Genomic DNA, 144,179 nt, shown 5'->3' on the forward strand with positions numbered 1-144,179 from the left:
CGTTGAATGTCACATGTAATTGTGATCTTGGAAATGTGTATGCTACCATGCACATGAATTGTCTATTAGGCAAGTCCGATGACAGTCCCGGAGGCTAATACATGGTGTCTGTGTTTGTTACACGTGGCGTGATATGATTGATGGGAATGAAGGTGGTAGAGGAAGCAATGACCTCGAGAGGATAATTAAGGTTACTTAGAAGAGCAGACAGTCTAGATTTTATAACATTATTTGCTTCCTAAAAATGTTTACACTCATCATCTTATTGATTTTAGTGTTCTATGTCAAGTAATAATTCGCCCTGCAAAATGGGATTCGTATTTTGTAACTTGTACATAATTTTTCCTTTCTATTTTTAGCTCAGTGAATGGAATTAATATCTTCATTATGTGTTGAATACATTTGCCAAAAAATAGCAATTGTTCAGGATGAATAGAGAGCAAATGGTTTATGACACCAAATTAATGGATTTAACAGATTTGTTATTTTATTAAAGTTTGGTTAAAGATTTTGGTTAATAAATTTAGCTTGGTCAGTTTAGTGAATAAATATTTATAATTGATTACGGTTAAAAGTTTTTAAATTAACCAAATTGACTGACTATTTTATATGTTTTTTATGTTTTTTTAATCGGTTTAACCGAATTAACCTACTAATTCAGTCGTTTTTCTATAAAACGAAATAAACTGATTAATTTGATCTCGGTCGTATCGATCCATTTGCTCAATCCTAAATAAGACAAACTACAAAAAATTAGGCACCAGTCTAAAAGGGTAATTTTTTTCTTGAGAAAATTACATTCTAAACGCTTTTCTAAAAAAATATTCTTTTGCAAAAATATACTTTAAAAAAAATTAACGGAAGTACGTTTTTGTATGTTTTTTAATTTTAGTTACAAAAGCATACTCTTTCATATCATATTGACAAAAATATGCTTTTAAAAAAATCTATCAAAAACCTTGATATTTTTACAGAAAAAAATGAAAAAAAACATGTTTTTTGTAAAAAAATGCTAAGATTTTATAAACAGCGTCACAAAAGGAGATATTTTTATATATGTATAACAAAAAAAATAACCCTAGTCTCTTTGCAATATTTTTTATCTTCCATTAAAAAACAGGAGCAGTGGCTCCATGGGAGAAAATGAAGCAACCACAGATCATATGCAAAGAGGAAGTTTCTTTTGTTTGTTGAAGGAGGAATGTCTCAATGGTATATACTATTCAGCGTCAGCAAGTTGAAAAGGATCTCTTGGATCATGAGCTCCTCGGATCATGAGACTTCATTCACAAGTAAATTTTGTTCGAAATCCAAGATCCATAAATACGTGACAAGGATACCACTCGTGAAGTTAACCAAATTGCAATATTAAACTATATTTCAAGATGGCTCTTCGATGTGAATCTTCATTCATAAGTAGCTAGAAGTTTGTATTAGATTCATATTGAATCCAATTTAATAAAAAATAACACTTAAATATTCCAAACGAAAACTGAATTTATCAATTCAATTTAGTTGATTTTCACAATGACTAACATTAGAAAAATTGCAATAACTAAAAAGAAAAAATCACATTCGGCAAGACCCCGGTTCTGATCGTGCTAATGTTGAAGTGGTTATAGAACTCCAACTTCTTAACGTTCTACAGTCTCAACCTTACAGAACCCAGCTTCCCTTAAATTCTGACTCATTAGACCATCATTGTTGATTCGAGTAGTGATGCGGTGAATGAAGCATAAACGAAATAACGATTTCGTCATATATTACAGATTCATGGTACAGGAAACTCTTGTTGAGAAAACCAATGGTAAAAGCTTAAAATTTGGGTACACCTTATGTAAAAATGATAACTGAGAAATGATATAAAAGGCAGTTCAATGATAATGTTAAGTAAATAAAATTTATGTACATTAATTATACAGTACAACATTAATGCAAAATTTCAGAGAAGACATGAATGGCCGAACGAGTAAGCCATGACTCAAAAAGTAGGCTTGAACGTAGTCTGAATATGGTAAGAAATCAAAATTGAATTCCACAATGCTGCTATAACTGTCCTAATTTTTCCTGCAAACCACAACAAAAATATGAATGTGAAGTTGACAGTTGAAGAAAGGGTTAAATCATAACAATATCCACAAAAGGGATTCGATCACATAATCTTTACCAAGAAACAACAAACCGTTCAACATGCAATTTGGTGGGAGCTTACATATCATAGACAGGCAAAAAGGATCAGAAAGTACGAAGGGTACCCAAGAACAAATCAAATTAATGATTACATAGGTTTAATTCTTAGTTTAAAGTTCAGATATACACTAGAATAGTCACAAGTATTGAAATTCTCATTTGTGAAATAGACGTGGCTGCTACAGTTTTAACTTTAAAAAGACTGCTGACCTGCGTAAATTAAATTAGAACTATAACCATTAAGTTTTTCCATGAAGATTAAAGCTAGAACCAAACGTTCCAAAAGTAGAAAGGACGGATTTCAATCCTAGAATTTCTCAAATGTGGCTATTTTTCATTTTCTCTAGACTCCCTCCCTAACATTCAACACTTAGCTTCCCCATACAGTTTCAAATTTTTTGAAGAAAATAAATGAATTGCTATATTCAAGATTATGTGCTGTATTCGATATGTTGTGACCTATTCTCTGTGTTGTGATGGGCCTTGTTGATTTATCACTCGCACAAGGAGTACGAGAGTAAAAAAGATTACAACAAATTTGGAGCTAATCTAAATCCAAAAGGCCTATATTGTGATACACGATTCAATTTATGTTCAGGTTACATGAACAAACACTGATGGGAGTAGCAGTCCTAGAAAAGATAATTGGGGGCGAGTAAACTGCAGTATATTGGATTTATAATACAGGACAACGCAACAAACTTCATTAGCAAAAGAAAATCGAGGCACTGGCTACATACGTACAACAAACACTTAGAAGGCAGGTGTTAAATCAATTCAAAAATAGAGATAAGAACCTGAAGCATTTGCATTAGTTTTGGATTCTGCTCCAAAAGTCGACAGAGTTCGTCCTTGTTACTCAATAAAGACTGCAATGAAACAGTGGCATCAACTATTAGGCCAACTACAGCATTTAGTCGTCAGGTCTATGCATAAATTTCCTTTAGTGGAATGCATACCGTAATGGCTTGAGGATCCTGGAAATATTCATGTAATGACATTCCTAGTTCCTGTTGCTGCCGGGATGCAATATCTCCTTGCTGAGGTTGAATTTGTGGCTGAGCATGCTCAAGTTGTTGCGTCTGCCTTGAATGAGAACCCTCTTGCTGCTGAGATGGATAATGGGAATGCATAGGAGACATTTGTGGCTGTTGCAACATTTGTAATTGATGTATCTGAACAGGGTTTTGCAAAGATAACCCTTGCTCAACCTGCTGGGAAGATTGTATAGGTGGCCAAAGATGATGAGGTGGCTGTGAAGGACGTTGAAGTGGGGGCTGAAGAGGCTGTAACTGATGAATTGACTGAACTAACGACTGAGGAACAGGGAGATTTTGCAAGATAGCTGGAGTCTCGCCATGCTGCTGAGCTGAGGGGTTCCCAAAGACAGTTGCAGGAATTGCAGCTGGCCTACTGAAAACCATGGGAGGCATTAGTGGAGGAGGTAAATATGTAGTTAGTCCACCACCTGTTCCTAATCGAACATCAACTACAGGTGAAATAGATGTCTGGGGAAACTCAGAAGTTCCTACAGCATATAATGAAGATTGGGAAGCAGAAGCCTTTAATGATGGTAAATTATATTGACTAGATGAGAAGGGAGGAGGTGTAGGAGGAAGTGGTGGATGAGGCCCAGTAGATCCACTAGGAGAGGATATAGAATGCCGTGAATATTTGGAATCTGAAGTCATGGGAACTGATGATGCTAATGATGGAGACATATAATCTGATTGAACCTGCATAAAAAGAAAAAGTGATTACCAAGGCGCCGAGAAAAAAGCATCGAAGACCGTAATTTTCAAGTTGCATCCAAGGTATGTATTCTTACTTGGAAGCCTGTTGGAAGTGGTGGCTGCAAATCTGTCAAGGAGTTGACAAAGGGAGACGATTGACTTGGGAAATCAGGAGTCTGAGACATTGATGGAGGTGGCAAAGGAGGCAAAGGTGGTTGATTCAGATGAGCTTTCTGGTCATAATGCCCTCTAGATCCTGGACCGTGTTGTGGACTGTTCTTCATATAGAAATTGTGTGGAACCATCCTAGGATCCATTGCTAGCTGTACAGATGAAGCTGATGCCTTATTATATCCAGAGGCAGGGAAGCCTGAAGTGCTAGCAGCTGCAATAAAATCAAACCCAGTAGAGGTCTTAACTGGAATAGCATTCTTTGTGTCATCAGAATGCTCAAAAAACTTCTTATCTGAAGAGACACTTGGCTCTCTAGTCAATGGCATTTCAGGTCTCGAAATAGACATTCTTGAAGAAAATTCACTCTGGATATTATCATCATCATTAGATGCTAACGGTGTACCCAAACGAGGAAACTGACCAGTTTCATTAACATCGCTCTCTGTTTCTTCTACAATTGAATGGGAAGAACTTTGCTCAACTATGCCTGTAGCAAGCTGCTGTAGATTATCGTCAGGCTGAGGAAAAGGCAATTTATCATCAGTGTCGGACTCCTCACCATCAAAAACAATATCTATTCCCTGAAGATCGTCATCAGGGTCTGTTTTCAACTGCTTCGACTTATTTACTTTATTCTTATCTGCATCACTTGTGGGAGCTGCATTCTTCAAATGGGCTGATAGCTCCCCAACTACAGGTGTCATAGGATTCTGGCGCTCCCTTTGTCTTGCCATAAATTCATCCACATGAATTGAGGGAGGTCTTCCACCTGTAGATCCCACCCGCTGTACTGCTATAACATTAGAATTGCCATCAACATTTCTTTCTCTTGCAACATAGTCATCCACATGCATTGATGGTGGCCTGCTGGTATTTGGCTTTCGCTGCCTAAAGGTATCCCTACGAGTCGGACCAGAAGGGGCAGTAGTTGAACCTAATCCACGGGAGAATGTATTTTGGCTTGTTATCTCCGCAACTGAATTTTCTCCTTTAACACGTTTACCAGCACCATCCAAAGATGACAGTTTCCTTTTCCCAGGAATAGAGTGTGATAGTCTATCAGGCAATGTTTCTGGGCATTCCCACAGAAATTGCTCTCCAAGGTCACCAAGATAAAGATAATCATCAATTTTTTCAGCATTAATGTCTGATATCTGACTTATTTTGGAAGAAACCAAAACATCATTTCCTGACAAAGGAATGCCATCACTGCCCATGATTAAATCCAATGTGACTGAACCGATAGGGTTTTCCAACAATAAAAACAGAAATTTTGCAGACTTTGAAGCCTGCATATAGATGATAAAGCCACTAAGTTTTACAAACAACTGAAGATAAAGGAAGAATGAAGACAAATCTTCTTTAGCTAACCTGAAATAGAGTGGTTGGCTCTGATGTGGCTACACAATCATCATCTGATATCTTTGAAGTCAATGCTAAAGTCACTTCTTCTATTAAACTAATAATTTCAGGAGAGCTATCTGTTCCGTCCATATCATCCAGAACTCCGAAAAGATGCCTTATTGCATCCACTGCTTTCAAATTCAAACTAACCAGGAAAAAAGGTAGAAGAATGAGATTCAAAATAAGTAGAATAAAAAGATAAGGATGGAGAACCAAGCAAGAGTCTGCTTAATGATATCTTGGAATACATAACAGGAACAGAGATTTAACAATGAAGCTCATATTTTACTGAAACAACAAAAGCAGAGATGCTACACAATCTCAAATTACAGTTGTAAGGACACTTTTACACATTTTAAAATGGTATTAATTAAGAAAACAACAATCTCACTTTACAAATTCAAAGATATGGTCTTCTTTCCATATATCACTAACTTCAATCACAACCCGCCAAAGATAGAAGGGGCCGTCAAAATCATATAGTTCAATAAGATTACACTTGAGACTCAGCATCGCATGGCAGTGAATTGACATAGTAAAGCTCAATCAATGGCATAATGTTTAACATGCAGCCAAGACTCATAAGATAGGTGATTCTTAACAGTCCATTTAGGTCTCCATATGACCTATTTTATGCAACCAGCTCCTCTTACTTTTAATTAAAAGCTAAGTATGAAGATGGAAAATGTGCTGGGTAGGAACATATTCATTCTACACAGATTAAGAAGACATTAATTAGCATTCCTATTAATCATGGTCTTGTAGACTGTGTTTAGAATTCTAATCATTAATGTTAGAAAGAGAATAAAGGGTAAAAGAGAAAACTCAATATAAATTGGCACAAAGAACTTGATATGGACAGTTTAGATGGGACATACAAATATGGGATATGTCCCTTCTTAAATGATACGAAGGGAGTACTAACTAAGATTGTCAAATAAACTTTCCCTATACAGTCCATCCTGAAGTTTTCAAGAATAAAGTTAATTTCACTGGAGTCTCATACCGATACCAATTTTTGGCAAAACTATTAAAAAATAAATATTACTATAACATGGTTGAAATTTATAGAACATCAACAAAAGAAGATTTGTCATCAAAACAGAACTTTGGTCAAATAAACATGGTTGAAATTATAAAACATCATCATCAAAACAGAAAGCATTTGCCACCTGAATATCAGAAAAGAACAAAATACTTCCATGCAACTCCACTTAAAGCAACTTTTACTGAGAACTAAAGAAAAAGTGATTTCAGTAAAAATTGATATTACTATAACAGACACCAAAATTTTACAACTTTAGGACTTCCATATCTGAGAGAAATCCTTCAGCGGTCCTTGACTGCTTGTTCAAAAAGCTTGAAATTACAGTACATTTATCAACAAAACTATTGCTAAACGAAGAAAATGCAGATATACTCGACAAATCTCACATGCCGCATAATCTAGCAAATAATTTGAGCTGAAATCGTAAGTATTTTACATGAAATGCCCTTAAACCAATTTAAGTCTGAAATGCCTACTCCAATTAATCTCCTTTTACCTAATAATCCAGCATAACATTTATAAGTCAACAAAAGAAATTACTCAATTCATGAGAGATCACTCACCTTTTACCATCCAGACAAAAGGACAATGAACTGATTGCCAATTGATTGACAGCTTCTATTGCATAAGCTACAAAAGCATCATTTGATTCTATTGACTTCTTCAGATTCTTCCAGCAATGAAGCATAGGAGGATGCCTTTTCCAATCAAAATCTAGAAGGTTATAGTTTCCATTTGTCTCCTGCCCTCTTTCTGATCCAAGTCCCTCAATATTGTTGCTGACATTCTGTACTAAGGTCATCACAGCCATTTGACCTTCATTGCAAGAACTTAATTCTTTAAAGCATGCAAGACAAGCGAGTAGCTCTTTTCCAGCTGGTAGGACCTGAAAAAAGAATGTTCTTCATTACAACTGATTAACCAGGGAACAAGTTCTTTTTAGGAACATTAGAAAAAAAAAATTCCCGTAATCTCTGCTAAAATATTTCATTAGATAATAAGAAAGATTTGCAATATATATAACAAACAATAATAACTATAAAAGAAATGATAGACTTATCACTGGCTATTAATATCATCCCATAGAACCACCGAAGAAATTACCTGGATGAACTTGAGAAGATACCGCAAAATCAGTGAGAAGTCCGTGTTGCTCAAATTAATAGAACTGAGCCTAATAAACCAACAAAATATATCCATCAATCACATATAAATTCCATCACTTGGAGCACATATTGCTTCCTGGCTATTGAGGGTTAGAGGGAGGGTGGCGCATTTGAATGCAACCTTCCCTGCAATCTTACAAAGTGGCTATTTCAACGGTTCAAGTCTGTGACCTGTAGGTCACAGAAGGAGCAGCTTTACCTCTGCGCGAATGCTAGCTCTCTAGGGTGGGAGAAAAATAAAAGCTTAATAAATTAAAATATCTACTCACAGGATAAATCTCCCAGGGTATTTTAAGGATGTCCGAGATCCCAAGAGAAGTGGCAAACACTTAAATACAGGAAGGCACCAACTAATTGAAGTCAGCCCATAATTATGAGAAGTTCTATTGTCCACGATCTGTACACCGTCTAAATTAGTAGCACTATAACACTTCTCCAGCACTTTCAATAAAATCTGAAGAAAGCCCTCCTCCAATAACAGAACCTAGTAATGACGATGATTGTGATCACATTCTTTCACAGCATAAAAGCAGACGGAAAAGAAATTAAATAAAAAAAGAATTTGTAACAGACCTTGGCGCATGGATGTTCCAATAAAGTACCAATAAAGTCGAGGTATTTATAAATCTGGAAGAGAAGAGATCAAAAGTTTAAAAAAAATTGATCTGACTGAAACAATTAAAAAATTGAAAAAAACTCTTCACCTTATAAGTGTCGATATCTGATGAAAACGATGAGTCGGAAACATAATTATTGATGGTGGATAATATGGGCCTCACAAGTAGAGAAGCATTTTCAACTTTTTGGCAAGCAATCCGAATCACAAAAACTCTAAGCATGTCTTGGATGACTACCAATGACTGTTACAAACGAATACCCAGAAAAATGAAAAGAGAGAAAATAGGTGTACACATTTGATAGAAAATAGAAAAACAAACAATGCATCATGTCATGAAACACATACAGATAAAGCATAATGGTGGATAATTTGGGCAATTTTATCGAGTTGTGGTGTCAATTGGCTTAGCAATTTTTCAAGGTGTGGAGGCTCCAAATACCAGTTGACCTGCCTTTCCTTATCTGGCCCCAATATCGTACCAATGGCCAATGTTCTAAGAGCACTCAACAATGGCATTCCACTCTTCCAAAGCCAGATGCCTTCCTCAGGGAATAGATCATTCTTGAAACCAAAAGAGAGAAGAAAACAATCATCAGATATCAGAGTTCAAGAACTCAAATTTGATATGTTTTCACCATCTCACAAGTCACTATGATGCATATAAGGCATTACATCACAGACAATGACAACAGAAGAGTAACATTAGCTTTGACAAAATAATACAGCAAACCAAAAATAATTATTTGAACCTTAAATTTGAAAGAAAAAAAAATATGAAAGTACCAGAAGGCACAGCAAACTACAAGTTTCTTTCGGCCCCAAGGCCAGTGCTGAAGTAACTTGGACATTGGCAAGAAGGGAGGAAAAAAGGCCTGGAGACCAGCCATATATAGGCCAACAAGTAAGTGCTGACAGAAGAAGATGGCAGACGGCTCCAAAACCAAGAGCAGATTCGGGGTAAGAAGAAGATAAATCTGCTGCACATGCAGCTACCTTTGGGCTGCAGTCACCATAAAAGGGATCATATGCAGATTGCAAAGAACAAAAGTGAAGCAATGAAAAGGCAAACATGAGTATAAATTACCTTACTTCTCGATGCAATCGCAAAAGAGCGTTCATTAGTTTCGTATTTCTGTGCTGCTCTTTAGCTTCCTACAAAAGCAGATCAAACAACTTACTTCTTGTAAATTCTCAAGTGTCATGCAAAAGGAACAGATAAAACAACTCAATTCTAGTAAATTTTCAAGTGTCATGAAAACTCTACAGGATCAAAGCCATAGAAACAAATAAATATAGATGCCAAATCTTTATAGCAAGCCAAACAAGTTCACTAATTATTTTTCCTTCTGTTTTTCAACAGTTAGGGACTTATTAGCCAAATGCACAATGATCGAGCAACTAAAGTTCATGGGTCACATGTACAAGACATTGGAAAGAGAGGAGGAACAAAAAAGGAGTTAGCGGACTTGTTGGTATTAATTTTCTCCTCCCTTTTTATGTTTCTGTTTCTCAAATTGAGAATAATCTTTGGAAAACTAGCCGAAAAACTCAGAAAACCCACTTTTCTATGTAAAGATATTTGATGATAAAAGCAAGATATTGTATTAAACTAACTAATTTTGAAAAGAAAACAACAAAAACAAAAACCAAGAACAGAATCAATACCAAGCAGAAATAATACTTGATTTTCTTTTCTGATCTCCCTTAAAACTTGAGGAAGAAATATATTGGCAAAGTAAACAGAAGAAATTTTACTAAATCAACTACCCCATCAGATACACTTGTACAATGTACCCAGAGCTCTATTTCGGCCAAATTAATTAATGTCCAAAGAGTAAATATTTCTGAGGGAAAAGAAGCTATTAAATATTATAATTCAGAAACTGAGGATTTAATGGTAATCTCCTATTTAAATACTTTAATGCTCACAGTAATTAAACAACTTAGCATTTCTGAATACTGTTTAAGTAATAATAATCAGGGCATTAAAATCCAATATATTAACAAAATGTGCATCCGTTCAATCAATGGCGTATCCAGACATTTCATAGCATCTAAAACAGCCACAGGATCCCCTTCAGATCTATCCTAACCAGATGAACAAAAAAACCCTGCTTTCCACCCTACACCTCCTACGCATTCTTTGACAAAATGAGTTTAGCAGAGCTTATAAAACTCTCAGCACAAATTCCAACAGTCCCAAGTTGTAGCATGTAGAGAGTTTCTGCTCAGCAGGAACTTCTCTGGGTGTTCAAGCGCAGAAGGACAGGTTAATATCCCAGCTTATGAGTTCACCAGACACCCAGCGGCGCAAGGATTCTGATTGTAGCATTTGCACTAGCCAAATATTTCCTTGAAACACCATCCAGTTTATTCACCATTCAGTCTACAATGTCCTGCTACAGCCCTGAATATTCTAATTGACTTAAGTGGCAATTTGCCCCCTCAACTTGTAAGCAATGGGCAATTAGCACATAAATTAACTTTGTGGGCAAATTAGTCACGAACTTGATAATTATGGGCAATTAACCCCATTTGGGCAAATTAGTTTACAAGTTGAAGGGGTAAATTGCCAATTTAGGGAACAATTAGCTTACAAGTTGAAGGGGTAAATTGCCAATTTAGGGAACAATTAGCTTACAAGTTGAGGGGGCAAATTACCAAAATGGGATTAATTGCCGCTAATCAATAAGTTCGTGACTAATTTTCCCACAAAGTTAATTTATGTATTAATTGCCCATAACTTGCAAGTTGAAGGGGCAAATTGCCACTTAAGTATATTCTAATTCCTGAACTTGACAGACTCTAATTTTACTAAACCCTCTTAAAGTATATTAGGAAGGTGAATATATTAGAATCGATTAGTCTATTAATTAGTAGCTAAATTATAGACTAATTGATTGCATTTGATTATTTTCTAAAATAAGATTTTCTTTCTAGAATAGAGATTCTATACTTGTATAAATACCGAGGCAATTGTTGAACATAATATACATACATATTCTTCTCCAATTGTTTCGCCGCATGGTATCAGAGTCAAGGTCATGAGTTTGATATCCAACAGGAGCAATTTCTAAAGAAAATTTGTTGGGCCAGGAAGTGGCATCAATTGTACTGTGGCAGGAGGCCAAGCTGGGCCAAGTCACAGTCCAACCATGGCGCTTGGACTGAATACTTTTAAGAAGAAAGAGTAGCACCCTGGCTAACACCTATAGATTTTGGTCTAGTGGTAAACGCTTGATCCGACATCTTTAAAGTGCATCTTTCTTGGATATTTTTGTGTGCAAAAAAGGATATAGGTGCTACTGTCATACTCTTAGCAGGTACCTTGTGTTGGCTGATGTCACTTTTTTTGGAGAATACATCGTTTTCTTTTTCTTCAGGTCCTACTAGTTATGGGGAGGATAATGATCTGTTAATCTATATTGTTACATTACCTTCTCCTCCTCCTCTAGCTCCTGCTAAGCCCTCCTATAATACATACATATTCTCATCGAATACAACTGTCTAGTTCTGATGTTGCACCTATTTGGATCCTCCTACTCCATGACCTGATATTCCATGACCTGATAAGCCAGTATCTTCGTCATCAGATCCACCTTTGAGTAATGATCTTTCCAATGCTCTTCGTAAAGGTAAACATAAATGTACTTATCCGGTGTCTTCTTTTGTTTCTTATAACCAATTATCAACGTCCTCTAGTTCTTTTTTTACATCTCTTGACTCTGTTTCTGTTCCTAAGACTATTTAAGAGGTCTTAACCCATTCTGAATGGTGTGAAGTTATGATTGAAGAGATGAGTGCTTTAAATACTAATAAGACTTGGACATTGGTAGATTTACTAGCAAGAAAACGAACTATTGGATTCAAACGGGTATTTATTGTTAAAGTTAATCCTGATGGATCTATTGCTAGATTAAAAGTCCGCCTTGCTGCTAAGGGTTAATGCTCAAACATACGGAGTGGGTTATTTTGACACATTTTCTTCAATTGCTATGCTTACCTTTGTGAGCCTATTTATTTCAATGGCAGCTACTTATCATTGGCCTTTACATTAGTTACGCATCAAAAATGCCGTTCACCATGGAGATCTTCGAAAGGAAATCTATATGGAACAACCATCTGGTTTTGTTGCTTAGGGGAAGTACAGGAAAATATGCCATCTTCGCAAATCTTTGAATAGCTTGAAACAGAGTCCTCGTGTCTGGTTTGGCAAATTTAGTGATGTAATTAAGAAGTTTTGGTATGCATAAGAGCAAGTCCGATCACTCTATTTTCTATACACAAACTAATAGTGGCATCATATTCATACTATTAGCATACTATTAACAGTGTATGTGGATAGTATTGTAACAACTAGTAGCAATTCTATTGAAATTTCATCTCTCAAATCCTTTTTTTCATACGGTTACCAAAGATTTGTGAGTGTTGAAATATTTCTAAGGTGTTAAAGTGATCAGAAGCAAGAAAGGCATCTTCTTATCTCACAAGAAGTATGTGCTTGCCTATTCTCTGAAACGGAAAAATTGGAGGCTAAACCATGTAATGCTCCAACAATTTGTAGTCTGCAGCTTACAAAGGATGGTGAATTATTTGAAGGCCTTGAGATGTAAACGGTTGGTGAGAAAACTAATTTATTTTATTATGACTCATCCTAACATTGCTTATTAGTCAATGTAGCGAGAGTACATGTCTATCTCCAACTATTGATCATTGGATGACAGTAGAGAGGATTTTATGTTATCTAAAAGGAAAACCTCGACATGGAATCATGTATTGTGATTATGGTCAAACTAGAATTAAAATATTTTTCAGATGCTGATTGGGCAAGATCTAGGGAAGATTGAAGATCCACTACCGGATATTGTGTTTTTTTTTTTGGAGATAATTTGGTTTCTTAAAAAAGCAAGAAACAAAATGTAGTCTCACGATCATGTGCAGAATCAAAACATAGGGTTATGGCAAAGTCTGTATGTGAGATAATATGGATAGAACGGCTTCTTAATGAATTGGGTTTGGAAGTTTCTAAACCAGCAAGTTGTGGTGTGACAACCAAGTTGCAGTTCATATTGCACCTAATCCATAGTTATCAAAAGCGCGCCTCAGGCGTGCCTAGGCGCTAGAAAAGCGCTAGGCGAGAGTGGTGCGCCTGGGTGCGCTTAAGGCATGAAGTGCGCTTTTTCCAGGCAAGAGACATTGTTGGAAACCCTATTTTTTTGTATTTGTTAAGGTTTTGGGCTTTGGACTTTGAGCTTTTAAAAAATCAAATATAAATAAAACAATTAATGAAAACAGAAGCCTTATAAATATAAAAATATTGCACTTAAAACTATTATGCTCAAGACTCCTCTATCTTGATCGATGATCTTGTTTTTTATCACATTAAAATAAGAATCAAGGTCATGGACAAAGAATCATGTCATTTGAGCAAGCTTTTATATATCTATAAAAGGTATTTAACTTTTTTAAGTATATGCGCCTAGATTCACTCGGGCGTGCGCTTTTTTTGCGCCTAGCGCCTCGGGCTATTTGAGGCCCTTTGCGCTTTAGGTGCGCCTAGCGCTTTAACAACTATGACCTAATCAAGTGTTTCATGAGCGAAACAAACATATTTAAAATTCAACAAGTATTGATCTTCACAGGATGTGATCTACAGGATTGAACGACTGAACAACCACGAGATATGTTTATAAAAGTTCTTAATGGAGTTCGAGTTGATTATTTTTGTAGAAAGTCGGGCATGATTAATATATATGCTCCAGCTTGAGGGAACGTGGCAAAGTATATAGGAGGATGAATATATTAGAATCAATTAGTCTATTAATTAGTAGGTAAATTATAGACTAATTTCATTATTTCTTCGAATTGGATTTCCTTCCTAAAATAGAAATTCCATACTTGTATAAATATGGATGTGATTGTTGAACATAATATATCACATATTCTTTTCAACTTGTATCATAACGAACCCAACCCACCAGCCCATAAAAAGACTTAGATAGCTAACTTAAGTTCTTCCTAAACCAATGCTTCAAGACCAAACAATAGAATATCAGTGGAAGCAAATGTGAGTCAAAATGGATCATATATTCTTCCCCAACTTCCTAGCAGACCCATATAGTCTACTACTCTACTTCAATTGCAATGTGCCCTCATGTCATACTTCTTTGGCACCGTAAAATCACTGGATAAATACTGAAATTACTGTCAAGAAAACAACTTGACAGAACTTGGGTAGATAATAGTTCTCCTATCAAGTGGATCAGTCTGGATTTCACAGAAAGATTCGGCCTCAAATTAGTGCATCATATTTTCATCTTCCTCAAAAGAAGTTAAGTTTTATAGACTAGAGGGTGAAAGATACGATCTTACCCAGCTAATCATAACTAAAAGGACTAACCTGCAAGTTCTTCAAAAGGGTGATAAGCAATAGCAGAGAAGGAATCAAGAGTTCAACTAAGCTCTGCTCTCGGTTACGCTCCGAAAGTAAATCAGAAGTAGAATTGCATTCTGTACCCTCATCAACAAGATAATCTGTTCAAGACATCAAAAAACCACTCTCCCAATTAAGCTATGAGGATAATCATCAGAGACATGGAAAGAATACTGTCCCAATTAAAATAGGGTTAATTCCATAAAAAATCTCGATCTTTACACGAAATCTCATTTTTATCACGACCTTTAAAAGTTGCTATATAAAACCATGACCTTTCATTTTTTTTCAAATCTATCATTTTAGTGTTTTTTTTTTGACTAAATTCTTCATTAATCCATTAATTAAAGACCTAAATTATAAATCGACACCAAATATTATTATCTTTCGGCTAGAGTATGTAGGATTAGTAATTTTTTCGTCAGAAAAAATACACCGAATTTTACTTTTGTGATAGATTTGAAACAAAATGAAAGGTCGTGCTTTTAAATGCCAACTTTTAAAGGTTGTGATTAAAATGAAACTTCGTGTAAAGGTCGTGATTTTTTAAAGAATTAACCCATTAAAATATGAGGGATAATCATAAGAAAACTGCAGAAAACATTGAACTTATAAGATCAAGCATGCACCAAACTTGCATAAAAACAATGATTAAAACTGGAAAGCTATCATGGTAAGTAAGTGCTAAACATCATTCTGCTAAGATCGTGGGTTCAATTCTTCCCACAAGTGCTCCCCCTTCCAATGATAAATTAAAAATACTGGAAAGCGCATAACTGGATGACACTTTGCGCTTTTATATACTTACAACCATAAGAAGTTCTACAGCTTAAACCTTATATAGGGAATAAGTAAAGCATTCAAAAGTTCAGCAATATATTCAAACATCGAATTATGATGAAAACTGAATAACAAGTCTCATTTACAGATACGTAATGCAGCATTTATGCATATAGTAGACACTAGACAGGAGTCGGAGTTTTAAATCATAGCTGCCGCACATGAAGTTCTAGCTCACCTAATTCAAGGATGAGTAACCCAGTAACCCACCCTAATAGGTTTCTTCAAAGGTTATTACAATTTATCAATGGAAATAAAATCAAAATTGTAAAATACATAGTTCTGGTATTCTCATCAGCCAAAAATACAATAATTTGCATTTCCAATATCAATTAAATTATTATTCCAAACAGCTAGGAGTTACTACATCCTTACTACAGCACAGCTATTCTGATGAAACAACCAAGTAAATTGCTTACGTATACCTTCAGCTCTAATTATATGAATACATAGTTAATCTTCATCATATAAGTTATTACTAAATTAGTCTTATCCTAATTTCAGCACAATTATTTTAATGAAAAAAAATCTACTCCTTTGATCTACATTTGTGAGCGCACTTAACAATATGACCAAAAAACTAAAACTTGAAATCCCATAGTTTTTTACAACTAACCATAATTATTGGCAAATCTCTCAAGCATGAAGCTACAATTGACCAGAATGGCATAGATAACTGTGGTGGCACCTTCATCATATAGAGTAGCAGCAGCAGTCTACAACAATAAACTTGAGATGAGTCCAAGAAGAAACTTATCAAGTCAATATAAAAAGATCAGGAATCAACATACTCTGTTTTCTGAAATGAAGGCCAGTATCCGAATAGCTGCAGTCAACTGTGCTATGGATGAGTCACGAAGTGCAAAACCATCAAAAGTCTTCTCAGAGACAATTTTTCCTAGATTATCCATTACATTTACATCAGCACTACCAGAAGCATCTCCAATGACATTCTCCAAATCTGTCACATCTGCCACTAGAATGCTGGTTGAGGTCAAATGGGCATCTCCTCCGGAAGCTAACACGGCAGAATACCGCAAAAGACCAATAGCACCATTTTTATGATAAACTGCACTAGCATCTACCCACTCCAACAGCCGAATTGGAGCATCTTTTCTATTAGACCCCGAGGAAGAAGTATGCAATGCCTGATGAAGTTCCATAGCATGTCCAATCCAAGAACCCAAGGACGATGCGGTTGAATCATTAACTAAAATTTCAAAAATCTCAGCAGCAGAGTGAAAAATTGCAAGATTAATCGGTGAAGCTCCTGCATGAATATTTCATCCACATCAATTCAGTTAGTTATAAACAAGAAAAACAATTCCCAAACTTAACCATGTAACCAGCATTTTACCACTATTCTTGGAAAGTGGCTCTTCCTCCTTGACAAAATGTAAGGCTTCAATCAACATAGACACAGCCTGCATCGCACCCCAAACAAAAGAAAAGGTATTATAAGGAATAAGTAAAACATGTATCTGCAAAAAATGATTTAACATAGTAAAATATTCACACAACATTTACACAGACAACTAAGGATTTCACTAGGAGCAGGTTTTGATAATATAACCATTCCAGAGGCAGTTCACATTCATTTTATGAATCATTAATCTCCGAATTATGTGCCCTGCACTACCATTAGTACAAATAACTACACCTTAGAAAAGAGATTGCAAAAGGATCTTTAAGTTCCAACATTCAAAATGATAATAATTCTTATATATCAAAGTTAAAGTATGTGATTATAAATCAAGTTTCTGCATGCTGCATTATACTATTGCATATGTCACATTAACAGCATATAAAATGGTTAATTAAATTAAAAGTCTCATCATTTCTCTGAGAATAACAAGGACCACAAGCAGGCTGCTGTTACATTTTCTGTTTTTCTTGCCATATTAATGTGTAGTACTATACAAATTACAATCTGCTAGGGCATTAGATATACCTCTGGAAAATGTCCTAAAACTAACAAAGCCTGGCGTCCACAATCTGACCTGCACATCACCAGTAAAGCATGTGTTACAACTAGATAAAATAAAATCTAATCAGAACTGAATCAGAGGTCAATAGTTTGACCTAGAGAGACCGCACAGCTCCCATAACACCCATAAAAACTCTTCGGAGTGTGGAGTTGATGCTATCAAACGGTCAATTGCATTAACCTGCAAGGCAACATGAGCAAAAATCATCCTGGGCTATGACACAGTAATAACGGAATTTAATTAAGTCAAAATTAAAAAAATAGTAATGCATCAAGATAATGTTTAACTGACCACTCTCAAATGCATCTCGACAATAATCCCAACTTCTTGAGGACTACAAACAAATCCCTTTGACAGTAAAATAGATGCATAACGAAGAGGAACACATTCTTCCTTGCTTATATTACCCTTACCCCTCAAAGCATCAATTATTATACTGGAAAGTTCATGATGATGTGAAAGGAAAAGTAAACCTACAAAGGGAAACAAGATAAGTCACCACAATTATCTTTTCCTCTGATGAAAATTCAAAATTAAATTCAGTAATAAAACCTGAGCGTGACATGAGTAGTGAAAGAAGTATGGCCCCAATGGTGGAAGCAATATCAATAAATGCATCCACAGTATCTCCAGCTTCTGATTGCAATATGGGTGATGATAAAAGTGCAGCTGATAAAGGAAGAAATCCCCTCTCCTGCTTGAAATAGAAAAATTTAACACACTACGATTTCATCCAATGAAAATATACAAAGTAGATTATGGACATTAATAACTAAATAAATACACAAACACCTTACCGGTGAAACCTTAAAGTTATATAAAGAAAAAATAAGAGTAATCTGTGTACTTCATTTCATAAAGGCCTGATACTAAAAATATCCTAAATTTTGCATCCTATCAAAATTTAACCAATTCTATTGAAATTTTAAAAGTTGGAAGGTCAAACAAAATTAAATCAAACTAGCAACTAAAGTTGATGATGTGGCACCAAGATTTGCTATTCCTTTTCAACATCTGTTGAATGTGATCTTTTAAACCTTTAAAATAATGCTATTAATCAATGATTATTATATATACATTATTAGAGCCCTAGAATTGCAGCTAATGTGATGAAAAAGAGTTGCATAAATGACAGATCTAAGATAATTTCTGTTTTAATATTTTTAATGCTTTTCAAATGCAGTCGCAAAGTAGATTAAATTTCACCGCAACACTGAAATTCAAATGTCGTGACTCGCAAATTTGATTTAATTTAAAAGAGCACTAAAATTGAAAAACAAATGTCAGTCTGTACCTAAATTAAAATGATCTGAAGAATAAGCTCAATTTGAACAACGTGCACAAGTTTTTAAATATTTTGTGAAAACTGGTAACTAAGCCTTTCAGCTTAATAAGCTTCATTACTTTATGCTGCATGCTAGATGATTGTTAACTAAGAAACCATACAATTATGAATTGTTTCAGCTTAGTAAGCTTCATTACTTTTTGCTGCATGCTAGATGATTGTTAAATAAGAAACCATACAATTATGGATTGATGACTGTCAGGAAAGAACAAGGCAGCCTCATCTTAGTCTAGCAACAAAAGGAATGTAAAAATTGCTCATCCTTGCTCTATATAATTCTTTAGTGCTGTAAATATAAATGTGCAGTGTTAAAAAATTTACAATTGCACAAGTGACTAACGAGATAAAGTACTTAGGAACAAGGTCAGGAAGAGAGAGTTAAAAAATTCCACGGTTCAACAATATGTCTACATCTAAGGGGCCACTTGTAATTATAGTATTTAACTATTAAAGAGAAGGTTACGGCTTTAAAAATATGATATTGGAGGTTCATCCTACTTAAAATGATAAAGAATTAAAAAAAATTATAATTGCACAGCTCATCCCTCCCATAAGGAAAACTCTTCATAACCCTGGCTAGAGCTTTAAGTTGCAATATCCTTTCTAAATATGAAACGCGGTCCCAATGAAGATAAAATCTGGATTTAAATAATATAATAACTAATGATTCACTCCTTACATACGACGATAGGAGTATTTCAGTATATCTTTATAAAAAAATCGCCGTCAGTGTAACAGCTTAACCACTAACGACTAGCGAGCACATGATACTATGGTAACATACACCTAAAAAGCAACATGATTATATTGCTAGTCTATTGATACACGGTAACATACACCTAAAAAGCAACACGATTATATTATTAGTCTACTCCAAGTAGCTCCGCAAAGTTGTTCAGACATTATGACTATGAGTCATGAGCAGGCCATTTTTGTAGTAGTTGGGCAATATTGATGAAGCTACTGCAAAGGTTAGGAACTTAGAAATGAAGAACAGCTTGAAGAAATAACCTTAAAACTTTGCCTACTGACCTATGCTATATAGTTTATGGATAGAAACACGGTCATAGAATTTAGCAGCCTAAGCCTTCCGTGCATTTCTAACAAAATCTTAAATGTACATCTCTGACATTCACAACCCAGAAAATATAAACCATTTTTTCAAAATAAGATTACACACAGACACACTGACAATGTCCCATACAGAAGTATTTAGTGAGCTTTACCAGACCTGTAACTAAAAGATCATTATATCCAGTTCATACTTTAAAAAATGAATCAACGCCAAGAAATGGGAAAGAAAGAGAACTGTGCCAAAGGAATATAAACAGAAAGCATACTAACACCTTACTTAATGACGTGACTAAACAAAGGGATATACCTTCAGGAGTGCAAGCAGATGAATATCCATATCCCAGTTTGAAAAGCAGCAGTTTGATGAACTGATCAAGTTAACAGTTGCTTTATATGACAACCCTCCTTCCGTTTGACAGAGGATCAATGACCTGCTTGCACAGGCAACCGGAGAAGGATCTTCAACTGGACCACGAGAATGTATCAATTTCTGCATCAATACTTGTCAAACTAAGAATTAAATTTTCACATACAAATGCAAATGTAATATATAATATGACTGACCACAAGCCTCTTCAATTGAGATTTAGCCTCATTAAGGATGTCTGAAGTAACACTTGTAACTCTTCCAGGAGAATTAACATTCCCCAATACAGAAAGAACGGCACACTGGTAAGGAATAAAATGAGAAGACTCAGACTAAAAAAAAGGAATTGCTTGAAAAACACACAAACAAATTGAAAGCAAACCTCGTATCTTGAAGCAACTTCATAAAATCGTAAGCGATGAAGGACATAAGTTACCAAAGAGGCAATATCATGTCGGGGCTTTTGCAAGAAAAGCTTCAATAATTGGCTATAACTTTTGCTAATGCCAGAAGGAATGTTTTCATCTTCACGGGGCCACCAGCCTAGAACTCCTTCACAGCCAATTGAATGATGAGTAGCCTGCTCAATAGCTCCAAGTAACAGCAACACAATGGCAGAAGAATCATGCATGTCTTGAGAGAAAATGTCTGCAAGATGCTCCATTCCTCCACCATTGACAAAATGAAAGCAGCTTTCTCTACCAGAACACAATAGAAGAGCCATATTCAGCCCCAGAATGATATTCTTGTTCTGTGGCAAGACATGATAGTATCGATGAACGGGATTCAGCAAAAAGATAAACAAATAGTCATTTTATGTATGTCTCGCTGTGTGTGTAAGGGTGCAATCATGGAGAGAGAGAGAGTGAATGATGAAAGGAGACAATATGGATTCTCTTTGCATGCATTTAATGAAATAGCAAATATTTTTTGTTAACTTGTAATCAGATCACCTGTGGAAGATGGTGATGTCCAGCATGTGTAGAGTTCCTGCTAAAACAAAAAAACTGGGTTAACATATCCACTAGTTGTTTGGAATTAGACACATTGGCATGTGACTCAAAAGAACTCCACTCTGCTAACAATTCAGCTGAATCATCTTCTGAAATTTGTTGAAGCAACGAAAGGAGTTGTTTTCTAGACTCATTTATGACATGGTGCAACTGTTCAAATTTTTTTGATTGACATTTCTGATTGACATCCCCATAGCATAAATCATGGGTAATGTAAGAGCAGACAGCTGTGACTAAAGCACCTAAGACTTTATGTACAATATCCTCAAGTTTCGGCAACTCTAGCATCTTCAAGATAAGCTGCAAAAACTGCTTAACCTCAACAGATATATCTGCGGTGGCAACAGGTAATGATAGTACTTTTAAAGAGGTAAAAGATTCTTGAAGGGTCCGATTAGTTGAACGTAATGCTAGGGGAAGATCCTCAAGTTTTCCCTCAGCAGAAGTAACAAGATTAGTTAAGGAGTTATCATCAAATTCAATGTTAAACTGTCCTAGATCCTCCGCTGTGTTTCCATATATGACCAAACTTAGACTTCGATAGCTTCCCCTTACAACCAGATGATTTGTTACAACAGCCTGCAATAAATAAAAGTAGTATTCTCATATAAAATCTTACTGCTCAAACTTTGATTTTTCTAAGTAAAAAATACATATTATTTGTTAAAAAGGAATATAGAACATTCTTCGCTCATATAATAGCCATAAATTATATGCTAAATACAGTAGCTAGTGATATAATAGTGGGCACAAAACTCTAAAACTACATAGCTAAAACAGAAGACATGTATATATAGTCCTGTAACGTGCAGTACTTACCTCAACTTCGAGCATATTTGATGAAGAATGAGAATAAAGAAACGGTTGGCACAGACGTCTAAATCTTGTTTCTCCCTCACACTGCACAAAAACCTCAAGAGCAAATGAAGGGGGCGAGGTTGCTCTGTTTGACATAACAAAACAAATACACTTAGAATAGTTCCACAAAAACTCCACAGGAATAACATAATCTATCTTCTTTGTTTGACTCTATAGCGCGAATTCTAAAATTGGCAAACTAAATATAAACTAATGCACAATTCAGTTAAAAAGCTAAACATCCTATTTCACTAAAATGGATGAATTATATTGCTTAATATATACAGTTAAAAACTAGTTATCACTAAAAATAATGGAAAGGCGGTGCCTGGAGTTAAATCGTGATAAATCATCAATTCAATTCAATTTTTTGCAAAATCCTGTGAATTTAAGGCAAGCTTCCATTCCAACAATACATGTTGAATAAGCAAATTGACTATATATAACTAAATTGATTCTCCAACAGAATTAAAAAAAAAAATACAATCATTGACATCAGATACATACCCGACAAGTGGCACAACTTGAGATGTTGAAGAAGCATTTTGTTCAAGAAACTCACAAGCTGTAATTACAATTGGCTCACCAAACAGCACCTGAAAAGAAAAACAATGCACATTCATAACACTAAAAACACAAAATTTCCAAGAAAATTTACAAATTAAAAACTTCGAATTACCTCATCGACGTACTCATCGAGTTGAGGGTGAACGAATGTTTGAGAGAACAAGACGCATGGTTCGGGTCGACCCATGGGTTCTGCTATATATCCGTTTGGAATCCGAATCCTTTGAAGGTGAAGTTAAGCTTGAGAGAGAAATGGCGCGCACATTGGAGATTGAAATTGAGAAGGGGAAAGCAATTGTCTAGGGTTTTAGTGAGAGTTGTGGTTCGGTTTATTTGCTGTGAAATTGTTTGCGTTTTGAAGTCGGTGAATGGAGAAGAGGGAAAAAAGAGTTGAATTTTTGTTGAGTGTTTATCCCATGCAACCGTTGCGCCACGTCATTTTTACATCAAGCCAATGAGCATTTGCGATAGGGAATCTTTTAATTATTACTTATTTTTTTTATCATTCAATTTTCCACATGGCTAACGCATAATTGGTTTGTTGCACGAATGACGTGGCGCAACGGTTGTGTGCAATAATTTTTCATTTTTGTTTGGGATTATTTATACCGATGCTGATTTGTACACAAAAAAAAAAGGTTAATTACATATAAAATCACCACCTTTACACGATTTTTCAAAAATAACACGACCTTTAAAACGTGTCAATTCAGGGCACCACCTTTCATTTATTTTCAAAAACAACATGGGCATGTTTTTAGATAAAATTTTGCTGACTTGGACATCCAATGGGAGTGCCACGTGCCATGCCACGTCAGCAAAAACGCCACTAAAAATGTGTTCATGTTATTTTTGAAAAAAAAAATGAAAGATGGTGCCCTGAATTGCCATGTTTTAAAGGTCGAGTTATTTTTGCAATTTTCGTGTAAAGGTGGTGATTTTATATGTAATTAACCCAAAAAAAAAGCATAATGGTGGACAAAAAATACTAATCTAACCAATCCAAAAAATTTAGTTTAAATTTAAATCTTTAAATTGTATAGTTTAAGTTTAGGTTTAGGTTTAGATTTAAGTTAACCGCAGTAAACCGCTTTATATAGGGTTTGTTTGGTTCAGTTGTTTAATGCAATTGATAGCCGATAGATATTAGATCGTTAGAAGATGTTAGCTCGTAGCGGCTTCATATAGGGTAATCTACATAAATCCCCCAAAAATGCTATAGTGTTATGTTTATATCTCAGCATTTTGATTTTGGCAAAAATCTCCCAAAAAATAAGAAAAGTTTTAAAAATCTCTCATAGCCCAAAATGGACTAAATAATATATAAAGTTGGACAATAATGCCCTTCTCTATTAAAACAAGTGACCCAGAAATAAAGTTTAGAAAAAGATATGTCGATGTTGATGTTATGGTGTACGATCGGCAAGGTCCTGCGATTCAAGTCTTCATCAAAATAATCTTAATATTAAAAGTGGGTTGAACAATCAGAATGGGAGGAGGAGCAATCATAAGAGCGGCGGCAAAAGCCGTTGGATTGGGAATAATGAACAGTGGAATCTGAGATGGTCGCCGGAGTGGGAGTGATGAACGGTGGAATCCGAGGTGGATTATCATCGTCAATTTTGTTTGAACAATCTGCTCACAACAGAATAAAATTACTTGTAGTGCTGAAATCAAATGGTTTCAAAGGCCAGTTTTTGAGATTGATGATTGGGAATTTGTTGGAATTTGAATCAGAGGAAATTTTGTCTCATCTAGATAAACCATTGTCGTGTCTCATGTTTGGAGGTCTATCTGCTATTGAAGAAGGTAGAGCTGCTACAAGTGAAGTTAATGATGAATTAGAGAAGTAAATGCTTTTTTAGAGAGAAAAATGCTTTCTTTTATAATTATGAAGGTTTTAAATTTTTTATTGCTTTGTTATAATATGTTCATGCTTCTGAAAGTGTTCTAATTGCAAACAATAAAGGTTTCTCATGTCATTATGCGGTAAGCATGATGATAAAGAAATCCTATGTGAGGTTGACACAAGACTGATGCCTTGGAATCATCTAAATTGGTTGGCATGTTTATACAATTACATGGCACACCTGCATTGTTAATTGAACTATTTATCACATATATAACCTAGATAATAAAATACAAAATTTTTAATAAATGTACATGAATATTTTAAATTACTTTATTTTGTCGTTTTTATATTTATTTTTAAAAGTACAAATTTTCTAATAATTAATTTGATTTGAGTAAATTAATATTAAATATAATCAGTTTATTAAAAAAAATATATTAGATTAATTTATATTAAATTGATATTAAATTTACATTAAGGTGATATTAAGTTTACATTGAGTCTATATAAGGTTCATATTGAGTTTATATTAAATTTACACTGACCACTACGGAAAATCTTAAAAAATTTACTTTCAATTTACTATAAGTTTATTTGTCATTTTATAATTTTATTTTTAATATTATAAACTATTAATAAATTAATTTGATTAGAGTAAATTAATTTTAAATTTATAATCAGTTTACTAAAAGTTTATATTAAATTAGTTTATATTGAGTTGATATTAAGTTTACATTGAATTTATATTAGGTTCATATTGAGTTGATATTCAGTATACATTGAGTTGATATTTAATTGATATTAAATTTACTTTGAGTTGACATTGAGTTGACATTGAGTTGATATTAAATTTATATTGAGTTTACATTAAATTTTTATTGTCTAAAATTTTATTTATATAAAATGTCAGTTAGGATTGTAAAGAGTAATAAGACAATTTTTATAAAAAAAAATAAAGAAAAAGGTGCAAAAATGACCCTCATGTATACCTCGTGTCTCTTGTTGGCACCTCGTGTATTTTGTATCTTAAATATGACTTTAACGTTGACAAAAAGTATAAAAAAACACAAAAAAATGGACGACATTAAACAGAAATGAGTAAGGATTAAACAAAAATATTAACGGAATGGTCATCTTTAATACCTTTTCAAGACGTTACGGTCATTTTTGAGATCTGAAATACATGAGGTTCTAACATGAGACACGGGCTATATATTAGGGTCATTTTTGCACTTTTTTTTCAAAAATAAATTAAGATAGTTCAGTTGATATAGGTTCACATCAGATTAACAAAAGGTTGATTTTCGGTTTTATAGACTGTCAAATACAATACACTTAAAGGAGATATTCAATTTGTATATTAGACTAAATTTAAAAATTCTCTTCATATAAAATGTCATTTAAGATTGTAAGAGCATGAAGACAAATTTTGTAAAAAATTTGAATGAAGATAGTTCAATTCATATGGGTTCATATTAGGTTCACATTAGGTTGATTTTTAGTTTTATAGACTATCAAATACATTTCACTTAAAAGAAATATTCAATTTGTACATTACACTAAATATCAAAATTCTCTCAATATAAAATGTCAGTTAAAATTGTAAAAGCAGCAAGACAAATTTTATTAAAAATTGAATTAAGATAGTTTAGTGGATATAGGTTCACATCAGGTTCACATTAGGTTGATTTTAGGTTATATAGACTGTCAAATATATTTCTCTTAAAAAAATTATTCAATTTGTGCATTACATTAAATCTCGAAATTCCCAATATAAAATGTCAGTTAAAATTGTAAAGAGAAAAAAGATAAATTTTATTAAAAATTGAATTAAGGTAGTGGTTTATATAGTATTCTTATTCTACAAGCTTAAATTATACAAATTGTTTTTCTTGTTCATTCATTTTCAAAGAATATAAAGTCTTTTTCTTTTTCAATTGCAAATTTCATACTTTCCAAGTGTCATCTTCTGCAAAATGAGACTAAATGTGTAAGATTTGAGGTGTTGAATAGAAATTTGAAAAAAGACAAGCCAAATGTTAGCATTACATTTTATCTGTATCAATGTTTTCCTTGTTTCCTGCTCTTATATATACTCTCTAAGGAAATTAAAAGCACAAGAACACAATTACCCTATGAATAAGATTGAAAATTACTTAAACAAATTGAAAAAAGTATAGCCTCCAACAACCGCCGGTTGTTGCTAGTTCCGTTTGCAGTTTCTGTTGCATCAACATTATTTCTAATAAAAAAACCATTCTTTTCACCATGAACAACCTGTTAAGCAATTTTTTCGAGGTTTATTTCTTAATTCTCTCATACCCCCTGATGTACTATTTTTTAAAGATGTCAACTTTAACCACACGAACGTCGTCTTATTCTCGCCGTCGCTGATAAATTACTCTCCAAATTCCTCATTCAACATTTTCACCGCCGCGGCCTCCTCTGCCATGATCGGAGTTTCGTCGGAAGTAGATCTTGTTGCGATGTGAAACGAGAAGAACAAAGCCAAGAAATAAAAGAATCGATCACCTCTCCCAACCAATCTATGTGCTACTCCGCTGTTCATAAGTCGAAGAGTTTTAGCTAAGCCACCATAGATTGCCGACCAACCATCGCCGACTATAATTAATGTAATACCCCATAGGTTTTCGGCGTGTTTCGTCTTATGTTGACCTTCCCGAGTGGAAATTTTGAGAGATTCGAGGTTTCGTTGTTGATTATTTTAAGTTTTTCAGTCAAAACTTTAGTGGGAGAGTTTGTTTTCCCTTGTTGATGTCATCTAGATATGGTGTTATCATTTATGTCAAGTGAAAGTTAGTGTTATTACTTTTTGTGACCAATTGATTTTGTTATATGTGAGTTGTAGCATTGAGTTATTGTTCGAGGAACAACCTGTTGAGTTTTGCTTACGCCAGCGCTCAAGTCGTTAAGCACGGAATTACTATGTTGTGGCTTGTGGTGCCATTTTTAGCATGTTTGTTATTCTGGATTTTATCGAAAACTCTGTGTGCGTGTTGTTAATTGTTGACTAGTTAAGTAATGTTGAGTTCCGTTGCTTTTCAAACTTCATGTTATTTTATCAAATAATTTTTCAGATTTTAAATATTGGTTTATATTGGGGTTTCTTTGGTTCAGGTTTGACTTGGGTCGCCTGACAAGTGATTTAAGCTTGGAAGTCTTGGTTGACTCGGCTAAGTACCATTTTGTTTCTTTTAAGTTGTTTTGCCAAATGGTTTGAAAGGTTTTCAGATTATATTTTCAAATGGAACTCAATAGGGCTTAACTGTTGTATGGTTTTGGTTTTATTAGTTACTTGATTGACGAATGTTCTTAAGAGACGAAGTTCATTACGCAGAATTATTATTATTGCAGTCCTTGATTATCTTGAGTATCTGGTTCATGACTTTTACGTTGGTTATGTGCATTTTGTATGTAATTTTATGTTGTGTATTATGTTAGTCGTTTTTGCGTTCTAAATTCGAGGACGAATTTTTAATAAGTTTGGGAGAATGTAATATCCCGTATTTTTTTTCAAAATTATTTAATTATAATTTTTGAAGTCTGTCAAGTTTGAGGTAATTTATTATTATTTTTAGGAAATATTTTTATTTAATTTTATTAGAGTCGCTCGTTGATTCGGTCGTGATTCGATTCGTGTTAGTTTGTATTATTAAATTTTATTAAGAAAAGGAAAAGGATAAATAATATGCCATGCATCCATAAGCTGCATGCATGCACTTCTTTTTACTTTTCCACGTAAATAATGGGCCCAATTGATTATGTACTTGGCCAAAGGCCCTTTGCAATTTAAGCTTCAAAAATTGAAGCAGAAGCTAACGTAGGAAGCAGTATTTAACTGCATTTGCTTTTAACTCAAACTCCTTATTTCAAAAACCTACAAAAAAGATATATTAAACAAACCCTAGCCCCCTTCAACATCATTACAATTTGAGAACAACACAACCGTCATACTTTCCTTTCCCGCTTGATTTGGTAAGTTATTTTCACATCTCTTTTCCTAAATTTTTCGATTCGATATCACTTTCGTCGATTGTAACGTATGTTGTTCTTCATGCTAGTCTCAAATCTGAGTTGGGTTTTGTTCGTTCCTTTATCTCGTTTTCTCTATCATCATAACGCTTTGACATCGAAATTGGTACGTAAACCTATTCATTTCTTGCGCCGTTTCGATTTGCCGAGTTTGTGTTCTTTTTAATGTTGTGCTCTTGTGTTGCCTACGGCTGTTCATGATTGATTCTTACTCCCTTTGTTACTAATCTTGAGGGCATGATTAGTGTAGTAGTTCCATCGTTTTGTGCCGTCACGAGTTCGGCCGTTTCTAGTTTCGGATTCGGCTGCTGTGACTTTATTCTTGGGTTGTTTGTTTGATGTCTCTATGAATAGGGTTGTATGGTTTGGAATTGTTACTGTTAATAGGTTTCTGAGATTGGTTTTGTTTTTCATGATTGGTGGGTTGTTGTATGATCATGGCCAAAACTTGAGATTTGTTTATTTTGAATGTAAGTGATGGTTAAATAATTAGCGTGGTCCCTATATTGTTTTGTTTTAAGTCAATTAATTCCTTAGACTAAATTTTAATTAATCACTTATATCTAATGTTATTTGATTTTGATTTTAACTTTCGAATTTAGTTTCAATTTTTTTGATTTGACAATTTGGTAACATTATTTTAAATCTAAAAATAATATTAGTTTTATCTATTATTTAATTATTTTTATAATATTAATCGGAAAACGATAATTATTATTTTAATTAAAAATTTATAATTACTTGGGTAATTATGAATTACTAAAATATTATTTTGGCGTGCCGATTTGGCTAAATTACAATTTAGCCCTTAAACGTTTTTTTAAACTTATTTAGTTAAGTTTTTGGGTTGCAACTCGGGTTACTTGAAATTGAAGATATTGAGAAGCGAGAACTTAATAGAATTTTTCTATTTGGGCATTATATTTTATTTGGATATTGTGAATTGTTCTGGATTGTTTTACCGTGGTTGTTGTTGTGCTAGTCCTAAGTGGTGTCTAGTACTCTCTAGAGTTAGGGTCTGTTTTTAATTATGATTTTAATATCTTGTTTAGACCCGTCGACTGTTCGTACTTCAGAGGCGAACCAGAATTAGATTGCTTGTCAGGTTTCACGTGGAATAGCGAGCAGTGAGTTTATATCTCTATTTACCTCTTTATTAAGCAATTATTATATTTTGTATATATATATGTATAAACAGCTTTTGAACCGTTTTCGGCATTGTGGATTTGATTTGGAACGTGCTACTCGATGGGCATCATCGGGACTGCGTGCGCACCGGTAATGATTATGGTATTGAGGTAGGTTTGAGATACGTCTCACCTTAGTGAGGGCACCGGTGGAAGATACGTCTCCTGGGCTCATTATTTATTAAGTGATAGTCGGGGATCGGTTATTGAGATACGTCTCACCGACACGATAATGGATTTAGAATTGTGGTTTAGGGTTTCATTGATAATGCATAATGAAAATGTTTTATTAAACGTTTTAAAGGTTTTCAACTTAATAAATGTAAATGGTTATATAAACTCTACTCAGTAAATCTTACCCCGTTGTTTTTCCAAATTTTCCAGGTTTATGATTTGAGCATTGGTCGATCTCCGTTTCTTCATTCTCGGAGGTTCTTTATTTATTTCAGAATAAAAGAGTCGAACTATTTTAACTCTTAGACTGCAGTAGTAGTATTAGTTGATTTATGACTTAGTCTTATGCTTATTGTTTTAGATTATTGTTTGTTGGTATAGTCCAACTATGATTTATCAGCTTTTGCATGATTACAGTAATTTTGGTATTATATATTGATTTGCCATGCTGTGGGAGTTTAAATTGAGATTAAGTATACTTTGAATACATGTTGCTTAAATGTATTGCTAGACTAGGTTGGAGTCTCGGTTGCCCCCGAGCATGTGGTTTTCTGCAGGTACATTGTTTTAAATGTTATAAATTGGTTATCCGCAAGGCTAGCTACGGGTTTTGGTACAACCATACCCATACCCTAGCGCCGGTGACGATTCATGAAATTGGGTCGTGACAGTAGAGTGCCGTCCATGGTAAGCTTTCAGAGGAGAAGAAAAAGGATTGATTGTGTGTATTACACACACAATAGTAATGTACAAGTGAAGGATAAAATAGGAAAAGAAATGTTATTTAGGTACACATGAAAACAGATTTTAAAAATTGAGAGATTACTGCAAAAAAAAATGTGAATCACTAATATAAACTTTTCAATTTTTGGGTGATTTGGTGTAATTTTCTCTTATTTAGTGAATTTTGTTGAGTTGTTGCTGGTTGTTAATAAATGATTAATATAGACGTGGTTTATATAAAAATATATTATTTAGAGTTCACATAAAAACTTAAGAAATAAAATTAACTAATATATAATAAAATTAATAAAATTTCTATTAAAAGAGCAATTAAAATTATTCCAAAAGATTATTTATTTTTCCAAATATTAAAAATTTCAATGAATACCTTACAAAACACATATTGCTCTCGTTACATAATGAGCAATCTGATTTTTTTATTTTTTTCATTTGTGTTGTTTTGCCTTCTACATAATTTTCGCTTGGTCGATCTTTATTAAATATATCAAAAGGCATATAATTTGGATTATCATCTAGATGTGAAAATGTCGGATCATCTTTGTTATTCAAACATAATTGTGCAATACCATTAATGTCACAACAATGTCTTTTTGTATATGAAATGAATAAGAAGACATCAATCGTAAAAACTTCTATCTTACTTTCCAAATTCCAAAAATTCTTTCAATGCAATTTTTGAAATATGAGTGCCACCTATTGAAAGATTCATTTAATCCTCTTTGTAGATCGCCGTGTCGAAATTCAAAAATAGATGACATCTAGTTTTTATATAAGGTGCGAGAAATCATTCTATTTGCAAATATTCAGCATCTACTAGATAGTATTTTCCTACATATATCTTAAAAATTATTAAAGTTAATTTTAGCATAATAAGAATAGCTTTTAAGCAATTTAATTATAAAATATACATGGAGGTGGTTTAGGAAAATTAACGTCTTTTATGGATAGCACATTGAGAATTTTGTCCATCATGTGTTGTTACTTCATATTCAGCCAACTTAAAAAGTAAATTGCATGTCAAAATTACAAGCAGCCATAATATGGGACGATGACAAAAATATTTAAAATTTTAAAAATATTTACAAAAATACCTGTTAACTTTTTTTATTTACAAAAATACGACTGATTTAAAATTAATTACAAAAGTACTAAAAAATGAAAATTAATTACAAAAGTACGATTTGTATAATGTCGGTATAATTATGGTATAATTTTGGAATATTAAAACTATAAATCAGATAACTTTGAAAATAATATTTGGTTTATTATTGGTATAATTTCAGTATATTTTCGATATAACGATTATAAATGTTTATATATATTTTCTAGTTGATAACATGTATATTTTTTTTATATGTATTTTTCACTATAGTTGGTAATGAAGTAGAAAATTTGTATATTGTTAGTATAATTTTAGTATATTGTTAGGTTAATATTTAGTATGTGATGTGGTGTGCTGTTGATGTATAATAAAATTTCAGTATATTTTGATGTGTACGCTCTTGGTATACTGTTGATATAATTTTGGTATATTATTAATTTAATTTTTAGTAAACGATTTGATGTAATTTTGGTAAATTTTTATTTAATATTAATAAAATCTCAGTATGTATAATGTTGGTATAATTTGGTATAATATTGATGAAATGTTAATATAATGTTAGTTTTTAGTATACTAACATTATACCCACAGTATACACCGTATGTTTGATATTGTTTTTTATTTTTTTGTACTTTTGTAAATATTATTAATATTTTTGTAAATGAAAAAAGTCAACATGTAGTTTTGTAATTATTTTCATTTTTTTTAGTAAATGGTGTAATTTTCTCATTATAAAAAATATAGGATTTGATTTTATTATATCAATTGAAAATCGCATCATTTATTTAATACTTCATAAAAGACTCTGTTAATTGTATCACTTAATCGTTGAAAACGTTATTGAGCTTGTCGATTTGAAGCTCCCACTAAAATAATAAATAAAAATAGGGTTAATTCTATATAAAATCACCACTTTTACATGTTTTTTCATTTTAATCACGTCCTTTTAAAAGTGTCAAATAAAATCATCACCTTTCATTTTTTTTGTAAATCTATCATCCATGAGGAAAATTCGATATCTTTTTCCTCCCAAATAAATGTTTTAATCTGACTAATACTCTATTAATACACAAAATACATTCCTCTTACTATTTTCTTATTGATTTACGGTTGTCGAGTCAATAAATATATACCGAATTTTCACATTCGTGATAGATTTGCAAAAAAAAGAAAGGTGCTGATTTTATTTGACACTTTTTAAAAGACTTAGTTAAAAAAAAAGGTGCTGACTTTATTTTGGAAATTGTCTCACATGATTTTTTTTTACGTTTATCAGTATTTAAATCTGATATTAATTAAATTTACAAAAATTAAAAATTAAATTAATAATATAAATAAGCTAAAATATATGATCATACAAAATAGACAAAAAAAAATTTATTAGTTGCAAAACATTTTCTTATATCCATTTTTTGAAATTCTCAAAATATTAAATAGGCATGTTTGTCAACCTATTTGACGCTATTTATTTAAAATTATACTCTTGACTTATCTAATTCTATTACAGGTGTGATATACATGGTTAATTATTATTTTGATGAGTAATATGTTCCGTTAATGTATTATTTATAATAATAAATATAAAAACTATAAATTTTATATGATAAATCATATATATATAATTTATTAATTAAATATTAATTATTTATATTTAAAATTGTTGAGCGTAATTTTTATATATTTATATTTATATAGATAAGTTGATACATATATAAAGACTCGATTTTGTTCATAGATTACAATATTGTGTATTTGATTAATATTATGAAAGATTTTAATTCGTTAATTAGGATTATTTCCAATAGTTAAAGTAAAAAAGATAATAAGTGTTAGTCGTTAATTAGGATTAGGAAAGATTTTTAATAGCTAAATTTCATACGTTATATAGAAGATATTTTTGTACATAAATGAAAATATTTCCCTCGTTAATACACTTTTATATATGTTATAGATTAAATTTTAATATTATAAATACTGTTAATTCTAACCTTTCATATTATAAAAATTATATGTTTAAAAGTAAAAGTAAAATAAATGTTATATTGCATACATCCTATCTTTTCAATTGTTGTATTGTGCAACTTGCAGTGATTTTTCATAAAATATAAAGTTAGAAAATATGTATTAAAACAACACCTTTTTATACATAACGACGTCAAAAAATGAAAATAAACTAGAGAAAGTAACAAAAATACCATAATTTTGGCTTTTGTTTTAACACTTTACAAATAAATTGATTTTCATTTCATTAGCACCACATTTAAGGAAAACATTACAACAACACCATGTGCTATGCTGACATCAGCATTTGACCCACCTTAACAAGTGCACCAGCTTTGCTGGTGCACCAAATACAATGACCCGCGCGTGATGCACGGGTCATTGTAGACCTGTTCATTTTTTTTATTAACTATATATTTATATAATATATTGAATTTCTATTATATATTTATTTAATATTTAGATTTTAGATATCAATACTAATGTTAATTTTAATTTTAAAAATATATTAAATTTAAAAATTATAAAAATACATAAATAATATAATTTTAAAAAATTAATTTTGTGAATAATAGATACATTGTTGGTACATACCAAATACGTATAAACTATATATCAGAGATATATCTATTGATGTATATTTAAAAAATGTATCTATCATGTATAGATTATGCATTTTCGATGTATCTATTATGTACATTTAAATATAAATATAAATATATATATATATATATATATATTATAAATTTATATTTTTAAATAACAAATATACATATTTTATACACATTATATACAACTCAAAAAATAAAAATGTATCTATTATTTATAAATTATGCAGTAAAAAATTATATATATCATGTATAAATTATGTATCAGAGTAGTTTTTTTAAAAGTATAATTAAAAATTGTATCTATCATGTATAAATTATGTATCAAACATGTATATTTAAAATATTTTAAAAATAAATTTATTAAATTTTAAAAATATATAAATAATATAATTTTTAAAAATAAAATTTTATAAATTATATACCAGATACATTATTAATACATACCGACCACGTGTTCAATACATAAATAATATATTTTTTTATGTATAGATTATATATCATAGATTTATCAGATATGTATAAAAAGTTTATATGCAATACATGTAATAAAACTATATATAATAAAACTTAAAAAAAGATGTATATAAAATAAGAAAAATGGATTAAATGATCGAATATATATCAAAAATATATCAGAGACAGAGAACTGTCAAATTATATCTAATATGTATCAAACATGTATCAAACATGTATCTAAGAAGTATCAAATATATCGGATATGTATCAAATATGTATCAAACGTGTATCAAACATGTATCGAAGAAATATCAAATATGTAATGAAAATGTATCAAATATGCATAAAATACATATGTAATAAAATTTTAAAAAATATGTACAAAAAACATGAAAAATATATCTATCATGTATAAATTATATATCAAATATGAAAAATATATATATCATGTATAATTACGAGATGTATTAAATATGTATGGGAGATGTATCCATTTTTTAAAAATATAATAACAAACTGATCGAACTAGTCGGTTGATTTAATTAAATCAATAAAAAAAATGTCTGAACGATCTAAATTATATATCAGAGATGTAGCAAATATGTATCATATATGTATCGGAGATTTATTGAATATGTATCGAATTTTTTTGCAATGGTTATTAAATAATAAGAATAAAAAAATAACATCACCATTCTCATATTCACTAGCAAAATAAGGGTTATTTTCAAAAAAAAATTAATTTTTAACTAAAATTTACCAGCTCTAAATGTTATGAACATGCACCAAACAATAAATATGTATCAGAGATATACCAGATATATATATTTAAAATATATAACAATTCTAAAAAAATTATAAAAACAAAAAAAGAATTTCGAATGATCGAATATATATCAAATATGTATCGAAATGTATCAAATTATATGTTTGATTATTTTTTAATTTTTAACATAATTTAACAATAGTCTATTCAAATATCTCGAATTTAAAATTATATTTTTTAAAATTTTATATAAAATAAACTCTTTTAATACGTTATATTTATAAAATATAAAAATAAATTAATGATCGAGTTTTTTTTGAATATTTAATATAAATATTTAATATTTAAATAAATATATATATATATATATATATATATAAAAATTTATATTATATATGTAAAAAACAATGTATGGGGACCTTTGGAAAAAAGGCCCCCTATTTATATATTATATGGGTAACAGGTGCACCATGCACCTGTTTCCCAAATAATTGTAATGACAGGTGCATGGTGCACCTGTTTTACTCAGCAGGCCTGACGCGCGTCAGGCCTGCTGGAAAGGGGAATTTAAAAAAAAAAAAACAAATTAAATCAGATTTTATATATAGAACACGTGTATGATAATAGGAAAAGGTGGTGTTGATGAAATAAAACACTCGTATTTAGTAACAAAGAAAACAAACTTAATAAAATTGTATTGTGTGAAAAGTGAAGTCTTTTTTTCTTGTTTTCTTGTTATTTTCTCAATAAACTACACAATGCAGAAAATTAAAAAGATAGAATGTGCAATACAATGTTTAGGTTGTTGTGTTCAAATTCCTACAGACGGAAAAGATTTGAATTTAAGTTGTAAACAACTCTTTAAATTAGAGGTGTGTTCAAATTTATAATTTTTTAATTTATATAAATATTTTATGTTTTATATTTCTTTTATTATAAATTTAAAGCATTTGATTTAAAAATTAATTAAATTTAAATTCAAAAAGATTATTGTGATTTAGCACAATGTGTTATTGCACCGGCATATAGCAAGTAATATATATTTGTACCCAATTTAAAAAAAACCCACCTTGAATTGTTTTTTCGTTTATATCCTGACCTTATAAAAAAATTATTTGTACCCAATTTTGAGTTTTTAAGTTTCATCTCTACCCAAAAGTACTAAAATTGTTTCTTTTCATTTGAAAAAAAGTTTAAAATAATCCTTTAATTTATATACTAATTAGACGTATGATATAACCTTCTATTTAATTGTTTTTAATTTCTTCATCCTTTAATTCATTAAATTGTCAATTATATTTTTGTATTGGGTAGAGATGAAACCTAAAAACTCAAAATTGGGTACAAATGATTTTTTTATAAGAACAGGATATAAACGAAAAAAATTTCAAGGTGAGATTTTTTTAAGTAATTAGGCCTTTATTATTCAAATTACTCTTAAACAAAGGAATCTTTCATACTATATTTTCTTTGTTAACATTTTTGTTTTATATTTAATAGTAGATTAATTTAATAATAACTACTAGCAATAGTAGTTTCTTTAAATTAAACATTTATTTTTAAAAATTATAGCTTAAATTAAATTAATTTGATATTCTAGCACTTTTCTACATATGTGAAATAATATGTATATGTATACATAAAAGGAAAATTAAAAATAAAAAGAAATGAAAGTATAAATAATTTAATTATTAATATTTATGAAAATCAAACAAAATAAAGAGTTACTATGAGAGAATTCGTTGGACTAAAATTAAAAATATTAATTTTTATTTATAATTTGCAATTTATTCAACAAAATATCTCTAATAATATTTTTTATATTAAAAATCAAATTTGCTGTACAAAACAAAGTACAAGCACTTTGTAATCTGAAACAATTTTATACAAAAAAAAAAAACAAATATGCAATTATCGAACACATATTTTTTGATAGAAAGAAAATATAAAATTTATTAAGAATTATAGAAGAACCAAGCCAGACAAATGGTTTTAATGGAAACCGTAAAATACCGAGAATTATGGTATTCGTCATGCAAATTATTTAAACATACAAAATTTTAAAAAATCTTGGAGAAAAATTAATCAAATTTCGACAAAAAAAATATAATGTAAAATATGTATCAACTTTTTTAAAATCTTTATACTTTTTTTAAATAAAACTACTATTTAAATTGAAACATTTGATTCCGGAACTTCACCAGTAGAATTAGTTTTGACAGTAATCTCAGACCAGTAAAGCTAAAAAGGCAACAGGATAAAGTATGAAAATGAAGGACAAAGACAAAAAATTCCGATGCCGGGAATCGAACCCGGGTCTCCTGGGTGAAAGCCAGATATCCTAACCGCTGGACGACATCGGATTATATGTTCTTAAACATTTCAAGATCGTAATAAATATATCATAAAAGTTGAAGACAAGGTTTCATTGTCCACAACACGTTGTCTGTGGTGTAAAAACATTCCTGACAAGAATTGAAGGATCACAGATGTGTACAACTGTATCATGTCATAATCTTATGGACTCTACTTCAAATTCTCGAAATAAACATATGATTAACCAAGTAATTTCAGGATGTGAGCAACATATATTATCAGATTTTCCTCAACACTTTCCTTTTATCTATATTATATCTATGCAACATAAAAAAAAAAGTTAACGTTGTCTTCAAGGCAATTCATCGATGACAACGATTCGATTTGTAAACCCTTTGTCTCTATATATAAACATGCACCGCTAACGAAACCATACAAATCTCCATTTCTGCTCTTTAATATCTAATGGTCATTCAATGTATTATCTTGTTCATCAAATTTTTAGGGTAGTACTATTCGCCGCCCCAAATAACCACCCACCGCCCAACTTTTGACCAAACTACCCTTAAATCATTTTCATTTTTTTAAAAAAAAATTCAATTCTCTCAAATCAATTAAAAACCCAACGAATATCCGAACGAATTTATAATAAAAATGTTAAAATCGACTAAAAATAAATCTAACAATTAATCGGTTTTAAATTTTTTCATTTAAAATTTTTTAATTTTTTTTTTAAAATTTTTTAATGGGCCATCGACGGGAGATGGCGATGGTCCAATGGACCATCGTCCAGCTTTGGCGATGGTCCATTGGACCATCGCCAACGCTGGACGATGGTCCAATGGACCATCGCCATCTCCTGGCGATGGTCCATTGGACCATCGCCAAACTCCTGGCGATGATCCATTGGACCATCGTCCAGCGTTGGCGATGGTCCAATGGACCATCGCCAGGAGATGGCGATGGTCCATTGGACCATCGTCCAGCTTTGGCGATGATCCATTGGACCATCGCCAAAGCTGGACGATGGTCCATTGGACCATCGCCATCTTAGGGCGATTGTCCATTAAAAAATTTTAAAAAAAAAATTAAAAATTTTTAAATGAACAAATTTAAAACCGATTAATTGTTAGATTTATTTTTAGTCGATTTTAACATTTTTATTTTAAATCCGCTTGAATATTCGTTGGGTTTTTAATTGAATTGAAAGAATTGATTTAAAAAAAAACTGAAAATAGGTTAGGGGTAGTTTGGTCAAAAGTTGGGCGGTGGGTGGTTATTTGGGGCGGTAAATAGTAGTCCACAATTTTTATTATTTTCCAATGCTGATGCACTTTCTTTTAGTATATCCCGTTTCAACCCTGGTGCTACCGACATAGTTTACGACGGGGATGCACTGGCATCAAATGGAGCTATCGAACTCATCAATCTGGTAGATTACACTTGCCGTATTGGCCACGCTACGTATGCAGAACATGTTCCTCTATGGGATCCTTCCACTGGAACACAAACTGATTTCACTACACAATTTTCCTTCAGCATTGATACTCTAAGTTCCGACTTTTATGGCCATGGAATTGCTTTTTTTCTTGCTCCTGTGAGTTATCAAATCATACCCAACTCAAACAGCGCCTTCCTCGGAATGGTGAACACTACTGCTAAGGTGGCCTTGTCTGAAGTCCCTGTTGTATTTGTTGAATTCGATACTTATGTGAATAAACAATGGGATCCGTCGGTGCAGCATGTTGGTATCAATAACAACTCTATTTACTCTTCTGTTTATGCAGATTGGGATGCAGGATCTTACAGCGGCAAAACTGGTACTGTGTTGATCACTTATAAGAGTACTACTAAGGTTCTGACTGTTTTCTGGACTTACGAAGAAAATCCAGTTTTTCCGAGCAATAATTCACTGTCTTATGAGATTGATTTGATGAAAATCTTACCACCATGGATCAAAATTGGCTTCTCAGCCGCGACGGGCCAGTATATGGAGAGAAACACCATTCGCTCGTGGGAATTCAGTTCAACTTTGGTCGCTACAGAACCAGAACCTGAGCCAGAACCAGATCCGAATCAGCCACACAGGAAAAGATCAATGCTGGAGGTGTATTGGATAGTGATTGTCGTAATTACAGGGTTTTTCTGTTTCGCGTTCGGAGTTTTCGTGACAATGAACAGAAGAATTATAGCTGAAAAGCTAATATGCTATGGAAAGAGAAGTAAGTATGCTGGTGCTTCTGTATATACTGAGCTAGAGAAAGGAGCTTTTCCGAAACGTTTCGCTTACGCGGTGCTTGCTAAAGCTACTAATAGCTTCGCAAGTGACAATAAGTTAGGCCATGGAGCATCTGCAAATGTTTATAGAGGAGCATTGACTGATCCCTGCTGCATAGTTGCTGTCAAGAAAGTTTTTGCCGAATCAGACGCTCTTTTCGTGAACGAAGTAAATGTTATAAGCAGTTTAAGACATCGAAACCTGGTCCAATTCCTCGGATGGTGTCTCGAACGAGGTGAATTCTTACTTGTTTATGAGTATATGCAGAAAGGTAGTCTTGCAGATCATCTTTTCGGTAATAAAAAACCACTTCCTTGGAGCTCACGGTACAGTATCATGTTGGCTGTGGCTTCAGCTCTTAAATACCTTCATGAAGATGCAGAGCAAACAGTTCTTCATAGAGATATAAAACCTGAAAATATCTTGCTACGAACCGATTTCACCGCGAAAGTCGGAGATTTCGGGATTGCGAAACTTGTCGATACACAGTTGAAACCTGAAATAACAAATGCTGTGGGTACTCCAGGTTATCGAGACCCTGAATATGAGAGAACAGGAGTGGCTAGCGAACACACGGATATGTACAGTTTTGGAATTGTTGCGTTAGAAATTGCAAGTGGCAAGAGGAACCAGAGAAGGGGGGCTAGTTCAGTGTTAATAAATGAAATTTGGAGTTTGTATAAACAAGGAAAAATGGTTGATGCAGCTGATAAGAGATTAAAGGCAAATTTTGATGGGAAAGAAATGGAATGTTTGATGAATGTGGGATTGCTTTGCACTAATCCAACGGCGAGAGAAAGGCCGTCGGCTAGACAAGTAATTCAGTACCTTAACTTTGAAGCAACATTGCCGATACTTCCAGCAATGATGCATGATCCTGTGTTTCCTTATAACTCAGAGTTGGAAGGCAGGAATACTCGGTGACCATCAAATTCAAAAATCCGATATTTTTGCCCAATGATGAAGTTGGTGCTGCTGACTAGAAATATGTATTTCAGTTACGGTCTCTTTGTTTTCTACACATCAATTTGTGAAGGCCAAACCCATCCCGGGATCCCTCTACTTTTTTTTTTCTTTTTTTCAGGAGGTCACTCTAATTTAATCTGGCGTTTATGCGTCCTTATACTTTCATTTACCTTGTTATTATACCCCTAAACGGATGGCATGTGGAGAGTGTGTCACACTCTCCGTTAAATAATAAAATTCTATTAAACAATGATGTGTCAAAATAAAAAATATAAAAAAAATAATATAACTAAAATTCAAAGATCAATTAATATAATTTTCTTTTAATCTTCATCTACCATTCATCGCCGGAGTCTAACTTCCAAAACTGTACATATCCATGTGTTCGCTAGCCAAACAAGCTACCATTGACCGCACTTGGTTCCGAGAGTTAGACTCCAACCAAGCTACCACCGACCGCATTTAAATCTCAAATGGGAGTCCCGGGAGCTGAGCTCCAACCGAGGTATTCTATCAATACGGGTCCCGAGAGCTGAGCTCCAAACGAGTTACCCTAACCACACATATGGATCCAATATCGATACTTATATACCTTTATCCAAATTATAAACGGTGTGCGCACAATCCTAATACCCATTAGGTAGCACGTTCCAATTTAATCTATAACAGTATATAAAAACAATTCTAAAACGTTTATCTAATATATATGATAAAATATATAAATTACTTAATAGAAGTAAATAATAATATAAACTCACAAAACGAAATCACTAATCCTAAACTCCTCCATGCTCCAAAAGCTATGATCCGAACTCGAGTAGTAACAGGTCTAGAAAATAAATTATAAATCAATAAGCGCATGAATAACACCCCTTAACTCTAGAGATTTTTAGACTTGACTCAGCCAAGCCACACCAATCATCAAACGACCATATAACACAACACATATTCAATCAACAACGAAGTCGAGACATAACCAACATAACCAATCGACCAATACGTTTGAACCTAATTGTGCTTTAAGGTTTAAAAGTTCATTTTTGAAAATTTCTCTTTTAAAACTCAAATGGTTGAAATCAATAATATCAAATCAAAATAATATCGGGTGGCCGAGTTCTCATGACTTTCAAATTTAAACCTCAAATAGGGAGACCATTATCCGTCCACAACCACGAGTAAACGTACGTGTGTGTGTGTGTGTGTGTGTGTGTATATATATATATATATATATAGAGAGAGAGAGAGAGAGAGACCTGGCCACGGATCGGGAACAGCCGGTTCCGGTTCAAACCCGGAGGTTTACGGGTCAATAAAAATATGAACCGGCCCGAAACCGTCTAAGAAGTCCGAAACCGCCGGTTCAGAACCGTGCGGTTCACGGTTCCGGCCGGTTCCAAAAATTAATAAACTAAAATTTATTTAAATTAAGATATACTATTTTTATATAATTTGAACTAAATTAACAAATTCATTAGTATTGTATTACTTTCTTTAGTCTTAAGGCTTAAATATATAAGTATAATCAAACGATAATTTATTTTTTCTAAGCAATATGGGATATTTTATCATATTTTTTTATCAAGAGTATAATCCCACATGAAAAAGATATAAAAATAATAGATAAAATTCAAGCATTAATATAAGATATATAAATATGATATCCATATATTTAAGAGTTTCATTATTCGAGGGCTTAAATAATAGATTTTTATTATAGTTGAAGTCCATAATGTTAAATACATTGTCTTTATTATACTTAAACGTATATTTAAATAAATTAAAAATATTCAAATTTTTACGGTTTGCACCCGAACCCGGCGGTTCGAGTCCGATTCCAAAAAATGTTAAATCAGACCGGAACCAACCTTCCACTGGTTCCGGGTTTGACCGGTTCGCGGGTTGAAACGACCCACGACCAAGTCTATATATATCTATACTATATATAAAAGCACGGATGGAGGGGGGGATAGGCAAATTTACTGAATAATCCTTTTCAATTTATTACTAAATAAAGATTTTATAGTCATCAACAAATTACTTATTTAATTAATCACTATAGTAATTAGAATCCTAATTAGAATAGGTAGCTAAATTATCTCCAATTTAGTTTTTAATATGTAAAAAATAACTAAACTGTCTCCAAATTAGTAGGAATACCTATCTTTTAGTTTGATTGAACTACAATATTAAAATACTGTATTTGGTCAATATATTATTATTTAAATTTCCATCTTATTATTTTTAAAGATATTATTAATAAAATTAAGTTAATTATTTAATTATGGTTATTATAAAACCAAAAGAAGAATAAATTCAGTATGGAAAACAAATTAATAACCGAACATATTATATTTATTTTTACAAAAATTCTTAACTAATTTAATATTAATTATAAATAAAAAAATTGATATAATTATAATAAATTTACTAATATGTGCATTGACGAGTTACGTTACGAGCCACGTGCATAGCATGTAATGCGAAAATAGTCATATATAAAAATCTGAAAACTATATCTAAAACAGTAGGAGTAGGAGTGTATGGTAAGTGTTTAGATTAGGTCAAGACTCTATCTTAGATAATTATTTAATTAAATTCGTATTAATCGGTACATGCCATAAAATGGCGGCAAAAAAGTTTATTTTGGTGTCTGAAAGTATCAAAAAAGGCTTTCAGAGCTATAAGGGTTTAAGTATGGCCAATTTCATCCGCAAAAGGCATTGCAATTAGTCCAATTTTTTGGACTTTCATTATAATCTCTTTGGATTTTTATGGGCTATTTGCTGATAATTACGCTTCAATCTTTTAATTTTGCCGCTATACATTGAACTGAAAATTATCATTAAACACTTCAGTCCTGTTGGCTAAAGGTTACCCCTATTTTTGATATAACATAAACTTTAAAGAAGTAAAGCTAATGTTGAGTATTCAGTGTTTTTTGAGTAAAACCAGGCTCAAGCTAATTCTGGAAGCAGAAGAATAGTCAAAGATCAAGAAAGAACAAAGTATGAATAAGTCTGGATCATCAAGCTCTATGGGCCTCAAGGATTTATAGATTTATCTATAAAGGTAAATGGGCTAAATAAAGTCATTAAAATTCTGAAGCTCTAGAAAATGTTTTTGATTCTCTTTTTGATCAAAACGGTTTTAAAGATTGTGACATCATCAAAATATTCTTTTCAGTCACATGCACACACAAAGAATAAAAACATTCCCTTGTTTTCTGGTGCAACGGTTTTTTCACAAGCAATCATTTTCTCTTTCCTATTGCTTCTAGAAACTAGATAGGTGGCAAATCTTTAAAGGAATCTTTGTAAATATCTGAGGGCTTTTTAGAGAAAAGGTTTTCTATAAATAGACCATCTTCCTCACCTTTCTCTCTAAGCAAGATTTCTGAGTAAACAATCTTTTCAAAGCTTTTCAATGGAGGTTTTAATGTTTTGCTAAAAGATGCTTTTTACTCTTCGGTTTTAAATCTGAGCTTCATTATTTAATGCTTTACTTAACTCGGTTTACTTAATAGGTTGATTTGTATTCAACGGTTATTTTGCATAAACAGTTTTGATTAAAGGTTTTTGTAAACACCTAGGTGATAAGTTTACTGGGTTTAAGTTTTCTGGATCTTGATAAAACCAGTGGTTGGGAAATCAGACTAGAACGGGTAGTGTTTAGCTCTGTATTTCAAGGCTGTTGTTTCTTGCCCGTAAAAGAAACTGGATAGTGAAAATCCCAAGAGGTATTCCTTGGGGAGTGGATGTATGCAGTTGCAGAACCACTATAAAAATTCAGTGCTCTTCGTTTACTGCTTATCTGTTTATTTCCAGTTTAGCTTTAATCATATTTGCATTAGCTTTCGAATATTTTTATAAGCTATTTTTACTAAAGTTTTTAATTCTCAATTCACCCCCCCCCCTCTTGAGAAGCCATCTGGACCAACAATTGGTATCAGAGCAGGCTCTGCTTGCTTCTTGCTATTTTAGCATTCTCAGAGTTGATCAATGGCTACTCATGGTGGATCTTACCTAAGTGCTTCTGGGCTACCAGAAGGAAATTCCATTACTAGACCTCCTCTATTCAATGGATCTAATTATGACTACTGGAAAAACAGAATGAAAAGTTTCATTCAGTCACAGGACATTGAATGCTGGAAAAGCATCTTATATGGAGTTACTCCTCCAATCAAGGTCAATGCTGATGGAACAGAAGTAAGAAAAGATGAAACTGAGTTTACTGAAGCTGATTGGAGAGTGGTACAGACTAATGCAAAAGCTATTACTATGATTCACTGTGCTCTTGACATCAGTGAATACAATCGTGTTAGAAACTGTGTCACTGCTAAACATATATGGGAAAAACTACAGGTTACCTATGAAGGAACCGACCAAGTAAGGGAAACTAAGATCAATCTTCTTCAACGTGATTATGAGCTTTTCCAAATGAAATCTGATGAAGGTATGTCTGAGTTTAGCTCCAGATTCTCTAACATCATCAATGGTCTCAAAAGTTTGGGAGAAAACTTTACTGATGAACAGCTGGTGAAAAAGATATTAAGATCTCTGACTGAGAAATGGGAAAGCAAGACCACAGCAATCATTGAAGCTAAAAATCTGAAAAACTACAGCTTTGATGAACTCATGGGTTCTCTCATGACACATGAAATGGTGAAATACAAGGGAAAGGAGATAGCTCAGGAAAGAAGGAAGAAAGCTGATCTGGCTCTGAAAATTGAATCTGAAAGTGATGATCAAATCAGCTCAGATGAAGAAATAGCCCTGATGACCAAGAGATTCACAAAGATGTATCGCAAGGGAGACAAACGATACAGAAACAACATGAAGAAATTCATTAAAGGAAAAGTTGACTTGGAAGGAGCTGATGGCTTATGTTTTGGGTGTAACAAACCTGGACATTTCAAAGCTGATTGTCCAAAACTGAAAAGATCAACAAGATTTGAAAAACCAAAGAAGGGTCAAGCAGCTTGGAGTGATTCTGATGACTCAGATAATGGAAATGAAGATAAACCAGAAGAGAAAGCTAATCTCTGTTTAATGGCAATTGAAACCGGAGATAACAGTGGTCAAACTGATGCATATGAGGCTGATTCTTCTGACAATGAGGTAGAAAATCTAAAACATTTATCTTATGATGAATTACTTCATAACTGTAATGATATCTTTATGGCTTATAAGGTTGTCTCAAAGAAGTATGTCAAACTGAAAGCTAAAACTAAAAATGTCATTTCTGAAGCTAATGTCAAAATTTCTCAAACCAATGAAACTGAAAAAGAAAACAAAATGCAAAAGGATTTTGACTTAATGACTGAAAAGATTCAGAAAGCTGAAACTGAGGTTTCATTCCTAAAGAAGGAACTTGAAACTTCAAACAACCTTAGAATCAATCTTTTGCAACAGAATGATGCTATGCAAAAGAAGATTGATCTTCTCATTAAAGATCTCACAAAATTCACTAAGGGAAATGCTAATCTGAACATGCTTTTGGGAAATCAACGTCCCTATGGAGATACTAGCGGTATTGGTTTTGAAGGTTTTACCAAACCAAAGAAAATGGAATCATTCCTAAAAAATATTCCCACAAAATTCAAAACCATAACCAAAAGGACCTTCATTCCTTACATGTCTCATGCTACCTGTTTTTACTGCAATATCAAAGGTCATGTTTCGAAGTTTTGTAAAGCTAAATAGAAAATATTTCAGACTAAACTTATCTGGGTTGTCAAAGGAACTAAACCTGAGAAAGTCACTAACCCAGAAGGACCCAAATCAGTTTGGGTACCTAAACATGCTTGATTTGTTACAGGTCTGCCTAAGGAGCAAGGATGATCAAAATTGGCATATGGATAGTGCTTGCTCAAGGCACATGACTGGTGACAAGTCAAAATTCACCAGTATCAAACTAAAGGATAGAGGAACAGTCTGCTTTGGTGATGACAGTAAAGCTAAAATTATCGGAATTGGAGCTATTGGCAAATATCCATCTATTGAAGGTGTCTCTTTAGTGGATGGACTGAAGTACAATCTTTTAAGTGTAAGTCAGCTCTGTGATAAGCAAAACAGAGTCATCTTTGAACCAACTCACTGTGAGGTACAGGACCTTCACAATAATAAAACTCTCTTCTTTGGTAAGAGATTTGAAAATGTGTATCTGGTTGATTTCAATGACTCTCCTATCCCTGATATTTGTCTTGCATCTCTTATGGATGAAAGTTGGCTTTGGCATAAAAGATTAGGACATGCTAGTATGCATCTCATTTCTAAACTCTCTAAAAAGGAATTGGTTCGTGGTTTGCCTAAACTGAACTATGAGAAAAATGATGTTTGTGATGCTTGCTTAAAAGGTAAACATGCTAGATCTTCTTTTAAATCCTCTGGTCATATTGCAACTACTAATTGTTTAGAGCTGCTGCATCTTGATTTATTTGGACCAATTACCCCTTCTAGCTTAGGAGGAAAATTCTATGCCCTTGTTGTTGTTGATGATCACTCCAGGTACTCTGTAATACCCCGTAAGTTCAGGTGCCGTTTAGTACAACGTGTCCGGTAGAGAAGGACCGGAGTTACAGAAATAAATATATTGGATATTAAAGAAAAGGATAATATGGAGTATGACGTAATGGTTTATGGATTGGAATAAGAAAATAAGGAAAAAATATCAAGAAAAGTCACAAACTTTAGATCAGGGACTAAAGTGGTAATTTAACCAGTTAAGTCCGAAAATAGAATTATTTCGCCAAGGTCCGCGAAATGTTTTATAGAATTGGTGGTAAAAGTTTCAGGTCAATCGGAGACCTTTTAAAATTTGGACGCGGATACGTTTTGGGCTAAATTGCAATTTTTGAAAAGTTCAAGGGCCAAAACGTAAATTAGCCCATTAAGCTTCGAGATTAGTAATCAAAGAATTTTGACGGAAAATAATAATATTGAATTAGTATTATTTATACAAATATAAATAAGGGTTAATTACTAAAAAAATCACGAACTTTACTTGAAGTTTCATTTTAATCATGAACTTTAAAAGTTGTCATTTAAAGGCACGAACTTTCATTTTGTTTCAAATCTATCGCCAAAGTAAAATCCGGTGTATTTTATCGAACCAAAAATTCATAATCTTATATACTCTAACTAAAAGATAATAAGATTTAATGTCGATTTATAATTTGGGTCTTTCATTAATAGTTTATTGAAGAATTTAGTCAACAAAAATACATTGAAATGATAGATTTGAAACAAAATGAAAGTTCGTGCCTTTAAATGACAACTTTTAAAGGTCATGATTAAAATGAAACTTCGTGTAAAGTTCGTGATTTTTTTAGGAATTAACCCTATAAATAATACGTATGTAATCGAGTTAAAAGAATAATTTAACCGTTTGGTTAAATTAGAAAGTTTAAAGGAGAATTGGTTAAAGTTAAAGAAATGAAGGACTAAAGTGGCTAATTAGCCAATCTATATAAAGAAAAGAAAGAGATCAGATAGAGGAAGAAGAAGGAGCGTACAGAAGGTTTTAAGCGATCGATTCGATCCGCCGCGGTTTCGCCGTTTCTCGTCCAAATCGAGTGATTCTCGCGCCGATGGATTAAGAATTCAATTCCCTATCATCTTTAAGCTTCAAATCGAGGTAAGCTTGACGTTTTGGTTTAGGGTTTCGAGCGGTTTTACCGTTTTAATGATTTTGAGTTTGAATTCGACGTTTTAAGCTTGAATCTTGAGTTTTTGATGTTATTAAGCGTTACGGATCAATTTAGCATGTCGTAGCACGTCGGAAATGGCCCGGGGAATGAACCCCGGGGCTGCACATCGGCAGTCGTTTGCTGCACGAACGTGCAGCACACGTTCGTGTAGCAGACTGCACGAACGTGCAGTACACGTTCGTGTAGTACACTACACGAACGTGGAGCACACGAACGTGCAGCGTACTGCACGAACGTGCAGTACACTGCTGCACGAACGTGCAGTCCCTCGTTAGTAGGAATCGATGATTTTGGCTTCCAGAGCCCTGACGCGACGCGGAAACTTGATTACAGACAATTTCAAGTCGCATAATCAATCACGATTCGATTGAATATCAAAACATAAACTAGGACGTTTAAAAGAGAAGTGTGAATGAGAGATTATCAAAGTTAAGAATCGTATTAGAGATACGATTGTGTTAACCTAAGTTTATAACTTAAGAGTTTGAATATTAAGCCTACGTTTATGAATTAAACGTACGTATGATTTGAATAGGAAGTGGATACATCGACGAGGTACGAGATCGACGAGCTGGAATAGTTAAAAGAGTGAATGATGTGTGGAGCTTACGTTTGGATATAAGGAATAGCGATCGTTGTGAGTTAAACTTTACTTTGAGTATTATTACGCAATAGATAGTTTTTATATTATAAATATAATATTAAACTACATCGCATGCTATAGTATTTTATCGATAGAAATGAATTTGTGATCGTATTATCGAATATATATAGATTGTGAAAACTAGTATATGATCCGGGGGAAACAAGCTACCTATTGGGTGTCAATAGGCTGTGTGATCACCAGCGTCCGGGTAAGTCATAGATAGAGATTTCATGGGTCGTATATCATACTTGTTTGTGCATGCGATACAGAGCCTATCTGGTTGAACTATCCCGGGGCCTGTATCTGCGAGTCGGCTGGTTGAACTATCCCGGACTCATATCGATCGATCGTTAGATGTTGTGATAATGTTCATTATGCATACTAAGATATTAAGGTTTCGATCGGATCAAATGCTTGAAGTATAATATGTTTGTATATATGTGTTTTGTTTTAAATGCGATGTTATTTTCTATAATACCCTAGTAATGTGTTTTCTCACTCAGTATTTCCCCAAATACTGACCCCTCACATTGATGTTTTTCAGGTGTATAGAGTCGGATCGGACAGACCATTTTTGGTATGCTGGGTACAAAACCCCTTGGTGCTGCAGTAGTATACGTGTGACGAGTCTTAGCCTAGTATAGTTAGGTTTTATAGGTTGTGTACGTATTTAATGTTTGTTTGATGTGACGTCTTTTGGTTGTCAGTTTTGTATTGATCGATAGACGGGCTAGTACGTACAAGTTACGGAAGTGAGATGCCCACTATGGTTGTATCGATGATGTGATATATATGATGTACGTTATGATTGTAAACGTGTCTTCTTATTACATGTTTATAGGATAGTTGTGTTTGCGTTTCCGCGAAAAAGTTAGAGTGGTTTTAGGCTTGCTACGGGTTTCGGAGCTACCACTCCCATTCCCTAGCGCCGGTCTCGGCTCAATAATTTGGGTCGTGACAAAGTTGGTATCAGAGCAGTTGGTCCAGTTACCTCTGCTAATATGTGATTTGAGTGCAGTTGGTCCATGATACCACTGCGAGTCTGTGATTGGTGTTTGTTTGTTCCTAGGTATTATGTCATTAGACTAAGCTAGGAACTACTGCAGCTATAGAATTGAGCCATGTCTGATCCAAGTCGTTTGTATTATTTGTTTTGTGATCGAATTGATTGATTGTGAATTCTTGTTTGTTTCATTATGATAAGTATGATCGATGGATTGTGAAATTCTTGTTTGTTCCATTATGACAAGTATGATCGATGGATTGTGAAACCTTTGTTTGTTTCTTTGCGAAATACGTATATGGCGTATAGATGGTATCGAAATCGAATTGTCGGAATCGATTGAAGGGTTAAGATGTGCATGAAGAAAAAGTATGAAGTTACAGAAGTGGAAGAACCTACCGTGTACAGAGTTTAAAGGTCTAGAGAACTTACAAAACTCGAAGTTTAAAACTTTTTGAAAGTTGTTTGTGTAAACGATTTTGAAAACATAGTTGTGCCTAGACCCGCGATAGTCATCGATAAGTGCCACGACATTGATAGAAGTGCATCACTACATATATCTGTACATACATCAATAGGACATGCATCATATGCATTATGTTCGGACGAAAAGGTGAGATGTGGCAACTCTTTGGGGATGAGAGACGTCATCACCCTAGTGCACAATTTTGTTAAAATGAAAATGAAATTTGATTTAAAGTTCAAGATGAATCGTTTTATCGAAAGAGTTTTGAAAGAGTTTTGTTTTCATGTAAGTATACCTAGACCAGAACTCTGTAACGGAAGTGAAGTGCTCGCGAGCAAGCTGCGATCAAGACCAAGAGGCGAATGAATACGTATAGTTGCGAAAACATAAACGTTATGCTTCTAGGATATGAACTTAGTTTCGAATTAACGAGCTAGTATATAGTTAAGATCGTGAATACGTTGGACAGTGATATGTACCCGATTAGTGATGTGTTAGAAAGTAAGTATCTCTTTGACGGGATGTCAAAGATCTTAAACAAGGATATAAGAGAAGAAGTGGATATGAAGGATGAAGTTTGTATAAGAGAAGTGAATGATAGATGTACGTGAATAGCGGAATGAAAATGATTGGACGGTGAACTAGGACGTTCATATTGTATGATAGGAGTATGAAAGAAGGATAGTTGAGTATAGGAATCGATTTATAGTTTATGCTTTGAAGATAGAAGATTACCCTTATGATAAGATGATGTGAATATTGCGTGATATTAGAAAATCGTCAATGATGGAATGACGATACGATTATACATTTTGGAGCTAAAGATGTTAACGATTTAAGATAAATTAAAAAGGTAGTATGAAAATTCGAGGACGAATTTTTATAAGGGGGGAAGAGTGTAATACCCCGTAAGTTCAGGTGCCGTTTAGTACAACGTGTCCGGTAGAGAAGGACCGGAGTTACAGAAATAAATATATTGGATATTAAAGAAAAGGATAATATGGAGTATGACGTAATGGTTTATGGATTGGAATAAGAAAATAAGGAAAAAATATCAAGAAAAGTCACAAACTTTAGATCAGGGACTAAAGTGGTAATTTAACCAGTTAAGTCCGAAAATAGAATTATTTTGCCAAGGTCCGCGAAATGTTTTATAGAATTGGTGGTAAAAGTTTCAGGTCAATCGGAGACCTTTTAAAATTTGGACGCGGATACGTTTTGGGCTAAATTGCAATTTTTGAAAAGTTCAAGGGCCAAAACGTAAATTAGCCCATTAAGCTTCGAGATTAGTAATCAAAGAATTTTGACGGAAAATAATAATATTGAATTAGTATTATTTATACAAATATAAATAATACGTATGTAATCGAGTTAAAAGAATAATTTAACCGTTTGGTTAAATTAGAAAGTTTAAAGGAGAATTGGTTAAAGTTAAAGAAATGAAGGACTAAAGTGGCTAATTAGCCAATCTATATAAAGAAAAGAAAGAGATCAGATAGAGGAAGAAGAAGGAGCGTACAGAAGGTTTTAAGCGATCGATTCGATCCGCCGCGGTTTCGCCGTTTCTCGTCCAAATCGAGTGATTCTCGCGCCGATGGATTAAGAATTCAATTCCCTATCATCTTTAAGCTTCAAATCGAGGTAAGCTTGACGTTTTGGTTTAGGGTTTCGAGCGGTTTTACCGTTTTAATGATTTTGAGTTTGAATTCGACGTTTTAAGCTTGAATCTTGAGTTTTTGATGTTATTAAGCGTTACGGATCAATTTAGCATGTCGTAGCACGTCGGAAATGGCCCGGGGAATGAACCCCGGGGCTGCACATCGGCAGTCGTTTGCTGCACGAACGTGCAGCACACGTTCGTGTAGCAGACTGCACGAACGTGCAGTACACGTTCGTGTAGTACACTACACGAACGTGGAGCACACGAACGTGCAGCGTGCGTACTGCACGAACGTGCAGTACACTGCTGCACGAACGTGCAGTCCCTCGTTAGTAGGAATCGATGATTTTGGCTTCCAGAGCCCTGACGCGACGCGAAAACTTGATTACAGACAATTTCAAGTCGCATAATCAATCACGATTCGATTGAATATCAAAACATAAACTAGGACGTTTAAAAGAGAAGTGTGAATGAGAGATTATCAAAGTTAAGAATCGTATTAGAGATACGATTGTGTTAACCTAAGTTTATAACTTAAGAGTTTGAATATTAAGCCTACGTTTATGAATTAAACGTACGTATGATTTGAATAGGAAGTGGATACATCGACGAGGTACGAGATCGACGAGCTGGAATAGTTAAAAGAGTGAATGATGTGTGGAGCTTACGTTTGGATATAAGGAATAGCGATCGTTGTGAGTTAAACTTTACTTTGAGTATTATTACGCAATAGATAGTTTTTATATTATAAATATAATATTAAACTACATCGCATGCTATAGTATTTTATCGATAGAAATGAATTTGTGATCGTATTATCGAATATATATAGATTGTGAAAACTAGTATATGATCCGGGGGAAACAAGCTACCTATTGGGTGTCAATAGGCTGTGTGATCACCAGCGTCCGGGTAAGTCATAGATAGAGATTTCATGGGTAGTATATCATACTTGTTTGTGCATGCGATACAGAGCCTATCTGGTTGAACTATCCCGGGGCCTGTATCTGCGAGTCGGCTGGTTGAACTATCCCGGACTCATATCGATCGATCGTTAGATGTTGTGATAATGTTCATTATGCATACTAAGATATTAAGGTTTCGATCGGATCAAATGCTTGAAGTATAATATGTTTGTATATATGTGTTTTGTTTTAAATGCGATGTTATTTTCTATAATACCCTAGTAATGTGTTTTCTCACTCAGTATTTCCCCAAATACTGACCCCTCACATTGATGTTTTTCAGGTGTATAGAGTCGGATCGGACAGACCATTTTTGGTATGCTGGGTACAAAACCCCTTGGTGCTGCAGTAGTATACGTGTGACGAGTCTTAGCCTAGTATAGTTAGGTTTTATAGGTTGTGTACGTATTTAATGTTTGTTTGATGTGACGTCTTTTGGTTGTCAGTTTTGTATTGATCGATAGACGGGCTAGTACGTACAAGTTACGGAAGTGAGATGCCCACTATGGTTGTATCGATGATGTGATATATATGATGTACGTTATGATTGTAAACGTGTCTTCTTATTACATGTTTATAGGATAGTTGTGTTTGCGTTTCCGCGAAAAAGTTAGAGTGGTTTTAGGCTTGCTACGGGTTTCGGAGCTACCACTCCCATTCCCTAGCGCCGGTCTCGGCTCAATAATTTGGGTCGTGACATACTCATGGACATTATTTCTAACTCATAAAGATGAAGTATTTGAGAGATTCGAAGTTCTGTGTAAAAAGCTCCAAAATCAAAAAGGACTCAAAATCATCTCCATTAGAAGTGATCATGGAAAGGATTTTGAAAATAAGAAATTTGAGGATTTCTGCAACTCCCAAGGCATATCTCATAACTACTCTGTTCCCAGAACTCCTCAGCAAAATGGAGTTGTTGAAAGAAAGAATAGGTCTTTGCAAGAAATGGCTCGAACAATGATTAGTGAAGCTAATCTACCAAAGTATTTCTGGGCTGAAGCTGTGAGTACTGCCTGCTACATCCAGAACAGAGCCTTAGTAAGGTCTACCTTGAAAAAGACCCCGTATGAGCTGTGGAGAGGAAGAAAACCCAATGTAAGTTACTTCAGAATTTTTGGCTGTAATTGTTATGTTCATAATAACAATAAAACTCATCTTGCAAAATTTGATGCTAAATCTGATGAAGCTATTTTTATGGGTTACTCTGAGCACAGCAAGGCTTATAGGGTTTTTAATAAACGATCTCTTCTTATTGAAGAATCCATGCATGTAGTCTTTAAAGAAACTAACAATCCTCTACCCAGTAGAGATTTGTCTGGAGATGAACTCTTTACAGGTAACAACAACAACTCAGAAGAGAATCAGCAGCAAAATATCCTGGATGAACAGAATGTAAATCAGGAACAAATTGAAACTGAAGAAACAGAGAATCAGACTAATGAGCAGTCTGATCAAGCTAATTTGCAGAACGAAGCTGTCTCTAACAGCAATGAGGATCTGCCAAGAGAATGGAGATATCACAAGTATCACTCTCAAGAAAATCTTCTTACTAGTCCTTCTCACAAAATGATGACTAGGAGTGAGCTAAAAAAGATGATTGCCAATGTAGCTCACATAGCCTATGTCTCAAAAGTAGAGCCAAAAGGAATAGAAGAAGGGCTAAAAGATGAAAACTGGCTTCTAGCTATGCAAGAGGAGCTAAATCAGTTTGAGAGAAATGAAGTGTGGAATCTTGTGCCTCGACCAAGGAACAAAACCATTATTGGAACTAAATGGGTGTTCAGAAACAACTTGATGATCAAGGCAATGTTGTCAGAAACAAAGCAAGACTTGTGGCTAAAGGTTATAATCAAGCTGAAGGCATTGACTATGATGAAACATTTGCTCCAGTTGCAAGGCTTGAATCTATCAGAATGCTTTGTGCATATGCTAGCTACATGAATTTCAAACTACAACAAATGGATGTAAAAAGTGCCTTCCTAAATGGTTATCTAAATGAAGAGGTATTTGTGGAACAACCTCAAGGTTTTGAAAGCTATGAGTTTCCTGATCATGTGTTCAAGCTAAAGAAGGCTCTGTATGGGCTAAAACAAGCTCCTAGAGCATGGTATGAAAGATTAAGCAACTTCATGCTTAAAAATGGTTTTTCCAGAGGGAGAGTTGATAAAACATTATTCATCAAAAAGCAACTCAGAGATATTCTCATTGTACAAATTTATGTGGATGACATAGTTTTTGGATCCACCAAAAATAGCTTGTGCAAAGAATTTTTTGACATGATGAAAAATGAGTTTGAGATGAGCATGATGGGAGAACTCAACTTTTTTCTGGGTCTGCAAATCAAGCAATGCAAGAATGGTATCTTCATCACTCAGTCTAAATATGTCAAAGAACTTCTCAAAAAGTTCAAAATGACTGAAGCAAAAGCTACAAAAATTCCAATGAGTGCCACCTTCAAAGTTGAGAAAGATGAAAAAGGTAAATCAGTTGACTGCAAACTTTATAGAGGTATGATCGGTTCATTACTTTATTTAACTGGTAGTCGACCTGATATTCATTTCAGTGTTTGTGTGTGTGCTAGATTTCAAGCTGATCCTAAAGAGTCTCATATTATTGCTGTTAAAAGAATTCTTAGATATCTTCTAGGTACTCAAGAACTTGGTCTTTGGTATCCAAGAGATATCTCATTTGATCTTGTGGGATATAGTGATGCTGATTTTGCAGGAAGCAAAACAGACAGGAAAAGCACTTCAGGAGCATGTCAATTCCTAGGTCATGCATTAATTTCTTGGTTCAACAAAAAGCAAACCTCTGTGGCTTTATCCACAGCTGAAGCTGAATATATAGCTGCTGGAAGCTGTGTTGCTCAAATAATTTGGATGAAACAAGAGCTAGAAGATTACAACCTGAGGTACACCAAAATTCCCATTATGTGTGATAACACCAGTGCTATCAATTTGACAAAAAATCCTGTCATGCATTCTAGAACTAAGCATATTGAAATCAGACATCATTTCATTCGTGATCATGTTCAAGCTAATGACATTGAGCTAATATTTGTTCCAACTGAAAAACAGCTTGCTGATATCTTCACTAAACCCTTAAATGAAGAAACTTTTTACAGGATTCGTAGAGAGATAGGACTTATGATCCTAGAAAGTTGATTGGTCATGCATCTGCATTTTTTTTTTCTGCTCAAAATAATATCTTTCCTGTTTTTGGGTTTTAAATGCATTTTCAGTTTATATTTGATTTCTTCTAATAATCAATCTTTGCTACTTCTCTTTTCTGAATTATTTTTATCTTGCATCTTTATGATCTTATCTTTAATAGTTATTGTATTAAACACAAAAAAAAAGGTGCATTTTTTTTATATAAAAAAAAAAGATCAGTTTTGTCATTTGAGCTCAAATAGCAGAAATTTGAAAATAAATTATCATAAGCTATCTTTTCAAATTTCGAAGAATGCTGGTAAAAAGGATAAAACTGTTTCTAACGGATCTTTAGCTTCTAGACTTCTCTTTAAAACGGTAATATGTCCTTGCCTCCTATCTCTGCCACGTGGAAAAGATCTCCCTTTATTGAGAATATCCTTGATAACACGTAATCTCCACAGGATCAGCTCTTCAAAATTCAAAAAGAAACCACCTTTGGTTTCTTCTTTAAAAAGAAAATCACTTGACTGATTTATTTCTAAAGTTCAAATCCCTTAGAGTTACTCCTCAACACATCGGTCTCACTTGATTCTTGCATCTTCTCTCAACCGTCTACAATGGTTATTAAAGGAAGGAAAAGGGCTGCTGTCATTGAGTCTGATGGGTCTACCTCAAAGACTCCCACTTCGAAAAAGGCAAAAACTGAAGGAGCTAGTTCAGTCAAAAGCAAAGGTTTGAAGGAAGAAGGAGGAATGGTTGTCAACACTCTGATCCGGCCAAAGTTTATAGATTGGAAATTTTTTGGAAAAAAGGACATGCCTTTTAGAGAATGGTTCGAAGTTCAAGGATGGTTAAGCTTTCTAAAGATCAAAGAGGTGATGTATGTTCTGTTGGTGAAAGAATTCTTCTCTACACTCTCTGTAGGAAAAGAAGACAGCTTTAAGGTGACTCTTAAAGGTAAAAGCTTTATCATTACTCTTGATGTTCTTTCAGAAGCTTTTGGAATACCAAATAGAGGAGCTAAAATAGCTAAGAAGAGTGAGATCAAGAAAGCTTCAGACTTTCAGGAGGATCATTTTAAAAAGGAAATCTGTGAAGGAAAAAGAGCTGGGCTTTTAGATGTTTCTTCAGCATCTCTGAGTACAAACTTTCGGGTATTACACAAGTTCATTACTGCTTTTATTGCCCCAAAGTCAGGTTCTCTTGATTATGTGAGTAGTATTGAGCTATGTTTGATGTGGCACATTGTTAAGAAAAGGAAGTTCAACCTTTGTTACTTGATCATGAACTTGCTAACCAACTCTTCAAAATCTAAAGGTATGCCCTATGCTATGTTGTTAACTGTGTTGTTTGATCATATTGGTGTAAACTTGTCAAAGGCAGTCTCTACTGCTTTGAAGGAGTCAGATGTGATAGGTCAAGGCTTTGTGTCAAAAACAAAGAAATTTAAGGAGTCCAAAGAAATTGAAACAACTCAGTTTGTGGATGATGAAGAGCTGGCAAGTGGTGAAGATAAGACTCAAGAAAAGGAAAAATCAGAAGAGGCATCTGAGAAAGAGGTTAGCTCTGAGGAGAAGGAGGACTCAGAAGAAGAAGCAGAATCCTCAGAAAAAGAGATCTTTGAATCTGCAAAAGGAAAAGATTTGGTTTTGGAGGTTTCTGACTCTATCAATTCAGAGAAGACTGACTCAGAAGACTTGGAGACTCTGCAAGAAGCTCTTCAAAAGAAAAGGAATCAAGGCATCCAGATCAAGGCTACTAGTACTCGAATTCCAAAGCTTCCTATCCGAAGAAAAATTGTGTTAACCAAGCATGGTGTTCCAAAAGAAACTGCTCACAGGAAGAAGGATTCAAAAACTCCCTCACAGGAGCTTCCAAGTTATAACATTGATGACATTGTGGAAACTGGGAAAAATACAGAGGAAGAGGACATTGAAACAAAGAAGGACATTGAGCAGACAACTTTGGGGGACAAAACAAAAGGGGAGACTAGCAAAGCTAAGAAGACTGTTGAAGCTGCTTCCACTGAGGCTAATGTGGACACATCTGAAGCTAAAACTAGAGCTCTTCTAGCTGACAAATTTCAGATGTTTGATAGAGCTGCAAGAGAAAGCTTGGATTTATGGCTCACTGAGATGAAAAAGGAGTTTCTGAACTTGATGATTCCAACTGCTCCTATTCCTGCCTTATCTCCATTGAAGCAAGTTGAGAAGGAATCAATAGGTACTGATGTGGTGAGAAGTATCTCTGGAGCTGATCCAGAAACTACTGAGCCTTTGAACATTGATTCTCCTATCTCAAAAGCTGTTCAGTCCAGCATTCCCCCTTCTGTTTCTAAAAGAGCCACCCGTTCATCCACCAAGTTTGAAACCGCAAAGATCTCACCTGGTGAAATAGGTTCCAAGGACAAACCTGCTGTTTTAGAAGATTAATCTAGCTGTTTCTAGATTTTTAGCACTGTTTTATTTTTCCTTAGAACTATGCTCTTTATGTTTTGCTAAGATAGCTTATGCTTCATTTTATTTCCCTATCCATGCTATTTTGTTTATTCCCCTTACTCTTTTTGATGTCTGACAAAAAGGGGGAGTAAATACTTGTGCTTTTCTTTCTTGCTCTTATATATATGAATGCCATTTGCTTGCAAAATTTTCTTCATTATCTTTTCAGTATGGCTGTTTCTGCTATAAGTCTTACATATTCCAACTGATCTTATCCACTGTTTGCTTCTATCAAGATAATTTGATTAAGAGTCTTCGTGCAGTTGCTTTTTAGAAAGAAGTTAAAGAAACTCTTGAAAATTAGTTTGGCACAAATTCAGGGGGAGCTAATTTGAGCAGAAATCAAACTAGTTTTTGAAAATCTGCATCTCATTCATTCATACTGTGATTTACTCCTTGTCTCTTAAATCATTCTACTTGTTCAAAGTTTTGTCATTATCAAAAAGGGGGAGATTGTTGGCTAAAGGTTACCCCTATTTTTGATATAACATAAACTTTAAAGAAGTAAAGCTAATGTTGAGTATTCAGTGTTTTTTGAGTAAAACCAGGCTCAAGCTAATTCTGGAAGCAGAAGAATAGTCAAAGATCAAGAAAGAACAAAGTATGAATAAGTCTGGATCATCAAGCTCTATGGGCCTCAAGGATTTATAGATTTATCTGTAAAGGTAAATGGGCTAAATAAAGTCATTAAAATTCTGAAGCTCTAGAAAATGTTTTTGATTCTCTTTTTGATCAAAACGGTTTTAAAGATTGTGACATCATCAAAATGTCCTTTTCAGTCACATGCACACACAAAGAATAAAAACATTCCCTTGTTTTCTGGTGCAACGGTTTTTTCACAAGCAATCATTTTCTCTTTCCTATTGCTTCTAGAAACTGGATAGGTGGCAAATCTTTAAAGGAATCTTTGTAAATATCTGAGGGCTTTTTAGAGAAAAGGTTTTCTATAAATAGACCATCTTCCTCACCTTTCTCTCTAAGCAAGATTTCTGAGTAAACAATCTTTTCAAAGCTTTTCAATGGAGGTTTTAATGTTTTGCTAAAAGATGCTTTTTACTCTTCGGTTTTAAATCTGAGCTTCATTATTTAATGCTTTACTTAACTCGGTTTACTTAATAGGTTGATTTGTATTCAACGAGTTATTTTGCATAAACAGTTTTGGTTAAAGGTTTTTGTAAACACCTAGGTGATAAGTTTACTGGGTTTAAGTTTTCTGGATCTTGGTAAAACCAGTGGTTGGGAAATCAGACTAGAACGGGTAGTGTTTAGCTCTGTATTTCAAGGCTGTTGTTTCTTGCCCGTAAAAGAAACTGGATAGTGAAAATCCCAAGAGGTATTCCTTGGGGAGTGGATGTATGCAGTTGCAGAACCACTATAAAAATTCAGTGCTCTTCGTTTACTGCTTATCTGTTTATTTCCAGTTTAGCTTTAATCATATTTGCATTAGCTTTCGAATATTTTTATAAGCTATTTTTACTAAAGTTTTTAATTCTCAATTCACCCCCCCCCCCCTCTTGAGAAGCCATCTGGACCAACAAGTTCCTTACCACTTTTTCATTGTCTGGAAAATAGGTGTCTACCATGTCGTTTTTCTATCATTTTACTTTGTGGTGTTAACTTGGGTTATAAATTTTTTTACCTTATTATATGTGAGTAAACTTCACTTAAAATGAATTAACTTCTCGATGCAACAAAAACGAAAGTTAGATTATCAAAATATAACAAATGTATTGTTGGCAAACGTTGATTATCAAAATGTAAAAGACCGATAATTTAATAGGCCAAATGTTGTAAAAAGGCCAAACCTTTCATAAAAGTTTCACAAAAATCCTGACCTTTCAATTTTATCGATTTTGGCCAAAAACATATTATTTGGTTTCAATTGTGGCCAGCCCTCAATTTGATTTCAATTTGCCTATGTGACACCTATGTGGCGCCTATGTGGCATGTCAAATATTGAAAGGTCAGGACTTTTGTGAAATCAAATAATCCATTTTTGGCCAAAATCGACCAAATTGAAAGGTCGGGACTTTTGTGAAACCAAATAATCAGTTTTTGGCCAAAATCGACAAAATTGAAAGGTCAACACTTTTGTGAAACTTTTGTGAAAGGTTTGGCCTTTTTATAACATTTGGCCAATTTAATATAAGCAAACTATTTTAACCCGTATTTATCTTGTGGGAGCCTCAAATTTGGATATGGTCAAGCTAATATAAAAAAATGCTAGTGGGTTGAATTCTTATTGTTTGAGACAGCTTAGTAAGAATAAGTCTTTTAGCATCAATATGTTTCTAAATCCTTTGAGAGAAACCAGGGAAAAAAAAGAACACCAAAACCTAAATTTCTTGTCTGAAACATTTTTTTTAAACACCTTCAAAAATGATGGAACCTTCATGCATGAAGATTCTTTTAACTTTTATGATTCTTCAATCAATAACTGCTGATTCATTTTCCTTTAATATATCAAACTTCAAATCAGAAGCAAATGATATTATTTATGACGGTGATGCTCAGGTTGTTAACGGATCAATTGAACTCATCACCAATTTCAACGTGGGATATCGCGTTGGTCAAGCTTCATATGCAAAGAGTATACTTCTCTGGAACTCATCGTCTCAAAAATCTTCAGATTTCATCACCCATTTCTCATTCACCATTGATAAAAGTAATCAAACACCTTTTGCTGATGGCTTTGCTTTTTTCATCGCTCCTCTTGACTATGAATTTCCAAGAACTAATTCATCTGGTGGGTATCTTGGTTTATTCAATTCTACTATTACTCGTAACAAGATTGTTTTCGTCGAATTCGATACGTTTCGTAACGCGCAGTGGGATCCGCCATTTGCTCATGTGGGGATCAATAATGGAACGCTTAACTCTGCAAATTATGTGAGATGGACAGTTGACGCGGGCGAGTCAGCTGATGCATGGATAGCTTATAATTCTACTACCAAGAATCTGAGTGTTTTCTGGACTTATGAGAAAGATGTGGTGTACATGGGAAATTCTACTGTTTCATACATAATCGATCTGATGAAGATTCTTCCTGAACAGGTTAAAATAGGGTTTTCAGGTTCTACTGGGGTTTATTTTCAACAAAACCTCATCCACTCATGGCGATTCACGAGTCAAAACACCGAGTTATCAGTTGCAAATATTCCGAATACTAAAAGAAAAAAAGGTATGATGAGCAAAATTGGAGTTGGAGCTGGAGTAATTGGTGTTTCTCTGGTTATTCTTGTAATCGGGATCGGTTCTTTTGTTGTAAGAAGGAGAAGAATCAAGAATAATACATCTAGAAATAAACGAGAAGCTAGTTCGATCAATGATGATCTCGAAAGAGGCGCCTTGCCGCGGATATTTGGTTACGAAGAATTGGAGAAGGCAACAAATGGTTTTGCAGATCACATGAAGCTCGGCAGTGGAGGATCCGGCCAAGTTTATAGAGGCAAGTTGAATGATATTGGCCGTGTGGTTGCAGTTAAGAAAATTTCCACGGAATTTGCCCACTCGGAGCGAGTTTTTATCAACGAAGTGAAGATAATAAGTCGAGTTATACATCGAAATCTCGTGCAATTCATCGGTTGGTGTCACGATCGAGGAAATTTCTTGCTAGTTTATGACTACATGCCTAATGGCAGTCTCGACACTCATCTTTTCGGCAATAGATCAGAGATTACTCTACCATGGAAGATCCGATACAAAACAGCTATAGACATAGCCTCAGCACTTCACTATCTTCACGAAGACGCGGAGCAATGCGTCCTTCATAGAGATATAAAATCGGCTAATGTACTACTAGACGCAGATTTCAGCGCAAAACTCGGCGATTTTGGAGTTGCTAAACTCGTAGACACTCGACTCAAAACTCAAAAGACTAATATAGTCGGCACATATGGCTACTTAGCTCCGGAATATGCATACGGAGGGAAAGCAAGCAAAGAATCGGACATTTTCAGCTTCGGAATCGTAGCCTTAGAGCTTGCATACGGAAGAAGGACTTATTTTGACGGAGAGGATCACACCGCGCTGGCGAAAGGGATTTGGCAGCATTATCTTGCAGGAAACATTCTTGAAGCTGCAGATGAGAGATTGAGGTCGGATTTCGATAAGGACGAAATGGAATGTCTTTTGAAGGTGGGATTATTATGTGCTCATCCGAAAGATAAAGAAAGACCGAGAGCTGGAGAAGTGATTAAGATTCTGAAATTTGAAGTTCCAGTTCCAGATCTTCCTCATGATGCTCATGATGCGACGATTCCATTACTACATAGAGCATCATCATCACTAGAAAATGATGGTACAGTAGCAGTTATGACTACTTCAAGCATACATCTTGGTCGCTAATTCAGTTTCAATACATGTTGTCTATAGTTGTGCTCTCCTTTATCTCATATCTCATTGTGCTTCACTTTTTTTAGATTATAGTTCATAATAAACTGTGTTGATGTTTTGAGTTGGAGTTCTTTTTCAGACTTTATCGGGATGTAGCTTCAATGCTTCGAGAAATTGTTAGGTGAACTTAGTTCGCCACGTAGGATTATGAACCATCCATTTATCGTGTGAACAATAAATATGTTAACCAACCAATAAATATCACATTAATTGTCTATATTTTAATGTGATATTTATTGATTGGTTATTACATTTATTGTTACCACGTGTCCAATAAATGGATGGTTCATAAACCTACGTGACAAACTAGGTTGGGTTTTTGACATATTTGTGTCTCATAGACACAAAAATTCCGGTTTTGTGCCTCCCACCCCCAGCCCGCTATCTGAGATAGCGGGCTGCACACCAGTCCGCCATATGAGATGGCGGGCTGGTGCTAATTTGGGTGATTAAACCTAATCACCCAAATTAGCACCAGCCCGCTATCTCATATAGCGGGCTGGTCCCTCCCCAATGATTGGGGAGAGAGTAATTTACTCTCTCCCCAATCATTGGGGCAGATTATATTTTTTTTTTAAAAACCTATTATATATAATAAATCGTAGTTTCTGGATGCACACAATTGACTGTCACGTTGGCTTCCATTTGCTGCATTAATTTAAAATTCAATACAATCAAATCATGAACACAAAAATAGATATAAAAAGAAAACAACAAATTTCACTTTTTTCTTAGCAGCATGAAATTAATAAAATAGTAGTACAACTAAATCATGATTTAATATATTATTATACCTTTAGTTTTTAATATGTAAAAAATAACTAAATTATCTCCAAATTAGTAGGAATACCTATCTTTTAGTTTGATTGCATTACGAAATTAAAATACAATATATGGTCAATATAATATTATTTAAATTTTAATCTTATTATTTTTAAAGATATTATTAATAAAATTAAGTTAATGATTTAATTATGGTTATTATAAAACCAAAAAAAGAATAAATTCAATATGGCTTTTACAAAAATTCTTAACTAATTTAATATTAATTATAAATAAAAAATTGATATAATTATAATATTTTTACTAATATGTTCATTGACGAGTTACGTTACGAGCCACGAGCATAGCACGTAATGCGAAACTAGTAATGTATAAATTGGACGTTCACGTTTGATTCGGTTTTGAATTTGGACTTTGATAAAAAAAATTATGGAGATACTTAACGTTATACTTTTTTTCTATATTGGACCCTTCGAACCTAAAGTGTCATATATCCATTAGTTTGAATGGTCACCTACAATATTTGTTTAGAATTTTTTTAAAAATTAATGCTCGAAAGCGTCCGAAACTAGCCCGAAAATAGCTAGCTTGAACTACGATTTATTATATATAATAGGTTTTAAAAAAAAAAATATAATCTGCCCCAATGATTGGGGAGAGTAAACTACTCTCTCCCCAATCATTGGGGAGGGACCAGCCCGCTATATGAGATAGCGGGCTGGTGCTAATTTGGGTGATTAGGTTAATCACCCAAATTAGCACCAGCTCGCCATCTCATATGGCGGGCTGGTGTGCAGCCCGCTATCTCAGATAGCGGGCTGGGGGTGGGAGGCACAAAACCGGAATTTATGTGTCTATGAAACACAAATATGTCAAAAACCCAACTAGGTTCATGCAAGTATTTCCAATGCTTCCCTCTAAGGCGGAACTTCCCCTACCTATGAAAACTTAATCGGAAGAAATATTTTTTAAGCTTTATTTGTATGTAACATAATAAATATATATGTTTTAAAATCATATTTTCTTGGTATATAATTAATATGCTTATTTTTAGTTTAATAACTTTTTTGTTTACGAAAACGGCCCGAAATGTTTCCTTATAAGTTTCTGAGAGTTTCCGGTTTCCGAAACGGGACACGCAACTTCGTCGAAGTTTCCATGTTTCATAGGTCTCAAGTTATAGGCATTTTATGAGTCATTTTGAATCACTATTTAATAAAATTGCTTTGAAATGGTAAATAAGTTAATTATTTAGTAAGAATATATATCATAGATAGTTAATATAATTTAACTAAAAAAACTAAATCTATTATTATAAGTGTAAGCCAAATAAGTCTATTAACTATGAACTGAGAAAATATTAATTTTCAACTCAATTTCTTATATAAAAATTTATTACATACTCTTTTAACTCTTATAAATTAATACTACCAACGACTCTTTATATATACGCACCATATTTTTTAAATTATTATCAAAAATTGAAAATATATTGAGATTGATCCCTATTTAAAAATAAACAAAATAAATTTATCTACCTATAATTTTAATATTTTTTTTATCACAGATACACGATTTTTAAATTTTGACAGTTTGATCCATCATCGATTATCAAAAATATAGAGGGGAGTTGATAATCAGATTAGAATGCGTGGCATATAATTTTTCTTAGAATAGAGTTAAAATTTAACCGTCCACATTTTAATAAAGGCACTATCTTATAGAAATTTAAATTTTCTTGCAAGTTATCTCCTATATGAAATATAATTTTTTTTTTTGCTAAAGTTATGAAATATAATTGAATTACATGTTTCTTCGAGAAAGGCTTTAGTTTCAACGTACGTTCAACTTCAATCAGACTTTATTATTTATTATTCACCATCTTATCTACTTATAAACTAATAAGGTTTGTTTATGCTAAGACTGGGTATCTTCTGTTTATCTGTCTTTATATTAACAGCAAGAAAAAGTCCAGAGGCTGTCACATACTTAAAAAAAAAAAAAATTAGATCTCTGGTTTTATTTCTGTTATTTTATTTATACACCTCTTTGTACATAATAGTCTGGTTATGCTTACCTCAGCGGCCGGCCGGCCGGCCGGCCTTGGAGTGAGATCTAGATGAAATTAAGATGATTTATTCTTGATGATGAATTTTGCACTCCATATAAATACACTCCAATTTAATGCATCAAAAATGACCAACTTTCACGTGTTTTTGGTATTTAATATGAACTTTTAATTTTGTATACTTAACATGAACTTTCCAATTTTTTAATTATGTATCACGTTTGCGTTTTTTATTCAAAACGGTACCGTTTTATATCCAAAACGATGCCGCTTTATACCCAAAACGGTGTTGGTGTCATTATTGAAATTCTTTGAAAGTTCATGTATTTGTATGCCAAAATTAAAAGTTCATGTTAAATACTAAAATCACGCGAAAGTTGGTAATTTTTTTTATACATTTAAGCCTAAATAAACTAATGTATCATTTCAAACTGAATATAACGGTATAAATTATAATTAATGCTAAAAAGGTTATTTTAAGATCTTAAAACTATTCAAAGAAAAAAAATCTTAAAGAGTATTTATGTAGTATATTAGTTATACAATAAGAACTTTTTCCAATAAATATTTCACTTTTTCTTAATATTCCAAAGTATATAGTAAGCTTTTTTCTATTGTTAAAATTTTGTAAAACAAATTTATTTTAACTATTTTTGCTATAGTATAAATTATAAAGAAAAAACAATGAGCTATAGCTGGGAATTGGTTTTTCTTACTAAACTAAAGTTCACCTTAGTGTTATCCTCTACTCTAATTTCAGATATTCAGGCAAATCAATTTTAAGTCAGACAAATTATATTTCAAATTTCAATTGCCTTTATAATTCAATTGTACCATAGTATCTAATTTTCTAATCATTTTTATAGCAATCTATGAAGATCCTTGCTTGGAACTGCCGCGGTATAGCTAACTTGATAACGATCAATTATCTCCGTGAATTGATTAAAGTACATTTCCCTTCTATAATTTTGATTTTTGAAGTTAAAAATCAAAGAGATAAATTTGCCAAAATTGTATCGTCATGTAATCTTTACAAATGGCACTATATTGAACCATCCGGGCGAATTGGAACTTCAGAGGGTCTGTTGTTGATGTGGATACAAACTAGTCAACTTGTTATTTGTCAAGAGAAAAGTTATTTCATACAAGCTGATGTCGCAACTGAAAATTCAATCACTTGAAATTTGATCGGGGTATACTGTAGTACGGATCATACTACTCGGATGAATCAGTTTTCAGAGCTTAATCTTCTAGTTCAAAATCTGCAATGGTATGTGATTTAAGGTGATTTCAATGCTATTATATCATCTAGTGAAAAAAGTGGAGGAACATGTGTTTTGAGTTATGAATTATTAGGGCTGGATGAATTTATATTTTCAAATGCACTTGTTGATCCGGGATTTATTGGTCATCCATATACGTGGAATAATAAAAGAGGAGCCCCCGATAATATACAAAAGCGACTTGATAGAGTTTTAATGTCTGGAGATATGTTTGAATGGTTTATCCTAAAACAGTGGTCAGACATATAGAGGACATAGGATCTGATCACCGTCCTCTAATTTTAGATTTACAACCAAATCTTTATAGGGCGAAGCGACAATTCAAGTATGACGCGCGTTGGGCTGATAATGATACTGCTGTCCAGATTGTTAATGAAGAATGGCAACAATCTGTTTCCGAGAATGTATCAAGTTTTTAAAAAACTTAAGAACTGTCTTCATAAACTAGTAAAGTGGAATCGTGGTGGTTCTACAAACTCTCAACTTAAGATAAGTACACTTAAAAACCACCTAGCTGAGTTACAATCAAATACAAGCAGTTACAACCGGGAAGAGGTTATGGAGGTTGAACAAGAATCATCAGTTGCATACCAACAAGAAGAATTATTTTGGCATTAAAAATTAAGGGTACAAAATACTTCGTTCTTTCATGCTATGACTATTGGCAGACGACATTGAAATAGTATAAAGGGGATTTATAACGAGCAAGGTACTTGGGTTACAGAAGACTCAACAATGCAAACTACAATTCAATCTCATTTTCAGAATATATATACCTCGGCTGGATGTACTGATTTGGAACAAGCCACAAATGGATTAAGAGCTGTTATTACACTTGGAATGAGTCGTTCTTTGCTCAAACAGGTTAATATTGTCACGACCCGATTTCTCCTCGAAACTCGAGCCGAGACCGGCGCTAGAAAATCAGGATGTTTGTTCCGAAACCCGTAGTAAACCTAAAAACCTTTATAAACTTTTAATATAAATCTAGATGGGGAATATGTATTACACAAACCAGTTGAATGGTATATACTTCATTGTCAAGAGATTCCCCAATCCCTGACAATTCCAGCATAAAATCCTCATATCCCCTTAGGAGACCCTCCAAGGTTGGTCTCCTTAACCTGATGCATGATGCATCTGATCAGTAGAATCCTTCTGCTGAGATGAGTCAGAAAACATTTGGTTATAGATAACAATATCAGCTTGAGTTGTAGCAGGAATCTGAACTAAATCTCTCCCAAAATAAGATAATAATTCTGATTCAAAACCCTTATCTGAATAAACAACATGTGGAAGAGAATCTGCTTCATGGACAATTGCCTTACCCTTTAATGCACAAAAACTGGCAACCGGAAAATCCGCGTTAGGAAACTTTGCAAGACTTCACCTCATTCATATGCCTAAAGCTCACTAATTCCATATCCAATTTCAGCATCCCCTATGTTTTGTCCTATTACTTTAATAAAACATCAAAATTGACCAAATCACCTTCAATATTCTTCTCTAAAACAAAACCCAGATTGAAATTGTCATCCTTCACCTTTCCATAACTTCAATTTTCACTCTCACCAAACTATTTTAAAAAACCCCAATTTTCTCTCTCTAATCTTCTCACATTTTAACTGTTTATTAGGCAGAATGGATTTATCCACCCACAAAAATAATACAATTATCATATATTTATACGTCTTAAAACCTTGCCCGGCTGATCCAAAATATTTTTCGAGCGTTGACAAGTGAGAGTAATTTTTCCTTGTCTTTATAAAGAAAGAAACAAATATGGGAATTTTTTTATCTAAACCTGGCAGCTAATGCTCAATGAATACGTATATGAATAAATACTCGCCTCGATAATCTCTAAAACTATCATCATTTTTTTCATCTCCTTATAACTGAAGTCGATGTACGCAAGTACATTTTAAAAAGAAAATAACAGGACATTCATCAAAAATGGTAGTTCTGAAACATAAGAACTTAGCTACGTACATCATAACTGTGCAATAACTCCACCACAGCAGAAACAACTCCCTTTCCCTCCAAAGATATGTCCAAACTCGGTTCCACAATCTTCCTCTTCAGAAGCTTGTCCAGTTCAGCTCGCAATTTCTGCAAAAATTCCAGTAATAAACCAAGTCATGGCAAGGTTTTAGATAAAACCACATGGCTAGGTTATCAAATGTAACAAGCTACATAAGCGTTTTACCCGTATCAATTCTATAACACTCTTTGATGCGGAAAAATGAAGGTAATCTCCGAGCATCTCAATACCTTCCCCATTTTTGCTAGGGATGAGATTACCACCAAATAGTAGTAGTGCATAATCTGATATATTAGTAGAGTCTCGGATATAAATGCCGGTTGTTTTCACCTTTTCGCTATAAACCATATATGGCAAGGGGAAGATATGAACCCCTGCATTTACAGATCCGGGATGCATATCGACTTTCCCAACTTCTTTAGTGTAGAATGCTGTTCGTTTCCCTCTTCTTTTGCACTGCACAACATTTGGGTAAAGTCCCGCACAAAGGATTGCTGATACCATCTCCAAGTCGTGGCTGTATTGATTGTAAGCCTACATGAAGTATACACAAATAAATCAAAACTAGGATCTCAAATTGGAACATAAATGTTTCAGTCTATTAGCTTACAATAGCACCCCTGGATTTGTCAACAAATCCAATATCTGACAGAAGGTCCAAAAATTGCTCTCTCATATCCTCCATCATCCTCAAAGTTATTGGGGATAAGTAATTATCCCAACAAAATGATCGCTCATTTCGATTACGTTTTGCGTCCTTGTATCCCTCAAAAGCTTTAACAAGTGCAATGTGGTCACTGCAATATAGAGTTTAAGCATTAACTAACATCAACTAATACACCAAAATCCTGCAGCACTTCTAGAATGGAGAATGATGCCAAAACTATTTCTTTTACATTTTTGTACCAGTTTGATGTACCATAAGTCGTTAGTTTATTTGTCATAATTTCTTTTCCAAAAGTGTACGGTCCAATCACAAAAATGACATCCAATATAAAAAACTAGTACAGAAATATTGGTCCAAAAAGCATGATTTTAAAAAATGCTTTTTATATTGTTATACCAGCTTATTGTACCATCTAATGTGTCACTGAATTATTTGTCGCAACTTCTTTCCTAAAGTGTGACCTAATCATTTAATCCAAGTTTTCTATCTTGCAATATGTACAAAAGAACTGGGCTAATACACACAACTCATGAAACAAAATTACGACATAACCTGCAAGAATCACCGGCGAATGATCTCTTTGCAGCATCAGCTTCATTTTTCATTTCTATTGGAAGAACAAATGGGTTGCGATGTGCAAGAGCAGCAGCAATTGTTAAAGCAGGATTGAGGCATTGGAAGACACACCCCATCAGAAGCATCTTTCCAATGTTTGGGTCCAGAGGTAGGGTACAAAGGTGGCGACCTGTTAGGCTTATTAATTAGAGCAAGTACGACAGCTTACGTCCTACGGTCAAGCATATAAAGTCGAGACAGAATATAAATAAAAATCAACTAGCACATACCAAGAGGAGTAAGCTCTTCATTATCATCTACAGCTCCAATGGTTTTAAGGAGTTCAATAGCATTTTGAACAGAAAGAGCATCTGGTGGTTGAAGTGCCTTCGCCAAAAACGGTCCTACAGCTCCAAGTTGCAAACTTTTGATGTGCAGGCATAGCTGTTGTAGAGGTGTTCGCAGTATTTCAGGTAACTGATACTGAGGCATTGCATCATGGATAATTTTTGGATACAATCTATAACAAACTCCAGCTTGCACACGGCCAGCACGACCTCGTCTCTGAAATTTCACCAAATCAGTAAAACAATGATACTTCAAATTGTAGATTTATCAAATGAGTTTAGCTGCAATGTTTAAGAAAGTGGTGGACCTTAGACCCCAATATTCTTTCATGATAAAGGTACTAATGAATACCTGATGTGCTGAAGCCTTTGAAATCCAAGATGGTAATAGACAGGCCAGTTTGTTTAGAGCATCATAACTGGTTTCCTTTGCTTTTCCACAGTCTACAACATACACAACATCATCTATAGTGATGCTGCTCTCTGCAATATTTGTTGCCAGAACAATTTTTCTGCAAAATTAAATAGAGGGGAGCAAAAAGTAAGAAAAATGGGAAAACAAACAAATATGTCACAAGTGAACTGCAAAAACGTTAGCAATTCCATACACCTTTGCATAGGATAAACAAAACGCAAATGCTGTTGTTACAGGGGAACATGACACCTCACATGAACAGTTTATAATTTTAAAGGATAATCACCAACACCAAGTTATAAGAGCATGTAGGTTAATCTTTTACTGAAAGTTTCTGTCTCAAGTATTGTCTAGCCTAACAACCAACTCAGCACCCTCCCTTACATCCAATAGGCACCGACAAACTTAAGAGGAGGCAAACACTCATTTACAAACAATACTAGAAGGAATGCATCAAACCAAACAAGCTTATGTGATTAAACCTCAGATAATTGCATACAATATGAATGTACCGGAATCAGTATCTCAGAGCGATGAGAAAGAGTGACATAAAATATCCACAAGCTTGTTTAAATTGAAAAGGATAATTATTTAGGTCACATAATGCACTGTAGAGTAGCCTGATTTTTCTAACACAAATAGTTAGCTAAATAAAGGGCTTGCCAGGAGCACAAAGTGCTCCCCGGTTGGTGGTGGGTGCATATGCATGCAACCTTCCCTTGCATATTGCAAAGAGGATAATCCAGATCTTAATCCCGTGCTTACACATCATCGAAGGAGCAGCTTCCACACTGTGCCAAGGTTCACCTTCAAAGAGAGCTAAAATTTTGGAATGATATTTAAATCTCAATCCAGCACAACCGGAAACTTTTCCACTTAACAACAAGCAAAATTAGAGTCCAATCAAACCAAAAAGCTACCCGTACCTAAACAAGTCGCAAATTCGACCTACTTCATAGCCATTCATTTAAGATTTTAAGTTATCCTGAAAGAGCAACCTGACTAAAATACTAGTCAGAAGAAACAACAGTCAAGAAGTTAAAAACCCACAATAATCAAGTTCCCACATGAAAATTCTCTATTAGTTAACAAAGCGTTGAACCATGCAATTGCTAAAAGGTATTTACCGCCTATTAGGGGGAGGGCGGTCAAATATTTCACGTTGGTTAACAGTAGGCATTGAACCATGAAGGGGAAGGACCAGAAACTTGCTCTGGTTTCCTAGAAGATTGTTTCCTTTAATTTTGTCAAGTAGCTTTGAAATCTCATCCCAGCCAGTAAGAAACACAAGAATAGCACCACCCCCTTCATGGCGACAAATGTATTCAATTGTTGCCTCCACCTACAAAACAAGTTTGAAAACAGTTGTAAAATTATAGAAGAAAATATAACCTAATTTTGAAACAAGAGCTAACATTTGATATGGATGTAATAAAGTAACAGAGGGGATGAAATGTAAATACCACCCTACTTGGTACTATCTTTTAAACATTACAAATATATATCAGCGACAGATAACAAATAAAAACAATTCATCAAAGAAAGATCGACAGTAGAAATGCCCTTTGAGAAAGATGCTTATTTTCTTAGCAATGAAGAAGATTACTAGAATTAAATCTCAAAGTACAAACCAGACCCAAGTCAAGCTGTGAACCCGACCAAGCTTCAAGAGAAAGCCGAGTAGATGAGCTGTAGTTCTTGTATTCAGAGTCAATATTAACATCCTGCGCAGATAAAAAAGGTTCCGAAAGCATTAAAAAAAATACATACTAGGCAAACTTATGCTGGAGAAAGATTTCCAATCTTAAGCAAATGAGATAAGTACATATGAGCCAGACAACTAGACCCAAATATAATCCAATAAAATCAGCAATAAAATCAGCAATATAAAAGTATAGATCATGATGGAAAAAATGCAAGTAGTAGGAAAATTTTAAATCATTGTCATTCCTGTTACTGTTATGTGAATGTCTATAGCTAGTTCATTAATTTGAGATTTTTAAATTTAACAAAAGGAATCTCCATCAGTTATTAAGATGCAAGACTGAAATTGATGTCCTATGGTCTTAGTTTTTTTTTTCATCAGTTGCCCTCTATTGTTGGTATAATGTTTTCTTTAAGGTATGAAATTGAACTGAATCGAGTTGAAGATGATTTACAGTTGTAACAGAGACCAATTTTCAATGGCGTAATGCTTAACTATGATTGTAAATTAGATGTTATAAAAGTGAATAGTTTTAACAGACAGTATAAAGCAATGTGCAACGATAGTCTAATTTAAACAAGGCTTAATCACCAAAAAAAACCCCACCTTTTAGCCCCTTATCAAATGCACCCTGACGTTGCAATTTTGTCAGCTGCACCCTAATTCGCACCTTTAGTTTTCAATTCCACCCTCAAGTACGAAATTGATCTCTTCTCCATTTGGAAAAAGTTAAAATAAGGGCTTAATATCTTAAAAAACCCTGACCTTTCATTCCCTTTTCAATCCTACCCTGACGTTGCAAATCTGTCAATTTTACCCTATTTTGCATTTTTCATTTCAATTGTACCCTAAAGCATAAAATTGACCTTTTTTTATTTGACAAAAATTCTCTAAATTGACCCTTTTTGCATTAGATTAACTTTTTATATTAAATTAACCATTTTAAAAAAAAATTATTGAACTTTTGTCAAATAAATAAAGATCAATTTTATGCTTCAGAGTACAATTGAAATGAAAAAAATGCAAACTGGGGTAAAATTGACAATTTTTCAACGTCAGGGTAAGATTGAAAAGGGGATGAGAGGTCGGGATTTTTTAAGGCACTAAGCCTTAAAATAAGTCATCCATTTTTAACTTTGTGTGGAAAAGAGTTCAAACAAGTACTCTATAAGGGTTTTTATGAATTTTTCCCGAGTGAAAAAAAGTCCTATTTGATTTTGAGGGTGGAATTGAAACCCAAAGGTGCGAATTAGGTGCGGCTGACAAAATTGCAACGTCGGGGTGCAATTGATAAGGGGCTAAAAGGTGGGGTTTTCTTTGGTGATTAAGCCTTTAAACAATTAAGTTTTCATGATTTATTAAACATTTAAGCAAAGATAACACAAACCCAAATTTGTGATGTTTTAATCAAGTTTAGAAATGCTAGGCATGGTGAAAAATCAACAATATCAGTTGACAAGGTACATAAATTATGCATGGTCTAATTTAAACAATTAAATTTTCATGATTCATTAAACATTTAAGCAAAGATAACACAAACCCAAATTTGTGATGTTTTAATCAAGTTTAGAAATGCTAGTCATGGTGAAAAATCAACAATATCAGTTGACAAGGTACATAAATTATGCATATCACATAATAAAATGTCACATGCATAACTTTCAAAACTCCTTGAAGAAAAAATAAAGGGGTTATCACATTGGTAATTTGAAGAACTAGAGTATTACCTCATATAATTCAGTTAAAGGATCTTTCTTCAAATCTTGCTCCTTTTTCCTCCCCCTTCGTGAATTCCCCCTGAAGTTGTCAGGCTCTGATTGGATTCTATAGTGAGATTTTTCCAATATGTCTTCTAGGAATAACTCTGTTACAGGGAAAGTCAATCCCTGCCGGGATATCAAAACAGAAAAAAAAACAACGATGAGCAAGGATCAGTCCACATGTAACACACTTGGAGGAAATATATTGCCCTAGTGCGACGAAACTGAAATGATTAAAATACCGGTATATGAAGAGTTGGGGCATTTCCAAAGTATTTTGAGAACAAATCAGCATTTATTGTCGCACTCATTAGAATAAGACGTAAATCTGGACGCCGAGGAAGAAGGTCGTGCAAAATAATTAATAGAAAGTCCTCATTCATGCCTCTTTCATGGATTTCATCCACTAACAAATGGCTCACACCACTTAAATTAGGATCTTGAACCTGCAGTTTGACATCGAATTTTGAATATACACACAAAACAAAAATTAGAAGTGTTCCCTGAATATAAAAGCTCCTTTGAGGCAAAAGAACGGAATTGTGAACAGTAAAAAATGCAGAGAGCTTAGAAATTAGAAATTAGAACATCCTTTATTTCTGAGTCCAGAAATCTGAGTAGGATCCACTATCGCAAGAACGCAGCTTAAAATTTCAATATGCAGCCAATAAAGGTGCATCGCAAAGGTCACAAAAATAATAAATATAAAAGGACGCTTAAGATAACATGTTCCGAGCAATTCCTAGTCTAGGAATGTTAACAGCGATAAACAGATTTAGGAAGAATTACTAATACATAAGCCTTAAACAAGATGAAAAAGATGCATGAGTGACAAAAATTACCAACTGCCGAAGTAAAACGCCAGTGGTGCAAAACAAGAGTCGAGTTTGAGCAGAGCGCTTTGCCTCCAGGCGGATCTGATAACCAACAGTTTCACCAAGATTCTCACCCCTTTCAGAAGATATTCGGGCAGCAACAGAGATGGCGGAAATTCGGCGGGGTTGTGTGCACATTATGTTGCAATCAGCACCTCGAAGGCGCGATATCTCCTCTTCTAATATATACTGAGGCAGCTGTGTAGTTTTACCACAACCTGTCTCTCCTGAAATTACTAGCACCTGCAATTTGCAAATCATTAATAATGGGAATCAGCCCAATCCTGGCTATAGAACATTTAGGAAGAAAACCTTTCTCCTTGAAAAATGCACTAAGAAGTCCAAAATAATATGGATGATAGGGTGATGTTTTGAAAAATTAAATAATAAAGATGATTCCTAATTCATGCAATTTAATATGGTACTGCCAATTGCAATCCATTTTAAATATTAAAGCATAAAGTCATCCAGTAAATTGTAAAAAATTACTACATTCCTCAAAAATTTGAAGGTAACTCCTCAAAAATTTGAAGGTAACATTAAGTGCATGACTCATGCCAGATTCCTAATAAAACCTGCCACAAAGAAACATATTATTTTACCAAAATGAGGAGAAACCGGCAACACCCTAGGCAACTCTTCTGATGTCTATTACATGTATTGGTACAAAACCTCAGTTACTAATCTTAGTACTGGGAGATATTTGGTAGGAGGTTACAAATTATAGGGCAATATTTTAAGGGAGAGTTTCGAAGGGATGAAAGATTGTTTGAAGGAGAATTGACTGTCTAGTTTGATGTCAGAAAAATTGAATAAAAATACACAAAGACAAAAGTGAGGTTAAGCTTTTGAGAGATTTCTTCAATAAATAAAAGAAAAGAACTTAGTTAAACTAAAATGGCCCCACACTAGGAACTTATGTTCAATGATGCACCACACTTGTAAAATGATGGAGTATCAATATCAGACACTTCTCTAATACTGACACACTCTCGGCACATATCATATGATTTTGCATGAACCTGAATTTTTTTATCTCTTTTTTTTATTTCAAGGACACGGCTCCAACACATCCAATATACAGCTCCAATAATTTTTAAATACAACCAGAATGTAACATTTAACACAAATTGTTTTAAAGTTGAAAAGATAACATTAAAACGTATCGGCATGTTTATATCTCTCGTTTATCGTGTCTATATTCGTACCAGTACCACATAGTTTGTACCTGATTTTCTTCAACAGCTTTCAGAAACTCGTATTTCACTTTAAATGCAGGGAGCTTTTCCCTAAAAGACAACATTTCTTTTGCAGTATCACTTGCCTGAAAGTAATAATAAATGACAGGTAAATGTTTTAACTCCAGGTATACCCAATGTACAACCACCACAAGAAATACCTTGGTAGATTTTAAATTTCGGCGAATGTAGATAGTAAAATTACTAATACCATTTGTAAGAAGATTAGCTGATTTACCATTATTTTATCCTGACGTTGTTTTATTTCAACACTAAGTTTTTCCTTAGCGGAATCTTTCTCAGTGGTAGAGACAGGTTTAATTATCCTTGGACCAGCTAATGGTTGTTTCTCCCCCTGATTAGATGATGCACCTGAATCATTTTCAGGTACTGCTCTTTGTGTGCTATTCAGAAGATTTCCAACTCTCCTCTCAGTCTCAGTAGACATGTGGATCTACAGAAATATCAAATGAGACGATATCTTTAAATAAAAGTAAAGTCAAGTTTGTTATATTCATATTTGTAATGTACCTCTTTCTGCGTGGATCCATGGCGCTCATCAAGATCAGCCCGATAATCTGGTAATGGAATTTTGCTAACCACAAGAGCCTTCCCTTTATTGTATGCATGACTTCCTTTCCACAAGTATATGAAGTCAAGAAAACAAATTATAAAAGGTGAATCTTCATAGTGCAAAACTAAGCAAAGTAAGAGCTACTTAAATTCAGAGAAAGTCATAACATTGGAGTGGAATTAGGCCTCTAAATCACAATGTACCAAATAAATGTTAGAATCCATGAATTTTGGCATACAGACGGTGCTACTTCCTAATGTTGATTATAGTTGTACTAATTGTGCAGGCAGACCTAAATGAATCGAGGAAAGAATTAAATCACTTACAAGTAAAGATTCAGTCGATAAGCCATATCAGAGAGGGTTTGCTGGTCAGTGCGACTGTAATTACGCTTGAATATCATCTCCTGCTCCCCTGAATTCTTCATTTTCTCCATCTTACCCCACCATTCATTCTCGTCAAGAACTTCCATCTACAGAGCACAACAATAAAAGGGAACCCAATATATGCAGACGATCTTTACTAAAATTGAAGACAACAATCTAAAAAATTAGTAGTATTTTTCTTATTGAATTATACTAATTAGATACATAAACAAATCAAAATCAGCACTAAAGTGTTTAAAATGTCCAATTATTCTAAAAAAACTACAACCTCATAAAAGGCAACTAATCAAATGAAATGTAATTGAAGACGAGAAAAAGATAACCTCAGCAGCATTCTGTCTCAAACGCTCAGCACGCCACACAGGATCCCACCACCGTTGCTCACCACCACCTCCACCTCTTCCTCTTCCGCCGCGTCCTCCTCCTCCACCGCGTCCCCCTCCGCCGCGACCACCGCGCCGGCCGCCTTGGAAGTTGGGACGTTGAGACATGGCTTGAGTAGAGATGTGTGGCAAATGAAAAGAAGGCAAGTGGTTTGGTAGTGAAGAGAGACGTTTAGAAAAGAGAGTGAAAGAAAATGAGTGAGCGCCGAGTGAGCGCGCACACGAAAGGCACATTTCGCATTTATATTAAAAGTTGACACGCCAAGGCATAAAGTCATAAACAGCAAGGCAAAGTCAGTTGGTTGGGAGCTAAAAGAAGTGAACTAATGAACCAAGTGCGCTTTCTTTTCGTGCAATTGCGCATCTTGACTAGTGACCACTTCCGCATTTTTAAGTAGTAATTTCTCCTCGACTTATAAAAAAAAAATAGACAATTAGCATATAAATTAATTTTATGAATAAAATCAATTATAAAATTAATAACTATAGTCAATTAGCTTCAATTTTACAATTTATTCCCTTAACTTGTGAATTAATTGCCCTCTAAATTAACAATTTATTCCTTTAGTTTATAAGCTAATTTGCCAAAATAGAGTTAATCGACCATAACTACTAATTCTATAACTGATTTGCCTATAAAGTTAATTTATATAATAATTGTTCATTACTTACGAGTTGAAAAGGCGAATTGCTATTTATGTCTTTTTAATGCTATCAGTATATATAAAAATACGAATGGAAAGAGACAGACATATTTATTATTAATATAAATAATGGTTTTAATTTTTTTTTAACGATGAAAATTCTAAATAATTTATTCACTTAGCCTGAAATTTTATAATAATATACTAATTAATTATAAAAATTAAATATTTAACTATTAAATATAGAGTCCAATTCTAATCAAATACAATCTTTATATGTTATATTTATAAAAATTAATTATTTATTTAGTTATTTAATCAGTATGATGAATGTGACTTTATCTCCTATATTAATACAGATTACATTTGCATTAATACTTTTTACTAATATTTTAATGTAATTATCAACTAAAATTACATTATAAATTACTAACTTATTTGTTTAATAAAGTAAACTACTATTACTTACAAATTATTATTATTTCTAATTTAGTATTTCATGGGTTAAAATTGTATTATGGACGACGTGTCATATTACGAGCCACGAACGAAACACGTAAAACTAATCTAGTTATATCAAAATTATTATTCTTTTTTCATTTAAAAAAATATTATTTATTTCTCGATATTTAATAGAGATAATTGATATTTGTTTTTTTAAAATTAATAATTTTAATTTAATTTCTATAAATGACAATGATGAAAGAAATGAACGGTTAGCACCGTCAGAAAAAGCCCGGTCATTGAAAACCAGATCGAAACGGGCAAGTCCAGTCCAGTACCCGCTAACCTGTCCGTCGACCCAAATAAAAACAATACGAACCCAGCTATCTTCTTCTCCTTCTTCTTCTGTTGAAAACACTGAGGTGGACACAGAAAAAAGATCCGATCAGCCAAATTAAAACAGTGAGCTCCATTTTGGAGTGACTCGAAACCTGCAAATGGATCCAGATACGACGCCGCTTGGTAAAATGTTGATGGAGGAAATAACGCCGGTAGTCATGGTCCTCCGTACACCACTTGTGGAAGAAGCTTGCATCAAAAACGGCCTGTCGTTTGTTGAAATGCTCACTCCGTTTTGCAATTTCAGTAACATCGACGGTTAGTCTCTCTCCATAGGAAATTTCTTGAGTTTTTGAGGTGTAATTTTTGTAAATGATTTGAGTTTTTATTTGTTTAATGGATTAATTGCAGTTCCTGTACGTACGTCGAGTGATCAACCTTATAGGTTACAGAAGTTCAAATTGAGATTGTTTTATGAATCGGATATTCAGCAACCGAATCTTGAGGTGAATTCAGCTGACAATATCTTTTCATTTTAATTTATTTTCTCTTATTTTTTTTGCTTAAAGATGCAATAATAAATTTCAATAGAGGATTACCAAAGCATTTTGATATAAGCTACAACCGACATGCTTTTGCGAGCGAATTGAGTACTTGCACACGTTAGTTTCCGTTGCTTTTGTCGAGGGACCTTAGATATGATCGGAATTAGTATAAGTTGGCTAATATTAAAACCAAGGAAACATAGCACACTAGTATAGAGAGCTAATCTGTTTTTAAAGCTGTTAATGACTAGGAACGGAGCTTTGTTTATATTAATTGCTAAGGGAAATGCTGGAAGCTTTTCTGTATTTCCAAAATATTTGGGTTTGGTATCTTATTTTTATATAGAGGAGGTGGATTGGTAGATTTAATTGGATAAGAACTGCTATCTTTTGCAGCTGAAATAGTTAACTTTATGGAAGTGTTTTTCAATTTCTCTTCTGTGTTGTGCTGATTGTGTGTATGTGTAACATTGTTTTTGGTTCAACTAGCTAGCAAAAGAGAGTCTGAAGCATATTGTTATCCAGGCCGGGGAGGAAGATCATACTGACTTAAGCTCAGATTCGCCTCCTATTACTGATGTATTAGATGGTAAGTTGAATTCGTTATGTTACATGTATAGTTTGTTATTTTCCTGTTTTTTCCTTGCACTGTTCTCCTAATTGGAAATTAGACATGCTCTGATCTTGTTTTTACAAATGTGCTATTTTAATGTTTTCTTCATTAAAAAATGTTTAATATTAATTTGAAGTAGTTCTTTTTCTTTTAAATTACCCATTTTAGATTTATTTTTCTGTTTTTTTCCCTGTATAAAATGTACTTAGATGCGGTATTACTAATAAGCTTCTTATCGGAGAGTTGAACTTATGGAACTGTTTTCAATTGATACATGCAAATGATATCATTTTGACTTTCAGGCTCTGAATCTGAGGTTGTTCCTGCATGGTTTGAAGGTTTCAATAAAGAACTTGTTCACACTGTGTCTTTCTCGGACCATGAAGCTTTTGACCATCCCGTGGCTTGTAAGCTTTAGTATCTTGTTTAATTTGTAGCTTAAGAATGTTTGTCCATTTTTCATGGAAATTTTGTTTTAATTTGGAACATTCTTTTGGATTTAAATTGATTTGCAGGTCTTTTGGTTGTCTCTTCAAAGGATGAACAACCTATCAACAGATTTATTGACCTTTTCAATACTAACAAGTTGCCCCCTCTTCTTAATGATGGTGCCATGGACCCAAAGATTTTGAAACATTATTTATTGGTGCATGATAATCAAGATGGATCCTCAGAGAAGTATAATAACCTTTCTTATGTAGTCATGCTTGAAATGTTGTTGGAAGTCTTATTAGTAAAGTGAGATTGTTGGATAAGATAGAAACTATCATTCAGCTATACTGTATTTTAGTTCTCTTGCATTTTGAATTACTCTTGCTTTTTGGAAGACATACTAAAAATACAGGATCAAAGTTTAGCACTTTTGGACTAAATATGTTGGGACCTGAATGGGTTAGTTGAATACTTAGAGCCTATAATGATATGTATAATTTCAAATCTTCTTGTTTCCTGCTGGAGACTTTTCGGGACTACAATAGCACCAGGGCTTTGTATTACTTAAAAAAGAGGAGTTAGAGTGAGATAAAAATGGGAGAAAGATGGATTTGGACTCCACAAATATGTGAAAGGAATAGAAAGAAAGAGGGAAATATACCATATTTGTGATTTACATTTTAGGAACTGGTTGTGTCTAAACATCCAAAGTTGTTTCATCTTATTGGTAATTTTTTAATGTTGGCTTAAAACTTATTTTCTTAATGTGCTTTAATCTGAAACCAACTTTGCTGAGATGACTCTGCTGTGATTGTGGTTCCTTTTCTGTGTTATGTCAGCCACTGCCAACCGATATTACTGATTTTATGCTAACTGCCCACCGATTCTGGTTACTAGAAAGGGACCAAGAAGGGAAGTCTCAACTGTATGAACTATGAAGTATAGCAGAAGTGGGTTCTGACATTATGATCACAGCCTAATATTGGAAATGAGTTTTCTGGATTTAAATATTAATATATTAGCTCAACCTGAAAGAGTCTTACTTTTATTTCATTGTATTGTTCATAATTCAAATATTTCATTTGCATCTTATTGTGATACGATTTAGGTTAGACCTACTTAATAATGATTTCCGAGTTGCTACTTCCTTTGTTTGTTTGGTCTCAAAGAGGGTAATGAGCATTTTTTTTACCACATTTTTGAAGTAAATGGGGCAGGGGAAGTTTATTTAGATTTTCTTGTTCCGCTTGTAATATTTAAAGTATGTTTTGTCATCTTCCTTATTCCAGAATGTATTTATTCGGAAGTAGTTTTCTTGTACCACTTGTAATATTCAAAATCAAATCGGGCATTTATTTTTGCATTCCATGCTATATTTATTGTAGGTAGTTTCTTTATGCCTCGCATCTAGTAAGTTCTATGAGTGAATGGATTGCAACAAGTTTCTAATGGCTTGAACGTAATGACACTGTGTTTTACATCTCATTTCTTTGCTTGTAGAGCTACTAAACTTCTAGCAGAGATGAAAAATACATTTGGTGCAAATGATTGTCATATGCTTTGCATTAATTCTTCTGAAGACGAGCGGATAGAACATCAGGAGAACCTCTGGGCCTTTTGTGTATGTTGCTTTAGTTCAATCTGGTTCTAATACATAATCTTTGCTTTGAATTATTAGACATTATGATTAAGTTTATGGCTGCAGTCTTATGCTCTTAGGCGACAGAAATCGATGGCTTCTCCGAATCAGCTTCTGGGTGGTTTTCTTAATATCGATGACCTTGATGAGGTAACTTTCTAACATCATCACTTGGTAATGGCTAAAATTATATGGGTTACATTAAATACTTTAACCAAATTATTAATTTTATATAATTGGAACAGATAAAAGACCTGATGCAGGAATTATCATCTAAACACATCATTCCTTACATGGAGCAGAAAGTTCGTGTGCTCAATCAGCAGGTTGTGAACCTTCCGTGTTCTTTTCTTTTGTTTGAGTTAATAATTTTTTTATTAGGGGATTTATTCCCTTTTTAATGTTAGCTCTTTATTTTTGTTCCTTTTCCTTATCTTGTGCTCTATCTGTTTTGTAATTGCATACCCTATAATTATTAGGTATCTTCTACAAGGAAAGGTTTTAAAAACCAGATTAAAAACCTATGGTGGAGAAAAGGGAAAGAAGATACCCAAGAGTCCCTTGATGGCCCCATGTATGTTGTCCAAATATTTTAAATCATCATGTCACAGTTTACTTATTTACTTCTTCTAATGTTAGATTTTACATTTTTCGGGTGAAGGTATACCTTCAATTCTATTGAATCTCAGATTAGAGCTTTAGGCGACTATGCTTTCATGCTACGAGATTATGAACTGGCGTTGTCAAATTATCGCTTGATTTCCACAGATTATAAGCTTGATAAGGCTTGGAAGTGCTATGCTGGTGTCCAGGTAACTTGATATCATTTTCATATGTTTCTCCTGTATTTTGATCATTTTTGAAAGAGAGATTCTCTAGCATTTACACTGTGAAATGCGAACAATTTGCTGTTTGTAATTATTAGAAGTGGAGCACTGTTTACCCTTCTCTTTCACACACACTTCTACTGGAATATGTGTACTTTCTTTGGCTCACTATAAAAACACAGCATCATACATGTTAAATGGGTAGCCTAGTCAATGCCATAGTTACCAAATTCGCTCCCCCAACCCCCCCCCCCCCCCCCCCACCCCCCACAACAGTACCGCCTACCGGTTTGTACGTCCCAGTTTGCGTTTCTTTTGCTATCTGATTCGCCAGACTGATTCGCAGGGGGAGATCCAAATCGCCGCCATTGATTTCTGCAGATATAAGTTTAGGGTTTGAAATAGAAGAAGTCATGTGTGGGTTTAAGAACGTGTTTTATATATAAAACTTGACATTGGACTTTGTATTTGTTAAGTAAGAAATTTAGGGCCCATAACATTTGATAAGAAGGAAACTTGGGCTTTAGAAAGTAAAAATATCTTTTCTTATTTAGTAGTAATAAAGTTGATACTGGGGCTTTGTTTATTTAGGTATGGACTTCAAATTCCTAAATTAGACTTTAAACTCTGCATATTTTTAAAAATAAAAAATATATTTTTGACCATCGAACCCAAAATATAGTTTTAGGGCACAACGGAGTATCAAATTCTCTAACTACAAGCAAATTAACTACTTGTCCCCGTACCATGACTCGCGCGTATGGCGAATCTGGTAACTATGGTCAATGCACATGCATTCCAACTAATGTCTGTGAAAACTATGTCCTTTACTTGTTATAATGCTTTACAATTTTTAAAGTGAGGAGTGCTCTGCACTGCTATGTGTGGTCAAGCATCAGATTCACAGTGAAGTTTAACTTGACTGGTGAAAGGCTAAAAGGCACCCTAAAAAAAACCAATGTGGAGAAGGGGAGGAGGAAAGTGGGAGAAGGGGATGGGGGAGTTGTGGTGCGGAGATGCTCCTGTACAAAGGATCATTTGTTGCTTGACTTTAGCATATAAAATATACAAAATCAAAAATCTTTTGTATGTTGAAAATATCCAATATTGATACAAAAAATGTGTATCATATGCTGTATCATTTTGCCCACATGCCTTTTTGCTTTCTCTCTAGTACTTTGAGACTACTTCTCAACTATCCTTGTAAGACGGTGTTCATATTTACATTTGTCATTTGTTTGCGCAGGAAATGATGGGCCTTGCATACTTTTTGTTGGATCAGTCAAAAAAGGAAGCAGAATATTGCATGGAAAATGCATTTAATACCTATTTAGTATGTATAGCTCTTTCTTTCCGTCTACCTGCTATTTTTAGAACCTTAGGACAATGAATATTAGGTTCTTACTCTATACAAGACTGTTTTCGCTGTTCTGTCTTCATTTTTGCAATTGCCTTTCCACCATCAAACATGCCTGTTTTTATGCCCTTCTCTGGAATGGGGTTTCGAGAATAGGTCACAGAACTTAAAATAATTGCCTAAATGCTTACTTTGGCATTCAGCCCCTCACACTGTTTGTTATTTTTCTGAAGTTTAGTGACCATTAATCTAGATTGCTACTTTTTTCACATTGAATTTGGTTCGCATATAGAAAATTGGGTCATCTGGTCAGCAAAATGCTATACGTTGTGGCCTTTGGTGGGTGGAAATGCTGAAGGCAAGAGATCAACACAGAGAAGCTGCCACTGTTTACTTCCGTATCTGTAATGAGGTGAGCACATTATCTTCATAAAACCATGGAGAACTAAAATATTGCTTTTGTGTTTTTGACAAAACTTATCTTAAATTAGGAACTGCTACATTCTGCTGTTATGCTTGAGCAAGCATCTTATTGCTACTTGTCATCTCATCCACCAATGCTACACAAGTATGGATTTCATCTTGTTCTCTCTGGTGACCGCTATAAGAAATGTGATCAGGTACTTCAGCTTAACAAAACATTTACGTTTGGCCTATCATTATTACTTCTGCTTAAAAATTGTCCTATCACTTCATCTTCCTAGATTAAACATGCAATACGCACATATAGAAGGGCTATATCTGTTTACAAGGGAACTACATGGAGCTACATCAAAGATCACGTTTATTTTCATATTGGACAGTAAGTTGGTTTGACTTAATGCTGCTTGATTTTAGACCTTGACCTTCGGTACTGCAGAATTTCATATGCAGTAGATTCTTGGCTTATTTGTATGTGTTTATATGTTGTTGTCCGATGTAGATGGTATGGTTTTCTTGGGATGTACGATGTGGCTGTCGCACATTTGCTGGAAGTCCTGATGTGTAGTCATCAGTCGAAGACAACACAGGAGTTATTCCTGCAAGAGTTTCTTCAGATTGTTCAGGTAACAACTACATTTAAATGGTCATGCTCGATATATATGTTCAGAACAAGTAAAGTCCACTGATCTTAGGACTCTCAATGTATAATCATTAACTTCATTCTTTCCACATTTGGAATCCCATCTAACTGCTTTACCCAGATAACCACACCTACTGTATTTCACCAATATTCTTAATCTGTTAAATATCTTTAACCTATTTTGAGATTGCTCATCTTTAGGTGTACTTTAATTTATATTGGTGTGTTGTGCCCTTGTGTTGATAACTTCAGTTTGCCCTATGTATTCACATGTTGCTCACTTATGGCGATTTTACACTCAGATTCAAAGACGGCTTTTACTCATTTAGTTATTTTTCAAACTTGTGGATTGACAATGAAGATTCAAATGTTGATACTATCATTGTCTTCTTGAATGCACCATGTTAATAAAACTGATCAATTACAAGCCTCGTAAAGCATTGGTTGTCATTAATGAGCAAAAACCTGTTTTGAGACTTTGTCATCTCATTAGATGACCAGAACTTATCCTTTTGAGTGTCTCAACTTTTTATTGTTATTGGCGCCTTCTTGATTATTCAGAGTTGCTATCTTCCACTGCATGAAGACATTCGTTACTCTTCTACCTAGTATTGGTCTTAGAAAATTATACCTTTTTAAATGCGTTCCTAAGCAGAAAATTCGTTTTAGATATTCATTCTACCTAGGAATCACTATCTCACTTCAGATACAAGGATCTACAAGAGCGGAAAAATATTTAATAGTGTGAGAAACTTGTCGGTTCGGGGCTCTCATAATATTGGCATAAATGAAGTGTAAAGACTTTCAAGGTTGAAATTTTCTTATGTCTTTAACAGTATAAGTTGTGGGGATCCTTGTTAACTAGCTGGCACCTTGTGGTTCTTTTACTCTAAAATCATTAATCAAAAGCATAGAGATTTCTGTTTCTTTATCTTTATTTGTTGGATACTGTAGAAAACAGGGAAAACTTTTGAGGTATTACGACTCGAGTTACCAGTTATCAATATCTCATCGCTCAGGCTCGTTTTTGAAGATCATCGAACCTATGCATCGCCAGCAGTTGTAAGTTGAATTTCATGTATTTGCTGTCCAAAACTTTATCTTTTTCCTTATAGTTCTTGAAGATGCCTATTCTCTTTTTATCTGCTTCTTTCTCTTTGTTTTATGTTACAAGCTACAGCTAAATTTTTCTCATTACATTATGCACTTACATGTATGATTGGATATGTTCACAAATAGATGCTTGCCTGCTGACCAAATGCAGTTATTTCTAATTATTTACAGTAAACTGAACTAGGTATGTAAGGTGAAGTTAGGGGAGTAGAACACCAATTATAATTTTCTGTATAATCTAATTTTGGCATAGCAAATGCTTAAGTGATTCGGGGGCAAATTTTAGGAGAATTGAGAAAATGATTATTTGTGTTAATTTTATTCTTCTGATTTATTATATTTTGGCTGTTTTACTTTGTTTACAAGGTTTTAGATTTTATCTTATGATGCTTGTGTTTTTTCATTTGGACTGCTGTTAATTTTAGATAGTTGAAGTGTCCAAGTTTGTTTGCTTTCTTTCTAGCATCTTTTCTTCTATTCATTCTATATCAATTGTCAATGCATCTTTTGTCTTGTCTTTATGTTTTATGTCATTGGGATTTAACATTTGGATTTCCATTGATTGCATATTGATACATATGTATATATGACTATCTTAGTCTCAATTTTGTTCTAAAAGTTATTTGAATGATGAACCTTGGTAATAGACCCAAAAATGACATGCACAAATGTTGGTCATAATGCATTTAGTCTGTTACTAATTGGTTAAGAGATTACTTGATTTATTATTTTGATTCTGCATTCTATATCGACACTATTATTTTTTACGATTATTGCAAATTCTATGGATTATGATCTCAGTCGTAATATCGATCTCCAATTCAAAGAGACTTTACTACAAAGTATATTTTTGTTGATGTTATTCTTTGTTTTCAACTATTACAGGATAGTGTTAAAGAAAGTTTGTGGCGGTCATTAGAGGAGGATATGATTCCATCATTGTCTACTACCAGGACTAACTGGTTGGATGTACAATCAAAAATTATGCCAAAAAGAAATAAGGACACAAATATTTGTGTGGCTGGAGGTATGAAGGTGTAGTATTCAGCATATAGTTTCAGAATTTTCTTAATTCGTTGATTGGTTAGATGGATTCTCGACTTCAAAAGGAGAATAGCTGCATGTCGGATAAATACCTTAAATAGGGTAACATGACATTGAAAAGTAATGAAAATGCCTTCCAACCATTTTGTTTGCTTAGAAGGCTTATTAATTTCTCTATCTTATAACCCTTCCTTTCCTCCTTCAGAAAAGTCTTCTCACTTAAAATAAAAGTAATTTAATACAGAAGAACTTTAGGAAAGCCAAGTTTTTATTTTGTGTTGGGATTCAAGTTGATCTTTGACTGCTCCGGAGTTTCAGGTGCATATTGCCGGGGGTTTCTTTTTTCTTTCTAAAAATATCATCATTTATATTATGGTTTGTGGTTTGATGTGAGTGCATATCAGAAGTTTCCACTAATGGTTTCGTATGGGCTATGTCTATTTGGTGCATGCTCAAAAATTAAAGTAATAAATTTAAGTTATGTTTTGAGACTTTTCTCAGCATTAAATTTCATGTTGGTTTCAATTATAAGACATTCACCAATTATGTATTTTGTAATAAGCCAGTAACGTGTATCAATATGGCATTTCATGAAGACTCATATACCTTGATCTAATATGAATGGCAAAAGAGGCGCATCCTGCATTATTAATAACGATGCCCAATATCTTTATTTTTTGCAGAAACAATAAAGGTGGGAATTGAATTTCAGAACCCGCTGAAAATACCTATTTCAGTGTCCAGTGTTTCCTTAGTATGTGAGCTCTTAGGGTCAGATGAGGCAAACTCTGGTGAGATACTATTAGTGACTTTGCGAATTCTTCTCTTTCATTCATACTTTTTGTTAGTTTGTGTAATAGTATTTCAGGTCTATGGAATCAGATGATTAATGTTTTAATGATGATATAGATGCAACTAGCAGAGCCGCAGAACTTCAGAATGATGAAGAATCTAAAAAGTTGGGGTAATTATCTCAACATATCTTAATTTTTCTCCTGAGTAACTTGAAGGATTGTTAATAAATATTCCCAGATGCTTTGACAATTCAAGAGATTTTCTTGATGACTGCAGGGATTCGACCTTCAACAACTCTCTATTTTCTTTATCAGAGGCTGACTTCACAGTGGCAGGGAATGATAAAACTTTGGTGAGTACTACCTCAGGGAATATGTTTATGAGTTCTTTTTCCTTTTAAGGCTTTGATTGGAATGTCATGTTTAAATATTTTGGCTTTGCTGTTGGTGCATTAGTTTTCCATATGCAGATTACTTTTCCATATGCAGACACCCAATTGACTGATTTTCCATGTCACTGTATTCGTAGATTGTATGTATGGACATTCATATGTATCAAGGCTTGTTCCCATGCTTGCTGCAGCAGTGCAGCAAGGGATATGGCTGGGATCACAAAATTCCATGTCCTTTGTTCTAGATACTGATAGGTAATAAGAACATAAAATGTATATAATAAATAAGGGTGAAGTGAGGTAGGGAGGATCTGCTTACCTGGCTGCAATCTATGAAATCGGTAGGCACTCAGAGGACCACAATCCTCTCTATTTCGTTCTTCCTTTTGTTGCTATTCTGCTTCACTACTGGAGATAATGATGTGGCATAATTCACTATTTAGTAAGAAATTTATGGATCTTGCCAGCCCCTTGTCTCTTTCAGCTTATGTTAATTTGGTCCGTCTAATGAGTAGTACGTATAAGTCTTTAAAATTCTTGCAGAGTTTACAAGCATACTCTTTGTCAAAATATTAAACCTTTATTTCCCTTCTAAAATAGCTGAATACATTTACTGGCTCTGTAAGAAAGCACAGCCTTGTAGAAATATGGTTAAATTTTTGATGTCCTGATCAGCCCTAGGTTCTTTGTTTTCTCCCTTGCTAGGAAGAAAGGCACTTCAAACTAATTTTAACAATTCAATAAAATGCAATCTTGTTATGAGTAAGATGGATTCTGAAAGTGGTTCTAACTGTGGCTGTCAGTCCTGGACATGCCAAGCTGGGTAATTTGGATTTTGTTCATGTCAAATAACCATTTTTTCCAAAAATATTTGTTAGGTGAGGCTCTAATAATAGTATTATCTCTAACATATCCTCGCATGTGAATATCCATTAAACTTAAAGGATGAACGAGCACAGGCTCAATTTACCTTATGCATTTAATTAACTAAATGGGGTTTGTCAATGATCGAATTAGACCTTTCAATCACAGAGGCTTTTATACCATGTCAAAAAACCAATCCGCCCAAAAGTTCAAGCTGTTAGGTGAGACCCACAATAAAAAGTATTATCTCTAATAGTTTAGAAAATGGGTTAGTCCACATCTGAAACTCTCTTTTGAAGAAACCTGGGTAGATCTACTCAAATGGCGAGGTAAACTGTGCAATGATCCGATACAAAAAAACTATGCAATGATTCTTGCAGGCAGAATGAGGCTGATGAAGGTTACATGGATGGCTTTTAGGCTACTCTTGAAAAATTCAAGATCTTGTTGATAACTATGCTATATAGACGTTCTAATTGAAATTATTCATTTGCTTCATTGATGTAATATGATTGAAGCTTTTTTATTTCTATAAGATTGTTGTGAAATATGCATTTGAATATAAGATATCAAACTTTTCAAGTATTGAATATGTGCCGAAACAGTAACTGATCATATAATTGCTAAAAGCCGATTATTCTTTTTCCTGATTAAGTGAACTTAAAACAAGGGATACTTTATATGCTTTAACACAGTTTTAAACTATTTTTATTTGTATTTTGTTATGCTTAATAGGGATTTAATAAACATATACCCAAGTAGCATTCATTGATTGAACCTTAACCCTTGAGACCTCTCTCTTCTATGCATACTTGTCAAATTTGAGTTGGAAAACTTTGATTTCAACCAAAATTGTAGAATATTGCACTTCTCCTAATAAAATTCTTTAATTCCTTGTTGGAGTTTCTTGTTTTTTTTTTTTTTATGTTGAAATGATAATTCATTGAAATGATAATTCATCACCAAGGATATGCGACCAATTCCTTTCCTGATGATTTTTATTCTTTCCCATATTTGAACTATACTATCTTATCATTCTATTTCTAGATTTTAGGAAGTTCTTTTCCCGTTACAACCCACTTTCTGTTTCAGGTGCAACTGGTTGTTACTCCCAAAGTAGAAGGCAATCTAAAAATTGTTGGAATTAGATGGAAATTGTCCGGTTCAGTGCTTGGTTACTACAATTTACAATCCAATCTTGTAAAGAAGAAAATTGGAAAGGGAAGGAGGAAGGCTACAAACTCCCTTAAAAATGATCTGAATTTTATAGTGATCAAGGTGCTGGGAAAACTCCCTTTTAACCCCCAAAGCTTACTCTTCCTTTTCAGTTTGCACCATAATTAAAGTAGGATATACTTTTCCTTGATTATTCTTTTTTTTTTTTTGGCTCAGAGTCTACCTAAGTTGGAAGGGATCGTTCATTCTCTTCCTGAAAGGGCATATGCAGGAGATCTACGGCATCTTGTTTTAGAGTTGAGGAACAAATCAGAGTTTCCTGTAAAGGTATGCCTTTGTCATGCTTTCCTTCTGGCACAGGCAATGATATTGGGTCACCATAAGATTTATGCATCTTATATTGATGTTGTGTAAACTGGGTTATAGAGCAACCTCTTTTTTCCTTGACCTTGGCAAATCAGATCAGGCTGTCGTTGATTAATTGACCCAATGGTTTTAATGCTTTGATACAGTTTCTTATGCTAAAACACTAGCTGCTAATTGCTTTGATCTGTTTGAAGGATCCTGGCCTTTTTAATGCAGTAATTTATGATTATATTAAATTATTAACTTCATTACATGATTTATTAAATATCTGGCAGAATTTAAAAATGAAGATCAGTCATCCTAGATTTCTTAATATTGGGGACCGTGAAGATTTGAACCGAGAAATTCCCGATTGCTTGGAGAAAAAGTCGGATTCTGAACAAATTAGTGCACTTAGTGATCCTAAGAAAGCATCTCATGGCACGTTTCTATTTCCAGAGGTCTGTATGGAAGTAAACCCATCACCCATATAATTGTATTTTGGTAATTATGACTGAACTAGTGTTAAGCCATCTTTAGCTATGTGCCTTACATTTGCTTTAATATTTCAGGATATCTCAATAGACAGAGGAAAACCTTTATCGTGGCCTCTTTGGCTTCGAGCTGCTTTTCCTGGAAACATTTCTTTGTTAATCGTCATATACTATGAGATGGGGGATGTATCAAATGCCATGAGATACCGTACACTACGGATGCGGTATAGTTTGCAGGTGTGCACTAAAATATGATTGCTGCAAATTCTTTATCTATTTGTTCTTCCATGTTTTCTTGATAAATTGCCTTGTAAAGAGTAATTATGAAATTCTGGCCTTCTAGGGATGATGATGCAAATATTGATTGATTTCCTAATTGTTGGTTGGGTAATTACTTTATTACACTAGATGAGGAAGTATTTTGTTCTCTGCTGTGCCTATTTTACTGTTGCGATATCCATCTGGAGTTAGATTCTTAGAATTTGTTATTCTTTTTATATTTACCATAATTAAGTTCTGTTGCAGAGCTGAATATCGCTCCTAATTTGCTAAAATTTCTCTTTACTAGGTATTACCATCATTGGATCTGTCATTTACAATCAGCCCTTGTCCATCAAGATTGCAAGAATTCCTTGTGCGTATGAATGTTGTTAACAAAACGAGTTCGGAAAGTTATCAGATTAAACAATTATCATCAGTTGGATGCCAATGGGAAATTTCACTGCTTCAACCTCTTGATACCATCTTTCCATCACAATTCTTAATTGCTGGTCAAGCATTGTCATGTTTCTTCTTGCTCAAGGTGAGAGAAACTTTTTCCCTTTTTACCCTTCCCCCCCTTCAATTTCTATAGGGTAAACATTTTGACTGTTCTCATTTTCTGTTTTCTTGTGCTTTTGTTATATATGGTGTTACTCTTATCAGTAAAGTAACTGCTTAATTGTGTAGAAGCATTTTTGAATTATTCTATCAATCTATTTCCTTTTCTCTTCTTTCATCTCACATGTTTTTCAGTTACGTCTGTCGCCTTGTTTCAATACTTGACATAATGTTTGAAATGATAAAACTAGAATGCAATCTGCATCATGCTTTGACATCCATGCTAGCCTTAAACTTAACCTCCATTAACGTGCTCACATGTCACAATGGCTTCATCCATATAGCTTCTGTTAAATGGTAGTCTTTCTAATTCCGTTCTGTAAAATGAATATCTACATACTAAATGTAAACATCGATAAATTATGTTTTGCATTGTAATCTCATTGATGCAAATATTCTTTTCTTCAGAGTCACAGGAAATCAACAGTTACCGAAGAAAAAATCTCATCTCTTTCCCGTCGTCTTGGAAGTGATGTAAGATTGGCTTCTGAAGATAGCGAAGATACTCTTTTTGATATATCTAGCTCGCCCTTGACTGATTTCCATAATTATGAAAGATCGGAGAATGAAATATCTGATCAGGTGAGTATTTTCTCTATTCTAAGAAAATGCAATTCTGTTACAATTCATTTTTGCAGTGTTTCACTATACGCCCTCACCCTCAGCTTTTTTGTACTAGTTAAATTCTGAAACACCATCCTAGGATCATTGCATGCTCTATTTTTTTCTTTCAATTAATGGTTTTGTGAAGTTCTAAAGTTTTCTATGTTGTATTTGGTATTCTGTTCGACGGAAAATTTCTTCTCATTTATTTGTAATGTATGTGTTGCTCTATAATTAATTCACGCCTTCTATTTTTGCACTAATCAGAAGGATGCAAACTCGGTGGATTTCATTTTGATATCTAGACCGCTGAAAGGTGATAACAAGCATGATATCTCCAATCCTCCCCATCTCTTTTCTCATCACGCTTGTCATTGCAGGTAAGTATTATATTTTAATGTTCATTTTGGATTGTAATTTAATCTTTTTGGGGTTGCCCAGTCCTTGTTTTGTCTTCTCATTAGTTGATTGTTACATTTCTCTTAAACAGTACTGCCAGCTCAAGTGTGATATCATGGATAGTGGATGGACCTAGGGTTATACATCATAACTTCTCTACTGTATTTTGTGAAGTAAATTTAAGAATGACTATTTACAACTCGTCGGATGCTATTGCATCTGTAGCCATCAACACCCTTGATTCCGCAAGTGGCAATGGTCAATCGAGTAGTTCAAATGCAGTTACTTCCGGTAACCAAACAGGATGGCATAGTCTATCTCTAGAGACCGACACTAAAAAAATACTGTCCGATGTTGTTGGAGCCAGTGTCCCAAGATCACCATCACCAGAGAGTGTATCCCCATTCATCTGGTCTGGCTCAAGTTCTACTAGAGTCCGACTTGAGCCAATGTCATCCACTGAAATTCCTCTTCAGATTTGTGTATTCTCCCCCGGTACATACGATTTGTCAAATTATGCCTTGAATTGGAATCTCCAACCAGCTAAGAAAGACGGAAATGTAGGCGAAACAACACAAACCTCAGGATCAAGCCCTGGATATCCATATTATCTTACTGTACTTCCATCTGATTGAGATCTGGGGTTACATAATTTTTGGCTTCAATGTACTAATTTTTTGTAACCTTGCCTGTAAATTATATTATGAGTGTATTTGTTTCAATTTTTTTATAAAGAAATAGGAAATGAGAGAAAGCACAGTAAATCAGAAAATAGACTACCACATTCTTTTGTTCTCCTGAATAATACTATGAATGAGAAATACTTTAATCTTTTATTTTTTAACTGAGAAATTAGTTTACTATTTGACTAAAACGGTATTACCATTTTTATTTGTACATGATAAAATTCAAGTGATTGCTTGTTATATGCCCTTAATTAACTACCCTTTTGCCCAAATCCGTCTTTAAATTTGCTGAAAAGGTTGATATATGGTAATTCTTATCCAAAAAAGTAATCTCACAAATTTTATGCAGGTAAATTAAATCTTAATAAATGCAGTTTAGCACCTAACGCCGTAGTAGATAAACTACTTGTTGACAAGCGAAATGAATACATTTGGCAGTGTAGTACAAGTCAGTATGCATCCAACATAAGTGTAAATCACTAACTCAGCTTCCTAGGCATAAGAACTTCGGGGAAGTTCGAACTCAGAAATTAAAACTTGTTTTCAAGATCTAGTCAAGTTATCCAAATATATAAGACCAAGTCTTAATTCTTAACCTTCACCTGTTAAAATCTCCTTCCTTCCAAGTTCTTATTTACCCACCATTATAACCTGAACGCGTTTGTATTGTACACTATCTATCTATCGAAAAATCAACAACAAATAACATCAAAAACACAGAACATTCTATTTACTCGGTTTCAAGATTACTTTTTTTCCCTTATACAACTTCCAAGATATTTCCTCTCCGTCACTTTCTTAATCATTTTCTTTCACTTTCCCAGCAACTTTTCTTCAGAAATATTCAATAAGACCCGTTCTCTGCTCTTGCCTACTTGTCCCCAAATTGACTTGTAATAATCTTCTCCTTTAAATATATAAAAAAAAAATGGTAGTTGAAGAAATAAACTTGAATCTAGCAAACCTTTTTGACTAGTCCCCACCTTCTAATCTTTCCCCTCTACAGCCAGGCATTCAACAAAATCCAACCCCTCCATTCTTGTTCTTACAAATAAAATCAAGAACCAAGAAAATCAAGAATCAAGAACCAAAAAAATTCAAGAAAATCAAGAAACATGAACGATTTATTTTCCGGCTCGTTCTCGCGATTCCGCAACGAGCAAGGCTCATCCCCCGATCACCATGTGATCCAGATGTCGGACACACCCTCCACCGGCGGAGTCAACTTAGATAAATTCTTCGAAGACGTCGAATCCGTTAAAGAAGAGCTCAAAGAATTAGAAAGACTGAACGAAAATCTTCAATCTGCTCACGAGCAGAGCAAAACACTGCACAATGCTAAAACTGTTAAAGATTTACGATCAAGAATGGATGCTGATGTTTCTCAAGCTTTGAAAAAAGCTAAGCTTATTAAAGTCCGGTTGGAGGCTCTGGATCGGTCCAACGCTGCTAACCGGAGCTTGCCGGGGTGTGGACCGGGGTCTTCGTCGGACCGGACAAGGACCTCGGTGGTCAACGGGTTGAGGAAGAAACTGAAGGATTCTATGGAGAGTTTTAATAGCTTGAGAGAGAGGATATCGACTGAATATAGAGAGACTGTGCAGAGACGGTATTATACTGTTTCTGGTGAAAATCCTGATGAGAAAACACTTGATCGCTTGATCTCTACAGGTTAGTTTTCGGTTTTTATTCTTGATTTTGATTGGTTTCTGATTTTTTGATCAAACCCGGATCATGAATTTTATGTTCCAACTCCAAAATTAAAAGTTTTGGATTTGATTACTTAAAATTAGATCAAGAACTTTTATAAGTTACAAATTTTGTTGTACATAGTGGTGGAACCGAATTTTTTTTCGGCCTAGGCTAAATTTTATTTGATCATTTAGTTCATTTTAATTCTTTTGACAGTTTGGGCTTAACTTTTTATCTCATTTTTTTGAATGAACTTTTATAAAAAAATTTGAAAATTTCCAATGGCAGTCCGGAATAAAGCCTACCCCTGGTGATAAAGAAACTTGTGGAGTCGTTTTTGTTTCAAAATCTTTAATGTATCCTCGTTTAGAGATAATACTATTGTTAAAGTGTCACCTAAGAGTTTGAACTTTACGATGAGGTGATTATTTAATATGGTATCAGAGTCTTAATGATCGAAACATATAGAATTTAAATATTGGCAACCGCATTTGCATAGCCAATGTTTGTTCACTCTTCGAGTTCAATGATCATTTGCGTGCAAGTAATCTGCATTTGAATTGATTGAGAAAATGTTTCTTGAATTCAGGCGAGAGCGAAACATTTCTGCAGAAAGCAATTCAAGAACAAGGAAGGGGAAGAATATTGGATACAATAAATGAGATACAAGAAAGGCACGATGCAGTTAAGGATATGGAGAAAAATCTGAAAGAACTGCATCAAGTGTTTATGGATATGGCAGTGTTGGTGCAAGCTCAAGGTGAGCAATTAGATGATATTGAGAGTAATATGCAGAGAGCGAGTTCTTTTGTCCGCGGCGGAACTCAGCAATTGCAAACTGCCAGAGTTTTGCAGAAGAATACCAGGAAATGGACTTGCTATGCCATTATTATTTTGCTTGTCATCATCTTGTTTGTCGTATTGTTCACCGTTCGGCCTTGGGAGAGCAATGGCGGAGGTGGAGGCGGCGGGGGTGGCAACCAGCCAGCTCCTGTTCAGAATCCTACACCAGCACTACCACCACCCCCTCCACAGGCATAGGATTTGATGTTTATAGTCTTGGGTTTATTGCAAATAAAATTATGAATTTATAGCGTATTTTGCAGTTTTAATATGATTTTTTAATTTTTATAATTCAAAATACGAACTTTCATCTTTTTTCAATTGAAATATATACCGGTTAGAAGTCTGATTAATTGGTGGTGATGTGGATGTTTGGGTTCCGACGTTCTACATCAGCACCGATTAATCAAATTTTTAATGGTTTATTTAAATTGTAAAAATGATGGAAGTTTGTATTTTGAATTGTAAAAATTAAAAATTTGTATTGAAATTGCAAAGTATTTTATATTTTATGATTTTATTTATATTTAAACCTAGATTTTTTCGTGGGAAATATGTTTATTAGTTTGAGACCATTGAGCTTGAGTTTTTCTTGATTGATAAAGTTCTATGTACTTTTCTTAGGCCTTTTCTTGGTTTTAATTGTTTCATTCTTTCCTGTAACTAGCTATTTTTTTCTTCCTCCTATTTAGTTATATATTTCTTGCAATTATTTGTCGAGCTCCATCTTATGCCATTTTCTTTTCATTAACTTAATCATGTTAGACAATTTGGCAATTTTTTGCTATAAAACATGGTATGTAAATACTTGTAAAATAAGTAGGAGTGTGCAAGTTGATTCGGTTCCGAAGTGAATTTGTCAAAGTTGACTGGTTTTTTTAAGTAAATAGAAATCAAACCGAATTACAATAATAAATTTTAATTTGATTTGTTTCGATTTTTTATCTTATCAAAATATAAAAATTATTTTAAAAAACTAAAAATCATATAATTTAAATCAAGTAATAAATATCAAATATTCAAACCACCCTGAACATTTAAAAATTTGACATTTTAAAATTGTTGGTTATCTAAAACTAAAAATTAGACCAGATGAATTAGTTCAAATGGTAAGAGCGCCCTATCAAAAATTAATATGTTTGGGTTTGAGTCATTACATGGATATGAGCGGAATTCTTTAATCCTCATATTAAAGAAAAAAAAGTATTAAAAATAAAATTTATACTAAAATGTTTAAAATTTATTGTAAAGGAATAAAAAAAAAAAATAAGCATTTGACTAGTTGATTCACATGAAAGAACAACACTTCTAACCTGATCAGTCTCCTGGTTGAACTTGTTTGCAATATAGTTTCAAAGAAAGTGGCTTCCAACTCCAAATACTAAATTACAAGTGGCAAACGTAGATTTGTCATTCTAATGACAAGGAAATACCAATGATTCAATGTATATAATGAAATCCTTGGACTTTTTTACATCAATTTGCTATTATCTAATGGATTGTGGACGTTTACAATTTACTTTTCTCTTTAATCTATTAAAATTTTAGCTAAATTGATGTTGACTTACCCATATTTTTCTCTTTATTTTTAAAAAATTAAGTTTGATGTCGCCTCATGTTGTTTTCTTCGACCACCAAAAAAATTAGAGAATTTATAAATACATTTTTAATATTATTTTAATTTTTTAAATATTAAAATTTTGCTAATCACAGAGTTAATGTATAAATTGAAGTAAAAAATTAGAATAATTAAATTAATTAGAAGAATAGAGAATTTAAAAATAGTATTTGGTTTATTATTGGTATAATTTTAATATATTTTCGATAATATCGATAATAATTTTTTTATATTTTTTCTAGTCGATAACATGTACTCCCTCCGTCTCAATAGAATTGTCAACTTTCCCTTTATCACACAGTTTAAGAAAAGCAATTATTGTTTATGGATTTTGTAAAAAATTTCTTACTTTTCTTATCATACCCCTATTTAATATAAGGTTCACTTGCAATTTACTTTCAATTTACTAATTAGTGAATAAATAGGGGTAATATAGAAAAATTAAGTGTAAAAGTTATTTACATTTTGAAAGTTGACAAGAGTTTCGAGAAAAAAAATGTCTCAAAATGGACAACTCTATTAGGACGGAGGGAATATATTTTTTATATGTATATTTCACTATAGTTGGTAATGAACTAGAGAATTTGTATTGTTGGTATAATTGTAGTATATTGTTAGTTTAATTTTAGTATACAATGTGGTGTAATGTTAGTGTAATTGTTATATAATAATAAAATTTCAGTATATTTTGATATGTATATTTTTTGTATATTGTTGGTATAATTTTAGTATATTATTAACTTAATTATTAGTATACGATTTGACATAATTTTGATAAATTTTTATTTAATATTAATAATATCTCAATATGCATAATGTTGGTATAATTTTGATATAATGTTAGTTTATTAGTATACTAATATTATACCAACAGCATATACCGTATGTTTGTAATTATTTTTTATTTTTTAGTACTTTTATAATTATTTTTAAATCAATTAAGATTTTTGTAAATGAAAAAAGTCAATATGAAATTTTATATTTTTTTATCTTTTTGGGCAAATGGTGTAATTTCCTCTGATACAATTGGGTAGAGAAAATTACACCCTATATCTCATTTTCCTTAAAATTATACATTAGTGACTCAAAAAAAAAATATGTGCAAAAGTCTCTCAATTGGTTTTCTAACTTTTCACTTATACCTTAATATATTTTTAATTCCTTTTTACCCCTGCTACCAAGTCAAGCCAAAACCAACGTTCAAGTTTTATCACTGTTGCCACCCACGTCCTCTGCTCCGACAACCTCTCACAACTTTTGTTTATACTCCACCGACCACCGACGAACTGTTACTCCATGAACGGTGCGGTCTGTCAATAGAAAGAGAAACACGAAGATGCCGATTTTATTTCCGGCTGAAGATCAGGTGGTGGTTGAATATCAAGAGTTAAAAGAAAGGCGGTGGTAAGGGAGCCAATTAGGTGGCAGAGGCTTGACGGTGGGAGTGGAACATCAAGCGGAGGAGGCGGTGGAGCTGAAGGTTGCATCATGATTTTAGATACGGTGAAGTCACAGATCTGGTATTGCAGGTTGAAGAAGAACAAAGAATGAATCCGTAAAAAAGGAATGGGTCAGGTCAAATATGGTTTAGATGTAGTGGCTGTATAAGTTTGAAGAAGAACAAGAAATGGGTCCGTAAAACAGAAATAGTTCAGGTTGTATATAGTTGGGTAGATTTACTGATTGTACTGTATTGAAGTTGGGTATCATGCTATGGTGGAAAGCAACTTATTTTTATGAATTTGTTGTAATTTTTTTGGTTGTGATTGTTATAGCAAAACCCCAAGCAATTATCGTCACCTCTATAACATAGAAAGATAAGGAATATGCATGGTACATTACAAAATATTTCTGTTGGAAATTTATAATTTATTATCAATTTCAAATAAACTTCAAAATAAACTACTAATTATTTAACATTTATAACTTATTAAGAAATATGTATTTGAAATTTTAATTTTATTTTATTATAATTTAAGTGAAAATATAGTAATTAATTGTAAAATTGACTTGAAATTATATTATGGTCTTTTTATCAATATATCACGTGTTTAAGCAACCATAAATCAACTAATTGTCAACTTTATATTTATTATTTTATCATGTGTTTATATAACCATAAATCAACTTGTTGTTAGCTTTATATTTTAATTATACATTTATTAATTTATTATGAGTTTATTTAACTATAAATCGATTCGTTAACCTTAAATTTTAAATAAATATTTATTAATTTATCATGTGTTTATATAATTTTGAATCAATTTATAATTAACTTTTGATTTTAAATATACATGGAGGCTCCTTATGCAACATACTATAAAGTATTTTTTATTTTTTGAAATTAGTTGCTCGAATAAATTTGAGTGCATCAAATAAAAATGAAAAACAAGTAAGCTCTCCCGAATGAAATTGCATAGATTGATGCTAATTGTGTTGCACGATAATTTTTAGAGATTTTTATTTTTGGCATGTTTTTCTAAAATTAGGAAAAAAATTATATTTACAACTTAGATTTATTTTTGATAGAAGTTGTAGATCAACCAAAGATCAACCTAAAATCAACTAGAAATCAACTTAAAATCAACCATATTAACTAAATATCAACGTAAGATCAACCAAAAATTAATGTATCTTTATTTTGTTTTAATTTCATTTTAATTTTTTTTTTATTTCACGTATAACCAAATATCAACCTAAAATCAACAAGAAATCAACTTAAAATCAACTAGAAATCAACTTAAAATCAACCATATTAACTAAATATCAACGTAAGATCAACCAAAAATTAATGTATCTTTATTTTGTTTTAATTTCATTTTAATTTTTTTTATTTCACGTACAACCAAATATCAACCTAAAATCAACGAGAAATCAACTTAAAATCAACCATATATTAACTGAATATCAACGTAAGATCAACCAAAAATTAATGTATTTTTATTTTGTCTCAATTTCATTTTATTTTTTTTGTTTTATTTCACGTACAACCAAACATCAATGTATCTTTTTTTTTTGTCCTAGTTTCATTTTAAATTTTTTAATTTTATTTTACGTACAATATCCTTTTCTTCTCCATTGCAAAAAAATCAAATATCAATTGAAACGGGTTAATCATGTGTTTTTGTAATCATGGAACAAGTCATTTCCAACTATATAATAGAGATTGTTTATATTATCATAAATCAACTTTATAGTTTAAATATATATTTTATCAATTTATATTATTCTTTTATAACCATGAATCAACTTATTGTCAACTCTATATTTTATTAACTCATAAACCTTCAATATAATTTTTTGAATAAAATATGTATGGTTCATTTTTCATATTAATTATTTTTACAATTGTTAAAATTTATTTATTTAATTTTGTTGTTTACATATTAGTTGTTATAATTTGTTTTCATATAAATTTAAAATCAACTTTATATTAAATTTTTCCATATCAATTTCAATTTATATTAAGTTGATTATTAGTTTACATCAAGTTGATTATATGTTTACATTAACTGTACTTTAATTCTATTTTCTATTTTTATATATTAAAATATTCTTACTATAATATGTTAAATCTATAGTTAAAAATAGAAACATAAAAAAATATGCTCTTTAAATTTAAAAATTATTTTATTTTTTTAGACAATTAACATCAAGTTGATTCCAGATTCATTTCAGGTTCATTTTCCGGTCTAAAAAATGCTTTAAGAACACAACAATTTTATAAACACAAAAAGATCCAAATCAATTGCATTGGTATCAACCTAACAATGATCAAACACATTGCATATTGTAGCAACCCTACGCAAACCTGTGTTACACTTGTGACGACGCCTAGCAAAGGGGGTTTAGAAATAAAATTTTGTTCATTCAATAATTTACAATTTCTGAATTGCCCCAATTGGTAAACTACCGCCACCATTATTTCTCTAGACAAGCAATCTACCATTTTCACCATAAAAACAAAAGCATGAGTTTTAACATTTTTATTCTGCTCTTCCATAGCCAAAAACTAATGCCCAACAAACAACTCCACAATAATTAATTGAAATCATCACCTTTCTTTCCCGTCACCGTTGGAGTCGCCGTTATTTTTACCGGAACTATTATTTTGAGGAAACCATTTTTATTTCTCCGATTTCAACTGTCAGCGAAGCTTGATCTGATTGTTTCTATGCAATTGAACAGAATCTAAGCATATTAGATTGATTATCTTAAATGACAGCGGTGAAAATGAAAGCGAATTCGGCAACGTTCAACGTCGACGGTAACAAGGACAAGAGCGTCGTGTCCTTCAACGGTGTGTGCAATTTCCTGCTAAAAAACCCAAATCAGAAAAAAAGAATACACAAATACATTAAGGATTATATCACCTTTTTAAGAAAATTAGTCGGAGGTGGCTAGAGGTCGATCGGAGGTGATCGGCAGCGGACTTATCTCTCTCAAAAATAATGAATTTGTCTAATTTAATTAACCATATATAAAATTATGATAGATGAAGGGTAACGTTGATTGTTGCAGAATTTTGGAGCTCCGTTTATCCTCTAATGGCGGAAGTTAGAAGCTTGAAGAAGAGTTTAATTGTTATTTTGAAAAGAATTCTTTACTCATTCATAATTGACTACTTAAGGAAGGGGGTAGTATTGTCCTAATTCAAATGAAAGTTCCGTGTTTTATGATTTGATGTATTTATGAAAACTATTATTTTTTTGTGAGAGATTTTTGAATTTATCTATTAGCTGATGTATTTATAAAAAAAAAGGGGCTATTTGGGTGTTTTGTGTACTTAGCCCAATTGGGTACCATAAAAATGGGCCTAAATTCAGTTTCCCATTACTTTCACTTGCCATTTTGCTGTTTGCTTGCAGAGAAAAAGAAAAAAGATGGGTTCTAATTCTATACGAATGATAGGCAAGTGTTTATAATTAAACTTCAAATCTTCAATCTTTAATCTTTCTTTAAAACTTAATAATTCTTAACAGAAATCTAATATTTCTAACCATCATTTCATATTTCTGTGCTCTAAAGAACAGATATAGCTGTTAACTTCACAGGTCAGTCATTCAGGCATTTCATCAAACACTTTTTTGTTATATTCTGATTTCCCACCATTCTTTTTTTTTTACTCACTAATCTCTCAGTTGGGAAAGTTTAATGTACATTATTTGATATGCAGATGCTATGTTCAAAGGAATCTATAATGGCAAACAATGCCATGTAGCTGATATAGCTACTGTTTTGTCAAGGGCTTGGAGTGCTGGTGTTGATCGAATTATTGTACATCCTCTCATATTCATACCCTTTATTTTCTTTTGAGTTTGTAATTGCATTCTTAGATATTCGTAAAGCAAAATATTTTCACATAAAATCCCTTTAACTTCTTAATGTGAAATTATTTGTTGTATAGCAACCTCAAAGTAATTTTACAAGCACAGTTGGGTTTGGGATTTCAGGTGACTGGTGGATCCCTTGAGGAATCTAAAAACGCTCTTGCCATTGCGGAGACTGATGGTTTGTCATTGCCGTTTTCATTGTCACATTGTTATCTACATGTGTTGTCTTTGGATTAATGTCTCCATACTTGAATTTTTACTCTTGTTTTGAAATTTTGTTGTTTGTTACAGGAAGGCTTTTTTGTACGGTTGGCGTCCATCCTACAAGGTGCAAGGTGATTCTTGTTCCTTGATAATTGGCTGTTCTTTTAATAGTTTTTATTGTGTTGTACGTTATTATATTTTATAGTTTGGTTGATAATGTTTTTGAATGACCTTATTTTTGTTTATTTAGGAGTTTGAAGAAAGTGAAGATCCAGAGCAGCATTTTCAGGCTCTTTTGTCACTGGCTCGAGAGGGGATTCAGAAAGGAAAGGTGTGCTTTATTGGTCTCTTTAACCAATGATATTTCATTTTGACGATCATAGATATATGTATTACATTACAAAGTGGAAGTGTTCTTTTTATCATTTGAAATTTATTTGTTGGAAAATGTCAGGCCAGTTGCCGGTATTGATGTTAGTGAGTGGCCATGTTTTTTTCTTCTTGAAAAAAAAAATTAAAAAAAAACATGACGGCACATTAACATGAAATAAGTAAAGAAATCCTTGTTTGTCTGTGGAGACAAATTCAAGTAACTAAAGCATCCGGAAACTGTTATACTCAAATTTAAGTCTGTTTCGTTTTCTTATGAATATCTTTCAAAATTTCAATTAATGTTTAATCCTATAAGGGTTCGATATTCTCTGCTAATTGTTTACATTTTCCTTACATTAAGAAAAGTATGATATGCTCAACTTTTACAGTGTCCTCTGTTAATTGTTTGAATTTTTCTTACACTTATATATGTAAGCTATGTGCTCTAGTTTTACAGTGCTCTTTTTGATGGGCTTTTTGCTATAATCTAACATTGAAGATAGGTTGTGGCAATTGGTGAATGTGGATTAGATTATGATAGGCTGCAGTTTTGCCCATCAGATATTCAAAAGAAGTAAGTCATTGCGGAGAAAAAGTACTTTATGTTGCTTGGTTTGAATCTATTCAAGTAGTTTTCTGGTTTCATCCTTGTCCACGAGGACATAGGTATTTTGAGAAGCAGTTTGAGTTAGCACATGCAACAAAGCTGCCTATGTTTCTGCATATGCGTGCAGCTGCTCAAGATTTCTGTGAAATTATGGAGCGCAACAATGACAGGTGGGTTTTTTCATTTATGCTAAATCTTATTTTGAATTTATTTCACCTAATTATTTATTCTTAGTTTTGGTTTATGTAAAATATTATAACTATAGTTCATTGTCACCATTTTTATGAAAATGGGAAAAACATTATTGCACATCCATTTTGTACATTATTGAACTTGTATGTGCTTAGAGGAATTAATATTGTTACCCAAGAAAATTCATCAAGTGTAAACAAAAAGTGATAGATTATCTATTACACATTGAAGGTCTTAATTGTTCATATTCTATCACTGATGTAATAATCTTAACCTCCTCACTGTTTCTTTGAAATCTGAATTGTTTCTTATTCTAGTCAAATTGTTAGTCCATATCTGGAAGTGAAATTTGACTTTCTATAATTGTTTATATCTGATTGCATCTATCCATATTACTATCCATCTGGATTTAATTTTCAGTTCTAATATTACAGATTCAGTGCTGGGGTCGCTCATTCTTTTACTGGCAGTGCAGAAGATCGTGATAAACTTCTTTTGCTCAAGAATATGTACATAGGTAAATATAGACCTCTTATCTTTCGTGCTTTTGCAGTACATGTTCATAATTCTCTACTGAACAGGTGTAAATGGCTGTTCATTGAAGACATCTGAGAACCTTGATGTAGTGAAGGGTATTCCTATTGAGAGAATGATGATCGAGACAGACTCTCCATATTGCGAGATCAAGAACACTCATGCTGGGATCAAATTTGTAAAATCCGCGTGGCCCTCAAAAAAGAAAGAGAAGTATGATCAGGACTGCACTGTCAAAGGCAGAAATGAACCATGTTTAGTTCGGTGAGGAAATCCTTTTTAACAGGCATTTCATCTTGCACTTCATTTAGTTTTGAATTTAAGTATCTTGCCGTTTTGATTTTTGCAAAAGAAACCATACATATTGAAGGATGTTTTGAGTGAAAACTTAGAATTTAACAATCAAAGCTTCTATTGCAACTACGACGTCCCAACATCAAAGTTATGACAAATGTTCTTGGTTTGATATTGGTGTGTTATCTTGCTTCCACTACTGCCCTTGTATTATTCTACAATTAGCCATGCTTTTCAGTGAACCTGGCGTCTGTTGACTATTCATCTAATCCAGGTTGTACCCAGGGGCGGAACTAGAGGGGAGCAGGGTAGACAGTCACCCTTAGCTGCCAGTCAACGGTTATTTCTAGTCGTCTCTCTACCTCCTAACCATTTCAGTATCATTTTTTTCTATAATTGTCCCGACCGATCCCTTCTCCAGTCAACAACCGTTTTCTTACTCTCTTCCTCTCCTCTCTTCATTCACCAACCGTTTTCTCACTCTCTTCCTCTCCTCTCTTCATTGTCTGATTCCGACACTGGCTGCACCTATAAATTAGGTCAATCTTCTTTAGACTCCGAAAAAATTGTTACGAGAATTTCCTCTATACCATCCTTGGATTCCTATTGGTAGCTTAGAAAATTTGATCATAAAGTCTCCTGTTATATAATGCGATATTTTTGCTGTTAACTTTTTCTGTTTTTCTAATACGGATGTTGTTTCCAGGCAAGTTCTTGAGGTTGTAGCTGGCTGTAAAGGTGTCGATGATATGGATCATTTAAGCCGGACCATATACCATAACACTTGCAAGTAAGCATCATACAGAGTTCCCTCTGTCTATCACTTTTTAATTTCTGCATCAAACTAAGGAACCTGCCTTGTTTTCTATCTCGTTTAGTACTTCTCGTCTCTTTGAATATTGAATTGCATAATGTATCAAGTAGACATGCCTAGGATAGTCTCTGAGCCACTTTTATGTAATTGCAGAGTTTTCTTTCCCCATGACTTGGATTCTGCTGCAGACGCTCTACTTGAAGGTTGTCACGATTCCCAGTAAGGTTCTGAATATGTTACTTCATAGAAAATTCTCTTCCTAGAGCATGAGATCCTCTAATTTACGGAAGCTGCTATCGACTTTGTAATGATTTCGTAAGAAAAATATTAATATTCTTACTCAAAATCTACATTTGAAACTTGCTTCAAATAAATTTGTTGTCCTAAAAATTCATTCATTGACTCATCCCTTGTTCATTTATATTCTAGAATACTTCGAAATTCACTTTGTTTGCAGCGATTCAGGTTATATCAAGACCAATCCTACAAAACTTAAAAATGATATTACTAATAAATTTTAAGTAAACTAGATATATTCATAAACAAAAAATTTAATTAGATAATGAACGGTTGATTCTATGTCATTTTTAGCTATGAAATTGTAATACCCAAAAATATTTTAATTATTTAATTGGACCATGTGTCCAGTGTTAAGTCGCCAGAGTGGCGATATCGGAAAGATTTCCGAAAAATTAAGATAAATATTAAATTTTAGCAGGACGGATTCGAAAGGATTATCGCGAGAGATTTAACATTATATTTCAGTTCTAAAGTGGGAATTGGAATTAGAAAAGAAGTATGTTAAGAAAGTCGCAAAATAAAGTACAGGGACTGAAATGGTAATTTAGCCATATAAATTCCGAAGTGAAAATTATTTCGCCAAGGTCCGCGAAATGTTTTATAGTATATGTGGTAAAAGTTTCAGGCCAATCGGAGACCTTTTAAAATTTGAACGCGGATGCGTTTTGGACTAAATTGTAACTTTTTAAAAGTTCAAGGACCAAAGTGCAAACTAGCCAATTAAATCTTGAGAATAGTAATTAAAAGATTATGGACGGAAAAAAAATTAATATTGGGATTCATATTATTTATCGGATATAAATAATACGTATAAGTTATGATTAAAGAGTTTATCGATTTAGTTATGGACTAAATTGAACAAAAGAAAAGTTTAAAAGAGAAATGTTTTAAGTTAAAGAAATGAGGGACTAAAACGGATAGTTAACCAAACAATATAAGATAACATTAAAGGAATCAGATGATTCCAGAGAAAGAAAGAAGAGCAGAAGAAGAAAAGCTTCAGTGAAGGGGAAAATTGACGATCATTTCGATCCGCCGTCGTTTCGCTCTCGTCCAAATCGCACGTTCTTTATATCGATTTGTTCGGAATTGGAAGCTCTATCAATCATAAGCTTCATTTCAAGGTAAGATTTTGGATTTGAGTGTTAAAATCGGAGGTTACGGGCTGTTTCGACGAAAAATGTTATGTTTGAATCGAAACGCTAAAAACACGTCGTTATCCACCATTTTCGTATAGATTCTTGATAAGTTTTGAGCCTAGATGATTTAGGTATGCATTGGTATGAATTGTGAGGTATTTGGAGCTTCGGAAATGGTCCAGAAGCATCAAAAAACGCTGCCCCCGAAGTGCGCACGACGTGCTGCACTTCAGCACGTCGTGCTGGTGCGCGACGTGCACCAGAAGGGTGCACGACGTGCACGACGTGCACCACAAGGGTGCACGACGTGCACCAGTGAAGGGCACGTCGTGCCCTTCATGAAAAATGAAGGGCACGATGTGCCAAGCTAGCACGACGTGCCCTACTTCGATCGTGACCTCCGGGGAACTTCTGGGAGCAAAAATTGGCCTCTGATGGCATGATATGGGCGTAGAACTCTGACAAATGTCTTAAAATGAATATTAATAAGACATTATAGCAATGAACATTAACATGATGAGTAATCAAGATATGAATAGAGATCTATAGAGAAAGATACGTTTAGAACACGACGGTTATATTTCGTGCTTTTGTCGTGTTAGGTACCTAGTGCAGTTTTTAAGAACAAGATTCTCTAAGTATATGTTTTAACGATAGAATCCTGTGATAGATGTGACAGACTATCGATCTACGAGTATGACGAACCAAGAAGCTCGACGAGGATTGACGGACCAGTCTCCTGGAGCTTATGTTTGGATATAAGGAATAGCGGTCACTGTGAGTGGCAATTTACTTTCGCGTATTATTATTACAAAAATTATTTTCATATATTATGAATATTATCATTATTACATCGCGTTTACATGATTTGTTCGTATGAGATATTATGTTTGATGAATTAGACTATATGAATGCCATTATATTCATTGTTTGAATATGAGTATCTAGTATGCGATCCGAAGAAACCAACTACCTATTGGGTGTCAATAGGCTGTGTGATCACCAGTATTTGAGTCAGTCTAGCGTTTCTAGATTGTCTATGAGATTATGAAATGCGCATACGATATGAATGCGATACGAGTGAGAACTCGGTTACGGTGTAACCTGAGCCCCGTATCTAGTGGGTTGGACCCACCAGTGAGTTGGACTCACACTTTGAGATTAAGAGATTGGTCGCGGCTGACGTGGTTGAGTGTGAACACTCCCGGGTCGGACCATTTGGATCAGTTTGATTCGAATATCCGGAATAAGATAAGTTCAGAGTTTACGATTAGGGTTTCGGTCGGATATGCTATTTATGAATATTATGTTATTTTCATATTATATCGAGATAGATATATATATGTTTGAGTATGCAATGTGTATTTTGATAATACCGATAATAAGTTGCATACTCACTCAGTATTTTCCAAATACTGACCCCTCACTCTGATGTTTTCAGGTAGCCGGAGTCGGATCAGACAAACCATCTCTATTGTGCCAGAAGTCATTGGACTTGCACAAGTATGAGTTTCTAGAGCTGCAGTAGTCAGTAGGTGTCTATATAAGATGGATGAATCGATTTCAAATAATTAGTTTTGAATGTAAACTCCAATGTGATATTTTAATATCTAACATTACATTATTTAAAAGAGTTTTCTGAAAACGTTTTATGTACAATATTATATTTTTAAATGTGAAAAATTATTAGTGGTTTTAGGCTTGCTACGGGTTTTGGAGCTACCACTCCCATTCCCTAGCGCCGGTCTCGGCTTAATAATTTGGGTCGTGACAGAAATTATCTTTGAATAGGAAATAATTTTTACAAATTTATTTGAATCGAACACACTACTAAACATATTTTGTTTAAGTCGAGTTTAATACTTCCACCTAGCTTAAGCTCTATATGATTTATTCCATCCCTGGACTGTTCAATAATTGTCAATAGTTAAGAACAAGATAGGAGATAGGTAACTAGAATAATACTACTCTTGAAGTAGTGTTTTTGACTTGCCATACTATTCAAAATCTCATACAATCTCGAGCTACGTTGCTTACATATAAAGAATCAAGTTGAATTAACTTTATCGTTTTCCGTTGAGAACAAATCATCTAGCACACAGCAGTTGAGCTGTTAGGCAGAACGCCACCATACAGAGCCGAGATCCGGAAGTATAATGTTCTTCTACTATCCATTAAACAACGTATATACATTCACTCATTAAGATACCACATTTCCCTTACGAGCCAATGCCAGAAAACAATTCACTCGTCTCAAGATTATCTCCAGCATAGGCTTCCGTTGATGGAGTAGAACGTGCTCTATCTGCAGCCATATTCAACCTCAAAGGCCGATCTTCTAACTCCTAGATGCATATCAATAACATAGATGATCAGAAAAATACTGAAATGAGGTACGATATATTAAATATGCAACAGCTATAGGCAACTTGGTCATACCACTCCATTCATGGTATTTAGAGCAGCATCTGCATCCTCAGCTGATTCAAACGAGACAAACCCAAAACCTCGAGACCTCCCCGTGTCCCTCTCGTAAATGACTTTGGCACTTAATACGCCTGGTTGGTTAGCAAAAGCATCTTTAAGAGCGAGAGATGTTACGCGCCAACCCAGATTTCCTGCATAGATCTTGTGAGGACTATCAACGAAGCCCTTGTAGGTTCTTATCCTTGTTCCAATTATTTCCTTCTCACCTCCCTTGGGCACTTCTGGGAAGTTCACCCTCACGGTTCGACCTCCGAGTTGCTGTTAACCATAAAAACCATCGAAATGGACATTTAATCGTTGAGCATAAAGAGCTTAATCAACACTATTAAATCACAAATGCAGATCATGCTTCTGCTAAACATGCATGTAATACACACATCCTCGCGCAGACGCACATGTGAACAGGCACCAATTAAGAATTCAGACCTATTACCAGGAATAAGGAGCTCTATTTAACTATCCACTTCAAAGATAACTTTCGAATAAATATATGCATATATTTCTCTGCAAATAATAGCAATAATACTACTTACAAGATTAAGTCAGCAAGTCGAAAATCTAGCGAACGATATAAATATGATCAGCCTTCATATTCTAAAAACCTTCAAGGGCTTTGGTCATTAATATGAGCTTGTTGCTAAAACAAATCTTGGAATTATGTGACAGATACATTATTATCACTCAAAGAGACAACAATCCACGAAATAAAAAAATTATTAGGTAAACTCGGGTATTAAATTTTGTAGATCACTGAACTTTCTTTCGTTACAAAATGGGTATTATACTTTATTTTGTTTTTTGGATACCGAAGTTATTATTTTGTTTCACCGGGAGGTTACCTTCCGGAAAGTTACTTTAATTTCGGATATAAATTCAAAAAAGTCATGAAACTAGTAATTTTACTTCAAAAAGGGTACTAGACTATTAATTGTGTTACAACAAATTACTAACTTTGGTAACAAAAAAGAAACAAAATGATAGACTTGACATCTATTCCAGCAAGTGACCTCCGATTGAAACACAATGATAACTTTGGTAACAAAACAAAACTTAGTGAAAGTTCGGTGACCTACAAAGCTTAATACCACATGTAAACTCAGTTCATCATCTAAATTTTAAAAAAAACTTCAACCCAACTATGCTACCATAAGTGGAGAGCTCATAATCTACACTGAAAGTTAAAAGTAAAAATGAATAAAAAGATTGGAACTTACTGCTCCATTGAACTTCTTAATAGCTTCTTTAGCTTCTTCAACACTTGCCATCGTCACAAACCCGAAACCTCTGCTCCTATCAGTAACCCTATCATATATAATCTACAACCAAAAGCCAATCAATTGAAACAAATACAACAACTTTAAAACAATACTAATAATAAAAACTAAGACATTAAAAACATAACTCAACAAAAAATTCACAGACCTCAACATTGGCAACACGACCAGCCTCTTGAAAAACCTCAGACAACTCAGAAGAAGTCATAGTATAAGGCAAGTTACCAACATAAAGCCTGCCTCCATCATCTAACTCTGTGGGTTTGGTTTCATTTTGAAATTCTTGGTCATATTCTTCAGGGTCAGATTGCAAGTCATCTCTAGCATTTGAAATATGATCATCTGGGTCTTCTTCAAAGGTGTCAAAGGCAGAGAATTTAGGGATAAATTGATGATTAAATTTGAGAAGTGAAGGTGGGTGGTTGTGATTAGAGTTGGGTTTAAAGAGTTTGATGGGTTTAAAGGGTTTTGATGAGTAATGGGCAGTGAGTGAAAAAGGAGATGGAGTTAAAGAGAAGTTGGAGAGCTTGGTGTATAGTGTAGAAGAAGAAGAAGAAACAGCTGAGCGTGCCATTGGAAGAGGTGCTAACATTTGTGAAGGATTGGAAATTTTTGGGACTATAACTGGAAAAATGGTGGATTGGATAAGGTTGGGTTTTGGGTTTTTCTTATGAAGAGGGCAGGTTTTTGGTTTGGGTTTGTAGTTCTGGTTTGGTATGCGTTTGAGATTTTTAAGCCTTCAATGGTTAATATTTGAAGTTTGAACAAAGGATCACTTCATACCCTTAATTTTGCCCAAAAGATTAAACAAGTCATTTTTTTAGCAAAGTGAATCAAACAAATCTAGAAGTTAGCATTTTCGTATCAATTTCACTATTCTGATAGAAAAGAGAGTTTTTCTTAAGTTCACTTAATTAATGCTAATTAGTCATAATTAACTCGAATTAAATCCTTAATTACAATCCTAATTTAAATCTAAATAAAACCTAATAAAACCAAATTAAAACCAATTAAAATAAAATCTTAGAAATCATATGAAACTACACTATTTCTTCTCGAACCGCACTGTTGCCTGGTTAAGCATAATCCTCATCAGTCCGTTCTTTTTCCGGCGTGATTAAGCATAATGCTTGTGCTTTCGTGGCTGGTTTTGGTTTATACCTCATGTCATGCTCACCTAGCTGTACTGACCAACTTACTAACCGCCATGGTAGTTCTTGAGGGGTTGATTGGTTCATATTGCAGAAGGGAATGTTTGAAAGGGTGGTTTTTAAATTTCTAGTAGTTAATACCAAGTGATAATGTCAACTTTTCACTCATCCAATATAGATTCCTGTGAGTCTTTTAGGCAGTGCGCCCGATGTACTATAGTAGCAGTTGTTGCCATGCTTCTCCCCTGATTAGCAGGGATGCAACATTATCTTTGCAGACGGACATGTAAAGGTACGTCTCCCAACGAGGGTCTTCTCAATAATGGTGGTTTCAATAGAATGTTCTTTTTTTTTTCAAATGCTTGCTCACACTCCTTTTCCCATTTGAATGTTTTATTTTCAATGTTTGGTAGAACGGTAGATATCTTTTTGTGGAGGAAGAAATGAACCTTCCTAGGGCTGTTATTCGTTCATTCAGGATTTGAACTTCATGTTGATTCCTTACAGAGAGTACTTCCACTATAGCCTCAATTTTTTTCGTGTTTCCCTCGATGCCTCTTTTGGATACCATGTATTCCGTATATTTCCATGCTTCCACTCCGAATGTGTATTTAACCGAGTTCATCTTCATTCTAAACTTGTTAATACATATATCATCATCGCTAGGTCTATGGTGATCTTGTTTGTTTTTTCTTCTTACTACGACTACCACCGTGTTTCCTCTCCGTTATTTTAACATGATTTTCATCAAACTTTGGTATATGACTCTTGCTTTTTGCAACCCGAAGGCATCATTGTGTATCAAAAAGTCCATTCGTCCATTACAAAACTCATTTTCCATAGTCTTGTTCCTTTAGGTATTTGGCGGTATCCTTGAGCCATGAAGTTGTACACTCAAACCATGATGTCGCATCAACCAAACAGTTGGTGTTGAGGAGCGAGAAATATTTCGGACATGCTTTATCCGGATTGATAAAATCCACTCACATTGGTATTTATGTTCACCTTCTTTACTAGTACAACATTTGCTACCCATTCTGGGTATTGGACGTCTCTAATGAAGCCTACCGCTCTAAGTTATGCCACATCTTTTGCAATGGCACTCTCCTTCTCCTCTACGAATCTGTGTTTTTTTGTCTGACCAGTTTTGCGGATGGGTCTACATTAAGCACATCACATGCTATTTCTAGTGTTATTCCTTTGATCTATGAGGGTTTGCTAGAAAAGGTCTCTCGATGAACGTAAAGTTTCTCCTTTGTCTCTTCTCGTAGTGTCTTTCCTATTCTTTTTGCCGATCTTAACTACTTTTCCGGGTCCGGTCTCCATTTCTTCATATCTCTTAACGGTTCCGATCACGGATCATCGCAGGGTAAGCTCTATATTTTTTTGATGGGCATCAACTCGGCCAAGGTTGTTTTATAGCATGTTTTCGCATCGTAGGGTCGCCTCTCACTGTTATGGTTCCGGAAGGCATGATAAGTATAATTTCCCAATATCGTATGCATGTTGGCGCCTTGAACTTGCAAAAGAGCGTCTATTCTAGGATTCACCTTTCTTTTACGTGGAAAGTGGTTTTGATTTTCTTTGTTCTTCCCTTATCTTCGCCAAACTCTATTCTCATCTCGAATTTTCCCAATGGTTGGAACATACCTCCTCCTATCCCCATGATGGGATATGGGTGCAATTGCATTTTCACCATACTTCCTCCTATGTCGTTACTAGAGGTGGCAAATGGGTGGGTTTGGGTGGGGTTTAAATGGGTAGGGTCATAAATGGGTAATCTATCCATTTATGACCCGTTTTAATTTTATATGGGTGCCCATATCCATGTAACCCTATATGACCCTAACCCACTTTATATGTATAATGTTAAAAATTGGCTTTTTAAAATTTAAATTATATTACATTTTAATTGTATATCAAAAATTTTCCGAAAAAAATATTTTATGAAAAAAAATATTTTCCGAAAAAAATATTTTCTGAAACAAATATTTTCTGAAAAAAATATTTTTTGAAAAACTATTTTAGTTCATTATGACTACCAATTTTGCCTATTAGATCATTATGGGTAGAGTGTGGGTATCCATGTCAAACCCTTTTATAACCCTTATTTTAATGGGTTGGAAAATTTCTACCCATTTACTACCCATTTAACATATAACTACCCTTTTATAACCCATACCCTTTATACAATGGGTGGGTATGGGTGGGTAAATGAGTATGGGTGAAAATTGGCACCTCTCTCGGTACGTGGACCACATGGTTATAGTGACTGTGCTCTGTTGGTTCACTAGTAGTTTCTTTACTTCATAATGTTCTAATTCAACTACTACTGTATGGTCTCGATTGCCTTCCTTTCTTTGCAATCCATCTAATCAAATGCCAAGATGCCAAAATTTAAGTGTTTTGGCTACCGCTCCTTCCGGAGGGCAGAACTTCCTCCTTTTTTTGTGTTTCTTCATTTGCTCCTCCTCCCCGCCAACCTACAAATATGCATACGGCAAGGGATCGAGTTATGTGTTTTTTTTCTCGCGTCTTCTATAGTCTTTGCTGATGGTTGGGTTTTTCCTATGATCATCTTGTTGTATCCATTCAACAATTATTAGACTATTGGTGTCTTTGGAATTAGCAGAGCAATTTTATCTTTAAAGATGAAATACGTACTCAGTTGAGATCGTGTACTTTATTCGTGCCATAGCGAACTATACGATTATTGCTTAACGGTTCACCAAAATAATGCAATTTTATAAATATTTAGAAACATAAAATGACTTTATGGATAACATTTCTTATCGACTTGTTTCCATGAAAATTCAAAAAGAAGCATGAGAATTGCAAAAATTAGTGATCTTTCTTATGATATTAACAATATAACATGAACTTAGACAATTTATAACAAACAAAAATTTGAGCCTAAATAAACTAATTTTAATTGATCTTAATATATAAATACTAAGACTAGTTCAAATTATATTTGACTGACTCTTAATTTAATTAAAATAATACACTGTTTATTTTTAATTATCTTCAACACATTCTTCTCTCGAACCCTACTGCATTCCTTAACCCGCCCCCTATCCCTTCTCCAAAAGATCTAGACGAATCTTAACTTTGATGAAGCAATGCGTCTGCTGACAATAATGCCTTCTTTGGTGGTTTGGCCCGCAACAAAGATGGTGGTTGAGAGTTCGGTTTCAGTAGGTTTTTAGGGAGATGCTCTGTTCCTTGGGTTGAATTGTGGGGTGTCTTCGATGGCCTCAAAGTTGTTTGAAACAAAGGATACACAAATATAATCATCGAGAGGGATAGTAAGCTTGCAGTTGATGCCTTCAAAAAGGATGTTAACCTAAGAAGCATATAAACTTTGACAAAGTTGTGTGTCCCACTTCGAAAACCGAAAACCCTCGAAAACTCATAAGAAAATGTTTGGGTCGTTTTCGCAAATAAAAAAAATTAAACAATTGTAAAAAAATGTAAAAAATTCTCAACAAATAATTTCTTTTTAATAAATTATCCACAATTTTTACTATTCACATTGTGTATAATAAATCTTATATTCTTATTTTTGCTGGGTTTAGTTATGTTTGATTTATTTTTTTAATTGTCATAAATGTATAAATAAAATTTAATATATATAGAATTTTGTAATTTCTAATATTATAAATTTATTCTTATATTTTATTATTTATACGTTTTTTTCATGTTTCGTGTCCTTTATTTTAGAAAAATTTGTTTTCCCGTGTTCGTTTTATGTTATTTCCGTTTTTAGTTTTTGTTTCCGTGCTAATTAAATGTTAACTACATCAATGTCAAAATAAACCTTTTTAGTGCTATCAGAACCCTCCTTAACGGGAATTGGCATGCGAATATTTGTCATTAGGGGCGGGTATGGACCGGTTAAGTGTTAACTGGTCCATGAGGTTAATTTATAAACCGGTCTATAATAGTACAGTTTTTAAAATTAAAAATCTAAATCTAAAATTTTAAACGGTTAACCGATAAATTGGTTAACCATTTAAAACGGTTTGTTTTTTCAGTTTTGCAGTTTTTAACCATATAACCATTAGAAAATTTAAATTAAAAAAAAAAAGATAAAACATATAGATGAAATTTTAAATAAGTCTAACAATAAAATTTTAATTTTTTATTATTCTATTTAAATTTTCTAACAAACAAAAAGAAGCTATAAAAATTCAAATTATAGTAAAAAAAAATACAAATTTAAACTATTTTATGAATAAAACCAATGCAAATATTTAGAACTACAATTAGCAATTAAATTCAACTCTCCAAATACAAAAAATATATTCCTATGAAATATCTATTAAAGTTCATCAATCAATTTATTTTAATTATTAAAAATTATTTAAAGCATTAAAAAATGTATGCATGTGTATACATATATTAAAAATTATTATTTATAAACCGGATAACCGCGGTTTTTAAAATTCAAAAATCTAAAACTAAACCATTAACTTTAAAAATTAAAAATCTAAGAGAAAATTAGGATAAATACTCCATTTTTAAAAATAATTTGATTTCCTACCTCAACAAGGAAAAGATATAGAAAATACCTCACTATTTTAATGTTTTTATTTTTTTACTCTAAAACATATTTATATTATAATTATACCTACTATTTATTAATTTTTTTACTTCAAGTATATTTTTTCTACTCCTATCATGTTACAGTTGGCTTTTTTTTATATTTGTCTTTCTTTTTCTCTCTCTTCTCTCCTCGTCCTTTTCTTCTTCTTCTTCTTCTTCTTCTTCTTCTTCTTCTTCTTCTTATTCTTCTTCTTATTCTCTGATTCTTTTTTTTTTCTTTTTTTTTCTTTCATTCTTTATTTTTTTCTTTGCTCTACCGCCGTCCTTCATCGCTCCGCCGCCGTTCCTTCGTCGCTCCACCGCCGTTCTTTCATTGCTCCGCCGTTTTTTATATTTAATTTTGAAATTTTTTTCTCAACTCGTGGTGATTAATACGATTTATTTTGATTTTCAGATCTAAAAGAATTACTCTTGAATTTTCTCATTTTTAAATCTAAACATTTGCATTAAAAACGATTTTATACACAAAAATTGATTTCTGCAAAAAAAAAACAGCTTCTGATTATCATATGAGTATCATCACTGCATTATCATGTAAGTATCATAACACTGCAGAAAAAATTGATTTTTTTTATTAAAAACAACCTCTGATTATCATGTTATTATCAATATATTATCATTTCGTTATCATAACACTGCAGGAAAAAAATCTTTGGTTATCATGTTATTATCATAATATTATCATATAACACTGCAGTATGATAACTAGATGATAATGAAATATGATAAGATTATGATTATTGGATGATAATGTACGTGAAAATATAATTATAAAAAGATTCATGATACCAGTGATAACCAGATGATAATTAAATAGTAATAAAGTAAAGATAATAGTATGATAATATAATACCTATATAGAAAACAATGTATAAAAATTATGATAACGAGATGATAATGTTAAGATAGAGTAGTATGATAATTGGATGATAATGTACGTGAAAATATAATTACAAAAAGATTCATGATACCAGTGATAACCAGATGATAATTAAATAATAAAGTTATGATAATAGTACGATAATATGATAATATAGTGATAATAACATGATAATCATTTTATTATCATAACACTACATGAAAAAAACAACATCTGATTATCATGTTATATTATAATATTATCATATAACATTGCGGTATGATAACTAGATGATAATAAAATATGATAATTGGATGATAATGTACGTGAAAATATAATTACTAAAAGATTCATGATAGCAGTGATAACCAGATGATAATTAAATAATAAAGTTATTATGATAATAGTATGATATCTATATGGAAAACAATGCATAAAAATTATGATAACGAGATGATAATGTGAAGATAGAGTAGTATGATAAGATTCTTATTGATAATAAAACGATAATGGTATGATAACATAATACCTATATAAAAATAAATTACAGAAAAATTATGATAACGAGATGATAATAATCTGCTACATACGATACTAATAATGACATGATAATAAAATGACAATGCAATATGATATATTGATAATTATATGATAAGGTGAAACTGTGATAATCATATGATAATGTAATATTGTGATAATCATATGATAATATGATTTTGTCTGATATTATCCAACAGTATCATCACATTATCATATAATAATCTATTACATACGATATTGATAATAATATGATAATAAGATGACAATACAATAGGATACACTGATAATTACATGCTAAGATGAAACTGTGATAATCATATGATAAAGTGATACAGTGTAATCATATGATAATGTAATACTGTAATTTTTTATTTAATTCAAATAATTTTTGAATATGCTATTAATATAATAAAATATTTAAATAGTAGTATATATTTATAAATTATAAAATATTTGATAATACTGAAATAAATGAAAAGAAAATATTTTATTTATTGGTAATTTATAATAGCAAATTTGTTAATTTAAAGTATGAAGAAATAAAAAATACCTAATTTAAAAAAGTTTGAAACAAGTAAACAAAATAAAAGTTTGAAAAAAAGAAAGGGAGAGACGTTATGTATGAAAAAAGAGAGAAAAAAAGAAAGAGAAAGAAAAAGAGAGAAAGAAAGAGAAAGAAAAGGAGATAGAAAGGGAGAGAGAGTGTGTCAGAGAAGTCTATTATATAGACAGAGTAAAATCCTAATAAGTTAGACATGGAAAGTAAAAACATCAAAATTGTCAAATCTTGGAGTATTTTTGTTGACTTTTCCATGTTGAGGTAGAAATTCAAATTATTTTCTTTTTTTAGGTAAATTCATAAATCTCTCAAAATCTAAACCTAAATCTAAATTTTTGGACCCATTAACTACATTTTCCTATTCGGTTTTCCGATTTTAATTCGATTAATCGACTTGACCGTTTTATGCATATCCCTATCTGTCATACTTATAAAGAAGGAAACCGTTATGCGAATTGGATGGTCAACCATAATATTTTCCTTTTTTACAGGGTTGACTCTTTGAAAATATGCATGCTGATATTTTAAAATTCTCATGTTGGAAGATATAGCTAGAGTTTCTACTTTTAGAATGTGCAGAATAATTAATTATTTTTCTCCTTAGCAATCCTTCTAAGAAAAAATAAATAAATTTGGCCAGGTTAAGAGTTTGTTCTTTACATTTTCTTTTAGAACATAAGGCACTAAAAAAGGTATTAATTAAAAGCTCGGTTAAAAAAAAGAACACTGAATTATACCAAATATTATAACAGAAGGGTAAAAAACGCAAAATCGCAGTGTGTTTGCTTACATGCCAATGCCGAAAAAATTACTTTTGGTATTAAAAAATGGTAATAGATTTTGAGGGTAACTATATTTCTCAAAAGTACAAAATGGTTATCGAACTAATTTTCATTCCGAAATAGTTACCGAACTTATCATTTCTGAAACTCCGACAATTCCTAATGAATTCCGGCGATTTGGTCCTATGTGGTCCGCCGGACGCTGAGTCACACCTTCCTCTTTCACCATGTTATCATCTGTATAGCCCCTAAATTTTCACGTCATCATCTTCTTCCTTAATTTTTTTAATTTCTTTCCATCAATAACTTTAAAAATAGGATTAATATCATAAAGTTCACAAACTTTACACGTTTTTTCATTTTAATCACAACCTTCTTCGTTAGACGATGAACTTGTCTAGGTTTGAACCCAGACAATGAACACTCCGTCTGGGTAGGAACCCATAAGAAGATCTCGTCTGGGTTCCAACCCAGACGATAAACACTTCACCTGGGTTCAAACCCTGACGAACCCAGACGAAGAACACTTCGTCTGGGTCATTTGGGTTTGAACCTAGACAAATAAGACGGATATTTAAAAGAAAAAATCAATTATTATTTTGGTGGCATAAAAAAACTAAAAATTGATTTCGTAAAAATTGATGTTTAATGAAATTTATATTATTTTTAAGGGGTAGTGTCATAAAAATTCACCAACTTTACACGTTTTCTCATTTTAATCACGTCGTTTAAAAATCATCATTTTCATACACCAACTACCAATTTTTCTCAAATCTATACACCGTTCAAAAATTTGGTGAAAAATACTGAGTCGGCAACCGGATACTGGCATGACATAACGAACCGGATAGTAACACGTCAGCAATTTTTGCTGGAAAATGTTGAAAGAAATTAGGAAAGAAGACAATAATGTGGACAATGACATGGCGAAAAGGGAAGGTGCGACTCAGCGTCTGACGAGTCACATTTATTGCACAATTATTACGATATTGCCATCATTTTAATGAGATGTTGTATTATGAATAACTTACTCTACAGATGACGTGGTAGACTCGATCTAACTAAAAAATTCTCTGAGTTTATATTTCCGACGTGTCATGTAAATAAAAAAGTTGCGTTTTTTATATTTTGACCACAATGGCGTACTGTTCTAACAAAAGATATAACTCATTATCCTTTTGATAATTCCCGATAAGCTTAGTGACCCGGGGTCTACTATCCTTTTCTTTTGAAATGACCCTTTAACATGAACCGTTCAATTTTGTTATTATTGTCGGCAGTGGGGGTAGTTTATATATTCAACTCACATATAGAACTCTGCAACTACACATGATCAATCAAGAAATACACAACTAGGAAGCTCAAAGTAGTTCACAAAGTCATATTATCCTTACAAATTACATCTTGAATAATCCTTACAATTTGCAGAATACATTTTATTACACAATGTCTGAAAACCAGACAGCAAACATCTAACTTCAAGAAACACAAACCAGAATTTCACATCATCATTACACAATGGTAATGCACTTATTCATTTCCACACTATTTATATATATATTTGTTAATTATATTTTTTTTATACATATATATGCATGAAGGTTTCACCTCTAATCATCCTTTAAAAATGACAGAAATGCCCTTGATGCATATGAGCCAAGAATGATTTGCCCAGACAACCAAACATCATTTGGTTGCGACAAAGGGATGGTTTTGGTGCTTAGTGCATGCCAACAACTAAGCCCTAATCCCATCCCGGTTTCGTCAAACTTTCAGGTTGCAGCAGTTATCTGCTGCGGCTGCAATCCACTGTCCACTGTCCATCATGAAAGGGTGGACAGGTGGCGAGAGATAATTGATCGAGAAGTGATGATCAAAATGTCTCTTAGAGTACGTACTTGTCACCTCGGACCCTGAAATGTTTGGTTCCTTGGGTGAGTTTAGAGTTCCGCTATCAGATTGAAAGACTTCAGAGCTATGAGAAGCTGTGGGATGAGATATTTGAGTAACATGGCTGGCTTTCTTTGCTTCTGTTCCGCCTTTTCCGGTGCCGGAATTCAAGAAACGGCCACCGGTTCCTCTTGGTCGACGCATCGCATGGAGGTGCCTTGACAGGTGCATATAAGGCTGTAGAATAGACATTTAACCCATCAAAAAGGTAACCATTTGTTTAACTCGGAGTTACGTTCCAATAAACTTGTCGAGTTCTATGTTTCATCTGAAACTCCGTCACTTTATATTTATAATTTATTCCTTGTAAAAATCGTACATTTGCCCTTTTTTATTTGCGGTTATTCGACTATAAATATTTTATAAAATGATTACCATAGTTTTATTTGTTATTAATGACAGAGTGAGAGGGCAAGGGATGGCCTTGCCCTTCCAACTTTTCACATTAGTATAAAAAAATTAAATTATATTACAATTTGATCTCCCATTTTTAAAAATTGCTCTCCATGTATAATGTATATTGCAATTTGACCTTCTAGTATAAAATTTCTAATTCTTTGTTATATTCTGATAACTGAGTATTTTCAATTTTATATCAATAGAAAATTACTATAGCAATTCAGGTACCGTAAAACCGCATAATACTTTATGTCCACTGTATTGAGTTGTTTTATATGAAGTACGAGACTAAGTTGCAATTGTAGAAACCGTACCTTTGTTTTTCTGGTCAATCTATTCTTGAGTTCAGCCTTTGCACGAGATTTCCTGCGCCTGATGATTCCATGATACTGCTTAGGATTCACAAATATTGGCCCTTCGTCCGTCGTCATGGTCATTGGCAGCATCATTCGGCCCTTGCAATACCCAGAAACGAAATGCCAAAACATAAGAGTGGACAAGTTTTCATTTTTAGAAATACTTTTGAAACTCCTCGTGAATAGCCGGGACATTGAGGAATATCCATAAAGCCATTTAGGGAACCGGTTATATCTATAGCCTATTCTCATTCTTATATACTCCAAAATATGATCTCACCATTTTTCATTTCGGTGTTTTTCATTTCAGTATTTACATTTGTGTGCTACATATAGAATAGTTGAAGGAACAAGTTTATACCGGAATTTGCGAACCATAAGCTGAGAATAGCCCGTAGCATTGATCCATGTGAGGATATTTTGCATAAATCTACAATTGCATTTTAGAAACAATCAGGAATCATACATTTTTCCGGGAAATCTTTTCCAATTCCGAGTGAAGGAAATTGTTGATGGAAAGAAAAGAGAAATCATACCATCGGCTGGCGAAATCCCATGTCGACATGACCATGATATTCGGCTGTCTGCGGAGGTTTTTGTCCATCACTTGAAACTTTACAGTCACCTGAACAAATAAATCACATGTCTTGTTATGAGATAGGCAGTGTTGAAGGTTATGCTGCATTGAGCATACTATATTTCACTGTTTTATTTTCGGAAACACCTTTGAGATTTGGAAACTTTATAACCAAGCTTCGCTTACTATCCAATGTGGGATAATAATATTTTCTTTTCCAACTTCAAAGGTGAAGTTTTCAACTTAGATTCTTAATCAATCTTTGTTAATTCCATCTTAACACCAGTTGATTTTAAGATGGAATTTAACATGTTATCAGAACCTTATTCATTTATACAATTTAAATCTAACATGATACCAAAATTTTGTTCATTCACACAATTTAATTTTGATCCAACCCTCGTGAGATGTATGAGGGGGAATTGGTTGCTCGGCCCAGACACGCTACGCGTGAGGGAGAGTGTTGAAATGGGAGTATTCCACATTGGTTTTGTGTATGAATTAAAAAATGTGTTTAAATATTGATTGTGCATCTCCACTTAACACCAATTAATTTTAAGATGGAATGTAACACTCTTTAACCATTTTGGACGTCTAAATATACTGTTCTGATATACTCACAATAGAGAATGCAAAACTACAATTTCAAAATTAATCCTCAAAATAACAAATAACCTTGTCATTTTTCAAGAAAATGTTCTACTACCATTTTCTGATTCAGGTTTTAGTTTTCCACCGTTCCATTTTTGGCGTGCAACAAAACATCAGAAGAAGAAACTAGCTATCTCACTACAACAACCAGTAAATTTTGAAGTTAACAGCAAGAAATGATGACACTGGAGTGTATAAAAAGTTAATTTTGATTGTTTACATGACCATAAATTTGGCTAATCAAACCCAAGACAATCTTGGATTGTATTCCAATTATTTCATGGCCAAAAACAAAACAAATAGTTATCATCTCTCTTATGGATTTTACTTACACATAACCCTTAATGATTTCAACACTATCCGTCGGACCGTCGCTGATCAAGACAAGACCTATGTTGAACAGAAATTAATCGAGTCCTACGTTTCGGAAACACTTCTAAAACTTAAGAAAGACCAAGAAGATAGCATAATATTTGCAAATTTTTAAAAGATCAATTATATTCAAGATAAAGGATCAATTACCAGGAAAAACAGTGAATTGAATGGTATTAGTATCAGAAATCTTTTTATTCAGATCATGCTCAGTATTGTTTCTGGTTTGCTTCAAGCCACTGAATTGGTCTTCTTCCGTCAATTTTTCCATGGATGAAAGCTTGAATAAGTCAAAGGTTTCACCATTAACAGATTGAGACCCAAAAGCACTCCACCAAGGCATTGATGACTGCCCAATTCCTTCATGTTCTTTGAAATACAGAGTCTTCACAGCCATTTACAAACCCTCCAAAATTACTCTATTTCTTGATTCTTGATCAAATTCCCACTCTTTATTTTGCAATTTTCTGGTTCAAGAAACATACAAATTAAACTAAAATAACAGAGCTGATACTCTGATTCTTGAAACTATGGTGATCATTACCAAAGTACAAAAACCAATTGAACACAACAAATCAAGAAAATCATAACAAAAGAATTTCAAAAAGGGAAAAACAATTCAAGATATTATTAGAGTACAATTAAGATAGTGACAAAAGAACCAAAAAATCATGTGAAGAATCCAAGAATAATGGAAAGAGAGAAATAAAAAACAGTTAAAAGATTCTAAAAACAGCAACTTAACAGTTAATTAATTACAAGATTCCAATAAAAAATGATCAAATCAAAAAAAAGAAGGCTCACCTAACAGAGAGAGATGATAAGCAAGCAAGGGTTCAAGTGCTAGCAAAACAGAACAAACCCCATTAGTTTGGAGGCATGTTGGTATATATTCAGGCAAAGTTAAAACAACAGAAAGAATAGGAGAGGGACAGAGTGAGAGAGAGAGAGAGAGAGAGTAAAAGAAAGGGAGATGAATAGAAGTGTGATGGAACTACAGGCCAGCCACCAATAAGCTTTAGTTTTCATGCATTTCTTTTTGTACTACATGCAATATCATATACATCTTAGAATAACTTATGTTCTTTAGGATATCTTTGGTTCAGCTGTTGCCGATAGCTGATAGCTGTTAACCGTTGTCTGATAGGATCTAATTAAGTGTTGATGTTATTATGCTAATGATTTTAAAAGGAGTAAATTATTATAAAATGTGTATATATGTTATAATTCACGCTTTCGTTTCTTCTTTTTGAAAATTAAACGATATGTTATTTTTTTATTTTTTCGATCAACAGTTTATTCACTCTGTCCATTTATTGTACCAGTCTACTATATTAAAGGACTTAACTAGAAAAGCTTAAATTTTAATTTTGACACAAATATACATAAAAATTATAAAATTTATAAAATTTAATAGTTTAATAAGTTTAAATGATTTAATTTTCACTTTTTTACTTTTAATATTTTAATTTAATTTTTTTTAATTCTTTTACCTCATTTTGTTTTTAAAATTTAAAAACATTAAACTAAAAAATATCTTTTTATGAAAATAAAAAAATAAAGATTAAAATATATAAATTTATGAAATTGAATAGTTTAATAAATTTAAATTATTAATTTTCACTTTTTTCACTTTTACTTTTAATTTTATTTAGGTTTTAAAATTAAAAAAAAAATTAAAACTAAAAAATATATTTTTATGAAATTTATGAAAATAATATATATATATATATATATATATATATATATATATATATATATATATATATATATATAAATAAAAATTGTAAATTTATGAAATTTAATAGTTTGATAAATTTAAATTATATAATTTTCACTTTTTTTTAATTTTATTTTTTTAAATGTTTTTACTTTATTTAGTTTTTTAAATTAACAAATATAAAATTAAAAAATATTTTTTATATAATTTTCACTTTTTTCACTTTTTTTCACTTTTTTTAATTTTTTTACTTTATTTAGTTTTTAAAATTAAAACTAAATAATATTTTTTATCAAAATATTAAAATTTAAATGAAGCTCATACTACATTAAATCTCGCAATAGTAAGTGTGTTTTCTATTTAGACATATTAAAAATATTAATTTTATTCTTTAACTCAATTGACTAACACCAAAAATGACGGAATGACTAAAGTGTTGACAAAAATAAAAATGGAGAATCATATCGTTTGTTTTTCAAATAGCAGGGACGAAAATGTAAATTAAAAAAAAATGTGTAGTATCTAAGGGTAATTTACTCTATTAAAAGGTATAATTATCTTTTCTTATTTTTTATATTATAAATAAATTATATTATATCTAATAAAAATAATAAAAATTATTTTTGTGATAAAAGTATTTAATTTAAAACTTCTTCTATATAGTTTTTTTGATAATTTTTTAAATAAATTTAATAAATTAATTAATTAAAGCTACTAAAATATGAATGATTAATTTTTTTATTTTTAAATAATTAGATAATTTAAAAATAATTTAAATAACTATACATTTTAATAAAGATAATATCATATATATAGTTGTTATGTATTTTTGGAGTGTTGGCAATATATATATATATATATATATATATATGAGGCTATAAAATGTAAAAATTAAAAAGATTAGTATTTGTTCAGTAATGTTTGAAACGCTAGAGTTAAATCGCTAAAATACAACTAGAAAACAGTCGATTAGCGACGGAAAAATTGGCGGGACTCATTCCACCATTTTTTTCACTAAAATCCGTTGCTAAAAGTAATACATTTAGCGACAGATTTTTTAATCCGTCGCTAAAAGTAATATTTTTCTTAAAAGAATTATTAATTTAAAAAAGTTATTTATTAATTAAAATAATATTAATTGAAAATAATTATTTATTAAAACAAAATTATATATTAAAAAATAAATTCCTTAAAAAAATAATTATTTACGAAAAAAATACTTCATCAGTCCCAAAACAATAGTCCAAGAGCCGTTGGCTGACGCCCCCTAGTCCAGACATTGATATATATCACTTCAGAAGAAAGGATATAAAAGTAATTACCTTTTTCTTGGGCCTCGAGCGGGAACACATCTATGGAGAACGACATAGATCAAAGGGATGAAGCAAACAAAGAAAGTCAAGGATAGGTTAGAATATGGTCGACAAAAAACCTATATAATATGCTCGACTGAAAGGGTCGATGGAATGGAGTTCAAACGAAATTAGAGGAATTGAAAGTCCCGACTGAAAGGAGAGGAAGGGGCAAAAGCCCACTTTGGAACGAATTTCCTCTTGAAGTTGGAGCTACTCTGTCAGCGAATTGTAACTGGAGCTTTTGGAACTGGTTATTCACAAAGCCTTATTTTAGGCAGGCAGCTTACTTCTATGACTTATGTATGAACAACAAAACTCACGCAAATTGACCTGGTTTGGGATATCAAACTCGTGTATTAGTCGCTAAAACCATGTTGTGGTGTTATATATATATATATATATATATATATATATATATATATATATATATATATATATATATAATTCATAAATAACTAGTATTATTTTATTTAAACTTAATATTTTTTAGAAAAATATAATATTAAATAAAATAAAATTACATCAGGTGAAATGAAATATTATATTAATGAATTCTAATATACTACTACTTATAAAAAAAGAGAAAATTTCCTATAGTACACTATTTTATATTTTATTTTTGATTTATATTATTTTTAAATACATTTACAAATCGTACCTGTTTTTATACCATTTTTTTTTTAAATTTTAAAAATATCCTTTGGTTACTTTTTATGATTTATGCTTTTTTTTTATAAATTTTTTTCTAGTGTTTTTTTAATATAACTATGGTGTGTTTTTAGTGTAAATATGGTGTATATATAGTGTATATATAGTTTTTTTGTAATATTTTTAAAGTATATACTATTAACACAATGCAAATACAAGATAAACACTGCAAATACACCATATATACACTAAAGAAACACTAGAAATACATCACAAAAATATAGATATACTAGAAAAACACCACAAATACACTATGATATACTAGAAATACACTATAAAATAAATACACTATTAAACTCCGTAAATACACCATAAATCAATTTGTTGTTTACAAAATCAGTAGCATCAAAATAAAAGAACAAATCTATGAACAAGAGAAAGACAAAATAATTATATGAATAATAGAAAAAATTTATAAGTAAAAAAATAACAAATCTACAATAATCTATTTACAAAAAACCTAAAAAATTACAAAAAAAAATATGAAAACGATATCGAGGGATCCATCGAAAGAAACGCGGTGACGATAAAATCAATGGAAAGAATCACGACGATGAGAAATCCACTGAAAAATGCGACAACAAAAAAATCATGATGAGAAATCTATCAAAAGGCGTGTGACGACGTGATGGAAGAAAGCGATGTCCAACGAAAATGGATGAACAGAAAAGATAATTGAAAGAAGTAGACGAACGGAAAAAAGAAGAAAAGAAGAGAAACATTAGAGAGGAAGAGGAATAGAGAGAGGGATGGGCAGCTGCTCTGTGTAAAAAATGACCTAAAATATGTGAAGCATTTTACATATAGAAGGATATTTTTGTAAATATGTTTACAAAAAGGATAGCGACAAAAATATTGAAAAAATGGGTGAAAAGGGTGTAAATAAATTTTAAAATCAAGTATTTTAGAAATAACTTCTATAAAAAAGTTTGCGAAAGAAAAAAAATTCAATAAAATTAATATCTCTATCTGTTGAGCATATATTATTTTTAAGCATTGATACTGGTAAAAAAAAATTAACTAATTGATACCTCTATGCAATTTTATAATAGGCATTTCAATTAAATAGCAAACGTTTTCTAGTTTTATCAGTTATGACCACACCTTGCAAAATTGGCTAGTTTAGTCCATATTAGGATATTTAAAATTTTTTATAGCCATTTTTAAAATATTTTTTGTTAAAAAGAAAAATATAAAATAAATTTTAAATTAATAAAAGAATGGAGAAAATTCACAATATGTTTTTAGTACGAAAGTATTCTCTAAATTATCTTGAAACAAATTTATAAAGACATTTCAAAATACTAAACAAATTATTTATGCATAAATATTTCTTTAATATCCGTCATTCAATAATTTAATCTAAATAACCACTTTTAACAAAAACAAGAGGGAATAGATTTTGAATAGTTCAATAAGGAAGAAAGGATCAACGCGCCTTCTAAATTTGTAACACGGGATCATCTAACCTAATTTATATTTTTTTGAGCAAATAACCCCAAAATTCTTCATTTTTGGGTCAAATAACCCGATAATTTATATTTTAATTTAAAAAATAGATTTTATATCGCAACAATTCGGGAAATATTTAATTACTTTTTTGCATCCTTCGCCTCCGATTTGTATTTTACACGTTTTAAAAATATAATTATGGGGTTATCTGACTCAAAATTGAAGAGTTTTGGAGTTCGTTGCTCAAAAAAATATAAATTGGGTCAGATAATTCCGTGTCACAAGTTCAGGAGGTGCGTTGACTCTTTATTCGTTCAATTAAGTACTTACATATGCTCCTACAAGAATCAAATACAGTGCTCTGTAGATCATTTCAGGTTCTTTGCTTGTGATTTATTTTTCTTACAATTATTATTATTAAAGTTGAAAACTAAAAACGGGAGGGTCCAGAGTAGCTGTGGCCTAACAAGAATCTGGATGCCATTAGAAGTGGTAACCTTTTTAACTGTTTGCTTTTCTAAATTAATACAGGTGGGTATGTTTTAGTGTTTATATAATAGTTTAGTGCTTTTTCCATGCTTATCATTGTCATTCATCTATATTTTAATTAATAACTATCCTGTGTTTTCTTGTTTCTTTCAATTTAGTCCACTAGCTTTTATAAAAAAAAAAAAATCATATACTTTATACATGTTGGAGCTGCTTTTCTCTTCCTTTTTAGGGTTAATAGCTTAAAAATATAGAAATGAGGTTATTTCTGACCAAGACCGTTATCTACATTGACTTTTTTCTGATGAAACATTGCTCGGTGTCTAAAATTACAAACTATTGTTCATGCTTTAATTTATAAAATTAAAAATTTGTGTTAGATTTACAAAACATGCAAAAATTCGGGATTATGTTTAAACTATTAAGCCGTAAAATAATAATTAACTTTTTGTTGAAAACTCTCAAACATAATCCAATTCAATAGACATTCACATATATAAAATTTTAGATAAATTCTTATTTAATAAAAATTTATCGGAACATTACAAATTTGAAAATCTACTTGTAGAAATAATATTTTTCATGCCTTATCTAGTTTTAATTTTTTGAGATGTTATTTTATTAAAAAATGTTCCGACTTTATATTGATGCATGTCTTCCTTATTGTATAATTTATCCAAGGTCAAATTTTCAAGCCCTAATCATTAGAAAATAAGGCTGAATTTGCAGTAGCTAATGAAAATGCATAAGGAGCAGGCAGGTCACATTATAAAATTATTCACCACATTCTGTAGAAAAGGAAAGTAATTAAGGATAACAAGCAAATCCATGTTTAAAAAGGAATGCAGGTGGCCGTGATTAAGAAATTGAAATGGCCATTTAATATTTTGGAAGCATGTCAATTTACTTGCTGGGTTAGATAATGTCTCGCTTGAGACACTTATATCTCGTTCGAAACATTGCGATAAAATTTCTAAAGAATCAATTTTATTAGAGAGTCTAGAAAAACTCCAACACTGCATTCCGACAAAAAATCTTCCGGCATCACCAAAATTACATTCGAAACTGAGTTATTATCTTATTATCAACTGGATTTAAATCATGATAAGTTTTTCAAATATTTTATCTTATATTAAATTATGTGCAATATTTTTTATGTTCGCTGGAATATTATAATACGTGATGAACCTTTTTATATATTCTGAAATTTTCCATGGTATATATTAAAATTTAATTATTGATTTTAATTTCAAAATCAAAGAGAAAAATAAATTATTATTTTAGTTTAATCCACACTTTTATATAAATTTAAATATATTATGCCTTTAAATTGAATTCAATAATTATGTTATAAAATATAAAAGAAGAAGAAGCCAAATATGGCCTAATCAATAAGGGATTGCGCCTAAAAAGACTCGGTTAAAAAGAATAGACCATGAAAATCAAGAAGAGACTCGGTCTAATAAGGGTCGATCAAAAAGAAATCAAAGAAACACCAAAAAATGAAAATCAAGAAATTAAAAGAAACATCACCGGAAAATAAAAAAGAATGGGGTAACACCTCTAAAAACAACGTAGCGTAAGAGAATTGGAAGAAAATAAGTTAAGGTGCTAAAGAAAATCAAAACTGAAGTACTCGACCTGAATGATGTGAAACTGAAGGGCTCATCCCTATCAACCGCAATAAAAGGAAGAGCAAAATGGCCCAAGAGGCGAATAGTAAAATGGCCCGAGAGGCAAAGAAAAAGATATCCCAAAAGACAAAGGAAGAAATCGCCCAAGAGACAAAAAGAAAAACTGTAGAAATGATTAAACACCAAAGAATAAGAATACAACCGAAAGAACAAAGGAAACGAAAGCAACAAGGAAAAAAATAAAGAGAAAAATAATAAATCAAGAAAGCTCCGTCAAAGAAAAATAAGACAAGGGACTTGCTTTAATAAGGCTCGATCAAAAATGTCAATAATTTAATATGAAAATTCACAAATTTAAAAAATTATCATCTCTCATAGTTTAGTTTATCTTTTAAAATTTTATTTCCTAAATAAAAAGGTAAATTCATTAGTTTTTATGAGTAATGAATTTCTTTAATATTTTAATATTTTGAAATTATGCCTATTAATCAATTAATTGTATATTTAATTCAATTTGTATAATTTTAAATTTAGTAATTTTATATTTTACGAATTTCAAATTTATGAATTTTATTAAATCATTGGATTCCTAAAACTCTCAATTCAAATGTTGCTTTTGAGATTTTCAAACGTTAGATTCCTCTATTAAAACGTCGTATGACGCGAGAGTGTCACGTACGGTTTTTTTTTAGAAGGGGAGTAGTCCATTTTCAGGTTCTTAAATTATACCTGTTTTGTTTATCTGGTCCTCAATATTTTTTTTATTCTTATCTGGTCCTTCAATTTAGCGAAAAACCATTTTTCAGTCTCAGACTACTAGAACGACGCCGTTTAGGATATCAATTTGTATTTTTGAAAATAACGAAACAACGTTATTTTTTTTACTTAAGGACTTAATGCTTTTTGCTTAGTTGATGGACTAAATAAAAGTAGAAAATAATTTAAAGATCAGATAATCAAAACATGTAAGTTTAGGAATTTGAAAAAAATTATTTTTTTATTAAATTATATGGTTATGTGGTGCTCATATGTTTCTTCTATATGAACTCTTTCTTTGATGTTTCTTAACTTTTCTTTATTGATTTTTTGTTTGGTTTGTAGTAGTAAAATATATTATTGTTTGCCCATTTGCACCATTTGGCATCACTTGAATGGATAACAAGCCATGAGTCAAATTATAAAATTTGCAGCTAACTAGAGAATCTTAATGCTTAATTTAACTTTAATTATCTATCAATCAATATACTCCCTCCATTCTGAATTAGTTGTCGCTTTATAGAGATTTTTTTGTTCCATAATACTTGTCACTTTAGAATACCAAAAAAACATTTATTGCTATTTTTTCACATATATCCCTCATTAATTAATTAAAAGAATATAAAAATACAAATAAAGAGTCATACTAATTAATGTTAACAACTTTCAAGAAGGGCTAATTTAGTAAAAATACTTATAATTGTAAACATTATTAATTTCTTAATTTATATGAAAATAGCTAAAACGACAACTATTTCAGAATGAATGGAGTAAAAATTCTTGCTTTATTGCTACTTTAAGAAAATAAATAACTTCAAACTAACCAGCATGGATTAATAGGAATTGCCACTAAGCAAGGCATTTATTGTGTTCTCTATTTCTTTGTCTTTACTCTTTACTAAAAGTAGTGGGTGGCTAATTAGATCTTCTTTCAAAGATAGACTAGATATTTATCAGTTGGGTGGATTAGAGTATTTCTGATGAGCTTTTTAAAATAATCAAATTTTTTATTTTAAAGATTTTAGTAATGAATTGAACCTCCAACTCTTTTTTTTTTTGGTGACGAGGACTCACTCTACTGAGCCGAAACTCAATATCATTGTCAAACCCCGAGATATGGACCGCCCGCAAGCCCACATACCTGGTAAATCCGGGCTATAATGGCTAGCAACCCAGCCTCAACCACTCCATATTAAGAAAGGGCGTAGCCGGGGTTCGAACCCACAACCTTTAGCGCCCAGATGGCTGAGACTTATATCACTAGACCAAATCCGTGCGGGCACCAACTCTTTATTTTAAGGTAAGAATAAAGCATGTTTGACTCTTTATGTATGAAGAACCAAACTTCACTCTCTAATCAATATCTCTTCAATATTATTTCAAATTTTAAAATGATTTGGTTAGTTATTGTTGATAATATGATGTTTAATTTATGCACTATAACAGAAAATAAATTTAATATTTATGGACAAAATAATAATAAAGAGTTATAAATTAGAGAGTTTTTTGGACCAAAATTAATAAAATTGTTATTTATATATAAAATGATCTCTATTTATAAAAGACGCTCTTTACTATAGAGAGTATCATTGGGGATGTTCTTATTCCGATACCTTCACATATACTATAATTTATATTTAAATTTTTTTATTTAAAAATTAAGCAATGTTATTTTTATATTTAGTTTTGTTAATATTTTAATTCAACAGTTCATATTTAGTGTTAGTCAATTAACTTAAATATTTAATTAATAAAATTAAATTATTTTAATATAAATATATATATATTTTTATAAGATATCATTGATTTATTCATAGAAAAAAAGATATCACTGATTTGATTTAATAAATATAATTTTTTTACTCTTTTAATTTTCTTAATTTTGTAATTTGTAATTTTTGTTACTTTTCAAAATTAAGAATTTTTTTTAGAAACTAAAACATTTATTTTTAAGAAAATTTTAAAAACTAAAGCATTAATACATGTAAAAGAAATTAAACTAAATCTCATGAAAATATATTATTTATATTTATATTAAAAATAAGGTAAAAACTAAATTAATATGTTATTTTATTAATTAAGTTTTTTAAAACTAAATAAACTTTTTTAATCTAAAAAAGTATTTTTAAAAATAAAATATTAATAAATAAAAAAATTAAATTAAATTTATTAAATCATTAGATTTTATTTTTCTTATTTAAACATATTTTAAAAATAAGCTAAAGGAGTAAACTGAAATTAAATTTTGTTAATTAACTCTTTTGGATTAGTTGAATAACAATAAAAATTGAATGAACAATTAAAATATTAATGAAAACAAGAGCAAAGAATGACATTGTTTTTTTTTTAAAAGAACGCATGTGTAAATTTGGCTATATATGAAGGATATAAGAATAATTTTTTTCTTTTATTTTAATTTAACTGGGTAAGAGCATTTTAAATAGTGCTCTTTATTTTAAAGAGCATATTTAGTAATAAAGAGGATCTTTAATAAAAAGAGTAATATATTTAAATTTGTTCCAATAGATTCTTTAATATGAACTCTTTATTTTACTTTTATTTTTATAAATAATATTTCAAAATAAAAAATATTAAAAATATTAGTTTATTTATTTAGTTTTTAAATTCAAAAATACAAATACTACATTTCAAATGAAAAATAACCAATTTATTATTTTAAAATTTGAAAGTTTGTTTTTTAAAAAATAAAATAAAATAAAGTAAAAAGTGAAAGTGGCTCTGCACATGTAGAGAGCCATTTTCACTCTCTTCTCTAAATTTAAATTTTAGAAAGTCAAATGAACTTTAATTCATTAATAAAACTCTTTAAATTAAAGAGTTGGTCAATTTTAAAGGGCCCATTGCAGATACTCTAATAAATAATTAAAATTATTGATGAAATATCTTTCCTAAGTCCACAATATTTAATTTTTAATACAATAAGTCTAAATTTAGTTTCTTTTAATTTTTTTAAATCAAATATTTTAACTTTTATTAATTTATTAAAATTCAACCTCTTATTATAATTTTTTTTTCCAATTGATAAAATTTATTTTCAAATTCAATGTCGATCTCACTAGCATGAGTAACATAAAAATCATTTACTATTTCAAATTGTGATTTTTTTAATACAATACAGACATATTAGAAAATAGAAAATATACATGTTTTTAAGTGAGTTAAAGCAAACAGATTAAAAAGATTAAGTAAAAGGATTAATTACATATAAAATCACCACCTTTACACGAATTTTCAAAAATAACACGACCTTTAAAACGTGTCAATTCAGGGCATCACCTTTCATTTCTTTTCAAAAACAACATGGACACGTTTTTGGATAAAATTTTGCTGACTTGGACACCCAATAGGAGTACCACGTGTCATGCCACGTCAGCAAAAATGCCACTAAAATTGTGTCCATATTGTTTTTGAAAAGAAATAAAAGATGGTGCCCTGAATTGCCATGTTTTAAAGGTCGTGTTATTTTTATAATTTCGTGTAAACTTTTGGATAGATAAAAACCAATAACGAATGTTGGCCTAATAAAAAATAGAAATTATATATACATAATTAATTATTTAATAACCTTAATGAATGTTGTTTGGCAGTATGGGTTGGACAAATCTTGTGACATTTGCACATAGGTGGATATCATTACCTAGCAATTTATAAGAGTACAAGCTCAAGTATCTCTACTTCCACATTGCAGAAATATAAAACAGGAAAAAAACAAATTTTGAAAGGGAAGAAAATTATTGATACTAGTCACTTTGAGGTAAGACATAATAGTATACTTTTTTATTCTGAATTGATAAAAAAATACTCCTGCAATAATATTTTATATTATAAAACATGTTCCTTTTAAGTTAATATAAACAAATTTCTATTAAACTTATTTTTATAAATTAATATATGACGATAATTATTTTGAAGTTATACGCAACGGAAAGAAACTTAAATTAATGAAAAATCATTAAACAGCAACAAAATATATAAACAATCAAATAAAAATAAGATATACGTCTTCTAATCTGTGGACGAAATACCGAGTCGTCCACACAAAACAAGAAATTAGAAGAGAATAGTTAGGATCTCTCTAACGCTAAATTCAATCACCACAAACAATTTATTCACTTAACAAGACAAATAAACTCAAAAAATGCTAGATACAATTACTATATATGTCTTGCACATTCTTAAAATCCTAAAAGTTAATAGCATGAATAGTTATAGAATTACAAAAATCCCCAAAATATACATGTTTACAAATCACCACTGGCTGCACCATTGCCTTGGTGCTGCTCACAATGTCACCATGGTCGTGGTCTAGACCGCGGTGTTACCATGGCCTTCACCATAGCAATGGTCTAGGCCAGGATGGTGCCACATCCACTATCAGGGTGTTCTATAAAGGTGCTACTTCACAGTGGCTTGCACCACGGTCCTAGTTCTCTCCATGGTCATATCGCAAACTTGAATTTGCATTAGGCTTAACCCATATAGAGGTCCCTGTACTTTACACATTTTATTTCGTAGGTCCTTATACTTCATTTTGGTATTATTTGGTCCCTCTACTTACCTATTTTTGATTTTTAGATCCTTTATGAGTTTTTTCCGGTCCTTTTGTGTGACTGGAGAAAATAAAAATTGTAAGTAGAAGGACTTAAGAAAACAAAAATTGTAAGTAGAGGGACTGAAAAAAACTCACAAAGGGCCTGAAAATCAAAAATAGGTAAGTAGAGGGACTAGATAATACAAAAATGAAGTATAAGGACATATAGAAAAAAAAGTGTAAAATACAGGGACCTTTATATGGGTTTGGCCTTTGCATTACGAATTATTGGCATCATCTTAACAATTTCCACATTAATCTAAGTCTTTTGTATCACAAACAAATATTAGAATGACAATTATTTCACCTTCTCCACTTTGCACCTAACCGAGCTACTACAACTTTATTGTCAACTTTTGCATAAGTTAAAAACCAATAACGATCGGCACATATGTAATATGAGCAACTTGAATCTGCATATTAGTGATCCTAATATTCTGGTTTGCTTTGTCCGAGACTTTTTCAGTAACAAATTATTCTTAAAAAAAGTATTTTATAAATTAATTAGTTTTTTCTTGGAAAAGAATAAAAATGTATAATATTGTCAAAAGTTAAATGAAATGTTGGGCCTAAAAGCAAAGAACGAATGTTCATTCAATGGGGCCTGTATGAACGAGTGTTGGTTCAATTGGAAAATAAACAAAACAAATGGGCCTTCCAAGTATAATAGTAGCAGAATTTGGAGGACTTAAATGGCATTTTACCCTTTCAAATTTCAAGTCATGGTTAATCAGTACAAATTTCAACTTTGTATTTAATTTATTGCATAAACTTATTATTATTTTTTATCATTTTGTCCCACTTTTGTACCAAACCCAACGCGTAATGTTGGAAAAATACTAATGTAAACCTAATTCGCCAAATAATAAGCACGTAGATTCTATTCTTTTTTTTGAATAAGAAAGGATGTTATTAACTCAAATCGAAAGCAATTACAGACGTAAGATACTTAGGGAAGTTCGAAAACCACTCCTGATGACCTGACAAGGAACGGGCGTTTTGCGCAAGAATATGCGCAGTCTGATTCGCATATCGCCTTACAAAAACAAAATCAATGTTACTAAACTGCTTCGCTAAAATAGAACAATCCTCGACTAACAAGTCGGAATCATTCGACAAAGGATTTCTAATATCTAAAATAACATCCACAGCATCCGACTCGATAGTCACATTATCGAAGCCTTTAATCCAACTTAACGCCTCTCGGATTCCCATTATTTCTGCCAGTCTAGGAGAAAAAGAACCTGGAATGCTGAGATGTCTTGCTTGAACCAACAAACCTTTGCAATCTCGAACAACGATGCCGATACCGATCTTCTCCATACCAGAAAAAATGGCAGCGTCAACATTAACCTTCCATCTTCCCAATTCTGGAGCTGACCATCTGAGAAGACCGTCCGTGGCGGCAGCATGCTGATCCCGACGATGAGGCAAAGCTGAATGAGCTACTAACCAGGCAGCCAAGTGATTGCTTGCTGAATCCAATACCTTCTCCACCGAGTCCCCTTTACTATGCCAAACAATATTATTTCTGTTTCTCCAAAGGAACCAACAGATCATACCAGCGAGAGCACCATCAGCCGTAGATAATCTCATCAGTAACTCCTCACACCAGCTTGGAAAATCAGAAAAGATGCCCCCAGAAATAACCAAACCAGACCTGGCCCAGACTTCTACTGCAAATGGACAAGTGATCATTAAGTGTGCAGCTGATTCAGGCCCTGAACTACACAGCGGGCAGTCTGAATTAATGAAAACACGACGGCCAGCTAAAGAGTCTGCAGTGGGCAGATACCTGGAACAGCTTCTGCAAAGGAAATTTCTAACGTGAAGCGGAATGTTCAAACTCCAAATTTTCCTCCTAATGGCAGGCGGGGAGTAGGTGATGTTATTACAAAGAGCACGATAACAGCTTTTTACCGAGAAGCCTCCTTTAGATTCAAACAACCATGACCATCTATCACTCACATCTAGATAACTAACCGGAACCCGTAAAATAAGAGAGACAGTTGTGCTATCAAACATGTCCCGAAGTAAATCCATGTCCCAAGTATTACCATCAACCTCTAGCAATTGGTTAACAGTAGCATTGGACAACCCCGGCGGAGCCACTCCACTAATCTCGCTATAGTCGACATCATTCAACCAAGGATCTCCCCATATCCGAGTATTCTCCCCATTTCCAATCCTAACACGCACACCTTTCTGCATCACATTTTGAGACTCGAAAATGCTCCTCCAAACATAACTAGAGTTCGAACCAAGCTTAGCATCTAGAAAAGAAGAGTTTGGAAAATACCAAGCTTTAAATATTCTAACCATGAGATTATTTTCCACATTAACCATTCTCCAAGCTTGTCTAGCCAACATAGCAATATTAAACTCCCTAACTCGCTTAAAACCCATACCTCCAAACTTTTTTGGAATGCAAAGTTTATCCCATCTAGCCCAATTTATCCCTTTTTTTGTTTCTTGGTTTCTACCCCACCAAAAACGAGTTCATCATCCTCTCTAACTCTTCACACAATCTATTAGGGATTAAGAAAACATTCATTACATAATTAGGCATAGATTGAGCAACGGTTTTGATTAAAATCTCTTTGCCACCTCGAGAAAGAAATTTCGTATTCCACCCTTTTACTTTTCTCCACACTCTGTCCTTAATGAAGCCAAAAATTTCAGATTTATTCCTACCCACTAAGCTTGGAAGACCCAAGTAGTGATTTGTTCCCTCTGCACAACCCACCTGCATACCAATACAAATACCATTTCTAATATCTGCTCCCACGTTATGGCTAAGTAGAAAGTTTGATTTGTCCAAATTAATCATTTGACTAGAAAAGCGCTCATACCGACTTAAAATCTCTTTTATAACCAGCATTTCCTCAATAGAAGCTCGGAAAAAAAAGAAAACAATCATCGGCAAAAAATAAGTGACTAACCTCCGGAGCACCACGACAAATAGAAACCCCGTGTAAACGACCACCTTGTTCCGCTTGAGATAAGAGAGAACTCAATCCTTCCGCGCAAATAATAAATAAGTAAGGCGATAACGGGTCACCTTGCCTCAAACCACGCTCTGGAATAATCGCCTCGTCCAAAGCTTCACCGCCAATGCTTGTATATCTCACAGTAGAAATACAACACATAACTAAATTCACCCAATGGTCATTAAACCCAAGCTTTAGAAGCATGAATTCGATAAATTTCCAGCGGACTCTGTCGAAAGCCTTACTCATGTCTATTTTAAGTGCAGCCACCCCATTTTTTCCTCTACGTTTTTTTTTCAAGTAATGCCCTATTTCAAAGGCAATGAGAAAGTTGTCTGTAATCAAGCGATTCTCAACAAAAGCGCTTTGATTTTCTGAAATAAGAATAGGCATTAATTTTTTCATGCGATTTTCCATTACTTTAGCTATAATTTTATAAACCACGTTACAAAGAGAGATAGGCCTGTAATCGGAAATAAACTCACTATTTTTTTTTTTGGAATTAAAACAACAGATGTGTCATTTAAACCTTCACACAAGGTACCATTAACAAAAAAATCACAATAGATTTTAGTAATTTCAGCTCCCACTACCCTCCAGTAACTCTTAAAAAAACCCGGGTTAAACCCATCCGGTCCCGGAGATTTGTCGTTATGCATGCTAAACGTTGCTCGCCTTACTTCCTCACTTAACACAGGACCGTTAAGAATATCATTATGAACTGAGTCGAGTTTGGGCAACAAGTCAAAATCAATAGCAGCTGAGTTATCGTTTTCGGAGAAAAGATTGGTGAAATACTTAGTTGAAATATTTTTAATCTCTTCCACAGAATTCTTCCAAGAACCAATGTCGTCTTTTAGCTTTTCAATTCGATTGATTTTTTTTCTACGAGGAAGCGGAGTTGTGAAAATACCGGGTGTTCGCGTCTCCGCTTGCGAGCCAGAAACATTTAGACCTTTGTTTCCAGTAAACTTCTTCATCTGCTAACAAATTCTGGAAATCAAGAACAGCAGCGTTGTAAAGGTCACGCCCTACACTTCACGCCTATCTTGAAGGGATTCTAAGCTTTTTCTTTTCTGGGCAATAATCTTTCTATAATTATTCCCTTGCTTCCCACTCCAAGGCTTTCTTCACACCATCTAATCTATTAACCACGTCAGAACCATTAGCTGCCCTCCAACTGTCTAAAACAACCTGTTCACAATCCTTTTTCACAATCCACACATTGCTAAAACGAAAGACATGCTTCTTTTTTGATTTCCTCCAACTAAACAAGTGCATAATAACTGGAAGATGATCTGAAGAAGAAGATTCAAGATTGTGTGCAGTGGCTTTTGAAAACAAAGTAATCCAAGCTTCCGAAAACATAAATCTGTCAAGTTTTTCCTCCACTCTATCTCGATCTCCACGGCCCCCCGACCAAGTAAATTTATACCCCGAAACTTCTAACTCACGAATCCCACTATCAAAAACAACTTGTTTGAAGCCATTAATTAACCAACTAGGGTGAGGAGGACCACCCCTTTTCTCGTCGTTAGAGAGAATATCGTTAAAATCCCCCGCTAAACACCAAGGGAGAGAGCTCGCCATACTAAGCGACCGAATAACCTCCCAAGAATCTCTTCTCTTTGATTTGTCCGCTATACCGTAGAAGCCAGTAAAATGCCACAATGAACCATCAACATTAGTAACCTCCACATCAATATAGTTTGCACACGAGTCAGTAACCGAAACATTAAAAGAGCACTTCCAGAACAAAGCCAGACCCATTTCCTACCCACACAATCCACCGAAGACATCTTATCGAAACCCAAAGCTAATTTCAAAGCTTGGATTCTAGCAGAAGTAACAAAAGTTTCACAAAGAAAAAGAATAGAAGGGTTATTATTTTTGACCAGATCACGAAGAAATCTGATTGTGCGTGGGTTGGCCAAACCACGGCAATTCCAAACCATGCAACTCATTGCTTCTGGCAGGCCCCTTTAATAAGGCCCACCGGTCTGTTACTACTTGGGTCGATAATCATATCCATAGATTGAAAACTCGGCCCATCCACCTTACTGCTCTCCAGCTCCGAACTAGTGAGTTTCCTCTTGGGGTCACTTGCCACATCATCGTTTTGAGATTTAGAAATACTCTGATTTTTAGCAATAGATCCTGCCAACCTTCTAGATTCAGCAGATCCCGTATCTGAGCTTTCACCCAACGCTATCTCCTTACCAAATTCAAAATTTGATTGCAGATTTTTCAACCTTGTAGATTTGGCAGTAACCAACTTTTCAGCCACGTTTTCATTCAAATTTGCCATGTCACCTTCATCATCTACCTCCTGAACCCTAATCGGGCTTGTTGAACGCAACCAC

At 32.9% G+C, this 144,179-nt stretch overlaps 12 protein-coding genes and 1 non-coding gene across 14 annotated transcripts; 8 read left to right on the forward strand and 5 right to left on the reverse strand.

Moving 5' to 3' along the window:
* Positions 1–1,833: 1,833 nt before the first annotated feature.
* LOC126679261 (protein virilizer homolog) lies at positions 1,834–23,212 on the reverse strand. The gene is made up of 28 exons (XM_050374252.2): positions 22,932–23,212; positions 22,760–22,848; positions 22,214–22,337; positions 21,335–21,973; positions 20,764–21,132; positions 20,579–20,683; positions 20,322–20,504; positions 18,148–18,289; positions 17,887–18,068; positions 17,690–17,775; positions 17,559–17,607; positions 16,965–17,031; positions 16,399–16,877; positions 16,224–16,323; positions 14,735–14,868; positions 9,419–9,486; positions 9,118–9,334; positions 8,680–8,895; positions 8,420–8,575; positions 8,289–8,342; positions 7,985–8,199; positions 7,654–7,723; positions 7,113–7,435; positions 5,469–5,646; positions 4,019–5,386; positions 3,150–3,926; positions 2,988–3,059; positions 1,834–2,067 (listed from the first exon to the last, which is right to left on the reverse strand). The coding sequence occupies exons 1-28, from the start codon at positions 23,004–23,006 to the stop codon at positions 2,047–2,049; spliced, it is 6,558 nt and encodes a 2,185-aa protein (XP_050230209.1). The 5' UTR covers positions 23,007–23,212; the 3' UTR covers positions 1,834–2,046.
* A 1,169-nt stretch (positions 23,213–24,381) lies between these two features.
* Positions 24,382–41,350, forward strand: LOC126678447 (L-type lectin-domain containing receptor kinase IX.1-like). The gene is made up of 3 exons (XM_050373345.2): positions 24,382–24,668; positions 24,789–24,878; positions 39,381–41,350. The coding sequence occupies exons 1-3, from the start codon at positions 24,382–24,384 to the stop codon at positions 41,281–41,283; spliced, it is 2,280 nt and encodes a 759-aa protein (XP_050229302.1). The 3' UTR covers positions 41,284–41,350.
* TRNAE-UUC (transfer RNA glutamic acid (anticodon UUC)) lies at positions 38,057–38,128 on the reverse strand. The gene has a single exon. It is a non-coding gene; the product is annotated as a tRNA-Glu (tRNA).
* A 3,973-nt stretch (positions 41,351–45,323) lies between the features above and the next one.
* Positions 45,324–47,027, forward strand: LOC130015414 (uncharacterized). The gene has a single exon (XM_056105510.1). The coding sequence runs from the start codon at positions 45,324–45,326 to the stop codon at positions 47,025–47,027; it is 1,704 nt and encodes a 567-aa protein (XP_055961485.1).
* Positions 47,028–57,545: 10,518 nt separating this feature from the next.
* LOC126678449 (uncharacterized) lies at positions 57,546–60,037 on the forward strand. The gene is made up of 3 exons (XM_050373347.1): positions 57,546–59,345; positions 59,596–59,688; positions 59,975–60,037. The coding sequence occupies exons 1-3, from the start codon at positions 57,546–57,548 to the stop codon at positions 60,035–60,037; spliced, it is 1,956 nt and encodes a 651-aa protein (XP_050229304.1).
* Positions 60,038–61,816: 1,779 nt separating this feature from the next.
* Positions 61,817–63,879, forward strand: LOC126678916 (L-type lectin-domain containing receptor kinase IX.1-like). Its single transcript, XM_050373831.1, has one exon. It carries the CDS (start codon positions 61,824–61,826, stop codon positions 63,771–63,773), a length of 1,950 nt encoding a protein of 649 aa, XP_050229788.1. The 5' UTR covers positions 61,817–61,823; the 3' UTR covers positions 63,774–63,879.
* Positions 63,880–69,789: 5,910 nt separating this feature from the next.
* On the reverse strand, positions 69,790–79,158 carry LOC126677312 (DExH-box ATP-dependent RNA helicase DExH1). 2 transcript variants are annotated; one of them, XM_050371868.2, is made up of 16 exons: positions 78,842–79,158; positions 78,459–78,604; positions 78,090–78,189; positions 77,797–78,012; positions 77,549–77,644; positions 76,288–76,563; positions 75,688–75,891; positions 75,413–75,571; positions 73,612–73,704; positions 73,108–73,322; positions 71,918–72,077; positions 71,509–71,782; positions 71,216–71,408; positions 70,607–70,793; positions 70,162–70,530; positions 69,790–70,064 (listed from the first exon to the last, which is right to left on the reverse strand). In XM_050371868.2, exons 1-16 carry the CDS (start codon positions 79,133–79,135, stop codon positions 69,933–69,935), a joined length of 3,114 nt encoding a protein of 1,037 aa, XP_050227825.1. In that variant the 5' UTR covers positions 79,136–79,158; the 3' UTR covers positions 69,790–69,932. The 2 variants fall into 2 exon arrangements, with proteins under 2 accessions (XP_050227825.1, XP_050227826.1); XM_050371869.2 differs by lacking the exon at positions 78,842–79,158 and having other exon boundaries at positions 78,090–78,193; positions 78,459–78,595.
* A 1,103-nt stretch (positions 79,159–80,261) lies between these two features.
* On the forward strand, positions 80,262–95,751 carry LOC126677515 (uncharacterized). The gene is made up of 28 exons (XM_050372176.2): positions 80,262–80,646; positions 80,740–80,834; positions 81,363–81,462; positions 81,789–81,893; positions 82,002–82,164; positions 83,419–83,539; positions 83,624–83,707; positions 83,803–83,883; positions 84,037–84,131; positions 84,219–84,369; positions 85,631–85,717; positions 86,034–86,153; positions 86,233–86,361; positions 86,446–86,543; positions 86,664–86,787; positions 87,759–87,866; positions 88,803–88,944; positions 89,645–89,752; positions 89,871–89,925; positions 90,033–90,108; positions 92,104–92,289; positions 92,404–92,514; positions 92,829–92,993; positions 93,105–93,263; positions 93,595–93,828; positions 94,314–94,487; positions 94,776–94,888; positions 94,999–95,751. Exons 1-28 carry the CDS (start codon positions 80,487–80,489, stop codon positions 95,540–95,542), a joined length of 3,888 nt encoding a protein of 1,295 aa, XP_050228133.1. The 5' UTR covers positions 80,262–80,486; the 3' UTR covers positions 95,543–95,751.
* Positions 95,752–96,299: 548 nt separating this feature from the next.
* LOC126677516 (syntaxin-121-like) lies at positions 96,300–98,848 on the forward strand. The gene is made up of 2 exons (XM_050372177.2): positions 96,300–97,264; positions 97,875–98,848. Exons 1-2 carry the CDS (start codon positions 96,709–96,711, stop codon positions 98,324–98,326), a joined length of 1,008 nt encoding a protein of 335 aa, XP_050228134.1. The 5' UTR covers positions 96,300–96,708; the 3' UTR covers positions 98,327–98,848.
* A 5,727-nt stretch (positions 98,849–104,575) lies between these two features.
* LOC126677517 (uncharacterized) lies at positions 104,576–108,502 on the forward strand. Its single transcript, XM_050372178.2, has 12 exons — positions 104,576–104,657; positions 104,780–104,800; positions 104,923–105,023; positions 105,200–105,257; positions 105,371–105,414; positions 105,534–105,614; positions 106,159–106,229; positions 106,322–106,432; positions 106,889–106,971; positions 107,036–107,252; positions 107,989–108,072; positions 108,250–108,502. The coding sequence occupies exons 1-12, from the start codon at positions 104,630–104,632 to the stop codon at positions 108,317–108,319; spliced, it is 969 nt and encodes a 322-aa protein (XP_050228135.1). The 5' UTR covers positions 104,576–104,629; the 3' UTR covers positions 108,320–108,502.
* Positions 107,259–107,982, forward strand: LOC126677518 (uncharacterized). The gene is made up of 2 exons (XM_050372179.1): positions 107,259–107,459; positions 107,557–107,982. The coding sequence occupies exons 1-2, from the start codon at positions 107,433–107,435 to the stop codon at positions 107,893–107,895; spliced, it is 366 nt and encodes a 121-aa protein (XP_050228136.1). The 5' UTR covers positions 107,259–107,432; the 3' UTR covers positions 107,896–107,982.
* Positions 108,503–111,489: 2,987 nt separating the features above from the next.
* LOC126678451 (33 kDa ribonucleoprotein, chloroplastic) lies at positions 111,490–114,005 on the reverse strand. Its single transcript, XM_050373348.2, has 4 exons — positions 113,445–114,005; positions 113,237–113,338; positions 111,975–112,280; positions 111,490–111,880 (listed from the first exon to the last, which is right to left on the reverse strand). Exons 1-4 carry the CDS (start codon positions 113,886–113,888, stop codon positions 111,755–111,757), a joined length of 978 nt encoding a protein of 325 aa, XP_050229305.2. The 5' UTR covers positions 113,889–114,005; the 3' UTR covers positions 111,490–111,754.
* Positions 114,006–123,162: 9,157 nt separating this feature from the next.
* Positions 123,163–127,119, reverse strand: LOC126679317 (nuclear transcription factor Y subunit A-10). Its single transcript, XM_050374315.2, has 6 exons — positions 126,905–127,119; positions 126,251–126,567; positions 125,037–125,125; positions 124,862–124,930; positions 124,459–124,599; positions 123,163–123,922 (listed from the first exon to the last, which is right to left on the reverse strand). Exons 2-6 carry the CDS (start codon positions 126,495–126,497, stop codon positions 123,560–123,562), a joined length of 909 nt encoding a protein of 302 aa, XP_050230272.1. The 5' UTR covers positions 126,498–126,567; positions 126,905–127,119; the 3' UTR covers positions 123,163–123,559.
* Positions 127,120–144,179: the final 17,060 nt, after the last annotated feature.

The sequence above is a fragment of the Mercurialis annua genome, linkage group LG4 (genome assembly GCF_937616625.2).
Source record: "Mercurialis annua linkage group LG4, ddMerAnnu1.2, whole genome shotgun sequence".
Lineage (NCBI taxonomy): Eukaryota > Viridiplantae > Streptophyta > Magnoliopsida > Malpighiales > Euphorbiaceae > Mercurialis > Mercurialis annua.

Bases quoted from the DNA above. Each gene is read 5' to 3' on its own strand.
- LOC126677516 (XM_050372177.2), top strand. From the start codon at position 96,709: ATGAACGATTTATTTTCCGGCTCGTTCTCGCGATTCCGCAACGAGCAA. The intron at 97,265-97,874 runs GTTAGTTTTCGG...TCTTGAATTCAG, and splicing joins TGATCGCTTGATCTCTACAG to GCGAGAGCGAAACATTTCTG.
- LOC126677518 (XM_050372179.1), top strand. From the start codon at position 107,433: ATGACAAATGTTCTTGGTTTGATATTG. The intron at 107,460-107,556 runs GTGTGTTATCTT...CATCTAATCCAG, and splicing joins ATGTTCTTGGTTTGATATTG to GTTGTACCCAGGGGCGGAAC.
- LOC126677517 (XM_050372178.2), top strand. From the start codon at position 104,630: ATGGGTTCTAATTCTATACGAATGATAG. The intron at 106,230-106,321 runs GTAAGTCATTGC...ACGAGGACATAG, and splicing joins CCATCAGATATTCAAAAGAA to GTATTTTGAGAAGCAGTTTG. The intron at 108,073-108,249 runs GTAAGCATCATA...ATGTAATTGCAG, and splicing joins ATATACCATAACACTTGCAA to AGTTTTCTTTCCCCATGACT.
- LOC126678451 (XM_050373348.2), bottom strand. From the start codon at position 113,888: ATGTTAGCACCTCTTCCAATGGCACGCTCAGCTGTTTCTTCTTCTTCT. The intron at 113,339-113,444 runs GTCTGTGAATTT...TTTTGGTTGTAG, and splicing joins GTCGTGTTGCCAATGTTGAG to ATTATATATGATAGGGTTAC. The intron at 111,881-111,974 runs GTATGACCAAGT...ATATGCATCTAG, and splicing joins TAAATACCATGAATGGAGTG to GAGTTAGAAGATCGGCCTTT.
- LOC126677312 (XM_050371868.2), bottom strand. From the start codon at position 79,135: ATGTGCCTTTCGTGTGCGCGCTCACTCGGCGCTCACTCATTTTCTTTC. The intron at 78,605-78,841 runs GTTATCTTTTTC...TGTGCTCTGTAG, and splicing joins TGAGACAGAATGCTGCTGAG to ATGGAAGTTCTTGACGAGAA. The intron at 73,323-73,611 runs GTTTGTACTTTG...CTTGTTTTGTAG, and splicing joins CACAGCTTGACTTGGGTCTG to GTGGAGGCAACAATTGAATA.
- LOC126678916 (XM_050373831.1), top strand. From the start codon at position 61,824: ATGAAGATTCTTTTAACTTTTATGATTCTTCAATCAATAACTGCTGAT.
- LOC126679317 (XM_050374315.2), bottom strand. From the start codon at position 126,497: ATGGCTGTGAAGACTCTGTATTTCAAAGAACATGAAGGAATTGGGCAG. The intron at 125,126-126,250 runs GTAATTGATCCT...TTATTTGTTCAG, and splicing joins TCAATTCACTGTTTTTCCTG to GTGACTGTAAAGTTTCAAGT. The intron at 123,923-124,458 runs GTACGGTTTCTA...TCTATTCTACAG, and splicing joins GATTGACCAGAAAAACAAAG to CCTTATATGCACCTGTCAAG.
- LOC126678449 (XM_050373347.1), top strand. From the start codon at position 57,546: ATGGTTATTAAAGGAAGGAAAAGGGCTGCTGTCATTGAGTCTGATGGG. The intron at 59,346-59,595 runs GTTTTAGAAGAT...TTATCTTTTCAG, and splicing joins GTTCCAAGGACAAACCTGCT to TATGGCTGTTTCTGCTATAA. The intron at 59,689-59,974 runs GTTGCTTTTTAG...GAGTAAAACCAG, and splicing joins TGATTAAGAGTCTTCGTGCA to GCTCAAGCTAATTCTGGAAG.
- LOC126679261 (XM_050374252.2), bottom strand. From the start codon at position 23,006: ATGGGTCGACCCGAACCATGCGTCTTGTTCTCTCAAACATTCGTTCAC. The intron at 20,684-20,763 runs GTTTGCTTTCAA...ATTCCTTACCAG, and splicing joins AAGTTGCTTCAAGATACGAG to TGTGCCGTTCTTTCTGTATT. The intron at 2,068-2,987 runs GTTCTTATCTCT...TGTGGTTTGCAG, and splicing joins AACTAATGCAAATGCTTCAG to GAAAAATTAGGACAGTTATA.
- LOC126678447 (XM_050373345.2), top strand. From the start codon at position 24,382: ATGGTCGCCGGAGTGGGAGTGATGAACGGTGGAATCCGAGGTGGATTA. The intron at 24,669-24,788 runs GTAAATGCTTTT...CAAACAATAAAG, and splicing joins GTTAATGATGAATTAGAGAA to GTTTCTCATGTCATTATGCG. The intron at 24,879-39,380 runs GTTGGCATGTTT...GGTAAATAGTAG, and splicing joins CCTTGGAATCATCTAAATTG to TCCACAATTTTTATTATTTT.
- LOC126677515 (XM_050372176.2), top strand. From the start codon at position 80,487: ATGGATCCAGATACGACGCCGCTTGGTAAAATGTTGATGGAGGAAATA. The intron at 82,165-83,418 runs GTATAATAACCT...CTTTGCTTGTAG, and splicing joins CAAGATGGATCCTCAGAGAA to AGCTACTAAACTTCTAGCAG. The intron at 87,867-88,802 runs GTAAGTTGAATT...CAACTATTACAG, and splicing joins CCTATGCATCGCCAGCAGTT to GATAGTGTTAAAGAAAGTTT.
- LOC130015414 (XM_056105510.1), top strand. From the start codon at position 45,324: ATGGCTACTCATGGTGGATCTTACCTAAGTGCTTCTGGGCTACCAGAA.